Source organism: Anomaloglossus baeobatrachus, chromosome 5, assembly GCF_048569485.1.
Source record: "Anomaloglossus baeobatrachus isolate aAnoBae1 chromosome 5, aAnoBae1.hap1, whole genome shotgun sequence".
In the NCBI taxonomy this organism is placed as follows: Eukaryota; Metazoa; Chordata; class Amphibia; order Anura; family Aromobatidae; genus Anomaloglossus; species Anomaloglossus baeobatrachus.
Genome location: NC_134357.1, coordinates 49,656,527 through 49,800,705, shown reverse-complemented (window position 1 = coordinate 49,800,705; position 144,179 = coordinate 49,656,527).

The window sequence follows — 144,179 nt, the reverse complement described above, 5'->3', positions numbered from 1 at the left end:
CACCTCCAGGCTGTGTAAGGGCTATTTGACTAAGAAGGAGAGTGATGGGGTGCTACGCCAGATGACTTGGCCTCCACAGTCACCAAACCTGAACCCAATCGAGATGGTTTGGGGTGAGCTGGACCGCGGAGTGAAGGCAAAAGGGCCAACAAGTGCTAAGCATCGCTGGGAACTCCTTCAAGACTGTTGGAAAACCATTTCCGGTGACTACCTCTTGAAGCTCATCAAGAGAATGCCAAGAGTGTGCAAAGCAGTAATCAAAGCAAAAGGTGGCTACTTTGAAGAACCTAGAATATAAGACATATTTTCAGTTGTTTCACACTTTTTTAAGTATTTCATTCCACATGTTTTAATTCATAGTTTTGATGCCTTCAATGTGAATCTACAATTTTTAGAGTCCTGAAAATAAAGAAAACTCTTTGAATGAGAAGGTGTGTCCACACTTTTGGTCTGTACTGTATGTTTTCATAATTTTGTGTTTGTTGCTTATAGCAAGTGTTCTACGCATGCAGGAAAACAAAATCGCAGCTTCTAATGCAATATTCACAGCATCTGAGACGAGAGGAGTGATAAAATTCTTGTTTCTGCAAGGAAAGTCCGCTAAGGATATTCATGGTGATATGTCGCAGACATTGGGGGATTAATGCCCTTCACATTCCACAGTTAAGAACGGGCCACTTCAGCACCAATGATGAGGAACGTCCTGGACGACTGACAGTGGCTGTAGTTCTGGAGATCGTCGATGCTGTGCACAACTTCATACTGGAGAATAGATGAATTTCAGCTAAAGCAATAGCAGACATCATGGGGATTTCCCGTGAATGTGTTTGCGTTATTATCCATGAACATTTGGAAATGAGGAAGCTATCTGCAAATTGGGTCCTCAAATGTTTGACAGCAGATTAAAGAAGCATGCAAGTGAAAACTTTCCAGTCCATTTGTCAGCATTTCTGGACTGAAAAGAACTTTCTGGATTGACTGGTAACTATGGATGAGACCTAGATTTATTTATATGACCCTGAAAACAAAAAGCAGTCAAAAGAGTGGAGGCACAGTGGTTCTCCTCATCCAAAGAAGTTCAGGATGAAAAATCAGCCATTAAGGTGATGGCATCTGTGTTCTGGGATGAGGAGGGTGTGCTGCTAGTGTACTACCTTCAAAAGGGTTCCACCATCAATGCAAAGTGTTACATTGAAATTTTGAACCAATTGAAGGCAGCTCTGAAGGCCAAAAGCCGTGGCAAGCTGTCAAAGGAATCTTGTTCCTGCAAGACAATGCCTCCACTCACACTGCACAAGCGACCACGGCAAAACTGGCAGAGCTGGGCTTCTAGCTGGTTGACCGCCCACTTTATTCACCAGATCTATCTACCTCCGATAATTATCATCTGTTTCCTAACCTGAAGAAACACCTCAAAGGTATAAAATTTCACACCATTTCTGATGCTATGGCTGCTACGGATGCCCGGTTTGAGGCACAACCGAAATCTTTCTTTATGCTAGGCTTACAGAACTTAGAATACCGATGTAAGAAGTGTGTTGACATCAGTGGAGAGTATCTATATATATATATAATTGCCTTATTCTGTCTGTCTGTCTGTCTGTCTTGCTCCAAAATTGTGTCCTTACGGTGAAACAAAGCTGATTGGCCGCTGGGCTCGCCATGGCCCCACCCCCCCGCACGGATTGGCCGCTCGCCCAGGCTCCGCCCGCACACGGATTGGCCGGCCGCTCGCCCAGGTCCGCCCCCCCCACGGATTGGCCTCTCGCCCCGGCACCCTGCACGCATTGGCAACTCGGCCACGCCCCACCCCCCTCACGCAATGCACGCTCGCTCTGGCCCCGCCCCCCGCACGCATTCCCCGAACCGACACGGAGCCACGACTCCCAGGTGAGTACTGTACCCCCGGGAGCCCACATCAGCGTACGCCGCCAACCCAGCCGACACATACCCTCGCATTGCTGGGGTTGCCGCCGTATGCTGGTGTGGGCTCCCGTGCGAGCGGGGGACGAGATACGCTGGTAACCATGGTAGCATAGTTACCAGCGCATCAAGGTCCTGCAGCGGCGGAAGATACACACGCACACACATAACAACACACACACACACACACATCAGATCACACTCACTCTCACACACACATCACATCGCATCCACACACTCACGACATCCTGGGATATCGCTTGCTTCTCGGCGGCGATACTGTGGAGTGACCTTCCAGGACCTGCCGGAGAATCACATGGCCAGAAGCATGTGGTATCTCCGGATGTTGTGAGTGTGAGCGTGTATGTGCGATATCGTCAGTGTGTGTGTGAGTGTATGCGATCGGATGTGTGTGAGTCTGTTCTGATGTGTGAGTGTGTGTGTGTGAGTGTATGCGATCGGATCTGTGAGTGTCGGCAGAGGAGCACGGGGTGCTGGGGGAGGCTGGGAGGAGAGGGAGAGAGGCTGATCCTGGGGAAGGCTGGGAGGGGGAGGCTGATGCTGGGGGAGGCTGGGAGGAGAGAGGCTGATGCTGGGGTAGGCTGATGCTGGGGTAGGCTGATGCTGGGGTAGGCTGGAAGGGTGTAGGCTGATGCTGGGGTAGGCTGATGCTGGGGGAGGCTGGGAGGGTGTAGGCTGATGCTGGGGGAGGCTGAGAGGGGAGAGGCTGATGCTGGGGGAGGCTGGAAGGAGAAAGGCTGATGCTGGGGGAGGCTGGGAGGGGGAGGCTGGGAGGAGGGAGGCTGGGAGTAGAGAGGCTGATCCTGGGGAAGGCTGGGAGTAGAGAGGCTGATCCTGGGGAAGGCTGGGAGGGGGAGGCTGATGCTGGGGGAGGCTGGGAGGAGAGAGGCTGATGCTGGAGGAGGCTGGGAGGAGAGAGGCTGATGCTGGGGGAGGCTGGGAGAAGAGAGGCTGATGCTGGGGGAGGCTGGGAGGCAAGAGGCTGATGCTGGGGGAGGCTGGGAGGCAAGAGGCTGATGCTGGGGGAGGCTGGGAGGGGGAGGCTGATGCTGGGGGAGGCTGGGAGAGGGAGGCTGATGCTTGGGGAGGCTGGGAGGGGGAGGCTGATGCTGGGGGAGGCTGGGAGGAGGGAGGCTGGGAGGGGGAGGCTGAGAGAAGAGAGGCTGAGCACGATGGGGAGTGCGCAGCATGGGGGATGGAGCACATTTGGGAGTGCGCAGCATGGCGGATGGAGCACGTTTGGGAGTGCGCAGCATGGCGGATGGAGCATGTTTGGGAGTGCGCAGCATGGTGGATGGAGCACGTTTGGGAGTGCGCAGCATGGCGGATGGACCACGTTTGGGAGTGCGCAGCATGGCGGATGGAGCACGTTTGGGAGTTCGCAGCATGGCGGATGGAGCACGATGGGGGGTGCACACCTCCCCCCAACACACACACACACACAACACACCACACACACACTGGGAACCACAAACACCACCCTACACAGACACCCACACACACAGACAACGCTGCACACACACAACACCCAACACAAACACCGCGGCATACATAAATATACGCACATACCACGCAACATACACACATTGCACAAAACATACCTCCCCCCAAAACACACCACACCCACATAAACCGCGCAACACACACACAACGCTACAGACACACAGCGCTCCACAAACAACGCAACACACGCAACACACATACAACACCGCTCTCACCCCCCGCCACACCCAGAACATGTACAGCCCCTACACAAACACTTGGTAACTACAGACAACAACATCTATATATATATATATATAACAAAAATCATACATTAACTACACAATACGTAAATTCTAGAATACCCGATGCGTAGAATCGGGCCACCTTCTAGTGTGGAATAAATGTAAAGTTTCATGAGCCTATCTTGTTTCTTTCTGGGTAAAGCCAAAGACTTATCAGCAGCCCCTTGTATCAATAGCATGAGCAAATATAAAAAAAACAGTATTTTATCTTATCTGAGAATTCTGTTTCCTTCTCCACTTATGAGCCTCTTCTTCCTCTCCCCCCTGCCTCTTAAACTCGTCACCTACTCTGAAAAAGTTGAACAGAAGAACTCAGTTTTGCACAAACAAGATAGGCTGCCAGCACAGGAAGCTTTGAGATTATGCACCATATACTTTATGGAGAGGGGAGTGGGAGAAGCAGAGAGAGAAAACAAGCAAAGCGAGACACAGGAAGTTCATGTTGAGATTTCTAACAAGTCTCTCACCTCACCACAGAGCTGGATTCACATCTATACTGCTTAATAATGTCCTCCTTGTTGCTGCATCTCTCCCACTGCTAAAAAAGGAATGAAGAGTAAAATTCCATCCACTGAACTGTTTATGAGAATGATCATAACAGTAGTTTCCTCACAACAGTCAATTACAAAGTCAATTACAAAGTCTATTACAAATCAAGAGATAGCGCAGAGAAAATTGCAGGACAAAAGTCATATAGGTGCCAGAAATAGTGTAAAGTGGGCTTTACACGCTACGATATATCCAACAATATGTCGTTGGGGTCACGTCGTTAGTGAGGCACATCCGGCATCGTTTGATATATCGTAGCGTGTGACAGCTACGAGCGACTGTGATCGTGCAAAAATACTCACCTTATTGTTGCTCGTTTACACGTCGCACATTTTCTAAAAATCGAACGTCCAGTTGTTCATCGTTCCGTGTGACACCACGGGAACGATGAACTGCAGCTTACCTGCGTCCCGCCGGTAATGCGGAAGGAAGGAGGTGGGCGGGATGTTATGTCCCGCTCATCTCCACCCCTCCTCTTCGATTGGCCGGCCGCTGAGTGACGTCGCGGTGACGCCGAACGTCCCTCCCCCTTTAGGAAGTGGATGTTCGCCGCCCACAGCGAGGTCATTTGGAAGGTAAGTACATGTGACGGGGGTTACAACATTGTGTGACACGGGCAACAAATTGCCCGTGCCGCACAAGCGATGGGGGCGGGTGCGATTGCAAATGCGATCGCACGATAAATTGTAAAGCAGCCTTTATTCCTCATATACACAGACTAAATAGTTTATTTTGAAAAGTTAATTCAAAGTATAGTTACCCTTTAATTATTCCTGCTGTATAGAGAGCTTGGGGCTTCTTCCAGCATAACTACAGATGTTTGTACTTGCAAGCAGACTAAGCAATTGTGCTTTCATATTTGATTATATAAATGCTCTTGCTTAAATTTAGTCATCATATTCACATTTAATATTCTGTATCCTAGTCAGATTGATGTGTACAAAATAACTATGGATTCTATCATATTTGCAACAGGACTCTCCCACTCAAAGTGATGAATCTCACTTTTAAAGCACCACTCTAGCATGATTTCTTCCAAGCTGGAATGGTGCTTTAAACCTAAGACCCCAGCCCCTTCTCTCATACTCACCCTCTGGCATTTTCATATTTTTTCGGCATAACTCTGGTCCCGCGGCGCCATCTTGGGAGTGGAACTCCTGATTGGCTGAAATTCAGAAGTTACGTCACAAGGTCTCAATGAAAGTCTATAGTAAATGTTCAGTGCAAGTCGGAAGGCGGTGAATGCAGCGGGCTCATTGGATGATCCTGCCCGATAGTATGGGCAGCACTCCACCTTACTCCAGCACCGCCCCTGCCTCTTGTGACCCCGCTCCACCACCGCTGCTGCCCCCCCTCCGGTAAGACACCACCAGAGTATAAGACGGACCCCATTTTTTTTTTTACCTCTTCTTTCTTTAAATTTGGGATGCATCTTATAATCCAATGCATATTATAAAACGAAACATATGGTAAATTGTTTAATTAAAAAAAACAAGTTATGGCTCTGAGGAGAGGAGGAGGAAAAATAAAGCTGCAAAAAAAGAAAAATTGGTGAATTGGATAATATTGTAAAGAAGTTATTAGAAGTAGAATCAGACTTTACACAAATAGCGCAGGATTCCTGGCTTATTTTCTCCTTAGAATATACCTTACCTCCAGACTTCTGGGTGGTGAATATCTAGTTTATGAATTATAAATGTATCGGCCTTGGCTAGTGGCACAAAATATTTTTTTCTAGCAAGAATTTTTCCTAATTATATACGTCTTATTTACACTGCTTACATCTAATTAGAAATACTTTGTTACCAGAGTATATTGAATGCATTAATTAGGCTTCCCAACAATGGTGAACAATAAAAAGGAAACATAAAAGAAGCTTAAATATATATAGATATATATGACTAGTATTAGTCCCTGTGTAATGAAAATAGTAAATACAAAATAATGCAGCTTTTTATCACCCAACAATCTGTTTCCAGGACTAAAAATGCATTTGGTAACGAGATAAATTTTCAGCAAAAATAGAGCAATGTAAAATGAGTCAAAGTAGCGAGACCACTGAGAATAATAAAATGCACAGTGTAAGTGATTCCTGAGGTTCACAATGGCTTAGAAATTGTAAGCAGTGGTTGGCTTATCTAGCCTTTGTATAAACACAGCTAGGACCAGGATTATTTTTTATATATATATATATATATATATATATATATATATATTTAATTTATTTTAATTTTTTTTATTTTTAAATAAAGGTTGTAGACCAGCTCACCTGTCTAAGCTCAGGCTTTGGTGTCCTTGTTCTCCTTATTGCACCAACCCGAAGTGGGAGACTTCCAATATATGTAGAACAAGGTGAAGAAAGATCCAGCAAGGCAGAGCGACTCCAAAGGGCAACAAAAAGTTTTTCTTTCCGACTTTATTATCCAAGAATAAAAAAATCCAGAGCTCTTGGCAGATAATTATGTGCAAGGTATATGCAGTATGGACTACGCGTTTCGGTGGACACAACCGCCTTCTTCACGGTCCCAAGCCAAAACTGATGTACTAGTGTGAAGAGGGCTTCTATATAGTTAGTTACATGGGCTGGGCTAACTAACTATATAGAAGCCCTCATCACAGTAGTACATCAGTTTTGGCTTGGGACCGTGAAGAAGGCGGTTGTGTCCACTGAAACGCGTAGTCCATACTGCATATACCTTGCACATAATTATCTACCAAGAGCTCTGGAATTTTTTATTCTTGGATAATAAAGTCGGAAAGAAAAACTTTTTGTTGCCCTTTGGAGTCATTCTGGGGCTTGCTGGATCTCTCTTCACCTTGTTTTATATATATATATATATATATATATATATATATATATATATATATATATACATACATATACACACTATCGTTCAAATGTTTGGGGGTCACTCAGACAATTTTGTCTTTTCCATGAAAACAATAAAAGAGGGAGAGTCAGTATAGCTTGAGAATGGCATGCAACAAGTAAAAAGTGTAAATTCACAAATTATTCCGACTGTACTATAATACAAAATTTAGATTTTTAGCAAACAATTGATCAATTTTTTGAGCCACCCCTGCCACAAGACGGCAAATTTCAATAGGGGGGTCCTAATCTATATTTTATATTTTCATTGTGCCATGCGGCCTCCTAATTACATTAAAAGCAGAACCATATTGAAGCTACACATTTACCTGTAAGATTTCAGAAACCGCTTCCATGTTGCAAAGACAGCCATCTGCGAATAAAGGCAGCCCAGCTCCCAGCATTTGCAGCAGACGCCACACACACCAGGACAATGTCAGAACTGGCCCTCACAGTGCCTGACCAGCAGCCATGAAAGAAGGCGGAAACCTCAAACATCGATTCGTCTGTCCATAACACTTTTGTCCAATCTTCCTCTGTCCAATGTCTGTTCTTTTGCCCATATTAATCTTTTCCTTTTATTAGCCAGTCTCAGATATGGCTTTTTCTTTGCCACTCTGCCCTGAAGGCCAGCATCCCGGAGTCGCCTCTTCACTATAGACGTTGACACTGGTGTTTTGCGGGTATTATTTAATGAAGCTGCCAGTTGAGGACCTGTGAGGCGTCGATTTCTCAAACTAGAGACTCTAATGTACTTGTCATGTTGCTCAGTTGTGCAGCGCGGCCTCCCACTTCTCTTTCTACTTTGATTAGAGCCTGTTTGTGCTCTCCTCTGAAGGCAGTAGTACACACCGTTGTAGGAAATCAATTTCTTGCATGGAATATCCTTAATTTCTAAGATCAAGAATAGACTGTCGAGTTTCCCATGAAAATTCTCTTTTTCTGACCATTTTGAGAGTTTAATGGATCCAACAAAATGTAATGCTCCAGATTCTCAACTAGCTCAAGGAAGGTCAGTTTTATAGCTTCTCTTATCAGCAAAACTGTTTTCAGCTGTGCTAATATACTTGCACAAGGATTTTCAATGGATTTCTAAACATCCATTAGTCTTCTAACAGAGTTACCAAACACAATGTACCATTAGAACACTGGAGTGGTGGTTGTTGGAAATGGGCCTCTATACACCTATGTAGATATTGCATTAAAAAACAGACATTTGCAGCTAGAATAGTCATTTACCACATTAACAATGTATAGAGTGTATTTCTGTTTAATTTAATGTTAGCTTGATTGAAAAAAAAAGTGCTTTTCTTTAAAAAGTAAGGAAATATCTAAGTGACCCTAAGTTTTTGAACTGTAGTGTATGTATATTGTATTTTTTATTGTCTATTTTAGCTTATTTCTGGGGAGATTTTTTTATATATATTTGCTTAGCAGGATATGTTCATGATAGTCAGATTATTATTCTATTATGTAGTTTATTTTTTAATTTATTTTTTTTATTTTACTTTAGGACAAATTCAGTCTCTTTGAAAGCCATTATAAGGAACATATCAAAAGGTTTTGCTTACCCATCTGAGGACAGCATGATGCAGAGGCAGAGACCATGATTCCAGTGATACGTCACTTAGTGGAGTTTTGATAAAATCACTGTTTTATCTGCTGCAAATCTACTTTGAATGCGGAACTGTGTATAACCCCACCGACACCACTGATTGTCAGATTTCTGTCTATGCACAGTATACTGAGAAAACGGCCAATCAGTGATGGGGGCGGGTTAAACAGTCTCACAAGTTTGGTGGACTACATGGCAGGAAGTTTACTAGTCCTCTAGTGATAATCTCAGGCTCATAAAACAGTGAATTTTATAGAAATTACAGCAAGAAGCCGAATAAATGACAAATGTTATCAGGATCTGAAGAATGTACAAGGCATTTATATACACACATACGAAAAGATTTGTACACACTTTATATACTCTACAGCACAACGTATGTAGAAAATTCTTGTCATCAAACAACTATTGACACAGCAAAGGACATATCACTAAGGCTAATATATATATATATATATATATATATATATATATATATATATATATATATATATATATATATATATTTTTATATATATATATATATATATATATATATATATATAAAATGTATTATTTATTTATTCCATGATGCTCTACATGTGAAAAGGGGTACACATAAAAACAATTACAGCAATCATGAACATTACAAAAACAGACTGATACAGGAAGAGAGAGGACCCTGCCCATTTGGGCTCAGTCTCCGAGGGATGGGTAAGGATATAGTAGGTGAGGGTGGAGATTGCCATGTGGCGTTATAGAGGAGTGAAGGTTACCGCAGGTTGTAGGTGTTAAAAAATATACTCTTAAATATATTTTTCTTCAAATACGTAAAGCCGCATGAAAGAAAAGACCTCAAAAATGTAAAAAATAAATGTATTTTATCTATTTAAAAATGGTTGCCAAGGTTCAGTTACAGAAAGGAAAAAAATAATATACTTTGATAGCTTATGTAAAAAGAGTTCATTTAGTCCATATTGAACAATGGGAAGTCTTTACCCATCTCTCTTTGGCTCCTGAACGGCAATGCTGGGGATGTCATCTCTTAGCCTGGACAACGTGTCATATCTTGCAGCACTGGAGTCTTCTCACCGCAGGCAGTGTGGAGAGCGCCCCGTAGCCCCCTCCATCGTGTATTATATACCAGCTGTTCAAACCATATAGGGCATTCTAGTGTAACACAGTTGAATATAGTTCCATATTACGTAAGCTTCTAGAAGCTTCGAGAAGCTTCGGGAAGGATTTAAATATATCCCTCCAACATAAACAGAACTGTGGACTTGTATGTCTTACTATAACATATTTGATAACTAGATGTATTAATTTTAAGGTTTTTACAATTCCCCCTTGAAGCGGGTAGAATAACCCCGAAATTAATTAATACATCATTAAAACAACAAATCTTCTTTCCTTATTTGGCGATAATGGATTAGTATCAATAATAATGATGAATAATAATTAATTTACATTATTCATGTTGTAAGTTCAATAATATAATATTGTGGATTCCTGTTATGACAGGCTGTGACTGATCAATCATATAAAAATGTATGTAACTATACTTCGCTAGACCTAAAAAGAAATGCAAAAACCAAATCCGGTCACCATATGATGTCCTCTGAGTTGATGTCTTCTTATCTCCGATGTAATCCGGCATAAACACAGTCTCTTAGAAATAAATCCTTTGATAAAAATGAATGGTTACCGATTTAGTACAGTCCCGTATTGCGTTTATCATTGTTAGATCAAAGTCCATAAACTTTATTCTTTATTACAAAGTCCATAGCCAATGTTGATAAACCACAGTTCATGAGTGTAGAAGAAGAATAGCAAAAGTCTTTGATGTCTGTGCAGTGCAATTTACATTAGTCACCTTTTATCCTCCATGCTGCCTGTTGTCGAATAACAGATGTTAAGACGTTCTTGGTCAGCACGACAGGGGTTAACTTTAACACGTCATTGCTCTTCTTAGTAACTTTAGGGAGGTCTTAATGCACAGACCATGTGTCATTGTCCATCCTGAAATCATAGGACTATTGTGTTTCTGAGATGCAAGCACAGTAAGTGTATTTTGTATGTTACACAGTCTTATTTGAGACGTTACCTTTTGGACCTTTTTGCAAAATCCCTTTTAACTTTAGGAAAAAATATAAAGTCTTTTTATCTTCTCTAATCTTGATTGAAGACTGATTCATTCCCTAATCTAGATACCAAATATGGCAATAACTATCACTAATAAATGTCACAGCGTATCATAACTCTAATACTATAATACCATGTCATTATTATTATCGTAAAAGTATTAATATAATTGATACTCAGAATGATAAAATACTGCATAATGGTATAGACAATAGTATTTTCTTGTAATGACCTTTTTTTATCATTGGTGCATTACCCTTCCAAACCCATAGGTGGCAATGTGTTGAATGTAACCAAAATATAATATAAAGTATGAAACAATATAATGTGTACCTATAACATGTATCATATTATAAATATGAAAGCAACAATGTGGCTTTTAGTTAGATCATTTGTAAATTATAAATCAAAGCAAATAACCTTTTAGAAAAGACTGGATGATACCATCAAAACACAATAATACCTATTATAAATTATTATTGATTAAAAATATAATATATATTATTTGTAAATATAGGAAGGTAAACCTAGATGTACCTTAATCTTCCATCTTTATTACTCTAATTTAATTTATTTGATTTGTCTATTATTTATTAAATAACCTACTATAAGAAAATGTGTAACTATAAGTAATATTTCACCCTTAATGTGTTAACATACTAATATAAAAATAATGTATTACCAGAAAGTAAACAATTGTATGTATTGATGAAGGAAGTATCTTTTCTTCCAAAAAAAAAAATGGAACTTTTTCCCCTTTTCATATGATTCATATTTAATAAAGTAATATTCTTATATTAGATATTACTGAACTAAATATTGAAGTGTTTTCTCAATTGAGATATTTAAAATCTGAAGAAAAAAATAAAATTGTAGAATTAAGATTTTAATTTAAAAATGTGAATATTAAAATAATTAATATAAAAAATATGAATAAAAAGAAAAATGAAAATCGGAATAAAACTAAAACTTGAAATAAAAATAAGGCCTTCTATGTATATAACACCTATGTCTTTAATAATACATAACCTTAATGTTACCAGTATCTTATAAAATTACCAAGCCTATCAATAACCAATAAAAATAATTAAGTCATGTAACCTTGCAAATAATACACTTCTCTTAGTATATAAATGCATTATGATATACTTCAAATATATATTTTTTTTTCCCAATTCTTCCTTTGTACTTGAAATATTAATTATTAAAGTATCCTGTAAACACATATATTTATCAAATATAAATGTGTGTGATTGAGACCAAACCTCCCCCTTTCAATATCATGAAATATGATATTATAAAAATTAATATGTTTGGATTAAATTAAATTAAAATTTGTGTGGTATATCTTCAAGACCATATTATCAATATCACTTCCATATTTGAAAAGAAAAAATGATTACCAATCTGTGTATCAGTAAAAGAAGTGACTAACACAAAAAGATATAAGAAATATCAAAACGTTATAACCTTATTCTAGAATGTAACTATTCAGAATAAACCCTTAATAAAAAATCCTAATATCTCTATACTAAAGAAATATGTCTAAGAATTAAAATATATCTTGTATAAATTCCTTATGTACTATAACTTATTTATTCTATATAGTATACATACATATCTTATAACTTCTAAGTTAAAACAAAAATTCTCTTTTTTTTTTTTTTCTCTCTGGATCCAAATACTTTGACTTTAGCAGCTGCTCAAACAATCAATCATTCATTGACACATCTATGCACACAAGACTGTAACATACTTTCACATAAAAACATTGACGGACTCAAATCCCTGTATTCCCAATTATTCTATGCGCATTTCAAAGATTATGTTACTAATTTGAAGTACTTCTCGAAAAAAACAAATTCCAATGTATTACACACTGTACATATGACCATGGAACAAACATTTATTTTTAGCTTTTAGTATCAAGTCATGCTCTGGTCACGTGCAAGGAACACCATTCCAAGACAGCAAGCAGTTTTACTACATTCCAAAGCTCAGATTACATTTCTAATAACTCTAAAGGAGATATATATATTCATAAAAAAAACGTTCAAGTATACTTCTCTGACCATTGGTACCTGAGAAAATAATAATTATTATTCAATCATGCTTTCGCGAATTAACCTTACACAAGAAAATATATGTTACCTGATTGAAGACAAGAACATATGTAAAAATAAAAAGTTAATACTTCATCAATCTGTTTTACTGATAAATTCTGAGGGAAATAAAAGAATAAAATTATTATCATATTTATGATAAAAATGAAACACTTAAAATCCGTTACTTTCTCTTATTATTTTATTTTAAATATTATTATTCATATACAGAGATCAAATTATTAAATTTATAACATTAAACTATCATTTGACTAAATGAAAATATGACCTTGATTTACTATCACTACTTCTAATATATAAATATATTCACTGTATATGAAAAATTATGATTATCAAATAGCAAAATTAATTTATCCAGAAATCCCCTTTTATCCAGCTAAAAACCAAACCTCAATTTTTGCAAGATTCGATTTATTACAGTAATTTCCAGAAAATTGGAATTGAAGTTATTTTGTAACTCAATTTTTTTCCTTAAATGAGGAAAAATATCTTTCTCTGGAAAACCACCCAGCTGTCGCTGCCTATCAAATTCTCTGGACGACTTTTTTTCTTTCACTAGTGACCAGGGGAGAGAATCCGCACAAGACACCTGTTTCTGTCTTTCAGGGCTTTTAAAAATCGCTTGTCTGAGATAATCGGTATCAGATTTTGTGACAATTTTCTCTTTCATTGAAGGTGACAAGGAAAGAGGGGGGGTGTATGACTTATAATTCACATGAAATTTCCTGCGAATTTCATAAATTTTGTCACAAAAATATTTGGATCTGGGAAACACTGTTGGTTTTTCACAAAAACTCACCCTTTTTTGTGTTGGTTTTTCAGAATTAATTAATTTCTGTTTTGATTGACTTTGGCGATTTCTAACAAAATCGATAAATGTCGTACATTCGAATAGGGACTTTTTATTTAATGCCACCGCACAGGCTGCATTGTCAAGGAAATTAAATTTCTTGATGAATAAACGTATCATTCCATCCAATCTGACATTTGGAATAACCGCCCTATATAAACGTTCAAAAACGGACATAAATGAGAACGTACTCTCATTCTGTTCAATTTGTAATTCCTTCAACATCTCATAGTTTGGATCAGATTCATTCCTTGTACAGAATATGAGATTTTTCAGCCTTATGATGTCGTTATCATTTGAACAATCAAATGTCTCATTGTCAGAAGACTTTTTTAATGCCAATTGTCTAAAAAAATGCTGAGGTAACCACATACGGAATAACTGATTCGTCTCACTATTGGTTAAATTTAACTTCTCGATGGAACCTTCAAAAACCTCTGAATTTCTGCAAACATGTATTTTAGGATTATATGCGGGAATTAATTTGCATATGTCCAATAAATTTTGTCTAAGTGTAATCCCTAACTTAGCCTGTTCTATTTTTAGAAACTGATCGTCGCCATTTTCTCTCTCCACGTGTCTTTTCTGCACGTTTCCCATTCTGGCTCCTCCCCCTTCTGGCTTCACTACGTCATTTCCTGCTTCTTTCTCAGTATCTTGAAAGGCACCTTGACTAGGTAACACGTGTCTGTCGCCATTATCAAAATTCTGATTTACAAAATTACAGCCAACATTACAGTCAGAATTCACAATATCACTGACTGACATTCCAGGTTCTAAGCAGTCTTTGGATTTCTCTGTCACTAACTCTCCTGACAATTCAGGTTGTCTATTTCCACCATTTTTACACTTTTCTACGATTAACTTGTGAAAATCATAGACTAAATGACAGACATTTCTGATTTTCTGTTTCTCTCTATTAAAAGACCTTGCACATTCTATACGTGAATTCTCAAGTTCACACTCCTCATAAAAGCGTAACCAAATCTCTTCTACATTAGAAATATCTGGATAAGTGAACTGAAGTTTACTTTGCTTCACATATGAAGAGATAAAATCCATTTTCTTACCTGAAATGATCAGATGATCTGATGGATGATCCTGTAAGACTTGATCCACCTTGTTCAGCACGTCCAATACTTCTTATGGACTGACTTTATCTTTCTTGCTCAAAAATACGTCGAAAGTTAACTCCTGTAACTTTGTAAAGACTTTAAAGTTCATTTAAAAAAAAAACAAAAAACATTCATGCAACTTGACTTATACGTATTTCCTAGGTTCTACGTGATTTTTATAAATTGTTGATTCCTGATCCTTTGCAGGAGATACTTAAAATACTTATGACTTTGATAACTTCGACCCCCCTTATGCAAAGTGAAGGAACAACAAAAAAAATATAAAAAAAAATCACGAATAGCTGACTCGCCAAATGTTAAAAAATATACTCTTAAATATATTTTTCTTCAAATACGTAAAGCCGCATGAAAGAAAAGACCTCAAAAATGTAAAAAATAAATGTATTTTATCTATTTAAAAATGGTTGCCAAGGTTCAGTTACAGAAAGGAAAAAAATAATATACTTTGATAGCTTATGTAAAAAGAGTTCATTTAGTCCATATTGAACAATGGGAAGTCTTTACCCATCTCTCTTTGGCTCCTGAACGGCAATGCTGGGGATGTCATCTCTTAGCCTGGACAACGTGTCATATCTTGCAGCACTGGAGTCTTCTCACCGCAGGCAGTGTGGAGAGCGCCCCGTAGCCCCCTCCATCGTGTATTATATACCAGCTGTTCAAACCATATAGGGCATTCTAGTGTAACACAGTTGAATATAGTTCCATATTACGTAAGCTTCTAGAAGCTTCAAGAAGCTTCGGGAAGGATTTAAATATATCCCTCCAACATAAACAGAACTGTGGACTTGTATGTCTTACTATAACATATTTGATAACTAGATGTATTAATTTTAAGGTTTTTACAGTAGGCTTGTCGGAAGAGGTGGGTCTTCAGGTTCCTTTTGAAGTTTTCCACAGTAGGTGAGAGTCTGATATGTTGTGGTAGAGCGTTCCACAGTTTGGGGGAGGCGCGGGAGAATCTTGATTGTGGGAAGAGGAGATAAGAGGGGAGGAGAGAAGGAGATCTATGAGCATCGGAGGTTGTGTGCAGGTAGGTAACAGGAGGCTAGGTTACAGATGTACAAAGGAGACAGGTTGTGGATGGCTTTGTATGTTATGGTTAGTTTTTTGAACTGGAGTCTTTGGGCAATGGGAAGCCAATGAAGGGATTGGCAGAGAGGAGAGGATGGGGAATTGTGAGGTGAGATGTGGATTAATCGGGCGGCAGACCTTAGGAAAAATTGAAAAATTGAAGGGGTGCAAGAGTGTTGGAAGGAAGGCCACAGAAAAGGATGTTGCAGTAGTTGAGGTTGGAGATGATGAGGGCATGCACTAGTATTTTTGCTGATTCTTGATTAAGGAAACCACGGATCCGGGAGATATTTTTGAGTTGTAGTCGGCATGAGGTGAGGAGGGATTGGATGTGGGGCTTGCAGGATAGAGCAAAGTTGAGGGTTACTCCAAGGCAACGAGCTTGCGAGACTGGGGAGAGTGAGCAACCATTAACTTTGAAGGATAGGCTTGTTGAAGGAGGTGAGAGAAGAGGAGGAAAGATGATGAATTCAGTTTTGTCCATGTTAAGCTTTAGGAATCATGCAGAGAAGGATGAGGTAGATCTGCGTATCATCAGCGTAGAGGTGATACTGAAAGCCATGGGACTATATGAGCTGTCCCAGGCCAAGGGTGTAAATGGAAAAGAGGAGGGGTTCAAGAACTATACCTTGGGGGACACCGACAGATAGTGGGCGAGATGAGGAAGTGGTGTGAGATTGGGAGACGCTGAATGTCCGGTTGGGTATGAAAAGATCTAAGATAGGACCAAGACTGTGATGCCCAGAGTGAGAGAATCTTAAATAATATATATATATGTATGTATATATATATATATATATATATATACACATATATATAGATATCAATACATACGTACATACATACACAATATCTACAGTTAGGTCCAGAAATATTTAGACAGTGACACAAGTTTTGTTATTTTAGCTGTTTACAAAAACATGTTCAGAAATACAATTATATATATAATATGGGCTGAACGTGCACACTCCCAGCTGCAATATGAGAGTTTTCACATCCAAATCGGAGAAAGGGTTTAGGAATCATAGCTCTGTAATGCATAGCCTCCTCTTTTTCTAGGGACCAAAAGTAATTGGACAAGGGACTCTAAGGGCTGCAATTAACTCTGAAGGCGTCTCCCTCGTTAACCTGTAATCAATGAAGTAGTTAAAAGGTCTGGGGTTGATTACAGGTGTGTGGTTTTGCATTTGGAAGCTGTTGCTGTGACCAGACAACATGCGGTCTAAGGAACTCTCAATTGAGGTGAAGCAGAACATCCTGAGGCTGAAAAAAAAGAAAAAATCCATCAGAGAGATAGCAGACATGCTTGGAGTAGCAAAATCAACAGTCGGGTACATTCTGAGAAAAAAGGAATTGACTGGTGAGCTTGGGAACTCAAAAAGGCCTGGGCGTCCACGGATGACAACAGTGGTGGATGATCGCTGCATACTTTCTTTGGTGAAGAAGAACCCGTTCACAACATCAACTGAAGTCCAAAACACTCTCAGTGAAGTAGGTGTATCTGTCTCTAAGTCAACAGTAAAGAGAAGACTCCATGAAAGTAAATACAAAGGGTTCACATCTAGATGCAAACCATTCATCAATTCCAAAAATAGACAGGCCAGAGTTAAATTTGCTGAAAAACACCTCATGAAGCCAGCTCAGTTCTGGAAAAGTATTCTATGGACAGATGAGACCAAGATCAACCTGTACCAGAATAATGGGAAGAAAAAAGTTTGGAGAAGAAAGGGAACGGCACATGATCCAAGGCACACCACATCCTCTGTAAAACATGGTGGAGGCAACGTGATGGCATGGGCATGCATGGCTTTCAATGGCACTGGGTCACTTGTGTTTATTGATGACATAACAGCAGACAAGAGTAGCCGGATGAATTCTGAAGTGTACCGGGATATACTTTCAGCCCAGATTCAGCCAAATGCCGCAAAGTTGATCGGACGGCGCTTCATAGTACAGATGGACAATGACCCCAAGCATACAGCCAAAGCTACCCAGGAGTTCATGAGTGCCAAAAAGTGGAACATTCTGCAATGGCCAAGTCAATCACCAGATCTTAACCCAATTGAGCATGCATTTCACTTGCTCAAATCCAGACTTAATACGGAAAGACCCACAAACAAGCAAGACCTGAATGCTGCGGATGTAAAGGCCTGGCAAAGCATTAAGAAGGAGGAAACCCAGCGTTTGGTGATGTCCATGGGTTCCAGACTTAAGGCAGTGATTGCCTCCAAAGGATTCGCAACAAAATATTGAAAATAAAAATATTTTGTTTGGGTTTGGTTTATTTGTCCAATTACTTTTGACCTCCTAAAATGTGAAGTGTTTGTAAAGAAATGTGTACAATTCCTACAATTTCTATCAGATATTTTTGTTCAAACCTTCAAATTAAATGTTACAATCTGCACTTGAATTCTGTTGTAGAGGTTTCATTTCAAATCCAATGTGGTGGCATGCAGAGCCCAACTCGCGAAAATTGTGTCACTGTCCAAATATTTCTGGACCTAACTGTATATAGCGGTGCCAGGGCCATTATAAAAAACTGGCATTAAACTGCAGGGGTAACTAAATAAGTACAATAGTTGGCTGTGATTAGAAAGGGTTGCTTTATTCATGCAGAATTATAGGATATGCACAATTTGAGGTTTTTGAGGTTGTTTTTTATTTTTTTACGCTAATGCAATGTTTTTTTGGCCTATGAGTTATTTTTGCAATTGCGCATCATTAAACATTTTTCATTTCACTGCATACTGCTGGCTGCAGAATGAGTTAATTAAGAATCTGCCATTCAGAAGATTCTTTGTTGATTAATAATTAGAGATGGGCGAATAGTGAAATATTCTGGTTTGGATTATTCAATTCGAATAATTTGTATTATAATAATAATTTCTATTATTTGTGTATTCATCATTCACGAGTAACAGACCCAATGCAAGTCAATGTGAAACTGGAATAATTTTCTGGAGTACCTTGGAAAACAGTCAGGGAGGGCTGTAAAAATGCTGCAATGGATGGAAAAGTGCTGAAACTGAATGGGAACACGATGGGGTAGATGCCTGGATGTATTTCTGAATCACATTTGGTTTCTGTGAATAATGATGTCACACTATTAGATGGATTAAAAGCATGAAAATAACACTTATACTACTTTTGGGTCCACTCATTAGAACTCATACATATGCACTGCTTCCCCTGCCAACCCTCTCTGCCTGCATATATGATTGGCTGTCCTTACTGCAGCTGGCTAGATTCTCTAATATCATGTAAAAATAAATAAATATGCATCTCCTGGCAGAAAACTGTAAAAAAAACACTGTTTTGACTTTGTTTCGGTGCGTTTTTTTGCCAGGAGATGCAAATTTGGTGAAGAAATATGGTGCAGACATTTCTGCACCAAATCTAAATGTCCTGGCAGGAAACTGCAGCTAAACTGTATTTTTTTTTGTTTGCCAGAAGATGCACATTTGTTGCTGAAATTTATACAGCAAATTCCTGCACCAAATCTACATCTTCCTGAAAAAAAAAATGCATCAAAACACAATGCAGTGTAATATTTATCTATGTGAATATGCTCGAGAAAAATGAAGCTTATTGGACTTGTATATTCTTTCGTCCCATGCTGTAACTATATATAAACTCCTCTATATAATTTAAAAGTTGTTATGATAAAACTGGCAATAAATAGCTTCTAAAAAAAACAGGCACAATAAAAAAAGTCTTGTGAATTTTATTAGGTCTAGATAAATATTTAATACAACCCGAAAGAAGAGTTGTGCAGTTACCATTGACCTCAATGTGAAGAGTAGACCTTTAAATAAACAAGCAAAGAATAGCGAAGGAAGAAAGAACAATTGTAAACATGACCAGATTGACACAATTAAAAATGTACACGATGTATACACACTGACATAACTGAAAACAAGTGCGGCTTCTCGACATTCTTTATAATACTCAACACTTGCTTATAAATGATGTATACCATAAGCGTGGCCGGGCTGTTCTGCACATTTTATAAGACATTTGTATAAAGTCAGGAGCTCGCAACCTTAGTCGAAACACTGACAGGCGCAATTACTTTTTAGACACGCAGGGATCTGTTGCGCATTCTAAGATGTGGCTGGCTTTTGTTATATTTATTTCACATACCGCAAACAACGTAGATTTACCGGGTTTCAATCAATACAATTTTTTATGTGCAGTAATTTGCTCGGATGTTACTAGAATTTTTGAATCCTTAAGCCTTTTGCACACACTGCTTTTTTTGATGGATTTTTTATGTGGTTTTTTTTTTCAGGATCTGCACCAAAATCTGCATGCCTCTCCTGAAGCCAGCAATATCTATCAGATTTCTGAAGTGTTGTGCAGATGCTGCGATTTTTCCTTGCAGATTTGGTGCAGATTTTGATGCAGAAAAAAAAATTGCAGCATGTCAATTAATGGTCCGCATTTGCAGCGTTTTTTTTCACACATTGACTTCAATGTTGTGACGAAAAAAAGACTGTAAATTCACAGATGTGTTCACACAGTGAGTGTTTGGTGGGGTTTTGCCTTGTTTTTGAAGCTCTTTTGTTTTTTTCCTTTTAAATACATGGCTAAAAAAGGATGTGATGTCATCAGGGGCAGGACAACAATGGAAAATGAAGCAAAAGAACAGTTGAAACAGGAATTGACATCATGAAAGCTCTTTTTTTTTATTACCCTAGCTTTATTGACAGTCTTTTTCTTGTTGCTTGCAAAAAAATGCACCCACATAAAACGCTGCAAAAATGCATAAAAAATGCACCAAAACAGCAGGTGGATTTGGTACATTATTCTGCCACAAGATGCAGAAATAGTGCTGAAATTTTCTGAACCAAATCTGTAGTGTTCGCACATAGCCTTAAAGGGAAGCTGTCACCAAGTTGGGCCCATATAAGCTTCAGCCACCATCACTGAGCCCCTGTATACAGCATTCTAGAATAATGTCTATAAGAGCCCAGGCCACTGTGTATAAAGTGAAAAACACCTTTATAACACTCCCCTGCAGGACAGTCTGGTCCGATGGGTGTCGCTGCTCTCCGGTCCAGCGTCTGCTCTCTGTGGTGATCTCCTTCCTTTTTCTTCACAGTCACGTGTGGATGACGTATCTTAAGTCCTCCACACAGGCTGGCATTGCGGTTCTGCACAGATGCATTCTGCTGAGAGCAGATCAATGTATTGTAGTGCACATGCGCTGGTGGTCTTTAACCTTTCCTCGTGAATGTGCATTATAGTATTTTGATCTGCCCTTAGCAGGGCAGAGGGAAGTGTGCCTGTGCAGAACCACAATGCTGCCTGTGTGGATGATGTAGATGGATAAAAGGAGGACGGCCTTTGGAATAGAGAGGAGGAGCTGGACCGGAGAGCAGCAACACCTATCGGACCGAACCGCCCCCCTAGGTGAGTATTATAAAAATGATTCTTATGTTATACAGATCAGTCTGGGCTCTTATATACAGTATTTTAGAATGCTGTACATAAGAGCTCAGTGGTGGTTGCCGCAGCTTATAGTCGCCAAATCTGGTGACAAGTTCCCTTTAATCAGACTAATCATTCATTTTTTTTGTCAGCTTACAAGGTAAATCTTCCACTACCCCTTTCCCTGTAGGAATAAACCTTAGGCATAACTTTTTTTTTATTGTACTAGTCCCTCTAGGCGGCTATACGGATCATCAGTCTGAAAGCTCATTCTTTTCTCCCGATCAGAGCAGCACCGCTCAGATCAGGAGAAATGCTCATCTCTTGTTACCTGCAGTAGTCAGCTACTTGTTACAGGACTTGAGTCATGTGAGCTACAGGAGTCATCACATGACCCTGTGCTACCATGACAACCATCGGATCCATGTGATCACGTCACTTCTGGTGGAGGCCAGTGAATACAGATCTACCACGATTGCCATTAAAATGGCACTGTCACATTTTGACAGCGCCATTTAAGGGGTTAACATGTACGGGTGGATAGAGATTTCACTCATGCCTGCAAAGCACACATGTCAGCTGTACAAATCAGCTGACATGTGCGCGGATCCCCCCGGCCGCCTGCGACAGACGGTAGTGATTAACACTATGATCGCAGGGATGTAAGATTACTGTCTGCGGTAATTAAGGGGTTAATTACGTTTCAAAATGAGGAAAGGAAAGCTTGAAAACACTTTGCTATCTTCTACTAATCTTCTCCTGCTTTGTAGGCCTCCACCTTTTTCATTTTCAGAGTGCTAGGCAGCTGTTTTTTGGCACAAAGTTAGATAAGGCTAAATATGATAGTGAACAAGCCATAACTGTAACAGGCTAAATACAGTCTTAAACCTTGGTCAAAGTTCTGTGAGCACAGAACTCTCCAAAGTTGTCCAAACTTTCCATCAGCTCATTTTCCATATAAATAAAAAAAAAATAAAAAAAAATAAATATATATATATATATATATATATATATATATATATATATATATATATATATATTGGCTATAATACTAAGGAAAATGGCATTTTTAACTTAATGCATTTACTCATCATTTTATCTTTAACTTGCTTAATTGTTCACAATAACAGTAATTTTGACTAGGGTGCCCAGACTTTTACATTCCACTGTACATGTAGATAGAATAGAATTAACAGATTGTCAGCCTTTGGACAAGAACCTCTTCTCCAGATAAAAAATATACTTCCTGTCTAGGTCTCGTTGACTTTCTCTAGACCTTGATTTGACCTTGTCTTCAGTCACATATAATACATTTTGCTATATTGGCAACTGGATGAAGATATGAGTTTCATAGACCATTCATTGTTCTGTTTACAATGGTCCATAAGCATTGAAAGCTGCTTTATACTAGGATAATGCAGGTGCTCATTGTGCCCCTGTTATATAAAATAGATCAGAAGAAGAAAATGAAACACGCCTGAATGTAAAACCTACTTACTATTCACTTAGTCGACATGCTCTTGTTACCACTTAGCACCGGGCAACATTTACACACCGGTGACATCTATTGTAGTGAGGTTTTTACTATATCAGCCTCACCACTTCAAGCACAATATTGAGTACAAGTACAATATCAATGTCAACTTCGAAATCCAAGAGAACATTAAACAAACCAGCCAGCGCATTTTATGGGTTAGCAAGTTTACATTTTTTTTCTAAAAATAAACATTATTTTTATCGTGTACCATTTATACTGCTCTGAATGTAGCAGTGTACATAATGGATAATATACTGATTGCGTCACTGTCACATCAAAAAAGTACAAGTGCAAAAAAATGATGCAGTAAAAGATATTAGAAAAATCCTTTTTCCACTTAGGAGCCATTTCTTCTTTTTCCACTTAGGAGCCTTTTCTTCTTTTTCCACTTAGGAGCCATTTCTTCTTTTTCCACTTAGGAGCCATTTCTACTCTTTTAATCCCTGCCTGTCTCCTAAACAACATCATTAATTCTGAACCACAACTAAAATCATCTGCATGCCCACCTGAAGTATCATGTTACAGGCTGATTATTGAAGTCTAAAAGAAAGAGAAGAGAAAAGAGCAAAGAGAGTGAGGCAGAGAAGCATAAAAGGACTGTTCCATTCTAGTTTAGCAGCGGCGTAGCAATCGCTAGAGAAGGTGCTGTAGTTTGTGGGAGCAGAGGGAAGTGAATAGACTGGTTTTTTTGGGGGGGGAGGGGGAGTTTATGCATTAGAGACAGAACGGAGACTGTATATACCAGGTAGGGGCCCAGGATGAGCACATATATACCAGGATATATGGAGGATGAGAAACATATATCAGTATGAAGACATATATACCAGGATGGGGGACGGCAGGATGGGCCCAGGATGAAGACATGCATACCAGAATGGGAACATATATGCTGGCATAGGGCCAAGGATGGGGATATATATATATATATATATATACCATGATGGCCCCAGGATGAGGATATATATACTAGAATGAGAATATACATACCAGAATGGGTCAAGGATGAGGACATACATACTAGGATGTGCCCAAGATGGGGACATATATACCAGGATGTGCCCAGGAGGAAGACACACATACTAGAATGGGGGAATAGATACCAGGATTAGGACATAAATACCAGGATGGGGGACACCAGGATGGGCCCAGGATGATGACATGCATACCAGGATGGGCCCAGGAAGAGAGACATCTATACCAGGATGCAGACACATACTGTTTACTAGAGTGGGGAAATATATACTGGGATGTGGCCAAGGATGGGGATATATATACCCGGATTGGCCCAGGATGATGGACATAAATATCAGGATGATGCCATATATACCAGGATGGGGACATATATACCAGATGTGCCCAGGATGAACACATATATACTAGGATGGGGACATATATACCAGGATTAAGACATATACACCAGGATACAGGACAATAGAATGGGCTCAGGATGAAGACATGCATATCAGGATGGGCCCAGGAAGAGAGACATATATACCAGGATAGGGACACATATACCAGAATGGGTATATATATATACTGGGATGTGACCCAGGAAAGGGATATATATACCAGAAAGAAGCACAGGAATCCATCATTCCTGTGTGTGGTGTGAATGGGAGACATTATAGCAGCTAGTCCTCACCCACCAGCTCAGATACAACTGAAAACTAAAGATCCAGCCTGAAGAGGGGGAAAATTATTAACAAATTATGTATACAAATCATATAATGACCATAAATAATATGTCTTAATTTTTCACCCAATTCTAAAAAGTCACCTGAAATAGCAGGTACACTTCAAATATATTATTTTAGAACATAATGTGGGATAGGGCTGACACATTTAGGAGCCACTGTGATCTTTCAAATTTAATAATCTATCAATTAGTAAAGATGACTGATACATTTTGAAGATTCAGGGATCTTTTTTTAATCAAATTTAATATAATCTTCTAGAAAGGATTTCCTATAATCCTCTGACGCATTTTGGAGTGATAGCTTCTTTATCTGGCTTGTAACAGTGTTGTAGTCTAAGAATGACTGATGCGTTTTGAAGTTAAAGTCATTTTTTTTTAATGAGTCTTTTTATAAGACAGTAGAAGCATATCAATGATGAAGCTAATGCATTTTGGAGCTACAATGATCTTAAATAATGAACTATTTGGCAGTAGTGTAAGATAGGAATATTTCTGATGGATTTTGAGCTACAATCATTTTACAATTAATCTAACAAAAGAAAAGTAGATTAGAACCAATACTGATATATTTTTAAGCTTCAATGATCTTTATTGTTGACATACATAATACTCAACAGATATGATGCTAATTCAATTTAGAGCCTATATGGATGTTTTTAATTAATCTACTTACGATAGTGTGATACGATAAGAAGGATCTGTATATTTACTTTGAAGCTACAATGAAATAAAAAAATAGCTGAACCTGCACCTCAAAACATCTTTAGAATCCGCCTCTTGTTTACCTTTGAAACTGCTAAATTCTTACTGTTAATCTGATTTTTCTTGTCTGGACTACTGATTAGAGATGAGCGAACTGGCCATGGTTCGGCTCGAGTTCAGTTCGCCGAACCAAGGTCTCGTTCAAGTTCGGTTCGTCGAACGTTCGACGAACCAAACTCGAACCTATAGGATATAATGGGAGGCAATCACAAACACATAAAAATGCATGATGAATGTACACAAACAGTTAATAAACATTGCCATAACACTTACCGCTCCCCGCGATCCCTCCTGCACTCTGTCTCCTACCGCTATTCCATCCGATGATCGCTGAATCCTCCCGGTGACCAGCACTGCCAGCAGTCATGCAGGACCTATCGTGACGTCAAAATAGCCATGTGACCAGTCACGTGGCTATTATCTCATTGGCTACAGACTGGTCACATGACTATGACGCGTCATGTAGGACCTGCGAGTGCATCTCTCCGGTACACGGTGCACATTTGTGTATCGCCGTGTACCGGCGACATGCTCTAGCACACGGTCGACTTCCCATTCCATTATTGACCAGCTGACACAGCCGGTCATTAACAGAGATCCCCGTTGCCATAGCAACGCAGTTAGCGGTGACGTCACCGCTAACCGCGGCTCTGGGAGCACCGTTGCTATGGTAACGCGTCTGTCAGCGTTACCGCTGACAGCCAGCAGCACTGATCACTCACGGAGTGAAGGCTGCACGCTGCTTCCCGTGCAGCCTTCACGGAGTGAAGGCTGCACGGGGAGCAGCAGCGTCTTCCCCCATGCAGCAGTGATGGAGCAGAGCTGCATTTGTTGAATGAGAAAGACAGAAGACCATGGATCGTGGAGGGCTGACAGGGGGTAATAAAGATGGAGTCTCTAATGTGTCTGTGTATTTATTTCTATTAAAGTATTTTTTCTCTGTGTGGTGTCTTTTTTTTAACCCTTTATTGGAGATTCTTAATGGCCGGGTCAAACGTGCCTGACATTAAGAATCTCTGGGTTAATACTAGCTAGTAAAACAAAGCTAGTATTAACTCATTATTGCCCAACAAGCCACCCGGCTTCAGGGCTGTTGGAAGAGTTGGATACAGCGCCAGATGATGGCGCTTCTATGAAAGCGCCATTTTCTGGGGCGGCTGCGGACTGCAATTCACAGCAGAGGCGCCCAGAAACCTCGGGTTAACCTGTGCTGCGGATTCCAATCCCCAGCTGCCTAGTTGTACCCGGCTGGACACAAAAATGGGGCGAAGCCCACGTCATTTGTTTTTTAATTATTTCATGAAATAAGTGAAATAATTAAAAAAAACGGGCTTCCCTATATTTTTGGTTCCCAGCCGGGTACAAATAGGCAACTGGGGGTTAGAGGCAGCCCGTGGCTGCCTGCTGTACCTGGCTAGCATACAAAAATATGGCGAAGCCCACGTCATTTTTTTGGTGGGCAAAAAACTTCTGCATACAGTCCTGGATGGAGTATGCTGAGCCTTGTAGTTCTGCAGCTGCTGTCTGCTCTTCTCCATACAGACAGACAGCAGCTGCAGAACTACAAGGCTCAGCATACTCCATCCAGGACTGTATGCAGAAGTTTTTTGCCCCCTGAAAAAATTATGTGGGCTTCGCCATATTTTTGTATGCTAGCCAGGTACAGCAGGCAGGTACGGCTGCCCCCAACCCCCAGTTGCCTATTTGTACCCGGCTGGGAACCAAAAATAAAGGGAAGCCCTTTTTTTATTATTTCATGAATTTCATGAAATAATTAGAAAACAAATGACGTAGGCTTCGCCCCATTTTTGTGTCCAGCCAGGTACAACTAGGCAGCTGGGGATTGGAATCCCAGTCTGCAGCCGCCTCAGAAAATGGCACTTTCATAGAAGCGCCATCTTCTGGTGCTGTATCCAACTCTTCCAGCACCTGCCTGCTATACCTGGCTAGCATACAAAAATATGGCGAAGCTCACATCCTTTTTTTGTAGTTTTTTGGCAAAAAAAATAAAAAATGCTTCCCTGGATTTTCCATTGCCAGTGAAGGTAACACCAAGCAGTGGGGGTTAGCAGCCAGTAGCTGCTTGGATTACCCTTAGCTAGCAATACAAAAAATGCAGCGGAAGCCCATATATTTTTTTTTTAATTATTTATTTAAATAACTAAAAACAAAATTGGCTTCCCTGTATTTTGATTGCTGGACATCACAGTGCTGTAAAAATAAATCTTTAAAAAAATGACGTAGCGCTCCACGGTATTTTTGATTCTCAGCGCAGATAAAGCAGACAGCTATGGGTTGCCACCCCCATCTGCCTGCCGTTACCTTGGTTGGCAATCAAAATACAGGGAAGCCCATTAATTTTTTCTATTTAAAAAATAGTTAAAAAAAAATGACGTTGGGTCCCCCCATTTTTGATAGCCAGCTAGGGTAAAGCAGACAGCTGTAGCCTGAAAACCACAGCAGGCAGCTTTACCGTGGTTGGGGATCCAATGTGGAGGTCCCCCGAGGCTCTTTTTTTATAATTATTTTATAAATATTAATAATTACACAATAAAGGTAGGGTCCCCCCCAAATTGGATCACCAGCCAAGGTAAAGCGGACAGCTGTGGTCTGGTATTCTCAGGGTGGGAAGATCCATAGTTATTGGGCCTTCACAGCCTAAAAATAGCAGGCCGCAGGCACCCCAGACGTGGCGCATCCACTAGATGCGCCAATCCTGGCGCTTCACCCCAGCTCATCCCGTGCCCTGGTGCAATGGCAAACGGGGTAATAAATCGGGTAGATACTAGCTGTAAAGTCACCTGAGATCAAGCCCAGCAGTTTGTGATGTCATGGCGTCTATTAGATAGCCAACATCATAAACTGTCAGTACTAACAAAAAAAAAATCGACACAAGAAATTTATTTGAAAAAACAGTCCCCAAAACATTTCCTCTTTCACCAATTTATTGTAAGAAAAAAAATAAAGGGGTCCCACGACGACTCTGGACCGTCTAGAATATGGGGGGGAGACACTCAGGGAACGTATCCCACATTTTCTAGGAGTGCGGACCCTTCATGTGAAAAGTGTGGGTGCAATGAATCTGCACTCACTCTCCCCGGGTCCACAGCAGCAGAGTCCATGTCGTAATGGTTGCTACCAAAGCTGCAATGCCCTGCTCATGAGGTAAGGGCATGCCTAATCAAGAGAACTATTCTACAATTCCAAATATTGGTATTTGCTGATATTATTGCTATTCCACCTACTATATATTGGGGATAGGATCTTGGAGATATAATACCCCTTTAAGTCCAGTTATCCAGCTGAATGAATACTTAACAACAGAGCTCGCTATTTAGATGTGTTTTCTTGTGGCGTATAACGGACTCTCATGTTTGGTAGTCATTCAGCAGGGAAACTATAAAAGCAAATCCCTACATTTGGAAATGTAGTATAGCTCTCCTGATCAATTATGTTCCTTACCTCATGAGCAGGGCATTGCAGTAATCATAATAATAATTTATTCATTTATATAGCGTTATTAATTCCATAGCGCTGTATGTCTTTGGAGTGTGGGAGGAAACCGGAGTACCCGGAGGAAACCCACGCAAACACGGGGAGAACATACAAACTCCTTGCAGATGGTGTCCTTGGTGAGAATTGAACCCAGGACCTCAGCGCTGCAAGACTGCAGTGCTAACCACTGAGCCACCGTGCTGCCCATTTAGCTTATTATTATTATTATTATTATTGTTTATTTATAGAGCACCATTGATTCCATGGTGCTGTACATGAGGGGGTTACATACAGAATACATGTACACGTTACAATAGACAGACTAGCACAGGGGGAAGAGGGCCCTGCCCTTGCGGGCTTACATCCTAAAGGATTTTGGGGAGGAGACAGTAGGTGGGGTGTAGGTGGGGCGGCAGCTCCGCACGGTGGTGGGGCGGCAGCTCCGCACGGTGGTGGGGCGGCAGCTCCGCACGGTGGTGGGGCGGCAGCTCCGCACGGTGGTGGGGCGGCAGCTCCGCACGGTGGTGGGGCGGCAGCTCCGCACGGTGGTGGGGCGGCAGCTCCGCACGGTGGTGGGGCGGCAGCTCCGCACGGTGGTGAAGCAGTGAGGTCATTGAAGGTTATAGGCATTTCTGAACAGATGAGTCTTTAGGTTCCGTTTGAAGCTTGCGAGTGTAGTAGATAGTCTGACGTGTTGAGGCAGTGAGTTCCAGGAGACCGGGGATGCTCGGGAGAAGTCTTGGAGTCGGTTGCATGAGGAGCGAATGAGAGAGGAGGATAGAAGGAGATCTTGGGAGGACCGGAGGTTACGTTTTGGAGTGTAGCGAGAGATTAGTTCAGAGATATATGGAGGAGACAGATTATGGATAGCTTTGTAGGTCAGTGTTAGTAATTTGAATTGGATACGGTGGAAGATTGGGAGCCAGTGGAGGGACTTGCAGAGAGGAGACGCGGGGTGGTATTGAGGAGAGAGGTGGATCAGTCGGGCAGCAGAGTTAAGGATGGACTGGAGAGGGGCGAGTGTGTTAGCAGGGAGACCACAGAGGAGGATGTTGCAGTAGTCGATGCGGGAGATTATGAGGGCGTGCACTAGAATTTTTGTAGATTGGGGATTGAGAAAAGGGCGGATTCTGGAGATATTTTTGAGTTGAAAACGGCAGGAGGTGGTGAGGGATTGGATGTGCGGTATGAAGGACAGGGCAGAGTCAAAGGTCACTCCGAGGCACCGAACTTTGGGTGCTGGGGAGAGCGTGATGTTATTAATTGTAATGGATAGATCAGGTGGAGAGTGCAGGGGAGATGGAGGAAAGATGATCAGTTCAGTTTTGGCCATATTGAGCTTTAGGAAGCGAGAGGAAAAGAAGGAAGATATAGCAGATAGGCACTCTGGGATTCTGGACAGCAGAGATGTGACATCTGGACCAGAGAGGTAGATCTGAGTGTCATCAGCATATAGGTGGTACTGGAAGCCATGGGACTTTATGAGTTGTCCCAGGCCAAATGTATAGATAGAAAAAAGTAAGGGTCCCAGGACAGAGCCTTGAGGGACACCAACAGCTTACAGATGCATAACCACCACTCACTGTGTCTGAACACAGGAAGCTGATCTGACAGCCGCTCTGTGCATGCGGCAGCGTCTATTGTGAAGGAGAGGGCCGTGGGGGGATCAACGCTGCACAGGTACCATGGGACACCGGGGAACACCGGTGGGGTTATAGGGGGTGACCTGGCAGGGCCTGGGGAGGAGTTTTCTGTCGCATGTGTCATGGCACATGCAACAGAAATCAGAGGAGTAGGGTGAATGCAGCCGTCACGCTGCTGTGCGCGCAGCCATCTTGGATTTCTGGGAGGGCATCGGGGGGGGGCACTTTGGCGACACCGGGGGACCGAAGGGGACCGGGGAGAAGATTTATCATGTTTGTTCATGCCAGATGGGAGATAAATAATTTTTTACCGGCGCTGTCATTTACTGTAACGTGATCATCGGTGTACGGTGTAAACCTGTGATCACGTGAGCGGGGACCGGAAAAACCGTCCTGAATCATGATCTCCAGGGTCTCAGCTAGCCCTGATACCCCGGAGATTTTCTGATGCTGGGGGGCGCTATTCACTTATTTCTGCCTGCTGTTTATAAACGGCAGATCAGAATAAGGCTACATTAACACGACCGATCCATTTTTGCGGTCTGCAAAAAACAGTCCATTTTTTTTCACGGGTGCATCCGTGTGGCATCCGTTTCCATTCCGTAGACGGTCTGTATGTCATCTGTTTGTCATCCGTGTGCCTTCCGTTTTTTTTGTGTACTGCAAAAAAACTGAAGGAGGGTAAATGCATAAATTTACCCAGGATCCATAGCTTCATCCTACATGAGGCGGTCACATGTTCACTCCAGTGCCATTTTCTACTGCTTTTCACAGCGTAGAGCGCTCTGGTGATTTTCCTGTGCTTGTGCACTTCATATCAGTCTTTTCTGTCATTATAATGGCAGAAAGACACATAATGTCCCACTCTCCTGCATTTTGTAATTTTGCACCCTTTGGTGCCTTTCATGTGGCACTAAGGGGTGCTTAGCTTTGTATTTAGCCAAAAAAATGAAAAAAAAAAATGACGTAGGGTTCCCCCTATTTTTGTAGCCAGCTAGGGTAAAGCAGACGGCTGCAGCCTGCAGACCACTGCTGGCAACCTCACCTTGGCTGGTAATCCAAAACTGAGGGCACCCCACGCTGTTATTTTAAATTAAATAAATAATTAAAAAAACAACACGTAGGGGTCCCCCAAAATTGGATCACCAGCCAAGGTAAAGCAGACAGTTGGGGTCTGATATTCTCAGACTAGGGAGGTCCATGGTTATTGGACTCTCCCCAGCCTAATAATAGCAGGCCGCAGCCGCCCCAGAAGTGGCGCATCCATTAGATGTGCCAATCCTGGTGCTTCGTCCCAGCTCATCCCGCGCCCTGGTGCGGTGGCAAACGGGGTAATATATAAGGTTAATACCAGATGTGTAATGTCACCTGGCATCAAGCCCTGGGGTTGGTGAGGTCAGGCGTCTATCAGATACCCGACATCACCAACCCAGTCAGTAATAAAAAAAAATAGACGACAAACACATTTTTATTTGAAAAAATACTCCCCAATACATTCCCTCTTTAACCAATTTATTAGAAAAAAAAACAAATCCAGGTCTGGTGTAATCCAAGGGGTTGCCATGACGATCCACACTGTCCCAGTCAATGAATAGCAGGATGTTCCCCATTGGCTGGGAGAGCAATGTAGTGACCTGAGCTAACATCAATGGGTCAGCCCAGGTCACTGCAGGGCATGACAAGTGCTGCTGTCAGCGAGGTACATTACCTGCGCTGATCTCCTGCACTGCCGACAGCCTCTGTCACTGAGTTCAATGACCGCCGCCTTCACAGCCAAGTATCGCGAGAGGCACGAGACGTCACCGCTAGTCAGTCTCGGGTCAGAAGCGAGAGAAGGTGATGTGACAAGCGGCGGCCATGGAGGACAGTGACAGCGCTGAGGTCGGGACTTCATCACCGCAGGTAAGCCGAGCGGGACCATGTGTGCAGAGTGCCAGGAGGACGTCAGTGTCGTGGACTGCATGGCTGGGGATGTGTGTGTGTGTGTATGTATGTGTACATGCCGCGTGCAGGAGGGGGCGGAGCGAGCTGAGCGGGGAAGTGTGGGCTTCCTGCACGTAACTAGGATAAACATCGGGTTACTAACCAAAGCACTTTGCTTGGATACCCGATGTTTATCTTGGTTACCAGCTTCTGGCAGGCTGCCAGCGATGGCTCCTGCACACTGTAGCTGTAAAAAGCCCTGCTTTTTGCTGCTAGAACCGTTCTCGAACGTATCTAGAACTATCGAGCTTTAGCAAAAAGCTCGAGTTCCAGTTCTATCTAGAACAGCTCCCAAAATCACTCGAGCCGCGAACTGGAGAACCTCGAACCGCGAACCGCGCTCAACTCTACTACTGATTAGTGATGGGCAGATCGGGACTGTAAAAGTCCAGATCTGCGTGGTTTCAAACTTACCTAAGAGCCGGGCCCAGGATTACAGGCATTCATCTGAATCTGAAAAAAAATAAAATAAAGAAAACAAGAATGAAGCATGCTTATTGGCCCCCCCAGACTAAAAATAGCAGCCTGCAGCTGCCCGGGATTGTCGAATCCATTAGATGCGACAAGCCCGATGCTTTACCTGGCTCTTCCCGATTGTCCTTAGCCTAAGTGGCGGCTCAATAACCATGGGCCTCCCCAGTCTGAGAATATCAGCTGCCAGCTGTCGGGCTTTATCTTGGGTAGATATCAAAATTTGGGGGGTACAGCACAACTTTTTTTAAATTATTTATTTAAATAATTAAGAAACAAAAAGATGCATGCAGTTCCTCCTATTTTGATGCACAGCGAAGATAAGCGCATGGCTGGGGGCTGCAACCTGTAGTCATGGGCTTTATCTGTGCCCAACGCCAAATATGTTATTTATTTATTTTTACTGTACCATAGACCTGCAGACAGCGCCTGTGATTGGAAGCAATCAGACATGCTGTCACTGAACGACTGTAACCAATCATAAACGCGAGGGCAGGGGAAGCACTGGATATGCAATGAGGCTAATACGCGGCACCAAAAGGGAATGGGCGGCCTGGAAGCAGTGTACAGCTTTCTCGGAGCCTCGGTAAGAACAGAACTCTTGCTTTCATCCCCTTATCCCTTCTACCAGCATTTTTAGTCACCTGATTCTGGTCCCCATAGACTTATATAAGAACTAGTATATATGGCCCAGAACCAGATTTTGAAAACCAGATAACAGTGACCTGCTGGTCCCGGTTATCTGTGAGTCTGCTCATCACTACTATTGATGCTTTTTACCCTACTTTTTGGACTTCCTCTGTGTAAACATTTCCTTCTCCAATCCAACCTGAATGCAGCAGCCAGGCTTATCACTCTGTCCAGCTACTACACCGGTACCCACCTTGTGCCATCCATTGCATTGGTTGCGCATTCATTTAATTGTAATAAATGTAGGGATTTCAAACTCATTTTTACAGAAAGCCGCATCAAAGGGCCATTTGTAATTGTAAGACAATAAAGGCTGCTTTACACACAACGATATTGCTAGCGATCTTGTTAGCGATGTGACACACCCAGATCGTTGTTGCGATTTGCCGAGCTCGCACATAGGTCATTTATTAGCGGTCACACGTACACATCTCACAAACGACGCTACATCGTTCAGCGATATATTGTTTGACCAAGGCGGTCGTGTGGATGTTGTTCGTCGTTGGCAGGGTGTCAAATGTAGCAATATGTCTGCTGCGTTCCAAACGACGAACAATATTTTGAAACTGAACGACGTGTCAACAATCATCGTTCGGAGTCGCACGTAGGTTTCACACGCAACGACGTCGCTAACGATGACAGAAGTGCGTCACGAAAACCATGACCCCGACGACATATCGTCAGATAAATCGTAGCGTGTAACGCGGCCTTAAGACTCTATTAATGTAACTGCTCCTTTACATATTATTAAACAACCTGAGACAAGATATCACACACCATTGATCATCTTCTGATAATAACAATAAATATAAAAGAAAACACAAACACCACAATTCAAATGTAAGGTTAAAATATAATTTAACTAGATTTCTTGGTCGAAACACATTTTATACATTTTATTATATAATTAATTCACAAAGACTTGCACTAACACGTATTTGCTTTACTATCTTTCTTTAAATTGCTCTCATTTTGCACCAATTTTTCTGTGGTTGGATATTTCGGGATTATTTGGATATATTTCTCAACTCCACTTGTTGGAAAACTGCATTAGCTTAATGCTAAGACAGAAATACCTCAATCTAGTTGTGGGATGCAGGATGCAGGCACGGATGTAGTGAAGGCCATGGCGCTAAGCTCTGTGCAGTAAGATGGTATTTCTCAGGATTCCATACGAGAACTGAGGAACAGGGTATAAATTGGCAGGAGTTACACAAGACGTCTAATGCAAGAAATAGAAATGTTACAGTATGTTTTCTTTGATCAATAAAAGTTCAAGATGTTCTTTAGGACCAGTTTAAATAAATAACAGTCAGCCTCTTTCACCTCTTTATTCCTATCTTGGAGGGCCCTAGCGTGCCTGTATTGGACTGTCAGGGCTGTGCCACTGCTGTACAAAGGGTTATGGAAATTAGGATTCAAGATGGCACTTGCTCCCTGTGATGTTGCCACCTCTTATGCTAAACACTGGCTGTATCCCATAGCGGTACCAGCACAGGTGACAGTAGCCATCTTGGATTCTGAGCTCCGGTGCGCACTTCCAGACCGCTATGTTCAGCAACTCTCAGGTAGTGGATGGAGAAGGGCCATGTCACGAATGTGCCACAGATGACAGACAGTCCTGTGGTGTCTGGCAATAGAAGGCCACAGTGTTTGGCTATGCAAAATGCTCCCTGACTTTCTATTATTCTGCTGTTAGGATTCAGTCTACTAGGCATCTCTTCTGCTGAATTTTCATCCTTTTCCCTTTAGGACCAAGTGGAGCTCCTCATCCCTTTAACTGCCAATCATCTGTATTTTCCCTGTATTTTCCCTGGACTTGTGCTCATGATATTCAGTTCTTTCACAAGCTCTGGATGCAAGCAGGTGGCTTGCTTTCATCTGTGGGATTGTTGCTGCTCATTGCTGAACTTCTTCCTGAGGCATCTGGAGATAAGTTGTTCATGCGCTTTCCCCATGTGTGCGCTCCCTGTGTCTTCTTTAGTTTTTAGTGAGGTTGACAAAAAGCTCATTCCACCCGTTCCCTATCTAAGGCCCATCTCTAGGTTCATCCTAAGGTCAGGTATCTGGCTTGGCGTATAGGTGTGGAAGCTATCTAGAGTGGTGAGGGACCCCAGGGACCAGTGGCAAGTGTGGCCAAGGGGTCACCATCTCACACTTCCCTAGATGCAGGGTTTCCTTTCCCTTTCACCGTTTTCTTGGTACTCCCCCATGCCTAGCTCTCCAGTTTACCCAGAGCTCAGAATCCCAGATGGCACCCACTCCCTGTACTGATAATGCTCCCTTAGCTACCCACTCGCTGCATCCTAGGGTGGCACCAACAAAGTAAGAGGGTACCAATTGCAATTCAGCATGTACCTCCCTATCACTCAGTTCAGCAACTTACAAAAAGCAATGACCTGTGTCAGCACCTCATGTGCCACAGGATACTTGTGCACTACAAACTAGAACTTTTCTCATGCTGCACCAGTTCTCTGGAGTGCACTACCCCAAACAGTCAGGTTTATTCCAATAGTCCAAAGCCTGTTCCTCCCTATTTCTTTATAGATTGTAGCTTGTGAGCAGGGCCCTCACTTCTTTTGTTTGAATTGATGAACTATGTGCAATATCTGTTATTATTTGTACATGCATCATGTGACTTGTAATGTGCTGCAGAATATGTTGGCGCTGTTAAATTAACAGTATAATTTTTTTTATTAGTATTATTACTAATGGGGCTGATGCATTTTGGAGCTTCTCTGATGCTTGTAAATTGATCTTACAACACTAAAGAAGAACGACTGTGACATTGATGTATTCTGAAGCTGAATTGATATTTTTTAATGAATCCTTTTAAAGACAGTAGCAGCAATTCCATTAAGGCAACACATTTTGTAGCCACATAGATCTTTATTAACAAACTCTTTTACAATATAATAGTAGAAATAAAATGTTGCCAATGTGTTTTGAGCTACCGTCATCTTACAGTAGAAAAGAATAGTTGAGTACTCTCAATACTGATGCATTTTGGAGCCATATTGATCTTAATATTATTGACATACACTATAATAGTAAAAGAATAGGGCTGCTGCTGACGCATTTTGGAGCTATAGTAATTTTTTTAATGAGTCCACTTGCAACAGGACAGTAGAATAAAAAAATACAATTTCTTAGGGTCATTAAGAATGACTAAGAGAATAATTTAGTGTAATTTTTGGATGCAGATAATATATGGCATGGGTGTGACGCACTCTGGCAGGGCTATTGTCACGGCCATCTCTCTGTATTTTGAGACTAGTGACAAGATTAGCGCTGGAGTCTCTCATTGTCATCTGAAACTCTACATATTTAATGTGTTTTCTTTCTTTGGGTGTTGCAAGGGTTAATGTTAGTTTTTCTTGCCAGCAGCTTCTGACTCCTTGTCAGGTGTTTCCGGTTTGGGACCACTCCCAGTCCCTTTATATACCCTCTGCTTCCTGCAGCGGGTGCCAGTTATTCTCTTTGCCATTTGGATTCTGGGCCTGGAGGTGCAAGGAGTTGCGGGAGTCCTTTCAGTTGGTTGTGGTGTTGGCTGCAGTACTGGTGCCTGACTGCAGATTAGTTGTTGGAGATACTCTGTTTTTTCCCCCATCTGTCTTACCTTCCCTTGATGTGTTGTTTTAGTGCAGCGGTGGGACTAGTGCTACTTTCATTCCCACTCACTAGCCAGGGCTAATTGCAGGGTCTCTCATGGCTTCAGGTTCCTGCTCTGCGACAGTTGAGGAACATGTATAGGCACTGGCTAGGAGTGCAGGTTACAGTGGCAGGTAAGTGGAGGTGGCTATCTTTCCTCTCACTAGCATCAGGGTCCACCATTGTTATTGTGTCCCCCCCCGGTGCACCCCTTGTTTGTCTTGGTAAAACTTATGTCCATTATGTGTTTTACCTCACTCCAGACCTTCCCTAAGTCAATGCCGTGAAAGGTGTTTGTTGAATTGAAGCTACTTGCAGTGTTTACCATTTTTGTCTATTTCCCACTGTCTGTTTTCCTACAGTTATGTTGGATTATCGCAGTGGTGAGACTAGTGCTCTCGCCAGCCTAGCCAGAGTGAATTCAGGGCAAGCAAGAGCCTAGGCACGTCATTGGCGACAGGGTGAAAGAACTTGCATAGGGATGTCATTGAGTGCAGGGAGCAGCTTCAGGTGAGTGCAGGAGGTGTCTCCACTCCCCTCTCCCTAGTTCCAGGGTCCACTGTTGGATCATGGTTCCAGGTGTACTTGTTACAGCACTCACTGGGATTTCCCTTATTCCTGGCGGAACCCCGATAGTCACTGTGTGACAATATAATATCTGTGTCCAAAAACAACCGACGATTGGCTACATAGAAGCTTATTGGCGATCAATTAATAGCTTGTTTATACAGACCAATGCGCACAGGATGATTAGAAATAGATTGTGCTGTGTACCTTGTTCTTGGTAGCACAGGTCCTGTTCATACAGGACAATGTGCTACCGAAAATGATGATTTTTTTTTACAACCAGCTATCAAGCAATGTGCGTAGCGAGCGTGTTCAGACCAAATTGGGTCCAAAGCACAACAAAAGACACCAGAAAAAGGGAGGGCACCAGGGACACACAAACAGTGAGAGGCCCTGGAACTAGTGAGAGGGGTAGGTGGGCACCTCCTAACAACGTCATCTGCAACTGTCCCTTCTCTCTTCACTAGTCCCTATACTGTCTCCACAACTGTCGCCAAACAGGAACCTGGGACCTTATAAAGGTCCTATACTACATGACTAATGAGGGGCAGGTGGGGACCTCACCGCTGCACTAACACATAACGGAAACAAAGACAAAAACGGAAAAAGATAACAATAAAAGGATATAGCCTGAGTACAGGAATAAAACTAGTACAACCTTTCTCAGAGGTGGCCAGGACACAAATTATTTTTTGTATCTTCAGCAGGGAATGCTGGGATACACTGCTATTTGAAGCTGGAGGGCGTAACTACTGAGTAAGTGCAGCTGATCACTCAGCAAGGAACTGCTAAGGAAAAGCTGCAATAGCTAAACTGGCACCCATTAAAGTGAAGAGCCAGATAAGAGGCTCCGGTCCAAAGGCTGTCACTGGTCTCTACATGTAGTGAGACAATCGTGACACCAGCTAAAATATCAAAAATGTTATGTTTGTTGGGTGATCAGCAGAATGTTTACAATGCATGATTATTGGTAAAAGAGTGTCCCCAGGAACGCTCATTTCCAATAATCGTTCAGCGTGAATGCAACTTTACTCAAAGAGAAAGACAGAATAGGCAGCACTCAACGGGATCCAAATGCAGAATTTCTTTATTCCGTATTCATACCGGAGGGTACAGGTGGTGGGGGAGGGTGAGAACAAGCATACAGCGCCGGACAACGGCGAGCCGTTTCGCACCTTTGTGCTTCCACGGGTCCAGTCACTGGACCTGTGGAAGCACAAAGATGCGAAACAGCTCGCCATCGTCCCCCACCACCTGTACCCTCCGGTATGAATACGGAATAAAGAAATTCTGCATTTGGATCCCGTTGAGTACTGCCTATTCTGTCTTTCTCTGGATATATTTATGCTCTATGCCTTGGGATGTGCACCCGGACCCTGTGCCTATTAGGAACGAACAAAAAGAAAAACAGTGGATTAGCAGAGCCCGGTGTTTCTCACGTCGGTATTACAACTTTACTCAACATTATAGTCATCTTACAAGATTCTTGTATGGAGCTGATGTATTTTGCAGCTACTGTGATGTTTATTAATGGATATTCTTACAAGGACACCGTCAACGCTGTTTGTCACAGCTCATTGTAATGTATGGGGCCCGGGTAACGGTGTCCCCCTCCCCCGAGCTCTGTATCTCTCCTCACACTGTGATGAATGCAGCCAGGAGCAGAAAGCAAGGACGTCACCTGACACAAGCGAACAACAGCACTGAGCTCTGCATCACCTAGCTGTAAGGAGGCTGCACTCATCACAGCACGGAGGAGATGATAAAGCATGGGTGAGGGGGGGGCAGAGAAGAGAGTGCAGGGGTAGAGAAGACAGTGCACGAGAGAGACAGAGCCGGGGGGTGGCAGAGAAGAGAGTGCAGGGGGAGAGAACAGATTGCACGGGTGAGATACAGAGGGGGGCAGCAGAGAAGAGAGTGCAGGGGTAGAGAAGACAGTGCACGAGAGAGACAGAGCCGGGGGGTGGCAGAGAAGAGAGTGCAGGGGGAGAGAACAGATTGCACGGGTGAGATACAGAGGGGGGCGGCAGAGAAGAGAGTGCAGGGGGAGAGAAGACAGTGCATGGGTGAAAGATAGAGCGGGGGAAGGGAGGTGCTGGGGGGCAGAGAAGAGAGTGCAGGGGGAGAGAAGACAGTGCACGGGTGAGAGACAGAGCGGGGGAGGGGTTGCTGGGGGCAGAGGAGACAGAGTGCATGAGGGGGGATTATATATATTATATAACTCTAGGGGTGTGTAGGAGGGTGTATGTGTGTGTGAGTATATGTGTATATATCCTATAGATTCACATTGGGGGCTATATATAGTCTTCATTACATAGTATTCATTTATCTGTCAGGTGCTGGGGCAGAATACTGACAGGGAATGAGCGGGCAGAGGGCAGGTCTGGACAGTGAGGCCGGGCGGTGCCAGCGCTGACTGTTTGGTTGCGCTGCAGGTAAACAAAGAGCTGCAGAGAATAAAGTGATAATTCAAGAGGAACAAAAGTTAGAAAACAAAAAAAATAATGTAGGGGTGTTTTATATGACAAGACAGCACAGATTAGCTTAAAAAATTGTTTGGAGTTTATGTCGGACATCTCCTTTAATGCAGCTTTTTCCAAGTATTTCATATTTAGTGTTATCGTTATTATCTATCAGTTACCACTATCAGATTATTTCAGGATTCCTTACAATGATCTAGAATTCCTAGAAAACAAGAATTCCAGGAAAGTATTTCAGTGGTTTGCTATGTAGAAATGCTATATAGAACCCTTTCTTATAAATCCTCTATTATATGACATGACATTGCTTTTCACAATGATAAAACACTGAATGATGGTAAGATTATCCAGTCATTACATTATCATTTGAAGGTTTGTTTTTTTTCTTTTATGATCTGATTATTATCATTATGCTTTGCTTATATATCACTATCATATTCTGCAGTACCCTACTTTAAAGAGATCATCATCACTTTCACCATTGGGGCTCACAATCTAAAGTCCCTATCAGTATGGTCTTTGGAGTGTGGGAGGAAACCTGAGAATCCAGGAAAACCCATTGAAACATGGGTAGAAAATACAAACTCCTTGCAGATGACTTCCTTGGTGGGATTTGTAATAAGGACCTAAGTGCTACAAAACTACAGTACTAACTACTGAGCCACTGTGCAGTGCTACCCACTAGCCCACCACACAGTGCTAACCACTGAGCCACCATACAGTGCTAACCACTGAGCCACCATACAGTGCTACCCACTAACCCACCACACAGTACTAACCACTGAGCCACCATACAGTGCTAACCACTGAGCCACCATACAGTGCTAACCACTGAGCCATCATGCAGTGCTAACCACTGAGCCACTGTACAGTGCTAACCACCGAGCCACCGTGCAGTGATAACCACCGAGCCACTGTGCAGTGCTAACCACTGAGCTACCATACAGTGCTAACCACTGAGTCACCATACAGTGCTAACCACTGAGCCACCATGCAGTGCTAACCACTGAGCCACCGTGCAGTGCTAACCACCGAGCCACCGTGCAGTGCTAACCATTGAGCTACCATACAGTGCTAACCACTGAGCTACCATACAGTGCTAACCACTGAGCCACCATACAGTGCTAACCACTGAGCCATTGTAACTTAAAGATCATCTCAAAAGTTAATTTTCTGTTGAATTTTCTGTTGTTTCAGCACCCGTAGATGCTGCATTTTTGGTACATGGTGGTAAGCATGTTTACTCTCAAAAAATTACATACATCCTTATGCTTTGAAATTATTTCATACTCTTTGAACACATTATTGATGGTGTTTCTGTTGGTTTGGCTGTTGCTGGTTTTGAAGAGGTTAAGAGAGTTGAGCGGATCGGTCATAATCCGGGTGCGACGGATTCGGATGGGGTTGCCGCCGAAGTCCGGATCCGATCCGGAATCCGCGGCTATGTAAATCAATGGGGAGTCGGATCCGGGATGAGAGAGAGAGAGATGAGAGATAGAGAAGAGAGAGAGAGAAAAATAAATAAATAAATAAATAACAGATCCGGATCGTACAGCCCGAATCCCGGGTACTGGTCGGACTTGGATCGGTTCCTCAAACCGTGCGTATCCGGATTTTGCAGATCCGGGTCCGCTCAACCCTAGTTAAGAATCTTTCTGACGATATTTCTGGGCTCCCTCTAGTGGCCAGTCCTGGAAGTGTGTCAGGTTCTTTGCTTGTCACTAAGACAGGTGCAGGGCCTGGCTCTAATCCCAGTGGGCCAATCATGTCCAGCCCTTGGTGTATAAAGAAAGGGATTCTGCCTCAAACTGACGTCAGTTATATTGTTTCCTGTGTCAATCTAGCTCCAGTGAACGTCTTGAACACCAGATCCTCCTGTCCCGTCGGCCATGTGCCTGTGACCCGCCGGACATTTCTCCAGTGTGCTCCAGCTTGTTTTTTTTTTCCCTTGGAGATCTTCAGTGCTGTCTGCTGCAGTTTGTCTGCAATTTTTGCCATTTTTCCTAGTCATCTTGATCTCGCTTTTTGGAGCCTGTGATAAGTACTTTGTCTTCTTTCCTATGACTGAATGGTTTAGATGCATTTTTCTCTTGTGCACAATGTTTATTTGATTCTGTTTCAATTCATTTTGAACTGCTGTGAAAACACTCTCAGTGAAAAAAATGCATAGTAGCGTTTTTTCGCTCAAATATGTGATTATGTTCCATTGTGTTCCTGATTATCTTTATCAAAAGGACATTGCTGAGAATCCAGTGAAGGCCTTTTTCCACAATTCTTGCAGTTTCACTTTTTGTGCCAATTATTAGTCGTGTTGGACATTGAATTTTCTGCCTATGGCAGTTGCTAATAAGCTGATTTTTGTGACAACCTCTTTGGATGCTAATCCAGCCAGGTGCAATGCACAAGAGTTCCCTGATGTAGTGGGTGGAGGATCATGTGGTCCTAAGGGAATTTTTTTGATCATCAGAGGTTGGCATATATTAGGTTTTTTTCTGGCTGCACCCAGTGATCTATCCTATCCTTTGTGTCTTAGTTAGCAGGGCTTCTCTTTGCTCAAGTCTATTCCTAACCAACTGTGTATTGCTTGCTTCTTATATAATTGTCAATATATGTTGGGGGCTTTAACTATCCCTTTGGGGCTGCTCTGAGGCAAGTTAGGATTCCTTTCTTCCTCTTTGAGGCTAGCTAGTTTCTTAGGCGGTGACGAGGTGTCTAGGTAAAGTAGGCACACTCCACCGCTACTTCTAGTTGTGTATAAAAAGTTAGGGGGCTGCTGCCAGTTAGTTTCCAAACACTCTTGTGCTCTATTTTTGTTTTTTTTTTCCTCCTGAACTCTTGGGGTAGTAGTTCATAGTTCTTGGGTTGCCTCTATCCCTGGATAGGGAAGGCGTTTATCCTTGAATGGGATATTTACAGGAATATCAGCAGTCTCCTGACCACAACAATTATGGTAGGAAAGTTGGTGGAGGCCCCTAGGTTAAAAAATTTGGCTAGCGGCTTCATACTATGTCTTTGACCGAGATCTCAACTGACATCCTATCTCACTCATATATATGTTCTCGCATCACTGTCTAGTGGTACAGTCTACATAATTGTATTGTGGCAGCCCACTTAAAGTGAGGGTACCTAGTGGGCCCCAGGTTGCCAATGGTATCTCCTTTATATCCAGTTCCTTGGATCCAGTTGTAATTTTGACAGTGATGCAAAAATAGCACTTGGTGGAGGCCACCGGCAGACAAAGACAAAAGAGAAACCCTGTGCAAAAAAACAATATCATGGCCCTTTGCAGTCCAATAGCGCATTATAATTCACATATTTTTTCCCTAATTTCGTAGTAGGAATGGATTCCCTTACCTCTTGGGCCCCTGTGTATCTGCATAGGTTGCCCAAATGATATGTCAGTCCTTGGTGGAGGCCTCTTAAATGTAATGCTTGCCACTGCAGATGGTAAAGCGGTGAGAAAGAGTGGACCCACTGGACCACAGGAGGAGTCTAGGCTAACCCTTTAATGGGATGGGCTTGACCAAGCACTTGCTGCAAGCCAGATGCTAGGTGTCACTCCCACGGCAGTGACCAAGACTGTAGCAGACCACAGACGGACATGGGGACAAACGGGCAGAGTCTCTAGTGCAGCAAGGACCACTAGGGTAGCTGAAGCAGCAGGCACAGCTGGAGTGGACATACACAGTCGCGACAGACACAGTCACTATTAAAGCTGGTACTACGGGGGTAGCTGAGGTGGGTGGCATTGCTGCGTGAGATGGACGGACACAGTTACTAATAAAGCTGGGACCTCTGGGGTAGCTGAGGCAGAGGGCACGGCCGGGGTGGATGGACACAGTCACTAGTACAGGTGGGATCACTGAGGTAGTTGAAGCAGGAGACACAGCCATGGTGGACGGACATTGAGGTACCAACGAGACCGGGAGACAGTCAAGGGCACTGTACACTGTGACAGAGACATACAATGGACAAGAGGACCTGACAACTAGCTGGCTGGGAAACAAACCACTAACTAATAACGTTGATCAGGCACCTTCCCTAGTGGGGGAGGGCCTTAAGTATCCAAAGTCTCTCAGCAATAGGCTGAGAGGCACTTCCAGGGATTAAGGCACTGGCCCTTTAAGAGAAGGGCAGCGGTGTGCCCACATGCCCTTGGAGCACTCTTGGAGGTCCTGTGCAGTGTGCACAGGTCCCGAGCGAGAGAAACAGGAAAAACCCATGTGGATGACCTCGGGAAAGCTGAGCAGAATGAGCGTCTCTGCAGGTAGGAGGGAAAGCAGTGCAGGGATGCTGATCCTACACTAGATTCACAATGTGCCTTTCCTAAAATATGTCCCTCGTGGAGAAAAGTCAATGCATACAAGAAAGCAAGTTCAAATAAAGGAATGTACCAAATTGTTAAAGTGGTTGTGTGATATTTTAGTGAATCTCTTATAATGTTCCTACTTTTCATAATGGGATGATAAAAAGTCCTCATTTGGAAGAACTTCTAAATAATTCCGATACTATCGGTCAGCAGCAATTGCTTGCTCCATAAAGGGGTTGTCCACTACTAGGACAACTCCTTCATATTCCACGTTTCCCCTAAGTAAAATATTAAATACTATACACACATTTGGTACCGGCCCCCTTCCAGCAATGTCAAGACTTGCAGTGCTGGGGCTCACATGGAATTGTGACTTCACATGAGCCCCATGTCCAATCAGCACTTGCAGTGTTGGTGCTCACGTGGGGTTGTGATGTCATGTAAGTCCCGCATCCAATCAACGCCGACTTCTGTCTCCCTGACTTCGGACCAAACGTGTTAATCAACAGGAAGTGAGCGCTGTGGCTGCCCTCACTTCCTGTTGATTGCACGTTTCGTCCAAAGGCAGGAAGACGGAAGCCGGCGCTGATTGAATGCGGGACTTACAAAACATCACAACCCTACGCGAGCCCCGATACTGCAAGAGCATTGGAACGAGAGGTGAGTATAATCTTTATTATTTTACCTGGGGGAAACATGTGGAATAGGAAGGGGTTGTCCTAGTAGTGGACAACCTCTTTAAAGATTACATTACTCTGGACTGAGCATGAACTGTAAAGTGCTCAAGTGCAAAAGAATAGTCAATGTGAAAGTCAATTGAAAGCCAGGTGAAGAAGAGCAGGAACAAGCAGAGTATAGAGTGGAAACCGACCATATATGTGGAAAGTAGACCAGCACAAGCTTCGCCCATTTAGAATATCATCTTTGAAGTCATATATTTATTAAGCCACAAAGAATTTTGAATGACATCAACAGAACATCATCAATGTTGGAAGGAAATCTAAAAATGGAGATTACTTGACCACTGCCAAAAACGAGTAAAATGTACATTTAAAAAAAAACAACAAAATAAATAAATAAACGAAATATATTTAGATGGGTTTCAGAGCATTGCTAAATGGCAGGTGGATCTTGATGTCAGAATACCCCTTTAAATACTATACTTATATTTGTAAATATTTATTAAATGAAATATTTTTAAAAATATAAAATCATGGCTTAAAGGAAAATGTAAAATCCATTTTTTGTTAGACAGATTTCTTGATAAGCTGTTCACACAGTGTCCTATTGGGAATCATCAGTCATCAGTTGATGTCTGTGAGGTTATAACGCAGAAAGTTTATTACTCCTGCACCAATACCACAAGGGTACATAAGTCTAAGCTACTGTGTTTATGTGAAGGACATTTATGGACCAACCATCTCACCCAGAGGATGGCCATCCTGACAATCAATTTACCCCTAAGTTATTCAGACATCTATGATGGATACTTATAGTGATATCTGGGTAGAAACATAGTGTTATTAGGGTGTCTATATCAGAAATATGAAGATGGATTCCCATCTCAGCAACTTATGGCATGTCACCAGAATATCGTGACAAGAGGTGCTTGGTAGTGATGAGCAAATCTGCTGAAATTTGTGTGGTCACCCATTGGGGAGGTGCCAGATGTTGCAGAGTGGCCAGCTGGGATATGTAGTTCCACTGGCAGTAGATGGTACTGTCATGGTAGCTGGAGTTGGTCGCTGGACCCCTAAACGCTTCCCTTGTGTCCACAACAATTGTCAATAGCGGGAGGTGGCACATATGGAGATGGTATAGGACCCCCTGGAGGTACTCCTATGGATTTGGTGGTGTCTGGGTGCAGGTGTTGGAGCGCCTGTGATGTTTGTGCAATCAGAAGCAGCCAGATACAAGGGTATACTTGCATTAACACTTTACTGAAGATGAAAAGAGGCTACAGTCTTTCTTTTAAAGGCAAAGAGGCGAAAATTCACTCTATCAGATACACTTAGTATTTTGCCTATGAAAGAAGGTGTCCTCTGCAACCTGTCCTTATGCAACAGGCAAGTGTGGGCCTCTCAGGGTGGCTGGAGTACAGTTCTCCTCACTTGGCGGCTGGAGTACAGTTCTCCTCACTTGGCGGCTGGAGTACAGTTCTCCTCACTTGGCGGCTGGAGCACAGTTCTCCTCACTTGGCGGCTGGAGCACAGATTCTCCTCACTTGGCAGTTGGAGCACAGTTCTCCTCACTTGGCGGCTGGAGCACAGTTCTCCTCACTTGGTGGCTGGAGCACAGTTCTCCTCACTTGGCGGCTGGAGCACAGTTCTCCTCACTTGGTGGCTGGAGCACAGTTCTCACTTGGCGGCTGGAGCACAGTTCTCCTCACTTGGCGGCTGGAGCACAGTTCTCCTCACTTGGTGGCTGGAGCACAGTTCTCCTCACTTGGTGGCTGGAGCACAGTTCTCCTCACTTGGTGGCTGGAGAACAGTTCTCCTCACTTGGTGGCTGGAGCATAGTTCTCCTCACTTGGCGGCTGCAGCACAGTTATCTTCACTTGGTGGCTGCAGCACAGTTCTCCTCACTTGGCGTCTGGAGCACAGTTCTCCTCACTTGGCATCTGGAGCACAGTTCTCCTCACTTGGCGGCTGGAGCACAGTTCTCTTCACTTGGCGGCTGGAGCACAGTTCTCCTCACTTGGCGTCTGGAGCACAGTTATCTTCACTTGGTGGCTGCAGCACAGTTCTCCTCACTTGGCGGCTGGAGCACAGTTCTCCTCACTTGGTGGCTGGAGCACAGTTCTCACTTGGCGGCTGGAGCACAGTTCTCCTCACTTGGCGGCTGGAGCACAGTTCTCCTCACTTGGTGGCTGGAGCACAGTTCTCCTCACTTGGTGGCTGGAGCACAGTTCTCCTCACTTGGCGGCTGGAGCACAGTTCTCCTCACTTGGCGGCTGGAGCATAGTTCTCCTCACTTGGCGGCTGCAGCACAGTTATCTTCACTTGGTGGCTGCAGCACAGTTCTCCTCACTTGGCGTCTGGAGCACAGTTCTCCTCACTTGGCGTCTGGAGCACAGTTCTCCTCACTTGGCGTCTGGAGCACAGTTCTCCTCACTTGGCGGCTGGAGCACAGTTCTCTTCACTTGGCGGCTGGAGCACAGTTCTCCTCACTTGGCGTCTGGAGCACAGTTATCTTCACTTGGTGGCTGCAGCACAGTTCTCCTCACTTGGCGGCTGGAGCACAGTTCTCCTCACTTGCTGTAGGAGATAATATAATGCAAAGTCCAGGGACTGCTTTGCTGATGGAGGGACTTTCACAGGTTGGCTACCCGTGGTGACACAATAGTGGTATCAAGCTACTCACAGTTTTGGCGTTACTGTTCCCTAATGCAGGGGGTAGGGCAGACAGAGTTTGTGGCATAGAAGTCACAATACACTGGTTCTGGTTGGAAGCACACAGGAAACCAGTATGCAGGAGAGCTCATCTTCACATTTATCTCTCCTGGCTGTACAAAGCTTCACTCCTCTCTGGAGGTGATTATATGAAGAAAAATATGTCCCCTCAGCATGGACTGTGATAGAGATTCTGGGAGCTTCTTCTCTGTCTCCTGACTTGACTTATTTTATCCAGGTTGCTGGACGTGTCAGCTCTGAGGTGGAGACTTCTCCCAGCCATTGCCATGGCAGCTTGTTGTGAAGAGAATGAACACCTGACTTTCATACGCATACATTGACCAGTAGATGGCAGCAAAGTACATTTAACAATTTCCAGTGTATGCACATCACATAACACAGTGCATAACATATTGCCTGACTCACAGTGCACAAAGTAATTTTGGCACACTGGAACAGATCTACTGCCGCACAAGAACTGTTTAACTTTGGAGCAGCAGAACGGGTACCGGGATACCGCATTTGAACTTGGCAGTTTTTTTTATTTTGATGGGAAAATTTGATATGAATGTTCTGTATTAAGCTCAGTGGTCTCGTCAAACCCCAGAATATAGTATACGTATACAAGGGGTAAAAGAAAATACCTTGCCATTCACCTGTCCTGCCGGGCAAGACCCCATCTTGTTTTGTGTGCATCTTTTTGGCTCTTCAATCTTCAGGCTGAAATTAAGCCTCAGATGTCCCAACACATCACTACGCTTCTTGTCCAAAGCACTGACAAGCCTTAAGGCCCCGTTACACGCAACAACGTATCTAACGATATATCGCCGGGGGCGCGGATTCCGTGACGCACATCCGGCATTGTTAGTGACGTCGTTGCGTGTGACAGCAACATTTTTAAAAAATCGTTGATTGTTGAGGATGCAGGTTGTTCGTCATTCCCGAGGCAGCACACATCGCTACGTGTGACACCCCAGGAACGACAAAGTACAGCTTACCTGCGGCCGCCAGCAATGTGGAAGGAAGGAGGTGGACGGGATGTTACGGCCGCTCATTTCCGCCCCTCCGCTTCTATTAAGCGGCCGCTTAGTGACGCCGCTGTGACGCTGCATGAACCGCCCCCTTAGAAAGAAGCGGTTCGTCGGCCACAGCGACGTCGCTAGGCAGGTAAGTCCGTGTGATGGCTCCAAAAGAGTTTGTGCGCCACTGTCAGCGATTTGCCCGTGACGCACAAATGACGGGGGCGAGTGCTTTCACTGCGTGTAACACCCCCTTTGGACGATATGCATGCTGATTGCTGACAACATAATATGAAAAATTTGTGAAAGGTGAGTTTCAGTAAAAACATAACTTTGTCAATTAAAAGTCCATAATGGTGGTATACATTTTTCTTCTCGTTTCCAGTGCCTTGTGCCCTTAATCAGTGAATAACAAATCCTAGCATCATGGGAAATCTTTTAAAACACTAAACAACCAATCACAAAACAGCAATACAAATACACACAATTGTATAAAAAAATACAATGAATATATACAATACCAATATTATAACTGTGCAACATGATTTCTAATAAATAAATAGCATATCATTTCTATAGTTCATTTTTTTTCTTCCTTGGAACAACATGATATGATTTTTCTTCCATCTCACAGGCCAGTGTGGGAAGAAGGGCAGTAAAGCTGACAGCAATGTAAGAGGACAACTGAAACTGAAAATGTGTTTGTAATGGGACAAAGTTCAGCTCTGCTGTACTATATTAGTGTCATGCCACAGTGTACAGATGCTCATTGTGCAGTACAACATAAGAATAATATCTGGAATGGTATTAAAGGAAAGCCCTAGTGATAGGGAGAGAGGAGAGGGTTCACCTCCTGCAACTCACTTGAGTCTGTACCTCCACTTCCTAACATCCCTAAATGGGTCCTTTCCCCCGTCATCATCACATGCCTGGGCTTTCACTTGCTATGAACTCACCCTGGCTAGTGAGAAGGCTGGTGAGTACACTAGTCTCACCACTGCAATAATACAACACAAGGTAAGGGAGACAGAGGAAAAATAAAGACAAAAAGGAAAACACTCCAAGTGCCTCCAATTCAGCTAAAAATCACAGCTGCAATTATTACGGCTCCTCAGCTTCTTCTAGAGAAAGGCTTATTCCAAAGTGCTCAGTACAGAAATGAGAATCTGTAACCGGCATCAGATGGTAAGACACGTGACGTTTTATAGCAAAGGGGAGTGTTCACAAAAGAGATGGAGCTGAGGATAAAGGTGGCTTTACACGCTACGACATCGCTAATGCGAACTTGTTGGGGTCACGGAATTGGTGACGCACATCCGGCCGCATTAGCGATGCCGTTGCGTGTGACACCTATGAGCGATTTTGCATCGTCGCAAAAACGTGCAAAATCGCTCATCAGTGACATGGGGGTCCATTCTCAAAAATCGTTACTGCAGCAGTAACGAAGTTGTTCCTCGATCCTGCGGCAGCACACATCACTCCGTGTGACACCGCAGGAACGAGGAACCTCTCCTTACCTGCCTCCCGGCCGCTATGCGAAAGGAAGGAGGTGGGCGGGATGTTACGTCACGCTCATCTCCGCCCCTCCACTTCTATTTTGCGGCGGTTCAGTGACGCTGCTGTGACGTCGCTGTGACGCTAAACGAACCACCCTCTTAGAAAGGAGGCAGTTCGCCGGTCACAGCGATGTTGCCGGACAGGTAAGTAGTGTGACGGGTTTGGGCGATGTTGTGCGGCACGGGCAGTGATTTGCCCGTGTCGCACAACAGATGGGGGCGGGTACCCACGCTATCGATATCGGTACCGATATCGCAGCGTGTAAAGCGGCCTTAAGGCTACAAAGAACAGCCAGATAGGAAATAGTCCTTAACCCCTACAGCACTAAAAGAAAGTAGATTCACTCAAATACAAGTTGTAGACCTGCATAAAGTAAGGATTTGTGACCTCTTGGACCTCTACTTGCTAGAAGTCTCCCCAGAGAGGTACACAGTCATGATAATTAGTTCTGATCTTACTGCACAGCTGTTTGTGTTTATGAGAGCAGACTGTCAGTTATTACATGTCTCACACTACTAGCACCCCATTTCATATAAAATAAGCCCTGGAGACAGGTTCTTAGGAATATCTCTGTCTGGCCCATAGATCTTAACAGCTCATTCGCATATAAAAAAACATGGATTTTTCTGGAATAAGCCATTGGATCACAGATATCAAGATATCAATTTATTCAGCTTCCTATGAACTGCCTGCCCATTTAGACAATTCAGGGAGGTTGATTTTACTAACAGATTGCTTTTTAGCCATGGGGGTGAGTGAAGATGAAGGAAGAGTCAAAGAAGACCAGACACACAGAAGAGTGGACGGAGGGTTGTGCCGCTGGGAAAATTAAGCAGTAAAATGAATATTGTTTTTCCTGCCCTCTGCAATTCAACAGAATGGTGGCCGGTTGATCCTTAAAATAACTACTCCTCCTGAATCTGACTCTTTTGTAAGACTCAAAACTAATACCATGTGCCTCAAACAAATTTGTTCACCTATAGTGCTCAGCAATTTTTGGAACTTCCGTAGAAGTAAATCAGGAGTGCCATTGTGACGCCCTGGCCTATCAGGTCATCACAGGGTATTGTGCAATCTGCGTTTCTGCACAGTATCCAAATCCTCCTTGGTTACGGGTCCCTGTCCTTCGGTGTTGCTAACAGCAGAGTCAGTCAAAACCCTAGGAACACTCTGCACCACACCCACCAGTCACACCATTCGGGGGCCTGAAGGGAATAGGGCCACTGACTTGGGGGTTGGTACAGGAGAAGGGTGAGAAGTATGAGGAGCAGGAGAGAGGAGGTCTGGAGCAGGGCTCCCTGTAGAATACAAGGTGGCAAACGTTGGTCTGGGCCTGGTAGGAGCTGGAACCCCAGTCGCAGGGGATCATGTCAAGGGGCACGGATCTGCCGAGGAGGGCAGCCGGCGGCCTTGAGCCATCTCCAGGCAGGGGTCAGGTCACGACGGGGTACGTGGACCCTAGGCCAGGAAGTAACTTCATGCAGCCCGGTAATTTACCCGACGAGGGTGAAGTCTTCAAGATTCATCCTCCACCCCCTCCAAAATCGGGGTACTAGCGCAACGAGGGGATAGGACTTTCCCAAAACATTGTCCAGAAAATCCCAAGCGTGAACCCTGAGAGCAAGCTCACTCCGTTAGCCATACGGGTGAGCGGGACCCAACTAGTTCCACACTACAGGGTTCAAATAGTGAAGAAGGTGCCACGGAAAAGGTCACAGGCTAACAAGCAACACCAAGGGGCACGGATTCACACGTGCTCCCTCCCTGCTGCAGCGGTGCTCAGAATTCTGGTTTACAAGGTGTTGGTGTCAGTATTCTTGGACTGAGTGAGTATGCAGAAAACTCTTTCCTCCCCAACGGCACCCCTTCACTACCATCACCGGGCCCCTGGGGCAAACCACCTACCCACGGAGGGGTTAAACACCTTGCTGCCATACCACCGCCATCGGTCGCTCCCAACAGCAGCGGTGGTACTCCATCTTACCACGCAGCGTGGATGGCGTCACAAACTTATAACTCCCCTGTACATATCCCCCTTTTTAAATTCAAGTGTCTGCATGACCCCTCCCCGGGTCCGGAGACCCCCTCGAGCCACCGCGGTTCCGGATCCGAGCTGCTTGACCGCTGACACGGGGGCGGTACACCATGATTGAGCATCAGTTTCTCCATTTATAGGGGCGAGAGGCGGGCCTTGTTTTTGAGAAAGCTTGAGCCCAAAAGGTGAGGCCTGCATCTATCAGAGATATGTTTAGCGCATCATGTGGGCTGGGTTCCCAAACATCCAGAAATTCCAGTCCGTAAAAACAGGGCAATTTTTTTTGCCATGTCCATAACATTCTTTTTAAGGCAATCGTGATATTTTTGAAGCTGAAGAAACTTACACAAATTATTTTGACTGTAATTATCATCATTTTACAGTGAATGCAGCTGATTTCGTATCAGAATTTTAGGCTGTCAGCATGTATCACTTATAATAATGATTTATTGTGTACGTAAAAAATATTATCCTCTGTGATTTTTTGATAAGCTACAAATAATAAAAAGTTGGCAACCTTGTGATGTGAGTATGCCATAAATGTCTGAGATAGGATTACCCCTTTATGGGGTTCTACATTGCGAAAGGCACCTTAGAAGACATCTGCCACCTCGTTTTCATGAAAATATTGTCATGCCACGTTCTGTCCTTTTGTGTCATGGGGATTGATTATGCCGTATCTGTATTTTGAATTTTCAGAAGTTGGAGGCTAAGAACATTGCCCCCGGTAGAATACCTCGAGGATATTGTACTAATGTTATGATGTGTAGGGATCTCTATATACTTTCTTTCTGTTTTACTCATGAAATTCCGTCAGCCATAGAACTGCGTACAAGTCGATATCCCATTTTTTATTTCTGGAAGCTCTGGGCTCCTCATGCATACTAGTAATCATATTCAGTCTGCAGCTTGGAAACAAACAGATAATTAAATGTATAAACACCCTTGTTGTCAATATCACAGATTAAAAATATGACCAAGGGAGCTGAAGCATCGATTCCGCTCCTGAACATGCTGTTACCTCTGAGGGGAAAGCAGTAGCTCTGATTGCTGTGTAATGCCTTGTTTATGCCACACTTTTTACTTACACAAACTATATTGAATTCCGTCAGTCTAATATTTCATCCCTATGATGTTTGCTAACAGAGTGGGTTGCCCGGGGAAAATAGCAGAGCACATCTCTAGGAGAGAAGCCACTTAATCTGCAAATGTCTATGTGAATTACTTTTACAACATTTCATGAAAAATAATACGCAACCTCCCTCCGCCTTCAAAAAAGTGCAACTCTACAAACTGCTACGAAATAGCAGATAATGCTGATGGATCTACTGTCCTGTTGAGTTTTTTTACCAGAAAAGGAGTTCTTCTTTAGGGGGCTTTGCTATGTGTAATACAGTGGGTTGCAAGTGGATCTGGATCTGCCTTTACTAACATAATACTCAACCTCCCTTCTCTTTCTAAAAAGTACAACTCTACAAACTACTACCAAATAGCAGATAATGCTGATGGATCTACTGTCCCGTTGAGTTTTCTACCAGGAAAGGAGTTCTTCTTTAGGGGGCTTTGCTATGTGTAATACATTGGGTTGCAAGCGGATCTGGATCTGCCTTTACTAACATAATACTCAACCTCCCTTCTCTTTCTAAAAAGTACAACTCTACAAACTACTACCAAATAGCAGATAATGCTGATAGATCTGCTGTCCTGTTGCATTTTCTACCAGAGAGGGAGTTCTTTTTTTAGGTGGTCTCTGCTATGTGTAATACATTGGGTTGCAAGTGGATCTGGGTCTGCCTTTACTAACATAATATTCAACCTCCCTTCTCTTTCAAAAAGTACAACTCTAGAAACTACTACATTGTATGACATCACCTACTGGCCTCTGAGTGCCGGTGGCTGCCATTGGTAATGCTCTGCAGAGAGATCCTCTGTTCAGTGGCAGAAATCATGTGAAGTAAAGTGCAAGATGGCTGTGGCCCTCTGGCATAAGGCCTGGATCATCAGGGGGCCTGCGGACCACAAGAAACAGGAAACAGGACACTGAGTGAGAAGAATTTTTTTTTATGTGTGTATGTGAAAATGGCATAAATAGGGGACATTGGGACATTGCTAATAGAAGGGGACAAGGATGAGCACAAGAATTTACACATTGCTATAGAGGACAAGGATACGGCACATTACTACAGGATGGAGACAAGATGGGCATATTACTACAGGATGGAGACAAGATGGGCACATTACTACAGGATGGGGAAAAGATAGACATATTACTACAGTATGGGGACAGGGATGGACACATTACTACAGGATGGAGACAAGAATGGACACATTACTACAAGGGGACAAGATGGGCACATTACTACAGAATCGGGGACAAGATGGGCACATTACTACAGGATGGGGATAAGTTAGAGCCCATTACTACAAGGGGACAAGATGGGCACATTACTACAGGATGGAGACAAGATGGGCACATTACTACAGGATGGGGAAAAGATGGACAGATTACTACAGTATGGGGACAGGGATTGACACATTACTACAGGATGGAGACAAGAATGGACACATTACTACAAGGGGACAAGATGGGCACATTACTTCAGGATTGGGGACAAGATGGGCACATTACTACAGGATGGGGGACAAAATAGAGCCCATTACTACAAGGGGAGATGATGGGCACATTACTACAGGATGCGGACAAGATGGGCACATTACTACAAGATGGGGACATGATGGGCACATTACTACAGGATGGGGGACAAGGAAGAGCCCATTAGTACAAGGGGACATGATGGGCACAATACTACAGGATGGGGACAATATGGGCACATTACTACAGAATTGGGAAACGATGGGCATATTACTACAGGATTAGGACAAGATGGGCACATTACAACATAGAACAAGGATGGGCACATTACTACAGAGGACAAGGATGGGGCACATCACTACAGTGGACAAGCATGGGCACATTACTACAGGGGACAAGATGGGCACAATACTACAGGATTGGGACAAGATGGGCACATTACTACAGGATTAGGACAAGATGGGCACATTACTACAGAGGACAAGGATGGGGCACATTACTACAGAGGACAAGGATGGGGCACATTACTACAGAGGACAAGGCTGAGGCACATTACTACAGCGGACAAGGATGGGGCACATTAATACAGCGGACAAGCATGGGCACATTATTTCAGGAGACAAGATGGGCACATTACTACCGAGGACAAGGATAGGCACTTTACTACAGGGACAAGGATGATCACATTACTACAGGTGACAAGGATGGGCACATTACTACAGGATGGAGACAAGAAGGACACATTACTACAGAAGACAAGGATGGTCATATTACTACAGGAGACAAGGATGAGGCACATTACTACAGGGGACAAGATGAACACATTACTAGCGAGGACAAGGATAGGCACATTACTACAGGGACAAGGATGATCACATTACTACAGGTGACAAGGATGGGCACATTACTACAGGATGGAGACAAGAAGGGCACATTACTACAGAAGACAAGATGGGCACATTACTACAGAGGGCAAGGATGGTCACATTACTACAAGAGTGACAAGATAGGCACATTTCTACAGAGGACAAGGAGGGGGAACATTACTACAGAAGACAAGGATGGGCACATTAGTACAGAAAACAAGGATGGTCACATTACTACAGGGGACAAGATGGGCATATTACTACAGAGGACAAAGATGGGGCATATTACTACAGGGAACAAGATGGACACATTACTACAGAGGACATGACTGCTAGGGAGAGGGGGAGAGTAGATAATGACTGCTGGGGGGGAGGAGAGAGGAGATAATCATTATCTTCCCTCCCCCAGCAATCATTATCCCCTCCCCTTCAGCAGTCATTATTAAATAACTTTGTGTTATTAGAGCTACAAATATCACAACATTTTATGGATTTTTCAAGAAATTACACACCGCCTGAGTTATGCTAATTTTTTTTACGAACTTTGACACACCAAGCTCAAAAAGTTGGCCATCACTGGTCTAAAAGCATGGCAGCCAGCAGTCACAAATGGCTCATAAACTGTTCCTGCCCACTTCTGTCTCTCAAGTGGCACTCACATCTGTTCGCCATTTTTGGCATCTCCAGTAGAGTTAAAGAGCTCTTAAATTCAAGCTGTCACTTTTTTATTGTCTTAAGAAAAACAATAGTATGCCAAGGCATAGCCAGGTCTTCCTTTATCTTGTGGAAAGATTCACATTGCTGTTTTAACCTAGTTCTTTATTCTGTCCAAGGCCGGTATATTCGCACATACTTGTTATCCAGGACACAATCCCTCCTCAGTATGTTTTCATTTAAAAGAAACCCATTATAAAATTTAGAAGAAAAAATATCCCAACCCCAATCTTAAATAGTCTTCTGAGGAGCCACATTCATTTTGCTTAGTGAGACCTGCACAAATGTACTTTGGTACTTTTAGAAATAATTACTTTTGCATTAAAACCTTTTGTCATTTCTTTAGGGGCCATGATTTTAAAATATATAAAGCTAAAGAATAAGTAGCGGATGATTAGCATGAAAAGTTAACGTGTTGGATTTGAAACTGTGATCTGCTCTAATCCTGGATTGACAGAGAGGCTGAGACATTACTTTTAGATAAAGATTATTTTATATAGAGCCTTCAATTAGGCGTCCAGAGAATCCATGGACTCTGTAACTCGCAGTGCGCTTGGTTAGGAATAACAAAGGATTACACTCGCTGTGACTTTATTGCATTTTACATTTTTCTTGCGCTTGAGAACTTCAATTTGCCTTAAATTATTTGGTCATTTTGGGTTAAAATTAACATTTAATTTTATGATTTTTGTTACATTTTAAAAAAAAAAAAAGACAATTTAAGAATTGTAGCAAGATACCCAAAACACCATTATTAAAATAGCATAAGCAAGGAGCCTCATTTCAATCCTAATAATGCCAAATGGCCCAATCTCCTTCCTCCTGTCACGCAGAGATTTTCACTAACTTCGCCGACTGTCATGGCGGCGTCAGGTCCTGTTCAGATTGCAGATTCAGACACTCTGCCTGAGAGATTCTCTGGTGTCAAGGAGCAAAGCAGGCAGACTCGGGCATCAACCTGCTGTGTGCTGATTTATAGGCAGGCTAGCAAGAGTTAATCTCTCTAATCTGCTTATTTGCTCTCTTTGATCACCTGTTTGTGAGGGAGCCTAACAAATCTGCTCCCCTCCTATATATGCTGGCTGGATCCTTCCTCCTACGCCAGCTACAGCTTGTCTTAGTTGGTCTGGTGTGGTGTCCCAGACTTTGTGATGTTTGTAGTTCTTGTTGCCTTGTTGTCCGGTTGTGGAGTTTATACCAGTTGTCTCTTGTGGTTTCTTTTCTGTTCTTGTTTCCCTCCTAAATCTCTTATTGTCCTATCCTACGTGTGTGAGTGTGGCACCCCTGAGGCTCTGGTCGCCACATGGTACTGCACCCCAATCAGGGTGCAGTATCTATCTCAGGTAAGGAGGTGGTTAATTACTGGTGTTCCACAATCACACTCTACACACAGCCTATGGACCTTCACACAGAGTGGGTTGGCTCAGGGTGGGCAGGGGGGGGTGGCCATACGAACATGGACTTCCCGGTCACTGAAGCCAGCTACCTGGGGGGCGAGTTCCACTTGGTGTATAAATAGGCACTACACACGCACATCATGGCCAGTCAGACCCATCAGGACCATAATTCTGGCAACACATTCCTGGAAAACTGGGAGTTTACTGGGCCCGGTGGCTTGGAGCGGAAGCTCAGCCAGGGTGCCTAACTGCAAAGGGAGACACCCTAGAAATAGGATACTGTCTCTACTTCTCTTTTCACAACGCCGGTGGTGACCCCTTACCGGATCTGGGATTGATCGGAGCCCATCACAGCAGTGACCAGTGTGACTGGGCTGGCAGCTGTAGTTGTGAGTAAACTACACCCTGAACCCGCAAAGACTGTGTTGGCTCATCCTTACTGGCACCGCCGCCCAGAGCTTAGGCGCCAACAGCCATTACTACCCTCATCATCCACCCGGGGCCCGCTCTGCCTGTGGGGAGCTACACCATCCCGGCTGCCTTAACACTTGCCCCAGAGAGGAACCCTGCAGAGGTGGCTATTCCCTGACCGCATACCATAGGTAGCGTCACGACAAACTTTTTTGCAAATACCTCGCTTCCCTCCCTCACCATTTAACTGTACGCAACGGAACCGGGCAGGGCCACCCTGTGACAATGCCTGACCCGACCCGAAATGGCCCGGTGACGAGTAGGCTTAACCACCTGCCCTGTGGGGCGCTACATGTGCAGTGTGTCAGAGTTTTGGTTTTCCTTTGTCTGTCTTCATCTGTGTTTAACATCACAGTCTTGCCCCGTCCTTCTCTGGTGGGATGGTGTGGGGGGGAATCAGACTAGGCCTGGTCAGGACCAGGACCAGGAATGGGACTCAGGTGTCTCCATCATTAGGAGTATTCCTGAGACTAGGGATTCCATAGGACCCCCTAGCATGAGGGACAGCACAGAGGCCTGTATCTGTAGCGTTCTGTCCAGGAGTGGATCCACGGGACCATGCACCGGACTCCCCCAGGGAGGCCACCAGGAGCGAACCCCTATACAGGGATCTCTCTGGCGACCACCCCAGAGGGCCTAGATGCACAGCAGCCAGAATACAGGCGGGATACAGGGAGCGTCCTTGGAAAGTCCGGGCAGAATACGGGGGCTGATCCCGCGGTGACTTCAGACCGGAGGAAATCTAGACGGGCGAAGACAGCAGGCAAAGTTTGGAACCAGTGATGACTGCAGGCTGGAGACCTCGGTTGTAATCCAGAGCCGGTGGCGGAGTGAATCAGAGGAAAGATGGTGAGGTCCACTGCTAACGGACACTGGTAAATCTCCAGGGAGCCGGAAGAGCTGGGGCACACGCCGGGCGTCAGGATCTGAGGGCAGAGACAGGGTTAATCCAGGAACAGAACACAGAGGGCTTGAACACTAGCACAAGAGACTAAGCTGCAAGAACTTGTTGAACAAGCACCGCCCATATGCAAAAGGAAGCCATACATACCCTGCAGCTGAAATTAGCCCAATCCTGTTCCAGGGACGCTGGCCCTTTAAGAAGAGGTAAATGAGCGTGCCCACACCCTAATGCGCATGCGCGAAGCCCAGGAGCCGGAGACAAGCACAGGAGGCCGGGGACAGGACGCAGGGGAGCCGGGGGCAGAGTCCCGAAACGCAGCAACCCGGCAGGACCGTCGAGCAGGGAGTACGGGAGACGCAGGGGAGCAGCAGCCGTGGTCGGTACGCACGTGGACCGGGTCAGTGGGTAATGAGCGGCGCCGTGATCCCGGGACCGGGTCAGTGGGTAAGGGGTGGCGTCGGGGCCCCGGGAGCGTGACAGTATCCTTCATTATTTAACAAGTCACATTGTGACACCTCCTCACTTTCTTAATGTACATTACGACATCCTTGGAAAAACTATGCCAGCAATATTTTTTATTTGAGACAGAATCCTGTATGAAGTTTTGGATCTCCAGACCTTTTGATCTTCTCTTTTCAAAGCACCAACAGCTTACGTCAGTCTTGTAGGCTTTGATATTTTTTGCTTTAGTACAGTGTGTACAGGTCTAACGTCAGATGTCATAAAGTTGCATAGAAGAAAAAAATATGCCTACAAGAAAAGAGAAACTTAGTAAGTCTGTAATTTTAAATAGTAAGATAGGATCCTGCTGTGGGCGAAGACACTAACACAAATGGCCCCAAGAGTACAACACAAGACAACCCATTTGAAACCATTTAAAATGGATTGGTGCAAGTATCGGGCATGTAACAACTCTTTATGATTGTTCATTTACCACATTCTCTTTCTCCTCTCCCATCTCTTGGTTGATGTTTTACTATAGTATGTTGCTATATAATTACATTTATAGGTCTGCACCCCTATTTGCCAAAAGGGTACAAGTAAATTAAGTGCAGTTTGTTTCCTTGGGTGCAGAAAGCATGCAAACACTTCATTATGAAACCCCTGCCTCAGGCTGGAGTTTGTTTAAAAGAGCGTTGTGCTTTACTAACCCTCCCTGGGTCCAGCACTGAGGCTCTACCACTGCCCCCCGGTGTGTTTTTCTGTCTACAGCACTGCAGCCAATAACTTATCTCAGCGATTTTTTTCTGAGTTGCGGTACAAGCCGCTCTGAAATGCTGAGCTCACTGATTGGCTGCAGCAAGTGATGTGATGTCAATTCTAAAAACAGACACTGGAAGTTGAGGTGGAAGCTCAGTATTGGATCCGGGGAGTGTCACACAGAGTTTTCATGGTGGTGTCGGGCTCTGTTCAGATTGCAGATTCTGACACTCCGCCTGATGGTTTCCCTGGTGTCTGGGATCAACACAGGCAGACTCAGGCGTTGAGCTGCTATGTGCTGATTCATAGGCACGCTAGCAAGAGTTAATCTCTGCTAATCCGCTTGCTCCTTTGATCACATGTTGTGGGGAGGCCTATCACATCTGCTCCCCTTCTATTTATGCTGGTTGAATCTTTCCACCCATGCCAGCTATAATTTGTCTTTGTTGGTCTGTGAGGAGTGGTGTCCCAGACTTTCTGTTGAAACATGTACTTATTGCTTGGTGTGATTATGGCGTTTACCCCTGTGGTTTTGTACCGCCTTCCTACTCTTGTTTTTCCTCCTCAATCTTTTATTGTCTTAACCTTTGTGTGAACGTGCTGTATGATAAAGTTTTGGTTTTCCTTTGTCTGTCTTTAACTGTGGGTTTCATCACCCTCCTGTCATGTCCCTCCCTGGAGGGAGGAGGAATCAGATCAGGACTAGTCAGGAGCAGAGCCAGGAAGGAGACTCAGGCCTCTCCACCTTCAGGAGTATTCCTGAGGATAAGAATGGCATTGGGCCCCCATAGCTTGAGGGACAAGCTTAGGTGTCCCGGTTCCCCACTATGCCTTCATTGTGATAGGTAGGCAAAGTACAGCTTGTTTTTTTGCTTTTTATTGCACCCAAACAGGGGTTTTCTGAAATCAGAAAATCCCTCTAATAACTTTATAACTAAAATATTATTGTCATTTTCATGTGTGATATTAAAAATGATATGTAATGAATCACTAGAGAAGGGTTGTTGATCCATCTGCATATATGGACCATTCTTCATATTTGGACCTGGTAAAGATTTTTTTTCCCATACTGGTATTTTTGCAGACTCAACTAGTCTGAACTGAATGGATTTATGATTATTTTCTCTATCTTATGTTATCTACATTTGGATGTTTCTATGATATCTAGAAATGTAGGAAATATTTGCTCTGATCTCTCATATCCTTCAAACATTTCAGCAAATATATGATGATCCTTGGTGGACATGACTCTTAAGAAAAGTTGTCAGAACCTAAAAGTTTATAGATCACAAAGATCGAGTGGGTTAATCTACCCACCGAAAATATCACCAACATGTCCAAACACTTACTCTGCAAGAGCGTGAATATTTTATAAAATGATAAGCGGACTCATTATAATACTTTTTATATAAAACTGAACTCCGTCGGGTTTCAAACGTGAGACTCTTCATAATATTTATATACAGCCTTAATCATCTATCACATCATAAAGACCTAAGAGCTGGAAAGTAAATTCACAAATATGTCTAGAAAGTGCCTTAATGGTATGTGAAATCACAGTGTTATATAGAGCGTTAACTTCTATTTCTGTATTTACAATGACCGAGGAGCGAAAGAAGATTTATAAGAGCACAGGCTAATCCTTCATACACCGGCACGGAGCATTCCAAATAGGATAAAGTAATAGATAACAACACAAGGAAAGGAGAAAAAAAAGAAACAAAAATGGTAAGCACAATGTTAAAAATAAAGACAAAAAATATACAGTACGGACCAAAGGTTTGGACACACCTTCTCATCTCTAGAACAACTGTTAAGAGGAGACTTTGTGCAGCAGCCTTCATGGTAAAATAGCTGCTAGGAAACCACTGCTAAGGACAGGAAACAAGCAGAAGAGACTTGTTTGGGCTAAAGAACACAAGGAATGGACATTAGACCAGTGGAAATCTGTGCTTTGGTCTGATGAGTCCAAATTTGAGATCTTTGGATCCAACCACCGTGTCTTTGTAGAAAAGGTGAACGGATGGACTCTACATGCCTGGTTCCCACCGTGAAGCATGGAGGAGGAGGTGTGATGGTGTGGGGGTGCTTTGCTGGTGACACTGTTGGGGATTTATTCAAAATTGAAGGCATACTAAACTAGCATGGCTACCACAGCATCTTGCAGCGGCGTGCTATTCCATCCGGTTTGCGTTTAGTTGGACCATCATTTATTTTTCAACAGGACAATGACCCCAAACTTACCTCCAGGCTGTGTAAGGGCTATTTGACTAAGAAGGAGAGTGATGGGGTGCTACGTCAGATGACTTGGTCTCCACAGTCACCAGACCTGAACCCAATCGAGATGGTTTGGGGGTGAGCTGGACCGCAGAGTGAAGGCAAAAGGGCCAACAAGTGCTAAGCATCTCTGGGAACTCCTTCAAGACTGTTGGAAAACCATTTCCGGTGACTACCTCTTGAAGCTCATCAAGAGAATGTCAAGAGTGTGCAAAGCAGTAATCAAAGCAAAAGGCGGCTACTTTGAAGAACCTGTAATATTAGACATATTTTCAGTTGTTTCACACTTTTTTAAGTATTTCATTCCACATGTTTTAATTCATAGTTTTGATGTCTTCAATGTGAATCTACAATTTTTAGAGTCATGAAAATAAAGAAAACTCTTTGAATGAGAAGGTGTGTCCAAACCTTTGGTCTGCACTGTATTTGTATGTATAAAGGAATCCACACAGTCGCATTTACAATCACAAAATTTTGGACAGATGCCTCATGTGACTCAGGGGACATCATAGACTATGTTTTGACCGGAAAATTTATTGATGTCTTCAATTGATGTCTTCAATGTGAATCTACAATTTTTAGAGTCATGAAAATAAAGAAAACTCTTTAAATGAAAAGATGTGTCCAAACTTTTGGTCTGTACTGTATATATACAAATAATTTGTACAGTGAACATATTTGAGACATTCACCCAAAATCGTGTTGTAGATTGGTCTTCTTGTGGGGTCGTCTTCTGGAGAAAAATGTCAGGGACTCATAAGATAAATCTTAAAATGGTGTATCCTTAAGACTTACCATAAATGTCTGATTAACACAACTACAGGCTTCGAAAAATCCCCCCACCTCAAGAACACTGTAGGAAGTGATAAAAGTCATAGTCGGCTCCCTTCATCATAGTTGCCAAATACATTTTTGTAACTGCCGTAACAATCCTCGGACATTCAGACGTGCTTGGGTTGAAAAGGGGTATGTTTCACTAAACCTAACCAAAAGGTGGTATTTACATTCAGTTTTGAATTGTCTCTGCAGGGAGGAAGGAGAATAACTCTAGCGCCACCTATTGGAAGTAGCAATCCCAAAAGTCAAACGTTACCCTTTAACAAGCTTTTTCATATGACTTAAGACATATGATTTATACCAGATCAGAACCCCAATTTGCAAACACGGTGTTTCTGGATGATTGCCCCTCGTCAGTGCAAAGTATGGGATCTGATCTGGCTCATGAGAAGCTATAGTGAGATCTAAGGGGAAAACTATTCTCCTTGTGGAGACTGACAAACCAGTCTGGCTGCCAGTGAGGGGTCTTATAGCTGCAATGCTCCTCTGGGAAATATCCAAATTGTCTCTTCAGGGATATCTGATATCTAATCGAAACAAGTAGAATAAACTATCCCAATTACTTTTATTTTTTGGAGTATTTGTACAGCAGCGTGGAGTATACCACAATTATCCTGGTTTTGTCTTGCTTCTGCCTTTGGCACGTGGGATTGACTGCAGCTGTTATATGTCTCTATACTGGTTGGGAGTCTCACAACTATTCTAGGTGAGCAGTTTTCCTATTATAAAGTCACCATCTTTTACACTGGTAAGACCCTATTGCGCTCCTTATATCCACAGCTTGTTTCCTGTCAACACTGTATATTGACACAAAACTGATAATTAGGGATGAGAGAGTAGTGAAATACTTGGACTCACTATACTCGTAACGAGTAAGTTCTAATACTCCGGTACTCGTTACGCCAATGCAAGTCAATGGGAAATGTGAGTAATTGTCTGCTGGACCCTACAAAGCAGTCTGGGGGCTGAGTAAAAGGCTGTAATGGATGCATGATTGTTTTAAAGCCGGGCGGTAAAAAGCCACCGACTTTTTTAAGCAATCAGCTGATGCACGTTCCTCGCCCGGGTCCTTCGCTCCCTGGTGCTATGCTCCCCGCTGCCCTGTACTTTGCTCCCCACTCCCTGGTGCTATTCTCCCCGCTGCCAGGTGTTACGTCACCGCCGGAGTCTGCTCCAGCGACTTCTGCTCCGATCACCAGGCGACGCCGTGTTCCTGCCGTGGATGGTGCTGGTGATGGGAGAGAAGTCGATGCCAGCGGCACCAGTGGGCGCAGGCTCCGATCATCCACTGGGCTGGGTTAGCTTGGGATCTGCAGTACCGCTGGCTGACTGTGGGTGGCATGTGTCTTCCAGCTGAAGTTGCCAGCGTTCAGCTACAGCCAATGGGAAGACACTACACCCTTCTTATTTCCCCTCCTGTCACATGATTACTGCCAGATATAGTTCTGATTTTCCTGGCTCCTGTTACGTCCTATTCTGTTTGTGATTCCTGTGTGCTGACTTCTGCGTGTTTTGACTACTCTTCTGCCTACTGTTTTTGTACCTTGCTGCCTGACCCGGATCTGACCTCTGCTACGTTTGCTGACTACGTCACTGCCTGCCGATTCTGTCCCTGTTCCGCTATTCCTGGTTTGACCCTGCCTGACGACTACTCTCATCGGACTGCAGCCTTCCACAGGTAGTGATCTCCAGTTCCCTGTGTCATTCCAAATCCCTGTATAGGGGTTAAAGGGTTTCAGGGTTCTGGGGGTCCTACTTGGTGAGTGGCTTCCCTCTAGCCTCCCTGTTACAGCCCATCTGAGTCTGTGGATCCAGGCGTTACATTATATCTGGCCATCTAACCAGGAGAGAAAAAAAAAAAATTGGATTCTCTCCATGCTGTGCTAAGTCAGGTGCACACCCTTTCTGGGCTTCTACATGGACTGACACAGCAAGTGCAGGATCTCAGGTCTGCTCAGGTCCAAGCCCCCGCTGCAATACCTACCTCAGCATGTCCAGAGTCCCGTCGACTGCAAGGGAGCAGATCACGTGGTGGAGTGCCTGGATCAGAGAGGCAATCGCTTCCAAGGCAGCAGCACCACCTGAGCGGACCCCAGGATACCCGCTCAGGTGCCCAGGTACTTCCTGCAGACCCTATGAGGTTAATGTTACCTGTCTCATTGTCTCACCAGGGAAAATCTGTACGGCTGCATGCCTTTGTTGATTGTGGCTCTGCTGTTAATTTTATAGACACTATTGTAGCAAAAGAGCTGGGTTTGACTTTGCTAAGGTTAAATGCACCTATTAGAATCTCTGCTATTGACAGTACACCTCTCACCCAGGGTGTGGTTACTTTTGTAACTCCAGAGATCTCCATGCTTGTTGGTGCTCTGCATGTAGAATCCGTGTCATTTTTTGTTCTTGAGAACCTGATGTCAGCAGTGGTTTTGGGCATGCCATGGCTGCGCAACATAACCCGGTCATAGACTGGCACCAGGGTGAGATTGTGCGCTGGAGCCCTGAGTGTCAGGAGACGTGTATGTCGTTATCTGTGAACCTGACTAGAGCTGAACCTATCTTCATACCTCATGCATTCAGGGAATTTGCTGATGTGTTTTCTGTATCTGAATCTGAAAAATTACCTCCGCACAGAGATTATGACTGCCCCATAGATTTGGTCCCCAATTCCCGACTCCCCAAGGGTAAAATGTATAATCTTTCTGGTCCGGAGCGTCAGGCCATGAAAGATTATATAGCAGAAAGTCTGCAGAGAGGGTTCATCAGACCATCCAGGTCACCAGTCGGCGCTGGATTCTTTTTCGTTGATAAGAAAGATGGTGGCCTCAGACCTTGTATTGACTACCGTGAACTGAATGCTATTACTGTAAAGAATCAGTGCCCTCTGCCACTCATCCCCGATCTGTTTAACCAGCTCATAGGAGCCCGGTGGTTCACCAAGCTGGATCTCAGGGGTGCATATAATCTCATCCGTATCAGAGAAGGTGATGAGTAGAAAACTGCATTTAATACTCCAGAGGGACACTATGAGTACCTGGTAATGCCTTTTGGATTAAGTAATGCGCCGGCGGTGTTCCAGAACTTTGTTAATGACATTTTCAGAGATATTTGTGGTCAATATGTGGTGGTGTATCTGGATGATATCCTGATTTATTCTCCTGATTCTACGTCACATGTCCAACATGTATGCACTGTACTCCAGAGACTCAGGGAGAACTCCCTATTTGCTAAATATGAGAAATGTGTTTTTTTTGAGGCAGAGGTTAATTTCCTGGGTTATATATTGTCTGCAGAAGGCTTCCGCATGGATCCCTCTAAGCTTCAACTGATTAAGGAGTGGGTGCAACCAAAGTCCCTAAAGCCTTGCAGCGTTTCCTTGGATTCGCTAATTATTATCGCAAATTCATTAGAGATTTTTCCAAAATTGCCAAACCCCTCACCGATTTGACTAAAAAGGGGGCTGATGTGGTTAATTGGAAGCCAGAGGCGATCCATGCCTTCTCAAAATTAAAAGAATGTTTCTCCTCAGACCCGATTCTGGTTCAACCTGACCTTATGCGTCCGTTTATTGTGGAAGTCGATGCATCCGAGGTTGGAGTGGGAGCGGTGCTATCACAAGGTACTCCATCTCTTACTCAGCTTCGTCCTTGTGCCTTCTTTTCCCGCAAGTTTTCTCCCACAGAGAGAAATTATGACATTGGTAATCGTGAGCTGTTGGCAATTAAATGGGCCTTCGAGGAATGGCGCCAAACATAAGGCCACAGTCATCACAGACCATAAGAACCTCACTTATCTGGAATCTGCTAAGAGACTCAATCCTAGGCAAGCTAGGTGGGCATTGTTCTTCTCCAGATTCGATTTTGTGGTAACATTCCGGCCCGGTACCAAGAACACCAGAGCTGATGCACTTTCACGTAGCTTCTGCCCCTCTCAATCTGAAAACTCTGAACCAGTGTATATTTTAGCTAAAGGCATTATTATGTCATCAGTTTCCTTAGATTTGATAGAAGAGGTCCATAATACCCAAGACCAAGCTCCTGAAACCACCCCTGTCCATAAACTGTTTGTCGCCCCTCACTGCGCCTACGGGTACTCCAGGAATCCCACAATTCTGTGCTGGCAGGTCACCCTGGTATCGGCAATACCCTCTGATTAGTAACCAGGAATTTTTGGTGGCCAACCATAGCGAAAGATTGTAAGGAATATGTACTGGCTTGTGAAACTTGTGCTCGAGCCAAGACACCCCGTACCCGCCCTGCTGGATTTCTCCAGTCTCTACCTACTCCAGTAAGCCCTTGGACACATCTCTCCATGGACTTCATCACTGACCTTCCAACCTCAGAAGGAAAGACTTGTATCTGGGTAGTAGTGGATAGATTCAGCAAACAGTGTCATTTTGTTCCTCTGTCCGGATTACCCAATTCTGAAACTCTTAGCAAGTTGTTTATTAGGCATATTGTGCGGTTACACGGGGTTCCGGAAAATATTGTTTCTGACCGAGGAACACAGTTCGTCTCAAAATTCTGGAGGGCGTTTTGTAAAAAGATCAATATAGAGCTATCTTTTTCATCTGCCTACCACCCAGAGACCAATGGTCAGACCGAACATTCCAATCAAACCCTTGAACAATATCTCCGGTGTTATGTGTCTGACCGTCAGTCTGACTGGGTAGAATATCTGCCGCTAGCTGAGTTCACTATCAATAATCAGTATCAGGAATCCATCAAGACTACCCCCTTTTTCTGCAATTTAGGGTTGCATCCACGTTTTGGTTCTTTTTCTTCCGCTGTGGTGGATACTCCTGAGGCTGACTCAACTGTGGACAAATTAAAGGCTATCTGGTCTGAGGTGAAAGAGCACCTGAAGAAGGCAAAGGTTGGGCAAGCCTCCTCTGCTAATAAGAGACGTTCCAAGGGCCCTAGCCTTGGAGTTGGGGACAAGGTATGGTTATCCACACAGAATATTAAACTCAAGGTCCCTTCTGCTAAGTTGGGTCCGAGATTTATTGGACCTTACAAGATAATCGAGGTAATTAATCCCACAGCTTTCCGCCTGCAACTCCCCTCATCCTTCAAGATATCGAATGTGTTCCATAAGTCCCTCCTCAAGTTATATCGTGTCCCCATTCACCCAGTCAGTGACCCTCCTCCTCCTGTTTTGGTGGAAGGTAACTTGGAGTATGAGGTAAAGAGAATACTTGATTCCTGTATTGTCAGAGGGGCGGTACAGTATTTGGTGCATTGGAGGGGTTACGGCCCCGAGGAGAGGTCATGAGTCCCTGCGAGCGATATTCATGCTAGGGGTCTGGTCCGATGGTTTCACCTCCAATTTTCTGGGAAGCCGGGTTTTGAGGGTCCGGAGGCCCCTCGTGGAGGGGGGGTACTGTTACGTCACCGCCGGAGTCTGCTCCAGCGACTTCTGCTCCGACCGCCAGGCGACGCCATGTTCCTGCCGTGGATGGTGATGGGAGAGAAGTCGATGCCAGCAGCACCAGTGGGCGCAGGCTCCGATCATCCACTGGGCTGGGTTAGCTTGGGATCTGCAGTACCGCTGGCTGACTGTGGGTGGCATTTGTCTTCCAGCTGAAGTTGCCAGCGTTCAGCTACAGCCAATGGGGAAGACACCACACCCTTCTTATTTCCCCTCCTGTCACATGATTACTGCCAGATATAGTTCTGATTTTCCTGGCTCCTGTTACGTCCTATTCTGTTGGTGATTCCTGTGTGCTGACTTCTGCGTGTTTTGACTACTCTTCTGCCTACTGTTTTTGTACCTTGCTGCCCGACCCGGATCTGACCTCTGCTACGTTTGCTGACTACGTTTGCTGACTACGTCACTGCCTGCCGATTCTGTCCCTGTTCCGCTATTCCTGGTTTGACCCTGCCTGACTAATACTCTCATCGGACTGCAGCCTTCCACAGGTAGTGATCTCCAGTTCCCTTTGAAATTCCAAATCCCTGTATACGGGTTAAAGGGTTTCAGGGTTCTGGGGGTCCTACTTGGTGAGTGGCTTCCCTCTAGCCTCCCCGTTACAGCCCATCTGAGTCTGTGGATCCAGGCAGGCGTTACACCAGGTGCTGCGCTCCCTGCCCAGTCCTAACTTAGAATTGGGTGGGGAGGCGCAGGGGAGCGAAGCACCGGGCAGTGGGGAGCAAAGCACCAGGGAGCAAAGGACCCGGGCGAGGAACATGAATCAGCTGATTGTTTAAAAAAGCAGGCGGCTTTTTACCGCCCGGCCTTTAAACAATCATGCATCCATCTCAGCCTTTTACTTTGCCCCCAGACCGCTTTGTAGGGTCCAGCAGACAATTACTCACATTTCCCATTGACTTACATTGGACTCGCTACTCCTAACGAGTAATTACATGGATACTTGCGGAGTAACGAGTAGCCCGAATACCGTACTACAGTCATGGCCAAAAGTTTTGAGAATGCTACAAATATTCATTTTTACAAAGTCTACTACTTAAGTTTTTCTAATGGCAATTTGCATATACTCCAGAATGTCATAAAGAGTGAGCAGCTTAACAGCAATTACTTGCAAAGTCAATATTGGCTAAGAAAATGAACTTTAACCCCCAAAACACATTTCAACGTCATTGCATTCCTGCCTTAAAAGGAGCAGCTAACATTGTTTTAGTGATTGTTCCATTAACTAAGGTGTGGGTGTTGATGAGGACAGGGCTGGCGATCAATCAGTCATGATTAAGTAAGAATGACACCACTGGACACTTTAAAAGGAGGCTGGTGCTTGGTATCATTGTTGCTCTTCAGTTAACCATGGTTATCTCTAAAGAAACACGTTCAGCCATCATTGCTCTGCACAAAAATGGCCTAACAGGGAAGAGTATCGCAGCTACAAAGATTGCATCTCAGTCAACAATCTATCGCATCATCAAGAACTTCAAGGAGAGAGCTTCCATTGTTGCCAAAAAGGCTCCAGGGCGCCCAAGAAGGACCAGCAAACGCCAAGACCGTATCTTAAAACTGTTTCAGCTGCGGGATCGGACTATCAGCAGTGCCGAGCTAGCTCAGCAATGGCAGCAGGCTGGTGTGAGTGCTTCTGCACGCACTGTGAGGCGGAGACTGCTTGAGCAAGGCCTGGTTTCAAGGAGGTCAGCAAAGAAGCCACTTCTCTCCAGAAAAAACATAAGGGACCAACTGATATTCTGCAAAAGGTACAGGGAGTGGACTGCTGAGGACTGGGGTAAAGTCATTTTCTCAGATGAATCCCCTTTTCGATTGTTTGGGACATCTGGAAAACAGCTTATTAGGAGAAGAAGAGGTGAGCGCTACCACCAGTCTTGTCTCATGCCAACTGTTAAGCATCCTGAAACGATTCATGTGTGGGGTTGCTTCTCAGCCAAGGGAATCGCACCACTCACAGTCTTGCCTAAAAGCACAGCCATGAATAAAGAATGGTGCCAGAATGTCCTCCAAGAGCAACTTCTCCCAACTTTCCAAAAGCAGTTTAGCACCCAACAATGTCTTTTCCAGCATGATGGAGCACCTTGCCATAAAGCAAAGGTGATCACTAAATGGCTCATGGAACAAAACATAGAGATTTTGGGTCCATGGCCTGGAAACTCCCCAGATCTTAATCCCATTGAGAACTTGTGGGCAATCATCAAGAGACGGGGGACAAACAAAAACCAACAAATTCTGGCAAAATGCAAGCATTGCTTATGCAAGAATGGACAGCTATCAGTCAGGATTTGATCCAGAAGTTGATTGAGAACATGCCAGGGAGAATTGCAGAGGTCCTGAAGAAGGGTCAACACTGCAAATATTGACTTGCTGCATTAACTCATTCTAACTGTCAATAGAACCTTTTGGTACTCATAATATGATTGCAATTATATTTCTGTATGTGACGTAAACATCAGACAAACAATTAAAAACCAGAGGGCAACAGATCATGTGAAAATATCATTTTGGTGTCATTCTCAAAACCTTTGGCCATGACTGTACTCGGCGAGTACCGAGTAGTAATGAGTATACTCGCTCATTCCTATTGATAATCAGTGGTAGGGGCATGGTTACACAGAGCAGGAGGACTAGGAGGCATGAAACACCTATTCCTGTAGTGAGGTTACAAATGTGCTCAACTTTTTCTGTAAATATTTGCACGTCACTTATATTTTATGTAACATATTACATTATTTCTTTAGAAGAGTTGTAGAAGTCATACATCATTCATGGTTCTGATTTACACATTTGTAAAATTACCAGGTAAACATTACCTACATCAATAAAAGTACTTCCACCTCAAATTGAACATTTCGTTTCTTAGATTCAGAAACAGTTAAAAACATTTCTACTTCCACGTATTTAATTCATACGGGATCGATCAGCGCTACATAATCTATATTCAAACTTCTGCTACTTTTTGCATTAAAGCACATGTTGTAAATATTAGATCCTGCTCTGCAAGACTTTATAAGAAAAGGGTACCATAGACCTAAGTATGCTTAAAGGGGTGGTCTGAAGTCACACTAGATTTCATGCTATATCCCTTTCTACTTGGTTCTATAATCTAAGCTATTTCCTAATATACTTGTATTAAAAATTCCCTACTACTTTATCTAACTGCCATTCTATTTTTTTGCTATTTTCTTATGACAGTTCAGTTGAGATTCCCAGTTGTATGCTAGGATACTCAAGCAAAGCGTCATCAGAGCATGGGACAGAGGCTGCGGCCACTGCCACAGCTTCTACCTCATCCCTGAAACAAAGCATCATTAGAGATGCACGTTTTAGTGGCTATTTGTCTGATGTCTCCTTGTTCTGTTTCTCACTGTGCACTATTGGATCTGCACAGTGACAGTGCCTGCTCTGTTGTTGGCTATATTCAATAATATCCAACATAAAGAGAAACCAGTGACATCAGCATCAGTGACAGTGCTAGTCTCCTGCATGCTAGATATTCTGGCACCGCTCTGTTGCTGGCAGATTATTAGAGATTAGGGATGAGCGATCCAGAATGGTAAAGTTCTGGGTTCACACCGGACACCTTATAATAAAAGTCAGTGTCCAAGTTCGTATTTTGGGTGCTGTTTGGCAGCAATGCAGCCAATCAACAAGCTTTATTGCATGGGGAAGATACCTGTACGCTGCTGTGAAATAAATAAATAAAAAAAAATGACATGGGGTCCTTCCTATTTTTGATAACTAGCTCAGGTACAGCAGACAGCTGCAAGCTGGTTATCAAAATTAGACGGGACTCCACGTTGTTTTTTTTAATGTTATTTATTGCAATAATTTTAAAAACCGGTGTGGTCCTCCCCCAATTTCTGATAACCAGTAAAGGTAAAGTAGACAGTTGGGGGCTGGTATTATCGGACTAGGAGGGCCCATGATTACTTGGACCTTCCCAATCTAAAAATTGCAGCCAACAGCCACCCCAGAAGTGATGGAACCATTAGATGCGCCAGTTCTTGTGCTTTGCTCAACTCTTCCTGATTGCCTTGGTGGATTGACTATTGGGGTAATACTGGCTGAGCCAATCTACTGAACTGAATCCAATAGAAAATTTATGAAATGAACTAAAGCTCAGAGTTCATAGAAGAAGCCATCAGGACCTTCAGGATTTCATGAGTGTTTGTGGGGAAAAATGGGCCAAAATCCCACCTGAGCAATGAAACCGATTATTCTAATATATAAAGCTGAATGTGTGTATGTGTGTGTGTGTGTATGTGTGTATGTGTGTGTGTGTATGTCCGGGATTGGCATCTGCACCGTCGCAGCTACAGCCACACAATTTTGCACACTCACACTTCTGGACCCCAAGAGCGTCATAGGTTATGTTTTGAGGGGAAATTTTAACCGCGCTCTTTACAGTTCTTCACCAAAAAACCTGCCTCCATTAAAGCGAATGGAGCTGGGAGCCACAGTGCAGCCAGAACTTCAGAAGAATGCGCAGCCACGCCCTTATATGGAATGTTGGCATGTCACAATACAGCCAGGGAAAGAGACAGACACAGACAAGGAAAGAGGCAGACACAGACAGGGTAAGAAACAGACATAGACAGGGTAAGAGAGACACAAAGAGACAGACACAGACAAAGAGACAGACTGACAGGGAAAGAGAGGGAAAGAGACAGACAGGGAAAGAGACAGACAGGGAAAGTGACAGAGATAGATAGACAGACAGGAAAAGAGATTGAGACAGACGGAGAAAGAGACAGACAGACAAAGAGAGAGAGAGAGACAGAGAGATATATACAGAGGGGGAGACAGACAGAGAATGGGAGAGAAACAGAGAGACAGTTACTATCCCGGGCAGCGCTGGGTGATATGTTGTGAGGCAAATTTTTAACTCCGCGCGTTCCAATTTACCAATCAATTTTTCCCCTATCTACATAATGGGGAAAAAGTGAAACGAAAAGTGTTGGGGTCAAATTGACAGCTGACAGATGTGAACAAGGGGGACTTAAAGAATGAGAGCGATGGCGCCAAAGAGTATATACCGTACAGTTGCTAAGGTGGGGCCCCGACATGGGATACTCACCACACTCGGGGATATGAACACACACACAAAATGCGCCACACACTACCACGTGCTTGAACACATATACCACCCTCAGCACACATCTCACCACACATACACCAACCACGCCACATAATCGCCCTAAACACACACAAGTCTGGTATTATCCTTCAAAAATAAAAATCTGATTAATAAGCAGCCAAACTACAAGAACAACAAATGTACCACATAGGAAATACGGCAGCTGTCAGTCACATGACCTGTCTATATGTGTATGTGTGAGCTAATATATACTGTCAGGGGGGAGGGCTTTCTGTTGCCTGGAGATTTATCAGGCTGCCAATAGCAACCAATCACAGCTTAGCCTCTATTTTGCTACAGTTAATTAATCTGAGCTCTGATTGGTTAATATAGGCAACAATTTAATAATTACATTTCTATCTATTTGTTTTGTGGTTTTTGTGTGCAGAATACATTTTTGTTAATACATTCTATTTTGTTAGCAACAGTTATTAACCCGGGCGAAGCCGGGTAGTACAGCTAGTTTGTTCATACAGGAGGTATCTCTTGAAGCTGTCATCACCAACAAAGGCTTTTGTATGAAATATTAACCCCTTCAGCCCCCGGGCACTTTCCGTTTTTGCGTTTTTGTTTTTTGCTCCTTTTCTTCCAAGAGCCGTAACTTTTTTATTATTCCGTCAATCTTGCCATATGAGGGCTTGTTTTTTGCGGGACGAGTTGTACTTTTAAATGAAATCATAAGTTTTACCATATAGTGTACTGGAAAACGGCAAAAAAATTCCAAGTGCGGAAAAATTGCAAAAAAAGTGGGATCGTACAATAGTTTTTGGGATATTTTATTCACGGTGTTCACTATATGGTAAAACTGATGTGTGGGTGTGATGCCTCAGGTCGGTGCGAGTTTGTAGACACCAAACATGTATAGGTTTACTTGTATCTAAGGGGTTAAAAAAAAATCACAAGTTTGTCCAATAAAAGTGGCGCACGTTTTGCGCCATTTTCCGAAACACGTAGAGTTCTTATTTTTTGGGATCTATGGCTCAGTGATGGCTTATTTTTTGCGTCTCGAGCTGACGTTTATAATGGTACCATTTTTGCGCAGATGCTACGTTTTGATCGCCTGTTATTGCATTTTGCGCAAAACTTGCGGCGACCAAAAAACGTAATTTTGGCGTTTGGAATTTTTTTGCCACTACGCCGTTTACCAATCAGAATAATTGATTTTATATTTTGATAGATCGGGCATTTCTGAACGCGGCGATACCAAATATGTGTATATTTATTTATTTTTTAACCCTTTAATTTTCAATGGGGGGAAAGGGGGGTGATTTGAACTTTTAGGTTTTTTGTTTTTTTTTTAATTTTTTAAAACTTTTTTTTTACTTTTTTTATTTTATTTTACTAGTCCCCCTAGGGGGCTATAGCAATCAGCAATCCGATTGCTGATCGCTATCTGCTGATCACAGCTATACCGCTGTAATCAGCAGATTCAGTCACTTTCTTTCTTCCTCTGCTCCGTGCCGAGGAAGAATGAAAGTGAAACTTCGTAGCACCAGGCGTCATCACATGACCCTGTGCTACGATGGCAACCACCGAACGTCACGTGATCACTCACGTGACGTCCGGAGGGGGCGGCGGTAAGTAAAAAAGATGGCCGCGCGCATGTAGATCTCGCTGCCAGACTTTGGCAGCGAGATCTAAGGGGTTAATGTTCCGGGTGGAATGCGATTCCACTCGGAACATGTAGGCACACATGTCAGCTGTTGAAAACAGCTGATATGTGTGCCGATCCACGCCGCCTGCCCGCGGCAGGGGGCGGGGCTTAACGGGACACGATCTATGACGGATAGATCCGTCCAAGGTCGTGAAGGGGTTAAATACATTTCCGTAAATGTGTTCAATACTTTTTCCTTGTCATTTTTCATGTTTACACATCACTTAATTTATGGACACCTATGCTTGATTTATTTGCCCGTGTGGATTGGATGGATTGTTACCGACATCTTCTGACAAAGTCATGTGAATAGCACCTTTAGAAATATATTTACTTAGAAAATAGGTGACGTGTTCAATATTTCACCAGCTGTATATACCATGGAGGAAATGTTTTGATTTTTGCAATGGATTTCTATGGTGATCGGGTACCTACACATTCATCCAGACTGTGCCCACTGTCATTCATGCATATTCCGACAGTGGCCAGAAAACCAGTGTGGATTTAGCCCAACTGCCGGATTCCCTCATACTCAGACACTTATGTTCCCTCACAGCTGATTGCAGTCAGCCCCAACAGCAAAATACGCTGTAGACAAGGAAATCTTGATAGTGGCATCTATGAAACCAGGCTGGTAGGCTCTTCCCTTAAATTGGATCTGTCATTGGATTTCACAATAAAAACTGTATGCCATATATTATTAAATTGATCATTTAGACCTGATGAGCTTGATGTAATTACATTTAAAAGTCAATGTCAGGATGGTTGAGTAGTAACAATTTTGATAAGTCCAATTAAAGAGTGAGAGAGCTCAGGAGTCCAATATATTCAATGTCTGTCGTGTGAATGGCAGCTAGTGCTTAGCAGAGTACAATCTTAGCAGCGGCAGGGAGGAAGAACACTGAGGAGCTGTACATCATTCTAGGTGGGCAGAATTTCAGTAACAGGGTATAGAGAAAATGATGTGCAGTCAGTCGGGCTGGGGGGATGAGTAGTGTGAATGGCAGCTATTGCTTGGCAGAGTGTGATCTTAGCAGCAGCAGGGAGGAGGAACACTGAGGTGCTGCAAATCAGTCTAGGTAGGCAGAAATTCAGCAACAGGGAATAGAGATACTGAAGAGCAGTCAATCAGACTGGGGGAATGAGTAGTGGGAATCTCAGCTAGTGCTTAGCAGAGTACACTCTTAGCAGCGGCAGGGAGGAGGAACACTGAGGAACTGCAAATCAGTCTAGGTAGGCAGAGATTCAGTAAAAGGGAATAGAGATACTGAAGAGCAGTGAATCAGGCTGGGGGGATGAGTAGTGTGAATGGCAGCTAGTGCTTGGTAGAGTGTGATCTTAGTAGCAGCAGGGAGGAGGAACACTGAGGAGCTGCAAATCATTCTAGGTGGGCAGAGATTCAGTAACAGGGAATAGAGATACTGATGCACAGTCAATCAAGCTGGGGGGATGAGTAGTGTGAATGGTAGCTAGTGTTTGGCAGAGTGTGATCTTAACAGCAGCAGGGAGGAGGAACAATGAGGCGCTGCAAATCAGTCTAGGTGGTTAGAGATTCAGCAACGGGGATTAGAGATAATAATGTGCAGTCAATCAGGCTGGGGGGATGAGTAGTGTGAATGGCAGCTAGTGTTTGGCAGAGTGTGATCTTAGCAGCAGCAGGGAGGAGGAACACTGAGGTGCTGTAATCATTCTAGGTGGTTAGAGATTCAGCAATGGGTATTAGAGATATTGATTTGCAGTTAATCAGGCTGGGGGGATGAGTAGTGTGAATGGTAGCTAGTGTTTGGCAGAGTCCGATATTAGCAGCAGCAGAGAGGAGGAACACTGAGGAGCTGTAATCATTCTAGGTGGTTAGAGATTCAGCAATGGGTATTAGAGATAATGATGTGCAGTTAATCAGGCTGGGGGGATGAGTAGTGTGAATGGTAGCTAGTGTTTGGCAGAGTCCGATATTAGCAGCAGCAGGGAGGAGGAACACTGAGGAGCTGTAATCAGTCTAGGTGGGCAGAGATTCAGCAACTGGGAAGAGAGACATTCTGAAATAGATTTTCAGAGTAAGTACACCAATCTCACTGAGTCTAAGAAATTTATTCAATAATGTATGGAGTTTGTATTGCGAAATCTAGTGAAGGATTTGTTTTAAAATGTAGATACAAAGCTTTCTGTTGCATAATGTTTAAAACCACAGTGCAACCATTTATATTTAATAACATCATCCAGTTACATAGCAAATTATGCAGTAAAGAAATCAAGAGCACAACAGTTTAAGCAAACAGAATGAAAGAGCTAATTAATCATTCAGATGTTGCCGCACAATAAGTAGAGGTACATATACTCATTAATAACAGATGCTAGATGAGGTCTACAGAGACCCCCAACAAAACAGATAGGATTTAGTGATGAACGAGCACTACAGTGCTCAGGTGCTATTAGTATAGAATAGAATCTATTTGAATTAGCCCTGAAAAGGACAATTGGTTTAATATTGCACCAGTAGGTACTGTGACGCTGTTATACACTGTCCCTTCTCCAGAAGAAACTATCCCTATACTAGTTTTAGGTACAGTAAGCCAAGCATGGCGTCATCCGGTCTTATTTTGACCCAATGGCGCTATGCGGGCGACCAATCACAGTAATATCAGTAGCCAACTTGGCAACGGCATTACCTTGATTGGCAGGCAATCTGCACATGTTTAATGGCTGAAAGTCAGCCGCAAAATATGCGGGGCAGGGACTCAAGCATGGCGCCCGAGTATCTGGACACTTGATTGAGCATCGAGTGTCTCTTGCAAGCACCCTGATGCTTGATCTAGTACCGAGCAGTGCCGAGCACGCTCGCCCGTCACTAATAGCAATTATATTACAAGGATGCTCCAGAAACTGACCGTCGTCTCTGGATTTGTCATTTCAAATGTCTCCACACGTGTTCTGTGAACTGTGCGTCTTGAAAGTTACATCTGCAAACTTGCAAATTTTTCTTGTAGCTGTTTATCCTTGATTGCTGCTTGTGCCGATATGCCAGGTGACTGCTGCCTCATACACAGTGCCAGCGAGGAAGAAAAACAAATTTGCCTAAAAAAATTCTAATTTAGATCAATTACTCTTTGATGAAAATATTGCATGCTATAGTTACTGAACTGAAGAATGTAATCACTTCATTTCGTTTGGTGAAGCACTCTGCGCACTTTAATTAAACCCATTTTGTCAAATTTGTTTGATACTGTTGAAAGATTCGAAGGAGAAGCAAATATACAGCAGCTTGTTCTGCTGAAGAGACATCTTTTCTGAGATATCAATGTGGAAACATAAGATTTTTAACTTCAGTTTTCAAATACTTACTTTTTAAGGGTACTTTTACATAGGTTTGTATGGCTACCATGAATTGCAACAGGCTTTGCTATTAGTTTTTAGGCTTACAACTTCCAAGGGTGTGTTCACATTTTATACATAGTTACATATTTACTTAGGTTGAAAAAAGACCTGGGTCCATCTAGTTCCTCCTTCCTCCACTAATTACATATTTTGTCACTAAATCATCTATAATCGGCAATGTTGTGTATACTGAGGAAATCATCCAGCCCTGATATAAAAGCTGTTATAGCATCTGCCATTGCTACCTCTTGTGGTCGGCATTCCACAGTCTGACTGCTCCAACTGTAAAGAACCCTTTCCTATTTAGCTGCCGGAATTGCTTTTCTTCCACTCGCAGTGAGTGCCCCCTGGTCCTTAGTATTGTCTTTGGAAGGAATAAGTCATGTGCCAGTCCTTTATATTGACCACACATGTATTTATACATATAAATGAGATCTCCTCTGAGACGTCTTTTTTCTAAGCTAAACATATCTAACTTTTTCAACCTCTCATCATACGGGCGGCCTCCATTACTCATCATACGGGCGGCCTCCATTACTCATCATACGGGCGGCCTCCATTACTCCTCATACGGGCGGCCTCCATTACTCATCATACGGGCGGCCTCCATTACTCATCATACGGGCGGCCTCCATTACTCATCATACGGGCGCCTCCATTCCTTGTAAAAATCTAGTTGCCGCCTTTGAACTGATTCTAACTTCTGAATGTCCTTTTTAAAATGTGGAGCCCAAAACTGGATCTCATATTCCAGATGTGGCCTTACAAGGGATTTATAGAGGGGTAACAATACGTTGGGATCCCGGGATCTAATCTCTCTTTTTATACACCCTAGAATCTTGTTTGCTTTAGCAGCTGCTGCCTGACATTGAGTGCTGCTGCTCAGTTTATTTGTAATGAGAATACCCAAGTCCTTCTCATGTTCTGTAGTCACGAGTTTACTTCCATTTAATGTATACGCAGTTATAGGATTACTACATCCTAGGTGCATTACTTTACATTTATCAACATTAAATCTCATTTGCCAAGTGTCTGCCCATTCTGACATCTTATCCAGATCTTTTTGTAATATTGTACTATCAAGGTCAGTTTTTAATATATTAATTATCTTTTCCTGTCATTTTTTGAGCCAGGAAAACGCTGCCAAAAATGCTAAAAAAAATAAAGTGGTCACAAGAATGAATATTTATTTCTATGCGAAAACAACTATTCATATGTTCAGGCTTTTGAACTTTCAAAAGATACCAAGCATTCAAAAGAAATAAAATGTTTAATCTTCAGGTGTTTTCCACTAGACAATGGGAAATCATCACAGGTTTCAATCCATGCTTTTTTTGCATATTTTTTAGCTTTTCCGCCACAAAAAAAGGCTTTTATTTACTGTTTAATGGAGTTGAAACAATAAAAATATTAGGCTGCTTTCACACATGCGGTTTTTGCAGTGCGGCACATTACGGCGCTTTGCAGAAAAAACGCAACCGTTTTTTTGCTGCCGGTTGCGTTTTTTTCCGCATAGACTTGCATTAGCGCCGTATTGTGCCGCATGGTCTTGTGTTGCGTCTGGTTTTTACTGGATGCGGCATATTTAGCACATGCGTCAGCCAGATGGAACGTTGCCTGGCACGGTTTTTTGTGCGGCTAAAAAACCGCATCACACCGGATCCGGCGCGATTTACAATGCAAGCCTATGGATGCCGGATACGGCGTCCTGCGGCAAAAACCGCATCCGGCCACCACATGCGTTTTTTTTGCACTGCGCATGCTCAGTATCAAGCCGCATCAGTCAAAAAATGGACGGGCCGCATGGAAAAACTTATGCAACGGATCTGTTTTTTTCGCTGCATCCATTGCATAGGTTTTTGAGCCGGATTGAGCCGCACTGCAAAAACCGGATGTGTGAAAGCAGCCTTAATGGGAACCGACCAGCAGGATTTTCCTATATAAAGTAAAGCCAGTGCTATATTGGCTCTCGGATGCTCAATGTAACCATAGTTTTTGTTCGGAGATTGGATGTTTAATTTCAGAAATATGTGCAAGTAAAGTTCCGGGACTGCCCTGCTATTTGATTGACAGGTGCAACAGGAAGGGAAAAAGTGGGTCAGGTCTTGCTATCTATTCCCGCCCCTGACTGTCTGCCTGCGGCAGAATTAACGTCTATGACAGTGACAGGAGTAGGAAGGCCAGGCATGTAGGCAGGGGTGGGAGTAGATCCACCTATTCCCTTCCTGTTGCACCTGTCAATCAAATAGCAGTGCATTGCTGAAACTTTACTTGCACATATTTCTGAAATAAAACATCCAATCTCTGAACAAAAGCTATGCTTACATTCAGCATTCTAGTGCCAGTATAGCACTGACTTTACTTTATATATGACAATGCAGATGGTTGGTTCCCTTTAAAAATAACACCCAAGAAGTGCAAAAACAAGCTATAAAAATGCTGGTGGCAACAAATTATTTTGGCAAAAACGTTGCGAAAACGTCCAAAAGAATTAAGATGCTTCAGGTCTACAAAACTACAGGGAAAAAGAATTTCGTGGAGCATCTCCTGCTTGACAAACAGTCATTTTTAAAAGGCTAAAAAATGACCCCTAAGGGTATGTGAACAGTGAGGGCTTTTTTTGAGACTGTCAAAAACACATGTTTTAGTGGAAACCAATTCAGGAAATTATCTTTCTTTGGTTAGTTTTTGGAAAACCTTTTTTGAAGGGTTTTTGAAATCTAGAGTATTTTAGAGTATTTTTTTAAAGTGTTTTTTTTGTAGGCCTTTGATTGATCAGAGCCAAATATAGAGCAGATTCCATCAGGAGAAACTTCAAAGAACATACAATTTTTTTTGTTTCTACCAGGAGTTATTCAAAACTTGAAGTGGATAAAAAAATGCTCAAAAGACTGAAAGTATGGACAGCAAAATGGTTTTATAATAAAATGAACAGAAAAAGTCTTTCAAGCTTTTTTAAAGCGATCTTCCAGGGATATTTTTAAGTGGACGCACTCCCAGAAAACTATTTAAAAAAACTCTGTTTACACATATTTTAAAGGTGAAACAAAATTAGAAAATGTAAAAAAAGGCATATTGCAAAAGCCCAGCAATTTGAAGTAAACATATGCCATGTGGAATAGTACCCTGACCCAGGCTTAAAATATACCTTACCCTAGTAGCCCCAATGTTTTGTAAGAATGAAACAGTCTGGGTTTCAAAGGGATCTGCAAACTTGCAGCTATAAAAAGGGCATATGTAAAACTGGCCTAAAGGGGGCTTTACGCGCTGCGACATCACTAGCAATGTCACTAGTGTTTGCACCCGCTCCCGTTGTTTGTGCGTCATGGGCAAATCACTGCCCATGGCGGCCAAAATCGCTAGTACCCGTCACACGGACTTGCCTTCCTAGCGACGTCACTGTGGCCGGCGAACAGCCTCTTTTCTAAGGGGGCGGTTTGTGCGGTGTCACAGCGACGCCACGCAGCAGGCGCCCAATAGAAGCAGAGGGGTGGAGAGCGGCCGCATGAAGGTCACCCCCACCTCATTTCCGGAGGACGCAGGTACGGTGTTGTTTGTCGTTCCTGGGGTGTCATACGTAGCAATGTGTGCTGCCTCAGGAACGGCGAACAACCTGCGTCCAAAATCAGCAACGATATTTGGGAAATGGACGAAGTGTCAACAATCAACGATTTGGTGAGTATTTTGCATCATTAGCGATCGCTCGTACGTGTCACACGCAACGACGTCGCTAACGAGGCCGGATGTGCATCATGAATTCCGTGACCCCAATGACATCTCGTTAGCGATGTCGTTGCGTGTAAAGCGGCCTTAAGAACTAATTCAAATGTCTAAAGCACAGAATGGCCATGGTTCTCCCGACCAACTGTGACAGCTTTGCATGTTTCGAAAAGCTGGTCATCCTCAGGTTGGGAGACTTGTGGCTAGATCGTGCATTGTGCTCCAAGATTGGACCAATATCCACCAATGTCTGAATGAGCCCTTAGGCAGAACCAAGATAAATCCCTGGAAACTTCCTTTAGTTAACCCAATAAGGCATTGCTATCTTGGTATTCAAGATGCAGAGTAATTTTATCCTTTTACCTCAATGGATTACTAAAATCATAAGTAAAGATGGGCAAATTTATTTGAGTGGAATTGGATTCTATTCAATATTTACAAAACATTTTTTGTAGTTCACTTCTTTTTGATACTCTGTAAAGGGCTATTAAAAAGGTTAAAAATAAAAAAACGCTAACACATCACCACTCACATGTCCTGGTACCCTCTCTGCCTCTGCTGGCTGCCTTCTGGTCCTCTGGGCCTCTTCTTTCCACAGTTGCACATTAGTGTCTTTATTCTAGACAGGACTCATGACATGTTGACATGTGAAAACATATTATGACGTGCCGTAACCTCCGAGGCCTATTTACAGCGAGGAAGTCCTGTTCCAGAGTGAAGAGACCTGCACATTAAAGAAGAGGCACCAAGGTCCAGATGGTTGGCAGCAGGCATTGGACGTAGTGTAGTTGTTGGGAAAGGTGAAGTGAGATATTACATTTCTTCTATTATAACCTTCTGCCATTAGGTTTTTTTTACATTATGTTTATTATGCTCTACGGTCTGGACAAATCCCAGAGCCTAATGTGAAATTCTCAATTTAGAGAGAATTTCTTTAATGGAAATCAAAATCAAATTGTAAAATTTGCACAATTTGGCAACTGTAGCGCCCAGCCCCGGTCCCACTGCTGCACCCCCACATGCTCCCGCTTCCATGTCTCAGTGGGGGCGCCGCTCTCCTCACCTGTCCAGTGGTCACAGGCATCCCGTTCCTGCCCTGGGGCCTGCCACAGCCTCTTCCTGCTTCCAGGCCTCACGCATGTTATGGGGGGGCCGGCAGATTAGGACCAGGGGGTATATATCCTAATCGCCAGTCGGGACCCACCGTGCTCCAGATGACAAAGGAGCTGCTGGCACCTGAGGGTTAGGCGGAGACTATAGAGCTGGATGGCTCTGAGATAACCCAGGAACTCTGGGAACCGATTAGCGTTTTGGTGCACCTAGCGCTACACCAACCACGTGTGCAGGAAACACGTCAGGCCGGATGGTAACCAGGTAGCGTTGACCGGAAGACCGCCACGAAAGCGCCATGTCGGCCACGTGAGTAGGACACGTCAGGCCGAACGGTCCTCCAATTAGCGTTTCTGGCCACCTCTCGACTGGCCACGTGGGTGTGTAGGGCACGTCAGGCAAGATGGGTACACCAGTAGCGTTGACCGGGAAGCCGAGGAGGATAAGGAACACCCTGTTAACTCCACAGGGGTCCTGGGGTACGCTGTCCGTGCGCGTAGGGAGCACAACCGGACAGGTGGCGCGGCAGGTGCATTGTCCGTGTGCGTAGGGGGCACAATCGGACAGGTAGCGCAGCAGGTGCGTTGTCCGTGTGCATAGGGGGCACAATCGGACAGGAAGCACAGCAGCCGCAGCCCAGTTAATGCCACTGGGCTGCTATAGCAAGACTGGAACGGCAGGAGGGAAGCACGGCGCCTGACCCTGATGTGCCGAGCCACGAATCTTGGCGTGACAGGCACCGTTCGCCTAACCCTACCTACCGCTTCCCAACATAGGCTTATGCCGCAATGAGGCTCTAACATGGAGGTGTGCTCTGACTGAGCAAAAGTGTAGACTGCGCACCTCCATGTTGTCTCCAGCCCCTTTTATAACCTGGGTCCGCCCCAAACCCAGGGTGGAACCACCAAGGTCCAATAGCAGAGTGCCATGTCATCAGTGACGTCACATGCGACCTATCCGGAAACGCCACGTCATTGATGACCTCATGGCAGCCACGCCCCAAACACTTCAGCAGTCATCGTCTGACGACCAATACTGAGGTGCCAGATCATAGGGGCGGGCCTCTGCGAGCCAGTCCGGAGTTGCCACGTCATCAGGACACCTGACACCCTCTGCCCTATCAGGGCCTGCCACCTCACGGACATGCTCAGTGAGGTCCTTACCGGACCTAGCCTCTGGTGCACTAAGTGCCTTAGCATGCCCAGTAGCCTGAGCAACAGGCTCAGAAAGCAAACTATCAGTTTGAGCATGCTCAGTAGTAGAGTTGAGCGCGGTTCGTGGTTCGTGGTTCTCCAGTTCGCGGCTCGAGTGATTTTGGGGCATGTTCTAGATCGAACTAGAACTCGAGCTTTTTGCAAAAGCTCGATAGTTCTAGAAACGTTCGAGAACGGTTCTAGCAGCCAAAAAACAGCTAAATCCTAGCTTGGTTTCTGCTGTAATAGTGTAAGTCACTCTGTGAATCAAACTATTATCACATTTCAGTGTATAGTGTGCGTGAACAGCGCCTTCAGATCACTGCTGTTTCTATAATGGCGATCGCCATTTTTTTTTTTCTTGTCTTCCTTCCCTAAGCGCGCGCGTCTTGTGGGGCGGGCCAGCATGTCAGCCAATCACAGACACACACACACCTAAATGGACTTTGAGCCAGAGAAGCAACGGCATGTGTGATAGGATCTGCATGTCACATGTCCCTGCATTATAAAACCGGACATTTTCTTCACGAACGCCATTATCTGCCTTCTGCGTCTTTGGTGTCAGACATCAGTGTCGCAGCTCCGTCCTCCTGAGTCCTATAGCCGATACAGCTGTATGCGCTGCATACACAGCGTTAGACAGCTTAGGGAGAGCACATTCTAGCAGTCCTTTTAAGGGCTCGTACCGGCAGGGTCAGAGAGCCATAAGTGACAGGTCCTGCAAACAGCAACAGCGTCTGTGTAGCCCAGGTCAGGGATTTCCTCCCTGCATTTCACCATTAGGAGGAAATAGAAAGGCAGGCTTCCATTCCTCTACCCAGAGCACCACAATCCTGCCACTGTACCCTCTTGTCCTCTGCACACTCCAACTCATTCTAAGTAAGCCATTATACTAGCAAACACTCAGTGTACCTAGTGGCATCCTAAACGTGGCTATTGGACTTTGCTATAGTCCCACTAGTGCAAAGACATTTGCAGAGCACATCTGCCTGCATTGCACACTCCAACTAATTATAACTAAGCCATTATACTAGCACACACTCAGTGTACCTAGTGGCATCCTATACGTGGCTATTGGACTTTGCTATAGTCCCACTAGTGCAAAGACATTTGCAGAGCACATCTACCTGCATTGCACACTCCAAGTTTTTTAAACTAAGCAATTTTACTAGCAAACACTCAGTGTACCTAGTGGCATCCTATACGTGGCTATTGGACTTTGCTATAGTCCCACTAGTGCAAAGACATTTGCAGAGCACGTCTGCCTGCATTGCACACTACAACTTTTTTAAACTAAGCAATTTTACTAGCAAACACTCAGTGTACCTAGTGGCATCCTATACGTGGCTATTGGACTTTGCTATAGTCCCACTAGTGCAAAGACATTTGCAGAGCACGTCTGCCTGCATTGCACACTACAACTTTTTTAAACTAAGCAATTTTACTAGCAAACACTCAGTGTACCTAGTGGCATCCTATACGTGGCTATTGGACTTTGCTATAGTCCCACTAGTGCAAAGACATTTGCAGAGCACGTCTGCCTGCATTGCACACTACAACTTTTTTAAACTAAGCAATTTTACTAGCAAACACTCAGTGTACCTAGTGGCATCCTATACGTGGCTATTGGACTTTGCTATAGTCCCACTAGTGCAAAGACATTTGCAGAGCACGTCTGCCTGCATTGCACACTACAACTTTTTTAAACTAAGCAATTTTACTAGCAAACACTCAGTGTACCTAGTGGCATCCTATACGTGGCTATTGGACTTTGCTATAGTCCCACTAGTGCAAAGACATTTGCAGAGCACGTCTGCCTGCATTGCACACTACAACTTTTTTAAACTAAGCAATTTTACTAGCAAACACTCAGTGTACCTAGTGGCATCCTATACGTGGCTATTGGACTTTGCTATAGTCCCACTAGTGCCAAGACATTTGCAGAGCGCATCTGCCTGCGTTGCACACTCCAACTAATTATAACGAAGCCATTATACTAGCAAACACTCAGTGTACCTAGTGGCATCCTATACGTGGCTATTGGACTTTTGTCAATTCACAGTATTGGAACGTTATTTGCAGCACGTCTGTCTGCATTGCACACTCAAACTTTTTTAAACTCAGCCATTATACTAGCAAACACTCACTGTACCTAGTTGTATCCTAAACGTGGCTATTGTACTTTTGTCAATTCACAGTATTGGAACGTTATTTGCAGGACATCTGCCTGCCTTGCACACTCTAACTTTTTTAAACTCAGCCATTATACTAGCAAACACTCACTGTACCTAGTTGTATCCTAAACGTGGCTATTGTACTTTTGTCAATTCACAGTATTGGAACGTTATTTGCAGGACATCTGCCTGCATTGCACACTCAAACTTTTTTAAACTCAGCCATTATACTAGCAAACACTCACTGTACCTAGTTGTATCCTAAATGTGGCTATTGTACTTTTGTCAATTCACACTACTGCAAATCTATGTGCAGCACCTCTGCATGACAACCTCGTGCTCTGTTTTTAATAAGCTATAATGATAGCACAAAATACTGCCATTTTGTGGCATCATAGAACTGGCTGTTGTATTCCATTAGTGCACCACTGGTGACAAGCTATTTCTAGCACCTCTACATCACACCCTCATGCACATTTTGCTACGCTAATGTTATAGCAAACTCATGGAATTCATTGCTGCATTTCATAATTCGGAGGGATAGAAAGTCAGGCTTCCTTTAGCTTTTCCTTCTGTTCATAGACAGCATCTCCAAGACAAATTTCCCCTCCACGTCTAAGTGTGGAGAGGCAGCTAGTGCGCATGCGTGTGCCGATGTACCCCAGCTGCAGCATAATTACAGTGTTTCGCCTAGTGAGTATGCTCAGCCTGACTGTGCCATTCCTGACGCTAAGTTTTCATTTCGGGATACAGCGCATGCTCCCACACTAAGTGTGAAAAGCCTCTTTGCACAGGTGCTTGCATTCCGTGCCGGGTCTAAGTCCTGTTTTGGGCATAGACACCATGCTAAAGCTGATAGTCTTTTTTCAGAGACTGTATTTCATGCTACTGAGCATGCTCAGGCACTTCCTGCATCAGAGACTAGGTCCGGTAATGAACTCTTTGGCCCTGGCCCTGATGTGGGGGTCCCATATAGACCACAGGGCATCAGGTGTCCTCCCAAATGGCTTGCAGAGGCCCACACCTATGACTTGTCACCGCATTATTGATGCTCAGACGATGACTGGTGAGGTGTTTGGGTCATGGCAGCCATGAGGTCATCATTGAAGTTGCGTTTCCAAATAGGACGCTAGTTATGCCACTCATGACGTGTCACTCTACTTTTGTCTCCAGGAGGTGCATTGTGGTTCACCCTGGTTTGGGGCGGACCCAGGTTATAAAAGGGGCTGGAGCCAACAAGGAGGTGCGCAGTCTTCTATTATGCTCCGAAAGAGCACACCTCCATGTGTTGAACCCATTGCGGCTTTAGGCAAGAGGTAGGCAGGGATCGGGTGGTGGATGCAGGCCACCACCACAGTTGGTAACGCAGAACGGTTAAGACCAGCTCCTGTCCTAACAGTCCTGCTTGTGCAGCCCAGTGGCATTAACAGGCCTGCTGCTGCTGATGCGCCTGCTGTCCACAGGTGTGGCCCCTACGCACACGGTCAGCGTACTCAATGGCCCCTGTGTTGTTAACAGGGAGTTCCTGGGCTGGGTGGGCATGTGGACCCTGTGACGCTAACAGGGCTCACAGTCTCCAGATCCGAATGGCGTCTAACTCGGTTCAGGCTACTATTAGTTTCATAGCCACACAGCTCTGTATCCTCCACCAAACCTTCAAGTTGCCAACCTCTCCTTTTCCAACTGGGAGCACGGTGGACACTGACTGCTGATGGGGATATATACCTTTCTCTTTCTTTTCTTATTAATTTTCGTTATATAGCGGTCACAGATTATATACCACTTTATCCAAATCTGCCAGTCCCACTGTAACAGATGTTGTTTCTTCAGCAAATGTTACAGTTGCTTAACCACCAAATCCACGGACCAAAACTTTTTTCCCCTTTCCAACACACCTGTTCCCCTTTCCAACAGCATCTGTCCTTTTTCAACTCATTTTGGGATATGACCAAAAGTGCAACTGTGCAGGGACACCGTACTCAACGCCATCTCAGCACAGCAGCCATCCCTCGGTCCCTCCGATGTGGACAAGTAAAAGACCATTTCCTCCTATCCATGACAAAGCGTTGAGATTCACTCTGTGCAGCACTGGTGTTTAGTGGACAAGTAGATCTAAGATTGCGTACCACATTCTGCAGATACTCCTGTATACGTGCGTCTATTTCTATGGCAGGAATTAGTTCGCCAAATTTTGTCTTGTACCGGGGATCTAACAGTGTGGCAACCCAGTATTCAGGATTAGTTCAAATTCATACAATCCGAGGGTCATGTAGGTAGTGCAGCAAGAAGGCGCTCATGTGTCTTGTGCATCCAGGAGGACCAAGTCCTTGGTGTGTTGGTGGCAGAGAGGTGAGAATCGTGCATCCTTCCTCTGCCCTCTCCCCACAACCTCGCACAACCGAAATGTGAGCAAGCTCTCACTCATCTGCTGAGTCTTCCATGCCCATCGCCAGTTCGTCCTCCATTTCTTCATGGGCTCCTGCACTTTCATCAACACTTTTTGCTGATACTATGCGCCCTTGTTAATCCCTCTCCCTCACCATGACTGCCGCATAGGTGCCGCTGACCATCTGGACCTCGTAGATCTTGTTATCCCTTCCGCATATGACTCCTCCTGTACTTCCTCCCCTTCCTCTTGTCCCAACACCTGACTCCGAATAATAATTACAGTGTGCTCCATCAAGTAGATGACCAGAATTGTCACGCTGAGAATGACATTGCCAGTGCTAAACATCTTCGTCGACATTTCAAAACTGTGTAGCAGGGTGCATAGGTCCTTGATCTGACACCACTCCAGCAGCGTGATCTGCACCACCTCTGGATCAAGTTATCCCAGGCTATATGTCATACCGTATTTCAGCAGGGCTCTGCGGTGCTGCCACACACGCTGCAACATGTGCAGATTCCAATTCCTGCGTGTCGAAACATCGCATTTACGGCGTTTAACTGCCAGACCCTAAGACTTCCGGAGTGATGAAAGTTGTTGAGCTGCTGTGTGCGCACGATGGAAGTGAGCACATAGCGAGCGTGCCCACTGCACAAGGCCATGTAGGCCGTGATGGTGTTTTAAAAATTGCTGGCGAATTCGGTTCAACACGTGAGCCCTAAAAGGCACGTGTGTCACATTGCCCTGAGGATGGCCCGCAGCCAGGTTTGCATCATTGCCGCACACGGCTGTTAAGTCACCAACGGAGTCCGCTCCGTCAATTTGTACTCCGGTCGCCAGGTGACAACGTGTTCCTTTCATGAATAGTGCTGATGATGGGAGAGTAGTCGATGCCAGCGGCGCAGGTGGACGCAGGTTATGCTCACCCACTGGGCTGCATTACCTTGACAGATGCAGAATCTCTGGCTGAATGTAGCTGGTGGGTATCTCACAGATGAAATACCATCATTCAGCTACAACCAATGGGAAGACACCACACCCTTTTTTATGCCCATCCTGTCTGCAGACCACTGCCAGACATAGCTATGAACCTCTGGTTAATTTTACCCCCAGTTCAGTTTTATGATTTTGTGTGCTTGTTACCTGACTACTTTTCCTGCTTGCTGTTTATGTACCTTGTTGGCCGATACGCATTTCACCTCTGCTTGTTTTCTGATTCTTTCCTGGCCGTCCCATTCTGTTCCTGTTCCTCAATTAATGTTTTGACCCTGCCTTACTACTATTCTCTGTAATAGCGGTGTGACTCACATTTCCCATACATTTCAAAGTAAAACTTTGACCGCCTGATGGCATTGAGCTCTGCTGCCAGCATAGTAAGGAGGTGTGTGGTAGTCCTTGTGCGCAGTTGCAAGGAAGGGTGGCCTGACCACACAGGGTTTGCGCCAAGGTAGAGGACCCACACGAGGTTGAAGAGGCAGAAGCAGTGTATTAACTTCTACATACAGAACAAGGATTGAAACAACTCGTGGGGACGGCAAGACTTGTACAGCAGACCCTTCTCCATCTCTCACCATAGTTTGCCAGTGCCCAGTCAGTGACATGTAATGACCCTGTCTATGCTTACTGGTCCAAGTATCTGTGTTGAAATGCACCCTGTCGCACACAGATTTTCTCAAGGAAGTGGTGATGTTGTGTGCGACATGCTGGTGTAGCGCGGGCATGCTTTTCTTGGAGAAGCAGTGATGATTGGGCATGTGGTACTGGGGCACAGCGACAGACATAAGGTCTGTAAAATCCTGTGTGTCCACTACGCGTAAAGGCAGCATTTCGGTAGCCAACAGCTTACAGAGGGATAGAGTCAACCTCTTAGCTTTGTCATGGGTCGGAGGAAGTGGCCTTTTATTTGACCACATCTGAGGGACAGAGATCTGGCTGCTGTCTGTAGACGGTGTTGAGTAGGGTGTCCCTGGAAAAATGCAGGTTTGTGAGAAAAGTGCAGGCGGAGACATGATGTTGCCTTCATCTTGCCTTCAGATCTGTTCATCTTGTATCATTTTTAAAAAACACAGCAAGCAAGGGTTACTCCAAGCGGAGTCTACCTTTTTTCCCCAAATTGGGCACACAGACACCCCATCAGTGGCAGGACTTGTGCCCTAGTTGCAAACAGGATGTTTTGATTTGCATCAAGCACATTCCAAATCCACAAGCATTTACTCTCCCCAGGATGACACAGGGGTAGTAAATTCCTTCTGGATCCATGACTTGTTCATTTTGATGAACGTCAGTCTGTCCACATTGTCACTGGACAGACGCGTGCGCTTATCTGTCAGCACACACCCAGCAGCACTGAAGACACGTTCAGAGACAACGCTGGCAGCTGGACACGACAAAATCTTCAAGGCGTAACTGGAGAGCTCTTGACATTTTTCTAGATTTGAAGCACAAAAGGAGCAAGGCTCCATTTGCAAAGTCATTGCATCGATGTTCATTTGGAGATACTCCTGTATCATCCTCTCCATCCGTTGACTATGTGACACACTTGATGTCTCTGGTGGCCTTGCAAAGGAGGGTCTAAAAAAATTATGAAAAGATTCCATAAAATTGCTGTTACCAGCACCAGATACGGTCCTACTGGTACGGGTAGACTGTTGAAGATGACGAGGCCGTCCCATGTTTGTCAAGTTACAACTGGGAGAATCACTCCCTTCACCTGCACGGTTGTTTGGTGGAAAAGCCGAGCTAAGATCGAGTAACAGCTTCTGCTGATACTCCTGCATACGTGCGTCCCTTTCTATGGGTGGAATTATGTCACAAAATTTGGACTTGTCCCGGGGATCTAATAGTGTGGCAAGCCAGTAGTCATCATCACTTCTAATTTTGACAATACGAGGGTCATGTTGGAGGTAGTGCAACAAGAAGGCACTCATGTGTCTTGCGCAGCCATGCGGACCAAGTCCACGCTGTGTTTGTGGCATAGAGGTGCTAACCGTTCTTTCTTCCTCTGTCATCTCCCCCCAACCTCTTTCAACTTAAATTTGACCAAGGTCCCCCTCATCAGCTGAGTCTTCCATGTCCATGGACAGTTCGTCCTCCATATCTTCATGTCCTCCTGCACCTTCCTCAACATCTCGCCTGCTACCATGCGCCCTTGTTGATCCCTGTCCCCCATGGTCCCATGCCTGCCGCGTTGGTGATGATGAACGTCTGGACCTTGGTGATGTTGTTGTGTCTTGCGCATATGAATCCTCCTGTAGTTCCTCCCCTTCCTGTTGTCCCACCCCCTGACTCCGAATAGTGTTTAGCGTGTGCTCCAGCATGTAAATGACTGTAATCGTCATGCTGATAATGGCATTGTCAGCGCTAAACATATTCGTCGCCATGTCGAAACTGTGCAGAAGGGTGCATAGGTCCGTGATCTGAGATCACTCCATCAGGGTGATCTGCCCCACCTCTGCATCTCGTTGGCCCAGGCTATACGTCATGACGTATTGCACCAGGGCTCTGCGGTGCTGCCACAGTCGCTGTAACATGTGGAGAGTTGAATTCCAGCGTGTCGCCACATCGCATTTCAGGCGATGAACCGGCAGGCCGAAAGACTTCTGGAGCGATGCAAGTCGCTCAGCTGCGGCGCTTGAACGGCGGAAGTGAGCACTGCAGACAGTTTCCGTGCCCTGGTCAGAAGGCCATCTAGGCCGGGATAGTGTGTTAAAAATTGCTGGACAACAAGGTTCAACACGTGAGCCATACAAGGCACGTGTGTCACCTTGCCCAGGCGAAGGGCCGCACCCAGGTTTGCAGCATTGTCGCACACGGCCTTACCAGGCTGCAGGTTGAGTGGAGACAACCATTTATTAAACTCGGACCGCAGAGCTGACCACAACTCCTCAGCTGTGTGACTCTTATTCCCAAGACATGTCAAGCTAAAGACCGCCTGATGCCGTTGCGCTCTGCTGCCAGCATAGTAATGAGGGGTGCGTGATTCCTTCTGCGCAGTGAGAACGCTGGTGGCCTGACCAGGCAGGCTTGGGGCAGAGGTGGAGGACCCAGATGAGGTGGAGGATGCAGAAGCAGTGGCGGAACTTGGACAGACAGAGGATTGACACACAAGTCGTGGGGACGGCAAGACTTGTGCAGCAGACCCTTCACCATCTATCACCATAGTTACCCAGTGCCCAGTCAGCGACATGTAACGTCCCTGTCCATGCTTACTGGTCCAAGTATCGGTGCTGAAATTCACCCGTTCACACACAGAGTTTCTCAAGGAAGCGGTGATATTGTGTGCGACATGCTGGTGTAGCGCGGGCACACCTTTCTTAGAGAAGTAGTGGCGACTAGGCATCTGGTACTGGGGCACAGCGACAGATATAAGGTCTCTAAAATCCTGTGTGTCCACTAGGCGGAAAGGCAGCATTTCTGTAGCCAACAGCTTACAGAGGGATAGAGTCAACCTCTTCGCTTTGTCATGGGTCGAAGGAAGTGGCCTTTTATTTGACCACATCTGAGGGACAGAGATCTGGCTGCTGTGTGTAGACGGTGTTGAGTAGGGTGTCCCTGGAAAAATGCAGCTTTGGGAGGAAAGTGCAGGCGGAGACATGATGTTGCCTTCATCCAAAGTTGGTGCTATCGATGTCTGAGAGAGCTGTACACACTCACTTGTTTCCCCTTCCAAACCAACTGACGACCTACCAAGCAAACTGCCTGTTGCGGTTACAGTGGTGGAAGTTGTGGGTGGAAAAACAGGTGTGACAGCTGTCCCCACAGTCCTAGAAGATGACGAGCGTGCGGATGCCCTGGAAGGGGCAGGCGGTGGATGGTTGGCTCCACTAGGCCGCATTGCAGCACGGTGAGCTTCCCACCAGGCCATATGATATTTATTCATGTGACGATTCATGGAAGAAGTTGTCAAACTGCTGAGGTTTTGACCTCTACTAAGATAACCATGGCAAATGTTACAGATCACATAATTTGGCCGATCTTTTTTTATGTCAAAAAAGGACCAGGCTAGGCAAGGCTTAGAGGCCATGCGACCTGTTGATCCACCCCGAATAATGCTCAGAGACAGAGTGGTGGCTGAGGATGCAGTTGTAGACGTGCTACCAGTGCTCCGACTGTGTCCAGGAAGGCGCCAGGTTACTTCGACGTCGGTTGCATCCTCCTCCACCGCCTCTATTGACCTCCTCGAGTGTCTGACTGTGGGTTGACAGTAGGTGGGATCTAGAACTTCATCATCAATTGTTGTGTTTGCACTCCCCTCCCCCTCAGACCGAGTTTCTTCTTGCCCTGACCGAATATTTAAGTTGTCATCCCAATCGGGTATCTGCGTCTCATCTTCATCAGTATGTTCCTCATTGCCTATAACCACAGTTGTTGGAAAGGCAGCATTTTGGTAGCCAACAGTTTGCATTTTATGAAAGTCAACCTCCAAGCCATGTCATGCCCTTCTAAAAGCATGTATAACACAGCGAGGGGACTCCAACCACAGTCTCCCTCGTTGCCACTCACTGGGCCACACACACCCCACTTGACTGGCATCGGTTGAGCCCCCTTTTGAAAAAGAAAAAGATGCTTTGCATGAAGCACTCTCAAAAATACGCGTGCCTTTCCCGTCCCCTGGCTGACCCCGGGGAAGAAAAGTCCTCTGAGAGCCATGACTTGTTCATCTTGGTTCTTTTAGAAACACAGCGAGGGGACTCCAACCACAGTCTCCCTCGTTGCCACTCACTGGGCCACACACACCCCACTTGACTGGCATCGGTTGAGCCCCCTTTTGAAAAAGAAAAAGATGCTTTGCATGAAGCACTCTCAAAAATACGCGTGCCTTTCCCGTCCCCTGGCTGACCCCGGGGAAGAAAAGTCCTCTGAGAGCCATGACTTGTTCATCTTGGTTCTTTTAGAAACACAGCGAGGGGACTCCAACCACAGTCTCCCTCGTTGCCACTCACTGGGCCACACACACCCCACTTGACTGGCATCGGTTGAGCCCCCTTTTGAAAAAGAAAAAGATGCTTTGCATGAAGCACTCTCAAAAATACGCGTGCCTTTCCCGTCCCCTGGCTGACCCCGGGGAAGAAAAGTCCTCTGAGAGCCATGACTTGTTCATCTTGATTCTTTTAGAAACACAGCGAGGGGACTCCAACCACAGTCTCCCTCGTTGCCACTCACTGGGCCACACACACCCCACTTGACTGGCATCGGTTGAGCCCCCTTTTGAAAAAGAAAAAGATGCTTTGCATGAAGCACTCTCAAAAATACGCGTGCCTTTCCCGTCCCCTGGCTGACCCCGGGGAAGAAAAGTCCTCTGAGAGCCATGACTTGTTCATCTTGGTTCTTTTAGAAACACAGCGAGGGGACTCCAACCACAGTCTCCCTCGTTGCCACTCACTGGGCCACACACACCCCACTTGACTGGCATCGGTTGAGCCCCCTTTTGAAAAAGAAAAAGATGCTTTGCATGAAGCACTCTCAAAAATACGCGTGCCTTTCCCGTCCCCTGGCTGACCCCGGGGAAGAAAAGTCCTCTGAGAGCCATGACTTGTTCATCTTGGTTCTTTTAGAAACACAGCGAGGGGACTCCAACCACAGTCTCCCTCGTTGCCACTCACTGGGCCACACACACCCCACTTGACTGGCATCGGTTGAGCCCCCTTTTGAAAAAGAAAAAGATGCTTTGCATGAAGCACTCTCAAAAATACGCGTGCCTTTCCCGTCCCCTGGCTGACCCCGGGGAAGAAAAGTCCTCTGAGAGCCATGACTTGTTCATCTTGGTTCTTTTAGAAACACAGCGAGGGGACTCCAACCACAGTCTCCCTCGTTGCCACTCACTGGGCCACACACACCCCACTTGACTGGCATCGGTTGAGCCCCCTTTTGAAAAAGAAAAAGATGCTTTGCATGAAGCACTCTCAAAAATACGTGTGCCTTTCCCGTCCCCTGGCTGACCCCGGGGAAGAAAAGTCCTCTGAGAGCCATGTCCACATTGTCAGTGGACAGACACGTGTGCTTATCTGCCAGCAGACCCACAGCAGCACTGAAGACAGGTTCCGAGAGAACGCTTTCTGCAGGACACGACAAGATCCTTAAGACGTACGTGGCGAGCTCAGGCAATTTATCAAGATTGGAAGCCAAGAATGAGCAGGGCTCAAGTTGCACAATAATGGCATGTTTCCTTGCATATACTCATATATCTGTGTGTCCTCCTCTTTTTCCTTGTCCAGCTCTTTTGTTTTCGCATGAGTATATGTCCTTGTCACTTTCCCATGTGTTGTGAGTTGTTTGTCACCTTTAGGACACCTTTGAGGGTGTTTTCTAGGTGTTTTTCTGTGTTTGTGATTGCCTGCCATTGTTTCCTATGCAGTTCGAGTTCGGTTCGTCGAACGTTCGACGAACCGAACTCGAACGGGAGGTCCGTTCGGCGAACCAACCTCGAGCCGAACCGCGACCGGTTCGCTCATCTCTACTCAGTAGGCACATCCCAGAACTTAGACACAGCACGAAGTCCAAGTACCTGTGCAAAGAGGCTGTTAGGGTTAATTGTGGGAGCATGCTCAGTAGCCTGAACTGAGGACTTAGTCTCAGACATAACACAACCAGGCTGAGCATGCTCACTAGGCAAAACACCGGGCTTAAACTCTGCGCACGCTTGCGCACTAGCCGCCTCTCCACACTTAGACGTGGTGGAAGGAACAGCCAACTGGACGACCCGAGGCACGGCCAAGAACGGCAGCCAGCGCCTGGGCGCAACAGGAGCCGCAGCAGGCTGCTTGCGGCTATGGCGGTGCCGGTTCGTAACAACGCAGGCCTTTTGTGAGTACCCAAAGGGTGCGCATGCTGCCTCGCCCTATTTCTTAAAGGGCAGGTGTCCTATTATCCAGAAGTGACCCCTGAGACCCCTTTTGTCAGATCCATTCATCTGTATTCATAAACGTTCTTATTTTTTTCTCTTCATCCTATGGTATTTTCATATTTTATTTTGTAATATAATATATACGGTAATATCATATAATTTGACACAGGTTTTTGAAAGGTTAGATAAAAGAAAAAAATGAATAAAATATGTTTTTTTATTTTTGAGGTTTTTTTTAGAAGATTACTGTTCCTCAGATACACACATAATTGTGTATTTGTGCAACTCTTTTTAAGATTTGCGCCATGAGCCATACGGTGTAAAATGATACCATAATAGAAGATACTTGGAAGGGCACCGACACCTCTTTCCACAGTGCTGCAGGAAGAATCCGGTACATCAGACGAGAGGATGTTTTCTTTATGAATTTTCCAAATTTGTAAATTACCCTTACTGTCGACTCTTTTTTTCTCAATAGTAAGCATTTGCTGCCAAGAAAATCTCAATGTGTGATTCTTTTTATGTCAATAGGAACCCCAACGAGAACATTATTTTTTCATGCCTGCCATTTTCGTCTGTAGTCTCTTTGTGCCTTTAAGAGCCATGCCAAGCTTTTTAACGTTTATAGTGCCCCGAGTGATTATCCTTCAGCTGTGATTGTATCTAGTGCCAAAATTGTTCAAAATGTTTCTTATAGTTGAACAAAGTTTCCATCTGTGGGAAAACATATTGCACATGGTGTAGATTTGTGTTGAATATCACAGGTTTATGTAAGGTAAGTCAACTTTCTTGTCAAGATAGAGCCATAAGGCAATATGAAAACGCAATGTAATGGGGTTCTTTTTTAGAGGTGTCGACGGTTGACCCTTCTAAGCGATCCCTTTTCTAAGTGAGGATCAATTAGCTATCTTCTGGGCAGGTCCTTTATTTAATGGAATGATTGTCTTGCCTGCATAAGCCTTTTTCTAAATAGTAACCCATTGTAGATTTTCAGGGCAAACTGGTGATAGTTTGACAAGTACTTCTCAAAATGAAGACCTCCTGATAATTCTCTGGGTAGCTCTTTTCTAAATAAAGACCCTCTGGTGGTCTTCTGGATAACCCATTTCCTAAAAGAGGACCTACAAGCAATCTTCTGCATAATGCCTTCTTAAAATTACAACTTGAATGGTCTTCGGAAAATAACTTTCTGTATATGTGCACCCATTGGTTTTATCTTGGGCATAGGCTCTTCTCAAAATAAAAACCTACTTACGATCTTCTTGGCAAATCCTTTTTTAAATGAAGATCCTCTTGGAATATTCTGGATAAACCATTTCCCAAATGAGGACCTTCCAGGGATTTTATCTACAAGCTTTTCTCAAAATGAAGACCTATTCAGAATCTTCTGGACAAAACCTTCTCTGAATGAAGACTAATTGGTGATCTTCGGCAAAGGCTTTTATCAAAATGAAGATTTGCTGATGATCTTCTGGACAAAACCTTCTCTAAATGAGGACGAGCTGATGGTCTTTTGGGTAAGTCCTTTCCTAATCAAGAGATCACTTATGATAGTTCAAGTGGTAAGCTCTTCTATATATTAGGTTCCATTCATGATATGTGGATCTGTGTGAATCTGAAAGCTATATCATTAAACTTTCTAGCTGCAGCTCTGAAGTAGTCCATGGCATTCCCACGACATCCCTCGAATCTGCAATGAGCGGTGATGATGTAATCACCGCTTGTCACAGATTCGGGGGACGTCAGGGTAATGCCATGGACTATAATAAAGCTGCGGGATTTATATTTTTATAATAAATTAGTGAACGATGGTCATTCTTTTGTTTTTTACGTTCTTTATCTCTCTCTATTTATGTCTTTCAGGTTTCCATTTATGGACAATATTGGATTTGATGGACTTCTTTTGGATCTGCATTGCTTTTTTTGTAAATAAATTGGTAAACCAGTGCAAGACTTGGGGAGTGTTTTTTAAAATAAAATATTCTTTTTTTTTTTTTCAGTTACTGGATTAGTAAAGGGGGTGTCTGATAGACACCTCTCCATTACTAATCCATTGATGCAGGCTGACACTAAACAACTGATAAGAACCCCAAAAACCTTTACTCCGATTGCAAATGCACCAGAGAAATCAGGAAGAGCCAGGTGAAGAACCACAATTGGTGCATCAAATGTGAACCACCACTTCTGGGGCGGCTATGGGCTGGTATTTTTAGGCTGGGAAGGGCCCAATAACCATTGGCCTTTCCAGCCTGATAATATCAGGCCACAGCTGTCTGCTCTACTTTGACTAGTTTTCAAAAATAGGGGGACTCCACGCTGTTTTTTTAAGTTATTAGGTTAAAAAAGGCTAAAAACACCCTTTAGTGCTACATGAAAGGCAATAAAGGATGCAAGTGTATAACATGAATGGGGATGGGACATGGTAAATTTCCTGTTTGTTCTACTTCCTGTCGTTCAACCAACTTTATTGAGACAGAAAAGAATGTGGCAAAAAAGACATACAAAAATGCAAGAAAAATGCAAGTGAGCTGCGGCGTGGAATTCATGCAAAATTTCAGCTGCATGAAAACCTAAACAAACACTGACAGTGGGAACATAACCTAAGGTTCGGAGATGGTGCAGAAATTCTACAGAGTCAAAAACTCAATGGATACTAAACTTGGGAATGTACCCTAATGAATCTTGGATTAAGGGTCTACTGGAAAAAAGTCTACTGGATTAAGAGATGCCAATTTTGGGCTTTCTGTGCACCACAAATCTTAAATCTATGCCAGGTATAGTTTGTACTGGACTTTAGTTTGTGTCAGTATAGTACATGCTATAATTTACATACTATAATTTTTGTCAATTTCTTGCATAAATTGTAGCAAGTCTATTGGACAATGCAGAGAAATTATTCCAGAATATTTTTTTTACAAGAAGAACATTTAAAAACACAATGGAATTTGATAATATGCAGTTGTTCATTTATTAATACATTTCTAGGAAGAAGGACAAAGACACAACGCAACCAACGTTCTAAGAAAAGATGTTTCAGAGTTGGTATTTCATGGACAATACAAGTATTTAGTAAAGCAAATTGTCAATACACAATGCTGTGAGTTTATGGACTAGGGCTGTGTGTTGCAAATTTACAGCAATTGATCCTAAAGTGATTTAAATATAAAGCACTAATGAGTAATAAACTAACAGAACTGAGATTTCCATTAGATTTAATTAATCATGAAGCTTTTATGTATTGTCTAACTTAAAGCGTAAAAAGGTTTGGTGTCGGTGAAGTAAAGAGCCCCCTACAGGAATACACGTGAATTACAGACTGACCTATCTGGGTATTCCTTTCTGAGGGCAGTTTGGAAGCATAACACAATCTCCAGTGGCAATTCTGCTTAAACTGCTGTAGAGTTATTTACTCCGGATGGGCAAGTGTGCTCGCCACTGTTTCATACTCAAATGAGCATCAGGGTGCTCGAGCATACTTGATGCTCGATCGAGTAGCAATAGGGGCTCGAGTGCAATGCTTGAGTCACCACTCCACATGTTTTGCAGCTGTTTTTCAGCCACTAAAGATGGGGGGATTGCATGCCAATGTTGGCTACCGGCATTACCGCCATTGGCCTGCCGCACCAAATCAGTGTATCTATATAAGACATGTTGACATATTGCTCGGTTCTCTCTACCCCGTAGTAGTAACAGTGTAGGGAGAGCTGCTGGAGAAGGGATAGTGTATTAGTGATTATTGCCTTACAGGCCATGCTGTTGCAATATAAAAAATCTATTCTATTCTCTCATAATATTCCTGAAAGCTGTATTTAGTGTAGGGCTAGCTGCTGAAGAAGGGATAGTGTATTAGAGGTATCTAGGCAGAGATTATAGCCGTACAGTTTTTGCTGCTGCAATGTAAAATCAAAAGTCCTTTTCAAGGCTAAGTATAATCTATTCTATTCTCTAATAATACTGTTTGTTAGGCTAACGGGCCGAGCAGTGATATTAGTGGATCCACTGGGCCGTAACACACAGAAAACCCAGAGGGGCTTGACTACGGACCCGAACTACGCTGCAGGACTGGTCCGAGTGCCAATCAGGAAGACTGGTGTTCTGCCGGTTGGACCCATGGGTATGGGAGTGACAGTCTCTGGTATAGAGTTGTTGCAGCAGCAGCTGGTGTAGAGGTTCCGTCCAGGATGTATGGATGAATGGATGGAAGGCAGCAGCTGGTGTAGAGGTTCCATCCAGGATGGATGGATGAATTAATGGATGGCAGCAGCTGATGTAGAGGTTCCGTTCAGGATGGATGGATGAATGAATGGATGGCAACAGCTGATGTAGAGGTTCCATCCAGGATGGATGGATGAATGGATGGATGGCAGCAGCTGGTGTAGAGATTCCGTCCAGGATGGATGGATGGATGGATGGATGGCTCAAAGCAGCAGCAGATAAGGTGAACGGCAGCGGAACTCTGCAATACAGACAGGTATCAGCAATATGACTAGCACAAGGGAACAGCAGTAGAATCAGTAGCAGCACAGTGCTAGGGGACGTGACAATTAGCAATGACTAAACTCACTGCCCAGGCACCTAGCACAGGGCCAGGGTGCCTTAAACACCCACAGCCTCCCAGCCGACCTGGGAGAACTTCCGGGATAAGAGAACGCTGGTCCTGAAGAGAAGGGGTATGGCTGCGGGCATGCCCTCCTGGCTGAGACTGGAGCCCTGCAAGGTGCACAGATGCTTTAGGAGGCCGCAGCATGAGACGAGGATGGGAACCCCGCACCAGGATGCCCAAACAGGTGAGAATGCCGAGGTCCTCACTGGGGGAGGGGAAGGAGCACACGAGGAAGTGTGGGCGTTACACTGTTCTTTGCTGCATATCATGTAGGTCTAGCTGCAGAAAGCCACCCATCCACAGGCCTAAACACTAAACACTTGCACTTAGTGCATAGTCTTTCCCACTGTAGGAGTCCCACTCTTTTTAAAGTCATCAAAAAAAAATTACTCTGAGGCACTCCCCTGTGTGTCTTTTATTCTGTATTGCAATCTCTCCTTTAAATTGTTGCTAGGCTTTTCACTTAGTGCATCAGCTATAGAAGCCCTTCCCACTTTTTTATATTATCCAAAAATGTATTCTGAGGCCCTACTCTACATGTCTTCCAGGGAGTATTGCAATCCTTCCTTTACATTTTTGGTAGTCCTTGCACTTAGTGCATTAGATTTACCACTCTAGGAATCCCACTCTTTCTAAAATTGTAAAAACAAAATATATTCGGAGTCCCTCCTCTATGGGTCTTCCAGGGTGTATTGCAATCCCTCCTTTAAATTTGGCCCAAATTGACTGCTTGCCCTGAATTTTTTCCCAAACAGACAGCTTGCCATTTAGGCTTACAGGCACTGAGGCTTTCAGCAACCTCATGGCTGTGGCCATCCCTTGGTACTCATTCCCCAGCCGTCACTATTTCTCTAGCCTGCTGTCCCCGCCTTACATAAGCACGTGTTCCATAACATCCCTCATGAACTGACCAACACATTTCTGCTAGGAGATGTAGGTAAGATTGAACTCTGTTCACCTGAGGTGAGGTCACTTAGATCAATCAGTTCACCTGAGGTGAGTATACCCGCGGTCACGGATGGGGTAAGATTGGGAAACTCCAGCTGTGACTGCACATAAACTCAGTGACGTCACTGCTCACAGCTGCGGCTCAATCAGTCTCTGCCTGAAGCTTTTTCTGTGCCCGCCCTGTGCAACTTCAGGATGTAGCAGAGCCAGAATCATCCTGGGTCCTCGTGTTGATTACAGCGAACCTGGGTGTTTGTGGGATTAATAAATTGGAGAAAGAGGCTGGGGATTTTTATATTTTATTTCAAATAAATGATTTTTTTGGAATTTGTGTTTATTTCTTTTCACTTACAGGTTTATTGATGGGGGATCTCAGAGACCCATCCCAATACTAATCCAGATTTTAGTGGCAGCTGTGAGCTGTCATTAACCCCATAAATTACCCCGATTGCCACTGCACCAGGGTATTCGTGATGAGCTGGGGAGATTATCGGAATTGTCACATCTAATGCATCCGCCAATCTTTAAGCTGGAGGTAGGCCCAATAACCATGGGGCTTCCCAGCCAGAAGATACCAACCCCCAGCTTTCAGTTTTATCATGGCTGGGTATCAAAATTGGGGGGGATGGCATGCTGTTTCTAAAATTATTTATTTTAATAGTTTTTAAAAAGCCGCATGGGGTCCCTCGTATTTTGATACATGACCAATATATCACGCACTGCTGGGGGCTACAGCCTGTAGCCATATGCTTTATCTGCACTTTTTATTCATATATTTTTACACTTCACTCGGACAGATAGAGAACTACTGTTAGGGCAACCAATCAGGAATTCCGGCACACTGGCAGTCTGACTGCAACCAATCACAGATGCTGTCACAGAGAGTGGATGGGGAAAACAGTGAATATACATGAGGGATAATGAGTGGACCAAAAGTAGTGTTACAGCCAAATGGAGACTAGTAAGTGTGTCCTGCTTTAGCCATTTTGCTTTCTTTTTTACAATTATTTACCTGGCCAATCAAAGCCATGCCAATATTTGACATGGCTGTGATGGGGCCGGAAGTGGATGGTTTCTGCAATAGTGTAAGTGCAAACAGTTACCGAACAAAGCTGAAGCTAATTTTTAAGAAAACTGTTTGTGGATCCGATCCCAAACGGAACGAGTCAAGGCTCATGCCGTAATTAAGATTGGCAAACCTTTGTCAAACAAGTTCCCTCATTTCTACCAAGGAGGAGAAGTGAAGGAAACATAAACCAGCTCCAACAAAGCAGGTGATCACTATGAAAGCTCTGGCACAGCTTCATTAGACCCTCCCAGCACCCAGGCCCTGATGCTCGGGGTACTTTGACAAGGAGGGAAAGTTTTGGAAGATGATCTAACTGCTATAGTCCTGAGATAAGTAGATGATGGCACCTAAGAACCCTTCTTACCAGCCAGAATGTATCCTCAAAGTTACAATTCACACAATAAAACAAGTGGGGCTAAATCATTGGTGCAACTTGTGCTGATATTCAGGGGTCCGAGAGGTAAAAGGGTCCATTTCCAAAACAGGAACTTGTGCAATAAGGTGAGCTATTGTACTATACATACTCTTTGTGACGATACACAACTAGGTGTCTCTAGAAGCTAGGAAGTCAGATAAGGTACATAGGAAGCAAGCAGAGCCAGGGGCAGGGTACAAGCCACAGTTCAGAAGCCATAAAGTCAGATAAGTTACACAGGGAGCGAGTGGAGTTGAGATCAGGGTACAAGCCGGAGGTCAAAAGCCAGAAACTCAGATAAGGTACACAGGAAGCAAATGGAGCTGAGATCAGGGTACAAGTCAGAGGTCAGAAGCACAGGGGATAATGTCAGGGTCAGGGGCACAGGCAGAGAAGGGTAACAAAGTTCCAGGGTTAGGAGGCATGATCAGAGCAACAAAACTTACAGGAGCCAGAAAACTCACTGCAGAGCAAGAACTATGACTCACAGCGTTCCAGGTGAAGTTGCTTTCTAATGAAGCTGAGTACTCACCTGGAACAAGGCGCCTGAATACAAACTCCTCCCAGCACCAGTGGAGGACCCAAAGGCTGAGAAGCAACCCGTGACCTGGAGCATAATACAGAACATTAGCTCTGCTGGACAGCAGAGCAACGTGAATCATGACACTCTTCTTGCACAGGGGCCCTCTTCTGTCTGTGTCTGCTAGTGCAATAAAATGTGCATAAACCAACAAGTAGTACCATCCCAAGGACTAAATGCCCAACATGCATTGGGGTGGTTGCGCCCAAATTGACTACCGAGTATAATGGAAGTCAATGGGAAACTCAAACATTTCTAATCTCCGATGCCTGATCGAGTAATGAGCAGTGCCGAGCACGCTCGCTCATCACTAATAATCATGTAGTTTACAATATCACACACATTATGTTATTTTATTATATACTTTAAGATATAACATTTTAAGGTGACTTTGTGTAGGTTAATGATTTTGGAGACTTTATGTAAATGCTTTGGTAAAATCAGCTTATTGCAAATTGCTTTGAGTATGGGGAAATGAGGGCATTAAATCAGAAGTGATGTTCAGGATGAATTATTCACATGATAAAACATGAGCTGTAGTTTAATGAATGAGTCAACATCTCTTTACAGAGCAGCGGTCCCTTACCTTCTCAGGAACATGCTACATGATGACCACAGAGGTTAATGCAGTAATTTAAGGAAGCTTTCCACTGCAGTTGGATATTACAGATGGAGGAGACTGTATTGCGGTCAGCGCCCACAGTGCTGAGAAAGTTCATATTTGCAACTATAATATTCCTTAGAAGTCAGCGGTAAATAGAGATAAGCGGTGTTCGAATCGAACTTTTCGCCAATCTCAAATTCAACCTGTTTTAGGCGATGTTTGAGTCGTTCGAAGAACGCGAACAATTCGCTTCAAGTTCGACAGTTCGAGGTTATGTTCGATAACGGTTCGATCACTAAAAGCGTAACTGGCTTTTCACAGTAATACTGTCATTGTCACGGGCGGGGAGGACGCTCGCTAACGCTCGGGTCCGGCGCTGCTGCGATGGCTGCTCGGTGGCTCAAGCGGTGGGCCGGATCCGGGGAGTCGAGCGGCGCTCCTCGCCCGTGAGTGAAAGGGGTGGTTGGTTTGGGGGATTTAGTCCGTGACACCACCCACCGGTCGTGGTGAAGATGGGCACCACCGCTGCTGGTGACGGGGATCCCGGGAGCGATGGTAAGGAGCAGCTGGGATGTTGTTTTCCCCCTCAGTGGGTAGGGGTCGGTGGTCCCGGGGCCCGATGATGTTGTGACGGGGAAGCAGGGTTGGTGAGGTGCAGGGTCGCAGGGACAGTGCGGCGCGGTGCCGGATGGTACGGGTGTAGTCACTCAGCAAGAAGGGTACAAAGTCCTCGGTAAACCAAACGTCTGGATGGACAGGTCCCGCAGCCAGCTGCAGTGTCTCTCCCCAGACAGGTGATGGTGGCTGTCTTTCCCTGCACCTTGATGTTCTTTTGTTGACTACTATGGATTCCCAACGGTAGTCCACTCCCCGGTGTATGGGTACCGTAGGAGCCCGTTTGCCCACAGACGCTTGGTCTCTAGCCTTAGGCGGTAGCTGTATACCCTCACGGTGTGGGCGGTTGCCAAGCCTGGTCGGGGTCCGATGGCCCTGCCTGTGTGTGCTGGCTTCACTTCGCTGCCCGGTTGGCGGTACCGGCAGGCCATCGCCCGTCCACGGTCCTACGGTTCCGCATTGCTCCACCACTCCTGCAGACGGCCACCACCATCTGCCAACCTTGCTGTCAGTGCCTGGGCCACAAACCCAGACACCCAAGTGTTCACTCCTCTCACTTCAAACTCCTAAACTGTTCTGACACTTTTCCCGCCTCCAGGCCTGTGAACTCCTCGGTGGGTGGAGCCAACCGCTTAGCTCCGCCCCACCTGGTGTGGACATCAGACACTGGAGGGAGGCAACAAGGGTTTTTGTTTGGCTGTTGTCCCTGTCTAGTGGGGGTGGGGTGTTTGTGTCTTATCTGTGACGACCTGGCTAGGCCAGGGCGCCACATCATTCAATATTAATACAGTGGAACCTTGGTTAACGAGAACAATCTGTTCTGGGACTGTGCTTGTTAACCAAGTTACTCGTTCAGCAAAGCAAGATTTCCCATAGCAAATCATTGCAGTGCAGACAATTCCTTCCACAACTTGTTAAATATCCAATCCTGGTCCCCTATTGTGTCATTCCACACATGCACAAACACGCACAAACACACACAAACACGCACAAATACACACAAACATACACAAACATACACGCACACACACATATTATACTCACCTTACCTTCCGTTCCATCGCCCGCCTCCTGGGACTTGCAGTTCGCCGGAACAGGATGTGTAACCATGCGACCGATGCCCAGGAGCTTCTGCTGCCAGAGCGCTGACGTCAAAGGCAGCAGCCGCTTGCCTCTGATTGGCCAGCGCACTGCATTTGAGTAGCGTCTGACAGAGGAAGTTCCTCCCTCGTCGCGATGGCTACCCGATACACATAGTTTGCTGCTACAGGATGTAGGATGCAGCGGATGTTCCGGCATCGGTCGCAATAGTTACCCGATACACATCCTGTAGCGGCGAACTTCGTGTATCGGGTAACCATCGCAACGAGTGAGGAACTTCCTCTGTCAGATGCTACTCAAAGGCAGTGCGCTGGCCAATCAGAGGCAAGCGGCTCCTGCCTATGACGTCAGCGCTTTGGCAGCGGAAGCTCCGGGGCATCGGTCGCATGGTTACCCGATACACATCCTGTTCCAGCGAACTGCAAGTCCCAGGAGGCCGGCGATGGAACGGAAGGTAAGGTGAGCATAATATGTGTGTGTGCGTGCATGTTTGTACATGTTTGTGTTTGCCTGCCATTGTTTTCAATGGTGTTCGAAAGTGTTCGACGAACGTTCAACGAACATACCCGCCGATCGACGAACTGAACCGAACCCGAACACTTGGGTGGTGGCTCATCACTAGCGGTAAAGTGATATTTCAACATTCAGGTCAAAATTAAGCAAAATAATATTTAAAGGGATTTTCTAGATTTGCATAAGCAGGACCTGTTCATGGTAAAATGGAAAGTTCTATAACTGTTTAATATAATGCATTTTTATTTTTTATTTTTTCACTGTTTGCTAAATTACAAGAGAAAGACGTGTGTAACTCGAAGCTATCACTAGAAAAAATAGCTTTTGTTTTATCTGTGTGTTAAGTTTTATTTGTACAGATTGTTGGCAATGAGGTTTTTTTTTAAATATCACAATCTGTAATTAAAAAAACCCTGTCTTGTTGTCGTTTTTGGTACCAGGTTAATCAAAATTGCGCACTCAATTCTTGAATTTCAGGTAAAGTAAAAAAATAGGCTTTCCTTTTTTGAAGTGTTTTTTTTACTTTTGCTTCCAAAATTTGCATTTTGGCACCAAATGTCATAAAAGATTGCACTAAAATATAGGCACACTAAAAAAATATAGGGGAGGACTACTGAGAAGTTACACCACTAAACCCCAGGAAGCAAAAAAACATAAATAAAATAAATAAAACATATAAAATAAACATAAAAAGGTGCAAATAGAATAATGAATTGGGTCCGTGCAAAAAAAAAAAAAAGTCACAAAACACACAAAAGTAGTCAAAAAACAGGTTCAGAGACAAAGATGAAGCAGTGCTCAGTGGCCCGTGTGAAAATTGCAAAATACTACTATATTTTACTATACAATGGATAGGCTACTGCGCATATACAGTATATATAAAATTGAAAAGCTAAATGAAGTAGTGTAGAAATAACGGGATTGGTCGTTTTCAGCCAAAAATCAGATTCACCAGAAAAATAAAAAATAGCAACAATAATTATTGAAGATGAATGAGGAAATTGTCTTGTGGCAGAACACATTGTATTCCCGGTAATACTGCGCTGTATTCTTTATACTTAATGTAATGACCTCCATTCTCTTAGATTCTAGTTGGCTTGTATCTTTCATCTACAGCTTGTAATCTCTGATGCTGACGACTCTGCTATTTCTGGACATATTAGATTCATCTGTTTCATGTTTTACTCTTTCATATGACAACTGCAACATGTACGTCAACCGGAGTAACCTCAGTGCTTTATAGCGATTCCTTATAAAATGTACATTTTGTTTCATTGATTTTATTATACTTGAGAGTAAAAATATAAAGATAAGAGATCAATATATTTATATATCTAGATACTTTAGATAGATAGATAGATAGATACTAGGATAGATAGATACTAGGATAGATAGATATTAGGATAGATAGATATTAGGATAGATATATACTAGGATAGATAGATAGATAGATACTAAGATAGATAGATAGATAGATAGATAGATAGATAGATACTAGGATAGATAGATAGATAGATACTAGGATAGATAGATAGATAGATAGATATTAGGATGGCTAGATAGATAGATACTAGGATAGAGAGATATTAGGATAGATAGATAGATAGATATTAGGATAGATAGATAGATAGATATTAGGATAGATAGATAGATAGATATTAGGATGGATAGATAGATAGATATTTAGATGGATAGATAGATAGATAGATAGATACATATTAGGATAGATAGATAGATAGATAGATATTAGGATGGATAGATAGATAGATAGATATTAGGATGGATAGATACAGTTAGGTCCAGAAATATTTGGACAGTGACACAAGTTTTGTTATTTTAGCTGTTTACAAAAACATGTTCAGAAATACAATTATATATATATATAATATGGGCTGAAAGTGCACACTCTCAGCTGCAATATGAGAGTTTTCACATCCAAATGCGGACCCCAGGATACCCGCTCAGGTGCCCAGGTACTTCCTGCAGACCCTATAAGGTTAATGTTACCTGTCTCATTGTCTCACCAGGGAAAATCTGTACGGCTGCAGGCCTTTGTTGATTGTGGCTCTGCTGTTAATTTTATAGACACTATTGTAGCAAAAGAGCTGTGTTTGACTTTGCTAAGGTTAAATGCACCTATTAGTATATCTGCTATTGATAGCACCCCTCACGCAGGGTGTGGTTACTTTTGTAACTCCAGAGATCTCCATGCTTGTTGGTGCTCTGCATGTAGAATCTGTGTCATTTTTTGTTCTTGAGAACCTGATGTCAGCAGTGGTATTGGGCATGCCATGGCTGCGCAAACATAACCCGGTCATAGACTGGCACTAGGGTGAGATTGTGCACTGGAGCCCTGAGTGTCAGGAGACGTGCATGTCTTTATCTGTAAACCTGACTAGAGCTGAACCTATCTTCATACCTCATGCATTCAGGGAATTTGCTGATGTGTTTTCTGTATCTGAATCTGAAAAATTACCTCCGCACAGAGATTATGACTTTCCCATAGATTTGGTCCCCAATTCCCGACTCCCCAAGGGTAAAATGTATAATATTTCTGGTCCGGAGCATCAGGCCATGAAAGATTATATAGCAGACAGTCTGCAGAGAGGGTTCATCAGACCATCCAGGTCACCAGTCGGCGCTGGATTCTTTTTTGTTGATAAGAAAGATGGTGGCCTCAGACCTTGTATTGACTACCGTGAACTGAATGCTATTACTGTAAAGAATCAGTACCTTCTGCCACTCATCCCCGATCTGTTTAACCAGCTCATAGGAGCCCGGTGGTTCACAAAGCTGGATCTCAGGGGAGCATATAACCTTATCCGTATCAGAGAAGGGGATGAGTGGAAAACTGCATTTAATACTCCAGAGGGACACTATGAGTACCTAGTAATGCCTTTTGGATTAAGTAATGCGCCGGCTGTGTTCCAGAACTTTGTTAATGACATTTTCAGAGATATTTGTAGTCAATATGTGGTGGTCTATCTGGATGATATCCTGATTTATTTTCCTGATGCTACGTCACATGTCCAACATGTGTGCACTGTACTCCAGAGACTCAGGGAGAATTCCCTATTTGCTAAATATGAGAAATGTGTTTTTTTTGAGGCAGAGGTTAATTTCCTGGGTTATATATTGTCTGCAGAAGGCTTCCGCATGGATCCCTCTAAGCTACAGCCGATTAATTGGATTCGCTAATTATTATCGCATCGCAAATTCATTAGAGATTTTTCCAAAATTGCTAAACCCCTCACCGATTTGACTAAAAAGGGGGCTGATATGGTTAACTGGAAGCCAGAGGCGATCCATGCCTTCTCAAAATTAAAAGGATGTTTCTCCTCAGACCCGATTCTGGTTCAGCCTGACCTTATGCGTCCGTTTATTGTGGAAGTTGATGCATCCGAGGTTGGAGTGGGAGCGGTGCTATCACAAGGTACTCCGTCTCTCACTCAGCTTCGTCCTTGTGCCTTCTTTTCCCGCAAGTTTTCTCCCACAGAGAGAAATTATGACATTGGTAATCGTGAGCTGTTGGCTATTAAATGGGCCTTCGAGGAATGGCGCCACTTCCTCGAAGGCGCCAAACATAAGGTCACAGTCATCACAGACCATAAGAAACTCACTTATCTGGAATCTGCTAAGAGACTCAATCCTAGGCAAGCTAGGTGGGCATTGTTCTTCTCCAGATTTGATTTTGTGGTAACATTCCGGCCCGGTACCAAGAACACCAGAGCTGATGCACTTTCCCGTAGCTTCTGTCCCTCTCAGTCTGAAGACTCTGAACCAGGGCATATTCTAGCTAAAGGCATTTTTATGTCATCGGTAGAGTTGAGCGCGGTTCGTGGTTCGTGGTTCTCCAGTTCTAGGCTCGAGTGATTTTTGGGCTGTTCGAGATCGAACTAGAACTCGAGCTTTTTGCTAAAAGCTCGATAGTTCTAGATACGTTCGAGAACGGTTCTAGCAGCAAAAAGCAGGGCTTTTTACAGCTACAGTGAGCAGGAGCCATCGCTGGCAGCCTGCCACAAGCTGGTAACCAAGATAAACATCGGGTATCCAAGCAAAGCGCTTTGGTTAGTAACCCGATGTTTATCTTAGTTACGTGCAGGAAGCCCACACTTTCCCGCTCAGCTCGCTCCACCCCCTCCTGCCCGCGGCATGTACACATACATACACAAACACACACACACACACACACACATCCCCCCCCCCCCCCCCCGCCCACCCGCCCGCTCGCTCGCTCGCTCGGCTTACCTGCGGTGATGAAGTCCCGCCATCCCGACCTCAGCGCTGTCACTGTCCTCCATGGCCGCCGCTTGTCACATCACCTATCGCTTCCGACCCGAGACTGACACTGGCGGTGACGTCACGGACCTCTCGCGATACTTGATGTGAAGGCGCCGGTCATTGACCTCAGTGACAGGGGCTGTCAGTGTGCTGGAGATCAGCGCAGGTAATGTACCTCACTGACAGCAGCACTTGTCACCCCCCTGCAGTGACCTGGGCTGACCCATTGATGTTAGCTCAGGTCACTGCACTGCTCTCCCAGCCAATGGGGAACATCCTGCTCTTCATTGACTGGGACAGTGTGCATCGTCATGGCAACCCCTTGGATTACACCAGACCTGGATTTGTTTTTCAATCTAATAAATTGGTTAAAGAGGGAATGTTTTGGGGAGTGTTTTTTCAAATAAAAATGTGTTTGTCGTCTATTTTTTTTTATTACTGACTGGGTTGGTGATGTCGGGTATCTGATAGACGCCTGACCTCACCAACCCCAGGGCTTGATGCCAGGTGACATTACACATCTGGTATTAACCCCAAATATTACCCCGTTTGCCACCGCACCAGGGCGCGGGATGAGCTGGGGCGAAGCACCAGGATTGGCGCATCTAATGGATGCGCCACTTCTGGGGCGGCTGCGGCCTGCTATTTTTAGGCTGGGGAGATTCCAATAACCATGGACCTCCCTAGTCTGAGAATATCAGGCCCCAGCTGTCTGCTTTACCTTGGCTGGTGATCCAATTTTGGGGGACCCCTACGTGTTTTTTTTTTTTAATTATTTATTTAATTTAAAATAACAGCGTGGGGTGCCCTCAGTTTTGGATTACCAGCCAAGGTGAGGTTGCCAGCTGTGGTCTGCAGGCTGCAGCCGTCTGCTTTACCCTAGCTGGCTACAAAACTAGGGGGAACCCTATGTCATTTTTTTTTCATTTTTTTGGCTAAATACAAAGCTAAGCACCCCCTAGTGCCACATGAAAGGTACCAAAGGGTGTTCCACTTTTTCTCCATTTTTTTCTCCACTTTCTCTCCACTTTTTCTCCACTTTTTCTCCATTTTTTTCTCCACTTATTCTCCACTTTTTCTCCTCTTATTCTCCACTTTTTCTCCACTTTTTCTCCACTTTTTCTCCTCTTATTCTCCACTTTTTCTCCACTTTTTCTCCACTTTTTCTCCATTTTTTTCTCCACTTTCTCCACTTTTTCTCCACTTTTTTCTCCACTTTTTCTCCTCTTATGCTCCACTTTTTCTCCTCTTAATCTCCACTTTTTCTCCACTTTTTCTCCACTTTTTTCTCCACTTTTTCTCCTCTTATGCTCCACTTTTTCTCCACTTTTTCTCCACTTTTTCTCCACTTTTTCTCCACTTTTTCTCCACTTTTTCTCCTCTTAATCTCCACTTTTTCTCCTCTTATGCTCCACTTTTTCTCCACTTTTTCTCCACGTTTTCTCCACGTTTTCTCCACTTTTTTCTCCACTTTTTCTCCTCTTATGCTCCACTTTTTCTCCACTTTTTCTCCACTTTTTCTCCACGTTTTCTCCACTTTTTCTCCACTTTTTCTCCACTTTTTCTCCACTTTTTTCTCCACTTTTTCTCCACTTTTTTCTCCACTTTTTCTCCACTTTTTCTCCTCTTATGCTCCACTTTTTCTCCACTTTTTCTCCTCTTATGCTCCACTTTTTCTCCACTTTTTCTCCACTTTTTTCTCCACTTTTTCTCCTCTTATGCTCCACTTTTTCTCCACTTTTTCTCCACTTTTTCTCCACTTTTTCTCCTCTTATGCTCCACTTTTTCTCCACTTTTTCTCCACTTTTTCTCCATTTTTTTCTCCACTTATTCTCCACTTTTTCTCCTCTTATTCTCCACTTTTTCTCCACTTTTTCTCCACTTTTTCTCCTCTTATTCTCCACTTTTTCTCCACTTTTTCTCCACTTTTTCTCCATTTTTTTCTCCACTTTCTCCACTTTTTCTCCACTTTTTTCTCCACTTTTTCTCCTCTTATGCTCCACTTTTTCTCCTCTTAATCTCCACTTTTTCTCCACTTTTTCTCCACTTTTTCTCCACTTTTTTCTCCACTTTTTCTCCTCTTATGCTCCACTTTTTCTCCACTTTTTCTCCACTTTTTCTCCACTTTTTCTCCACTTTTTCTCCTCTTAATCTCCACTTTTTCTCCTCTTATGCTCCACTTTTTCTCCACTTTTTCTCCACTTTTTCTCCACGTTTTCTCCACTTTTTTCTCCACTTTTTCTCCTCTTATGCTCCACTTTTTCTCCACTTTTTCTCCACTTTTTCTCCATTTTTTTCTCCACTTATTCTCCACTTTTTCTCCTCTTATTCTCCACTTTTTCTCCACTTTTTCTCCACTTTTTCTCCTCTTATTCTCCACTTTTTCTCCACTTTTTCTCCACTTTTTCTCCATTTTTTTCTCCACTTTCTCCACTTTTTCTCCACTTTTTTCTCCACTTTTTCCTCTTATGCTCCACTTTTTCTCCTCTTAATCTCCACTTTTTCTCCACTTTTTCTCCACTTTTTCTCCACTTTTTTCTCCACTTTTTCTCCTCTTATGCTCCACTTTTTCTCCACTTTTTCTCCACTTTTTCTCCACTTTTTCTCCTCTTAATCTCCACTTTTTCTCCTCTTATGCTCCACTTTTTCTCCACTTTTTCTCCACTTTTTCTCCACGTTTTCTCCACTTTTTTCTCCACTTTTTCTCCTCTTATGCTCCACTTTTTCTCCACTTTTTCTCCACTTTTTCTCCACTTTTTCTCCACGTTTTCTCCACGTTTTCTCCACTTTTTTCTCCACTTTTTCTCCTCTTATGCTCCACTTTTTCTCCACTTTTTCTCCACTTTTTCTCCTCTTAATCTCCACTTTTTCTCCACTTTTTCTCCACTTTTTCTCCACTTTTTCTCCACTTTTTTCTCCACTTTTTCTCCACTTTTTCTCCTCTTATGCTCCACTTTTTCTCCACTTTTTCTCCACTTTTTCTCCACTTTTTCTCCTCTTATGCTCCACTTTTTCTCCACTTTTTCTCCACTTTTTCTCCTCTTATGCTCCACTTTTTCTCCACTTTTTCTCCACTTTTTTCTCCACTTTTTCTCCTCTTATGCTCCACTTTTTCTCCACTTTTTCTCCACTTTTTCTCCACTTTTTCTCCACTTTTTCTCCTCTTATGCTCCACTTTTTCTCCACTTTTTCTTCACTTTTTTCTCCACTTTTTCTCCTCTTATGCTCCACTTTTTCTCCACTTTTTCTCCACTTTTTCTCCACTTTTTCTCCTCTTATGCTCCACTTTTTCTCCACTTTTTCTCCTCTTAATCTCCACTTTTTCTCCTCTTATGCTCCACTTTTTCTCCACTTTTTCTCCACTTTTTCTCCTCTTATGCTCCACTTTTTCTCCACTTTTTCTCCACTTTTTCTCCTCTTATGCTCCACTTTTTCTCCACTTTTTCTCCACTTTTTTCTCCACTTTTTCTCCTCTTATGCTCCTCTTAATCTCCACTTTTTCTCCACTTTTTCTCCACTTTTTCTCCACTTTTTCTCCACTTTTTCTCCACTTTTTTCTCCACTTTTTCTCCACTTTTTCTCCTCTTATGTTCCACTTATTCTCCACTTTTTCTCCACTTTTTCTCTACTTTTTCTATGGTCGGTCTACCCATTAGCTCTGCCATGCATAGTGTAGCTCTACACCTACTGCACATGTTACTTTATGATTGACATCTCTTTCGTACCAGAGCTGTCTAAGCCTACTCTGACCCCATATTTGTCATTACTATATTGTCCTTGTACTGTATTATGACATTTGTATCATGTGTTTCATTTCTTGCTGTGTTGCAATTTTTTTGCTGCATCCCAATTGTACCTCTACATTGTTCGAGTTTATGTTATTGTTCTCTCACTCTTATGTGATACTGATTATTGTCATTTTTCATGATTACATGCAGATAAGTCCAATCTGACGAAGGCTCAGGCCGAAACGTCATTTGTAACTTGTTTTGGACAAAAACATATATGCTTATGAAAAAAAAATTTTCTTAATACGGACCAATAAAGAGTGATTTTGCATTACTATCCGTTGTGACTTACTGACTTAGTCTGGGAGATATAGAGTGCCGAGGTTACTCACTAATTTTATCTATTATTACCTCTGAGCACCTATATACCAGTGAGCAGAGCTTCCTCTACAGTAGTTCTCCTGATTAGGCATGCCCTTACCTCATGAGCAGGGCATTGCAGCTTTGGTAGCAACCATTACGACATGGACTCTGCTGCTGTGGACCCGGGGAGAGTGAGTGCAGATTCATTGCACCCACACTCCTCACATGAAGGGTCCGCACTCCTAGAAAATGGGGGATACGTTCCCTGAGTGTCTCCCCCCCATATTCTAGACGGTCCAGAGTCGTCGTGGGACCCCTTTATTTTTTTTCTTACAATAAATTGGTGAAAGAGGAAATGTTTTGGGGACTGTTTTTTCAAATAAATTTCTTTTGTCGATTTTTTGTTTTTGTTAGTACTGACAGTTTATGATGTTGGGTATCTAATAGACGCCATGACATCACAAACTGCTGGGCTTGATCTCAGGTTACTTTACAGCTAGTATCAACCCGATTTATTACCCCGTTTGCCACTGCACCAGGGCACGGGATGAGCTGGGGTGAAGCGCCAGGATTGGCGCATCTAGTGGATGCGCCACGTCTGGGGTGCCTGCGGCCTGCTATTTTTAGGCTGTGAAGGCCCAATAACTATGGACCTTCCCACCCTGAGAATACCAGACCACAGCTGTCCGCTTTACCTTGGCTGGTGATCCAATTTGGGGGGTCCCCTACTTTTATTGTGTAATTATTAATATTTATAAAATAATTATAAAAAAGAGCCTGGGGGGACCTCCACATTGGATCCCCAACCACGGTAAAGCTGCCAGCTGTGGTTTTCAGGCTACAGCCGTCTGCTTTACCCTAGCTGGCTATCAAAAATGGGGGGACCCAACGTAATTTTTTTTTTTTAACTATTTTTTAAATAGAAAAAATTAATGGGCTTCCCTGTATTTTGATTGCCAACCAAGGTAACGGCAGGCAGATGGGGGTGGCAACCCATAGCTGTCTGCTTTAACTGCGCTGAGAATCAAAAATACCGCGGAGCGCTACGTCATTTTTTTAAAGATTTATTTTTACAGCACTGTGATGTCCAGCAATCAAAATACAGGGAAGCCCATTTTATTTTTAGTTATTTAAATAAATAATTAAAAAAAATATATGTTAGCTCCCACTGCATTTTTTGTATTGCTAGCTAAGGGTAATCCAAGCAGCTACTGGCTGCCAACCCACACTGCTTGGTGTTACCTTCACTGGCAATGGAAAATCCAGGGAAGCATTTTTTTTTTTTTTGCCAAAAAGCTACAAAAAAAGGACGTGAGCTTCGCCATATTTTTGTATGCTAGCCAGGTATAGCAGGCAGGTGCTGGAAGAGTTGGATACAGCGCCAGAAGATGGCGCTTCTATGAAAATGCCATTTTCTGAGGCGGCTGCAGACTGCAATTCGCAGCAGTGGGGCCCAGAAAGCTCAGGCCAACCTGTGCTGCGGATTCCAATCCCCAGCTGCCTAGTTGTACCTGGCTGGACACAAAAATGGGGCAAAGCCTACGTCATTTGTTTTCTAATTATTTCATGAAATTCATGAAATAATAAAAAAAGGGCTTCCCTTTATTTTTGGTTCCCAGCCGGGTACAAATAGGCAACTGGGGGTTGGGGGCAGCCGTACCTGCCTGCTGTACCTGGCTAGCATACAAAAATATGGCGAAGCCACATACTTTTTTCAGGGGGCAAAAAACTTCTGCATACAGTCCTGGATGGAGTATGCTGAGCCTTGTAGTTCTGCAGCTGCTGTCTGTCTGTATGGAGAAGAGCAGACAGCAGCTGCAGAACTACAAGGCTCAGCATACTCCATCCAGGACTGTATGCAGAAGTTTTTTGCCCACCAAAAAAATGACGTGGGCTTCGCCATATTTTTGTATGCTAGCCAGGTACAGCTGGCAGCCACGGGCTGCCTCCAACCCCCAGTTGCCTATTTGTACCCGGCTGGGAACCAAAAATATAGGGAAGCCCGTTTTTTTTAATTATTTCACTTATTTCATGAAATAATTAAAAAACAAATGACGTGGGCTTCGCCCTATTTTTGTGTCCAGCCGGGTACAACTAGGCAGCTGGGGATTGGAATCCGCAGCACAGGTTAGCCCGAGGTTTGTGGGCGCCTCTGCTGCGGATTTCAGTCCGCAGCCGTCCCAGAAAATGGCGCTCTCATAGAAGCGCCATCATCTGGCGCTGTATCCAACTCTTCCAACAGCCCTGGAGCCGGGTGGCTTGTTGGGTAATCATGAGTTAATACTGGCTTTGTTTTACCAGCCAGTATTAAGCCAGAGATTCTTAATGTCAGGCACGTTTGACCCGGCCATTAAGAATCTCCAATAAAGGGTTAAAAAAAGACCCCACACAGAAAAAATACTTTAATAGAAATAAATACACAGACACATTAGAGACTCCATCTTTATTACCCCTGTCAGCCCTCCACGATCCTGCTCTTCTGTCTTCTTTCTTTCTAGTGTAGTAGTAGTGACGATTGTAGTGAGGGGCATCACTTGGGGCTGGGGAACCTCCATCCTAACTACAATGCTCACTACAATCGGGAAGCAGCGTGCAGCCTTCACTCCGTGAGTGATCACTGCTGGCTGCTAGCGGTAACGCTGACAGACGCGTTACCATAGCAACGGTGCTCCCGGAGCCGCGGTTAGCGGTGACGTCACCGCTAACTGCGTTGCTATGGCAACGGTGATCTCCGTTAATGACCGGCTGTGTCAGCCGGTCCCTAACGGAACGGGGAGTCGACCGTGTGCTAGAGCATGTCGCCGGTACACGGCGATACACATATGTGCACCGTGTACCGGAGAGATGCACTCGCAGGTCCTACATGGCGTGTCATAGTCATGTGACCAGTCTGTAGCCAATGAGATAATAGCCACGTGACTGGTCACATGGCTATTTTGACTTCACGATAGGTCCTGCTTCTCTGCTGGCAGTGCAGGTCACCGGGAGGATTCAGCGATCATCGGATGGAATAGCGGCAGGAGACAGAGTGCAGAAGGGATCGCGAGGACCGGTAAGTGTTATGGCAATGTTTATTAACTGTTTGTGTACATTTATAATGCATTTTTATGTGTTTGTGATTGCCTCCCATTCTAGCCTATACGTTCGAGTTCGGTTCGTCGAACGTTCGACGAACCGAACTCGAACGGGACCCCCGTTCGGCGAACCGGCCTCGAGCCGAACCGGGACCGGTTCGCTCATCTCTAGTCATCGGTTTCCTTAGATTTGATAGAAGAGGTCCATAATACACAAGACCAAGCTCCTGAAACCACCCGTGTCCATAAACTGTTTGTCGCCCCTTCACTGCGCCTACGGGTACTCCAGGAATCCCACAATTCTGTGCTGGCAGGTCACCCTGGTATCGGCAATACTCTCCGATTAGTAACCAGGAATTTTTGGTGGCCAACCGTAGCGAAAGATTGTAAGGAATATGTACTGGCTTGTGAAACTTGTATCATAGTATCATAGTATCATAGTTTTTAAGGTTGAAGGGAGACTCTAAGTCCATCTAGTTCAACCCGTAGCCTAACATGTTGATCCAGAGGAAGGCAAAAAAACCCAATGTGGCAAACAAGTTCCAATGGGGAAAAAATTTCCTTCCTGACTCCACATCCGGCAATCAGACTAGTTCCCTGGATCAATACCCTGTCATAAAATCTAATATACATAACTGGTAATATTAAATTTTTCAAGAAAGGCATCCAGGCTCTGCTTAAATGTTAGTAGTGAATCACTCATTACAACATCATGCGGCAGAGAGTTCCATAGTCTCACTGCTCGTACAGTAAAGAATCCTCGTCTGTGACTATGATTAAACCTTCTTTCCTCAAGACGTAGCGGATGCCCCCGTGTTCCAGTCGCAGGCCTAGGTGTAAAAAGATCTTTGGAAAGGTCTCTGTACTGTCCCCTCATATATTTATACATTGTGATTAGATCCCCCCTAAGCCTTCGTTTTTCCAAACTAAATAACCCCAAGTTTAATAACCTGTCTTGGTATTGCAGCCCACCCATTCCTCTAATAATCTTGGTGGCTCTTCTCTGCACCCTCTCCAGTTCAGCTATGTCCTTCTTATATATCGGTGACCAGAATTGTACACAGTATTCTAAGTGCGGTCGCACTAGTGACTTGTACAGAGGTAGAACTATATTTTTTTCATGAACACTTATACCTCTTTTAATACATCCCATTATTTTATTAGCCCTGGCAGCAGCTGCCTGACACTGTCCACTAAAGTGAAGTTTACCATCCACCCATACACCCAAGTCTTTTTCTGTGTCTGTTTTACCCAGTGTTCTACAATTAAGTACATAATCATAAATGTTATTTCCTCTACCCAAGTGCATGACCTTACATTTATCTACATTAAACTTCAATTGCCACTTCTCAGCCCAATCCTCCAATTTACATAAATCTCCCTGTAATATAAAATTATCCTCCTCTGTATTGATTACCCTGCAGAGTTTAGTATCATCTGCAAATATTGAAATTCTACTCCGCATGCCCCCAACAAGGTCATTTATAAATATGTTGAAAAGAAGCGGGCCCAATACTGACCCCTGTGGTACCCCACTATGAACTGAGACCCAGTCCGAGTACGTACCATTAATAACCACCCTTTGTTTCCTATCACTGAGCCAGTTTTTAACCCAGTTACACATATTTTCCCCTATCCCCATTATTCTCATTTTATGTACCAACCTTTTGTGTGGCACCGGATCAAAAGCTTTTGAAAAGTCCATATACACAACATCCACTGCATTTCCCTGGTCCAGGCTTGAACTTACCTCTTCATAGAAGCTGATCAAATTAGTTTGACAGGATCGATCCCTCATAAACCCATGTTGATACTCTGTCATAAGGTTATTTTCCTTGAGATACTCCAGTATAGCATCTCTCAAGAAACCCTCAAGGATTTTACCAACCGTAGAGGTTAAACTTACCGGCCTATAATTTCCCGGCTCAGTTTTTGTCCCCTTTTTGAATATTGGCACCACATTTGCTATGCGCCAGTCCTGCGGTACCGACCCTGTTATTAAGGAATCTGAGAAGATTAAAAATAATGGTCTATCTATCACAGAACTCAATTCCTGTAGTACTCTGGGGTGTATGCCATCCGGGCCCGGAGATTTGTCAACCTTAGTGATTTCGAGGCGGCGGCGTACTTCCTGCTGGGTTAAGCAGGTAATATTCAAGGGGGAATTTATGGTATCACTGGTCATGTCATCTGCCATGGCATTTTCTTGTATAAAAACCGTAGAAAAAAAGTCATTCAGCAGGTTGGCTTTACCCTCATCCCCTTCCACCATTTCACCAAGACTATTTTTAAGGGGGCCAACACTATCGCTTTTCAGTTTTTTACTGTTTATGTAGTTAAAGAATATTTTAGGATTATTTTTACTTTCTCTCGCAATGAGTCTCTCTGTCTCAAACTTAGCTAACTTAATTTGCTTTTTACATATTTTATTTAATTTTCTATAATTACATAATGCCTCATCACTACCTACCCTCTTTAATTCTTTTAAGGCTTTCTGTTTTTCTTTTATTGCTTCCCTTAAAGCTCTATTTAGCCATAGGGGTTTCCTCCTATTTCTAGCATGTTTGCTCCCATAGGGTATATTTTCTGCACAAGCCCTATTCAGGATGCTCATAAAAGTCTCCCATTTGCTTTGTGTACTTTTATTACTTAGTACATCATCCCAGTTTATTGCACTAAGATCATCTCTCAACCGTTTAAAATTTGCTTTCCTGAAGTTTAGTGTCCTTGTAGCCCCTCTACTATACATCTTACTAAAAAATACATGAAAACTTATTATTTTGTGATCACTATTCCCCAAGTAACCCCCAACTTGTATATTTGATATGCGGTCTGGCCTATTGGTTAGTACAAGGTCTAGTAGTGCTCCCCCTCTTGTGGGGTCCTGTACCATTTGTGAAAGGTAATTATCTTTCATTGTTATCAAAAATCTATTTCCTTTGCTGGAACTGCAAGTTTCTGTTCCCCAATTTATATCAGGATAGTTAAAGTCCCCCATAATAATTACCTCTCCGAGACTCGTTGCTTTATCAATTTGCTTTATGAGGAGATTCTCTACCTCTTTCATAATATTCGGCGTCTTATAACACACCCCTATCAGTATTTTATTATTCATTCCCCCCCCCCTTATCTCCACCCATAGGGACTCTACATTCTCCGTACCCTCACATATGTTGTCACGCAGGATGGGTTTTAAGGATGATTTTACATATAGACACACACCTCTCCCTCGCTTATTTGTACGGTCATTCCTGAATAGGCTATAACCCTGTAAATTAACAGCCCAGTCATAGCTCTCATCCAGCCATGTCTCTGATATCCCCACTATATCATAATTTTCTTCCAACAAAATTAATTCTAATTCCTCCACCTTATTTGTGAAGCTTCGGGCATTAGTGTACATGCACGTTACGTATGACTCTGTACCTGTATTCCTGCTTACTGTATTGACTGTCCTAACCCTTCCCCCGTACCACCCCCAATTTCATTACTTGTGCCCTGGTCACTATCTGCACTACATTCCCCTTCTATAAAGTGAATACCCTCACCCCCCATTCCTAGTTTAAACACTCCTCCAATCTTCTAGCCATTTTCTGCCCCAGCAGAGCTGCACCCTCCCCATTAAGATGCAGCCCATCCCTAGCATAGAATCTGTAGCCAACTGAAAAGTCGGCTCAATTCTCCAGGAACCCAAAACCCTCTTTCCTACACCAATTCCTGAGCCACCTGTTAACCTCCCTGATCTCTCTTTGCCTCTCTGGTGTGGCTCGTGGCACAGGTAGTATTTCCGAAAATACCACCTTTGAGGTCCATGCTTTAAGCTTACAACCTAATTCCCTGAAATCATCTTTAAGGACCTTCCACCTACCTCTAACTTTGTCATTTGTGCCAATGTGTACAATGACCGCTGGGTCCTCCCCAGCCCCTCCCAGTAATCTGTGAACCCGATCAGCGATGTGCCGAACTCGAGCGCCAGGAAGACAACACACTGTTCGGCGATCCCTGTCTTTGTGACAGATTGCCCTATCTGTCCCCCTAATAATTGAGTCCCCCACTACCAGTACCTGTCTTGCCTGCCCTGCACTCCTATTCCCCCCCTTACTGGAGCAGACACTCCTCTGGCATTCAGAGGTCATGCCTTGCTGCAGCAATGCTACCCCTGTAATGACATCCCCCTCATCTGCCAAGTTTGCAAACCTATTGGGGTGTGTCAGTTCAGGACTAGCCTCCCTAGCACTTTTCCCTTTACCCCCCTTTCTAACTGTCACCCAGCTACCTACCTCACCGTCCTGCCGCTCCCTACTACGATCCTCCCCCACATCTGACCCACCAAGCTGCTGCTCAGTGAGCAGCACACTCCTTTCCATATTGCTAATGCATCTCAGAGTTGCCAGCTGCTCATTTAGATCAAGTATCTGGGCTTCCAAACGTGCAACTTGCGCACATCTCGAACAACAGTATGCACCCTCGAACGGCTTTTCAAGGACTGCATACATGAGACAAGATGTACACTGGATCGCATTAGCAATAGTGGAGCACATTTTCTAATGGGGATAGCACTAAACAAATGTTAAGTAATTAAACAACTAAATACAAACAATTCTACTCACACTTACTTTTGCTCACACTTTGCTCACTCACGCTCACAATGAAGAAGACAGGCTAAAATTCGCGTGGCGCGCGGCTTTCAGAAGTCTTCCTTCCGGCTGTAACGGCCAAAACCCGGTTCTCCTTGAGCTCGCGGTGACTCTTCACTTATCCGAGAAGGCACTGGGAATATGCAAATTATCCTCGCAAGACTCCTTCCCTGGCTTTCAGAAGTCTTCCTTCCGGCTGTAACGGCCAAAACCCGGTTCTCCTTGAGCTCGCGGTGACTCTTCACTTATCCCAGAAGGCACTGGGGATATGCAAATTATCCTCGCAAGACTCCTTCCCTGGCTTTCAGAAGTCTTCCTTCCGGCTGTAACGGCCAAAACCCGGTTCTCCTTGAGCTCGCGGTGACTCTTCACTTATCCCAGAAGGCACTGGGAATATGCAAATTTTCCTCGCAAGACTCCTTCCCTGGCTTAGGGGAAGAGGAAGGATTTCCCCTTATTCCCCTTATTCCCCTTATACCCCTTATTATCCCCTTATTATTTCCCCTTTCCCCTTATTTCCCCTCCTGTCACATGATTACTGCCAGATATAGTTCTGATTTTCCTGGCTCCTGTTATGTCCTATTCTGTTGGTGATTCCTGTGTGTTGACTTCTGCGTGTTTTTGACTACCCTTCTGCCTACTGTTTTTGTATCTTGTTGCCCGACCCGGATCTGACCTCTGCTACGTTTGCTGACTACGTCACTGCCTGCCGATTCTGTCCCTGTTCCGCAATTCCTGGTTTGACCCTGCCTGACTACTACTACAGGGAAGACTCCTTCCCTGGCTTGTGCTCGAGCCAAGACACCCTGTAACCGCCCTGCCGGATTTCTCCAGTCCCTACCTACTCCAGTAAGCCCTTGGACACATCTCTCCATGGACTTCATCACTGGCCTTCCACCCTCAGAAGGGAAGACTTGTATCTGGGTAGTAGTGGATAGATTCAGCAAACAGTGTCATTTTGTTCCTGTGTCCGGATTACCCAATTCTGAAACTCTTAGCAAGTTGTTTATTAGGCATATTGTGCGGTTACACGGGGTTCCGGAAAATATTGTTTCTGACCGAGGAACACAGTTCGTCTCGAAATTCTGGAGGGCGTTTTGTAAAAAGATCAATATAGAGCTATCTTTTTCATCTGCCTACCACCCAGAGACCAATGGTCAGACCGAACGTTCCAATCAAACCCTTGAACAATATCTCCGGTGTCATGTGTCTGACCGTCAGTCTGACTGGGTGGAATATCTGCCGCTAGCTGAGTTCGCTATCAATAATCAGTATCAGGAATCCATCAAGACTACTCCCTTTTTCTGCAATTTAGGGTTGCATCCACGTTTTGGTTCTTTTTCTTCCACTGTGGTGGATACTCCTGAGGCTGACTCAACTGTGGACAAATTAAAGGCTATCTGGTCTGAGGTGAAAGAGAACCTGAAGAAGGCAAAGGTTGGTCAAGCCTCCTCTGCTAATAAGAGACGTTTCAAGGGCCCTAGCCTTGGAGTTGGGGACAAGGTATGGTTATCCACACAGAATATTAAACTCAAGGTCCCTTCTGCTAAGTTGGGTCCGAGATTTATTGGACCTTACGAGATAATCGAGGTAATTAATCCCACAGCTTTCCGCCTGCAACTCCCCCCATCCTTCAAGATATCGAATGTGTTCCATAAGTCCCTCCTCAAGTTATATCATGTCCCCATTCACCCAGTCAGTGACCCTCCTCCTCCTGTTTTGGTGGAAGGTAACTTGGAGTATGTGGTACAGAGAATACTTGATTCCCGTATTGTCAGAGGGGCGGTACAGTATTTGGTGCATTGGAGGGGTTACGGCCCCGAGGAGAGGTCATGGGTCCCTGCGAGCGATGTTCATGCTAGGGGTCTGGTCCGACGGTTTCACCTCCAATTTCCTGGGAAGCCGGGTTTTGAGGGTCCGGAGGCCCCTCGTGGAGGGGGGGTACTGTTACGTCACCGCCGCAGTCTGCTCCAGCGACTTCTGCTCCGATCGCCAGGCGACGCCGTGTTCCTGCCGTGGATGTTGCTGGTGATGGGAGAGAAGTCGATGCCAGCGGCACCAGTGGGCGCAGGCTCCGATCATCCACTGGGCTGGGTTAGCTTGGGATCTGCAGTACCGCTGGCTGACTGTGGGTGGCATGTGTCTTCCAGCTGAAGTTGCCAGCGTTCAGCTACAGCCAATGGGAAGACACCACACCCTTCTTATTTCCCCTCCTGTCACATGATTACTGCCAGATATAGTTCTGATTTTCCTGGCTCCTGTTATGTCCTATTCTGTTGGTGATTCCTGTGTGTTGACTTCTGCGTGTTTTTGACTACCCTTCTGCCTACTGTTTTTGTACCTTGCTGCCCGACCCGGATCTGACCTCTGCTACGTTTGCTGACTACGTCACTGCCTGCCGATTCTGTCCCTGTTCCGCAATTCCTGGTTTGACCCTGCCTGACTACTACTCTCATCGGACTGCAGCCTTCCACAGGTAGTGATCTCCAGTTCCCTGTGTAATTCCAAATCCCTGTATAGGGTTTAAAGGGTTTCAGGGTTCTGGGGGTCCTACTTGGTGAGTGGCTTCCCTCTAGCCTCCCCTTTACAGCCCATCTGAGTCTGTGGATCCAGGCAGGCGTTACACCTAGTCAGTCTCCTGACCTTAACCCAATTGAAAACTTGTGGAAGGAGCTCAAGATTAAAGTCCACATAAGACACCCAAAGAACCTAGATAACTTGGAGAAGATCTGCATGGAGGAGTGGGCCAAGATAACTCCAGAGACCTGTGCCGGTCTGATCAGGTCTTATAAAAGACCCACACTTTTATGTTGAAAATGTATTAAAATTTAACTGAGCAACATAACTTGTTGGTTTGTACGATTTATGCATCTGTTAATAATTCCTGCTCTTGTTTGAAGTTTGCAGGCTCTAACTTATTTGCATCTTATCAAACCTGCTAAATCTGCAGGGGGTTGAATACTACTTGTAGGCACTGTAGATAAAACAATCGATCGATGGATAGATAGATGATAGAATACATAGTTAGATAAAAGATAGGGAAAATAGATAGATAGATAGATAGATAGATAGATAGAGGGATAGATAAATAGATAGATAGATAAATACTAGTATAGATAGATAGAGGGATAGATAGATAGATATGAGATAGATATAACAATGTCCATTAAACAGAACTAGTTGATGTAGAAGATGTAACAGCTCAGATTACAATACATGGGTTTCTGTCTATGCACTGGACTGTGATGGTGACACATCTCTGGAGTGTAGAGCCGCAGAAGTCGGTCAAGTAGAATTTAACCTGTATAGTTTTCTAATTCTGTGTGTTTTATGCCTGAGCTATTTTTCTTGTTTCTGCAGATTTATTTTGTAGAATATGTCTCTGAGCGCTGGAAGTAATTATTGCCGGCGTTCCCTACTGCTGTGATACAAATATGCCGGTGATTTTCATGGTTTCCTGAAAATGAATGTGAATAAATTCTTTAAATGAGAGAAAAAGTCAAGAGAAAATGGCTTTTGAGTTGGCAAAGCGGCCCAGAAAACACATCAACAGCCTTACACACATGATAGACAAGTGATAAATCAAAGCAGCCGTCACAACCGCTCCTTCTGCCAAGGAATTGTCAAGAGTGATGGAAATATCCCTGTCCCTAACATCTGAGCCTGCTGATTTACCAGTCCAAGAAACGAATGTATGCACAAAGAGAGGGGAGACCCAGATAAATAACAGGACGCATTGTGCTGAAGAAGGAAAATTGGAGATGAGCCGATCAGGTAAAATTTTAATTTACCTGTTCACATGGATTTTCGGAGTAAATTTGATCTGCAGAAAAGTTATTCTCTGCTAATTAAATGTCCATTTTTATGCAATGGGGACTCTCAAGACTACCTACTGCTGCGCTTTCTGCTCACTTCCTGCTGTTTGATCCTCTGCCCCTCCATTTCATCATATCTCTGGCCTGGTGACCACTCTGGGGTGGCGCTTCATGCGTACTGAACTCTATGGCCTGCTCACAACTAGAAGCCACAACCTAGAGTGAACATCGACCAGAACGGTGGTGTGACAGAGGTGCGGAGGATCAGACAGCTGGCAAGGAGCAGAAAACCCCAGCCTAGAGTGAACTTTGGCCTGGAGATGCAACATGACGGAGGTGCGGTGAACCAGACAGTGGGCAGGAAGCTCCAGCCTAGAGCCTAGAGTGAACTTCAGCCTGGAGATGCAACGTGACGGAGGTGCAGGGGACTGGACAGCAGGCAGGAGGCATGAAGCCCTGGCCTAGAGCCTAGAGTGAACTTCAGCCTGGAGATGCAACGTGACGGAGGTGTGAGGGACTGGACAGCGGGCAGGAGGCATGAAGCCCTGGCCTAGAGCCTAGAGTGAACTTTGGCCTGGAGATGCAACGTGACGGAGGTGCGAGGGACTGGACAGCAGGCAGGAGGCATGAAGCCCTGGCCTAGAGCCTAGAGTGAACTTCAGCCTGGAGATGCAACGTGACGGAGGTGTGAGGGATTGGACAGCGGGCAGGAGGCATGAAGCCCTGGCCTAGAGCCTAGAGTGAACTTTGGCCTGGAGATGCAACGTGACGGAGGTGCGAGGGACTGGACAGCAGGCAGGAGGCACGAAGCCCTGGCCTAGAGCCTAGAGTGAACTTTGGCCTGGAGAAGCAATGTGACGGAGGTGCGAGGGACTGGACAGCAGGCAGGAGGCACGAAGCCCTGGCCTAGAGCCTAGAGTGAACTTCGGCCTGGAGATGCAACGTGACGGAGGTGCGAGGGACTGGACAGCGGGCAGGAGGCACGAAGCCCTGGCCTAGAGCCTAGAGTGAACTTTGGCCTGGAGATGCAATGTGACGGAGATGTGGAGAACTGGACAGCACCAGAGAGGTAACCGGTGAAGTGTTTATGGTTTCTTTTGTCTGTTCCATTAAAGAGGTGGTTCACCCATTTTCATTACTGGCCACATCGATATTATGTTGAGAAACAAGGTTTCTCTCAAACACCTTGTGTTGCTAATAGTGCCTGTGAGCGGCGCTATTGCAGTTCACTCACCCCCTTTGCATGATGTCGGGTGATGTCACATCAACAAAGGTGGGCCGCAATATCCCTGAGTGATTGGGCTGTGGGCGGCGTTTCACCGCTCATCACAGCCCAGCGTCACTCCTGCTTGCGGCACTCTGCAGTGAAGGATAGAGCACACGAAATGCTGGGTTGTGGTGAGCGGTGAAATACTGCCCACAGCCAGTCACTCAGGGAGACTGCGACTCGCCTCAGTTGACATGACATCACTGGCCCGGGGGTCACACGAAGGGGGTGAGCGGACTGGAATAGCGCCACTCACAGGCACTATTAGGAACATTTTGCCCAGTGATGTGGATGACGTCACTTGCTTCAACCACATCGACAGGCAACATTTCGCAACTGTGTACATATATTTTTGGCTCTGACCCGCAACAGGGTAGAGCAAAGTGCGCCTGCGCGACCCGGGAATATGTAGATTTTGCTTGTCTACGTGGATGATGTCTGAGGCAACATCCATTTCAATCAGCACAGGAGGAGGGGGAAAGCAGGGACAGATAGCACAGATCAGGACGCCCATCGGACCGGACCGGATAATTTACATACATGGCAGGAGATTTTACAAAGGTATTTTTGGGGTCTACATGGGGGGTTAGGGAGTAAAGTTCTCCCTTATAGAATGCAGCACAGGCGTTGTTTAAGGTGCTAGTTTTAGTTTAGAAGGCCAAATGACAGGTTCCCTGTAAGTGGATATAGCTTGGAGAAAGACGGTAGATGGCAGACTACTCAAGTGAATTCCAAGGGTGCGCCACCATGCACCTGTGCTTTGGTGAGGAGCTTTTCATAGAGATCTAGGACAACAAACTGAATCTATATTTATATAATAAATTCCATTTACACTTAGAATTAATACCTTCTATGTGAATACTATGATAACCTATTCACCATTATATCCCGGTGCATTATTTTTCAAAGAGCTTGCTTTCAGTTATTAATCTGACTGTTTACTTGGTTCAGTCCACACTTTATAATTTACACGTTCCACTGTCAGATTTTATAAAGTCTTCTAAATATTTAAGGAAAAGCTAAAGAATGTTTAATAAGATCTGTGCCAACCCAGGCACGCGTCTGAAGAAATCCAACATTTCAGAAGTGTTAAACAGCACTGGGAAAAGGCTGGATACCAATTAGGGAAGAGAAGAAGTGACAGATACAAGGTAAGTGTCCAGAGACTGAAGTCATCTGCTCGCAATACTGTAGAGACATATAAATCAGAAAGAACAGCCGAAACAAGGCTGCCGAGGCCTCTGATTCAGGGAACTTAAAGAAGATCGGAAATATAAAGTTTTATATTAAATCTGAAAATTACACTGACAAGTGGAGAAAAATCTGTCTGCAGAATATGTACTAATGGTGTAGTTGTTGAAGGTCACCTAAAAAAGAACACACATAGCAGAACTCAATTTTACATTTAAAGGGGATTTCCCAAGAACAAAGTTTATTTTTAATCAATAGATCTTAGAATAAGAATAATTTCTACAATTGGATGTGATTAAAAAAACTGTTCCTGTACTGAGATAATCTTATATATCTGCCCCTCCTATGTACTGTGTAATGGGCGTGTCTGATCGTACAGGGACATGGTCTGATCATACCACATCCTGGGCAGGGGAGGGCGCAAAAGAGTATACAGACATTACAGCACGAGATCACAGCTGATTCTTTTTGTGAGGTAAAACATTCCTCTAGTTGAGCTGGATTACCTTTTTTTCCAAAACATTCCTCTACCTGTTGTTACATTTTTTTTTACCCCAAAGAAAGATTTTTTTGCTATTATGTTCTCTAATGTTTGTATACTTTTTTATTTCCTCCCCTGCCCTGGAGATGTGGTATGATCAGGTCCTGTCCCTGTACAGTCAGACACGGCTATTACACAGTACACAGCAGGGACAAATACAGTTAGGTCCAGAAATATTTGGACAGGAGTTCATGAGTGCAAAAAAGTGGAACATTCTGCAATGGCCAAGTCAATCACCAGATCTTAACCCAATTGAGCATGCATTTCACTTGCTCAAATCCAGACTTAAAACGGAAAGACCCACAAACAAGCAAGACCTGAAGGCTGCGGCTGTAAAGGCCTGGCAAAGCATTAAGAAGGAGGAAACCCAGCGTTTGGTGATGTCCATGGGTTCCAGACTTAAGGCAGTGATTGCCTCCAAAGGATTCGCAACAAAATATTGAAAATAAAAATATTTTGTTTGGGTTTGGTTTATTTGTCCAATTACTTTTGACCTCCTAAAATGTGGAGTGTTTGTAAAGAAATGTGTACAATTCCTACAATTTCTATCAGATATTTTTGTTCAAACCTTCAAATTAAACGTTACAATCTGTACTTGAATTCTGTTGTAGAAGTTTCATTTCAAATCCAATGTGGTGGCATGCAGAGCCCAACTCGCGAAAATTGTGTCACTGTCCAAATATTTCTGGACCTAACTGTATATACGATTATCTCAGCACAGGAACATTTTTTAAAAACAGGCAGATAAATGTTTTACCTCACAAAAAGTATCAGCTTTGATCCCACGCTGTCCTGTCTTTATATAGTTTTGCATCCTCTCCAGCCCAGGAGATGTGGTATGATCAGACATGTCCCTGTATGGTCAGACATGTTGAATACACAGGACATAACAGCTGCACATTTATAATATTACCTCAGCACAGGAAAACAGGAAGACAAATGTTTTACCTCACAAAACGTATCAGCTTTGTTCCAACACTGTCCTGTCTGTATACACTTTTGCGTCCTCCATGGTGAAAGAGATGTGGTGTGATCAGACCATGTTCCTGTACAGTCAGACACGGCTATTACACAGTAAACAGGAAAAGAGCAGTAAAATCCTTGATAATTAATTTCTAAATAATAAAACTGTCCTTTTCCAGGTATATTAAGGCCATGATCATTTCCCTGTAATGTGGTAAGTCTAATTGTATTCTCATCTTGTATTTTTCATGCAAGTGTCACAGTTATTAATTCCATCGAGGGTGCATTACATCCAGAGAATAAAAATGATCAGCAATAAAATAAAGAGGCAGAATTCATCCCGCCGCAGCCATTGCTCCCATACAACTAACTGTAGCCTCCAAATACTTCATTATACTGAACATTAAAAAGTGACATTTGTGTTATACTGTCTGGAGATGATGCTCAATTTCTTCTTTCAAGTCTTGAGTTCAGCTGGTGAAATGCCCACAGCAAGTGACGGGGCCAACAGTAATTATCTGCAGATTAGTCTTCTGTCACATACAATGATATTTCATGCGTTTGCAAAGAAAATAATAACTAATCACTGAGACAATTGCTATGAGGAGGATGTAACTTGATGTGGGCAATCTATATACCTTATAAAAGCATTATATACAGTCATGGCCAAAAGTTTTGAGAATGACACAAAAATTATATTTTCACATGATCTGTTGCCCTCTGGTTTTTAATTGTGTTTGTCTGATGTTTACATCACATACAGAAATATAATTGCAATCATATTATGAGTACTGTTACGGTTGCTGTGGCTCTAGAGCAGACCTGGGCAAGGGGCGGCCCGCGGGCCACATCCGGCCCGCCTGCTCTCTGTGACCGGCCCGCCCGTCTTCAGCCGGTGCAGTGGAGCCGGGCTGCAGCGTGCCGAGCAGGGAGAGATCCTGTGCAGGTCCGCCGCACAGTCAGTGCAGGCAGCGGAACGCAGGAGTCTTTCCTCTGTTCCCTGCCGGCACTAATTGTCAGTGACACACGCGCGCGCTCTGACGTTGTCAGTACTGCGCTGCGTGTGTCATTTCAAAAGTTCCCGCCCAGCCGGCAGGAGAAGGAGCACAGCAGACGGAATAATTCATCTTGCAGGACCTGCGATGATGTCACGCCCATGTGACTGTGTGGGAGGGAAGATGGAGTTGCAGGGTGAGTGGCATATGTGGGAAGATGGAGTTGCAGGGTGAGTGGCATATGAGGGAAGATGGAGTTGCAGGGTGAGTGCATATGTGGGAAGATGGAGTTGCAGGGTGAGTGGCATATGAGGGAAGATGGAGTTGCAGGGTGAGTGGCATATGAGGGAAGATGGAGTTGCAGGGTGAGTGGCATATGTGGGAAGATGGAGTTGCAGGGTGAGTGCATATGAGGGAAGATGGAGTTGCAGGGTGAGTGGCATATGAGGGAAGATGGAGTTGCAGGGTGAGTGGCATATGAGGGAAGATGGAGTTGCAGGGTGAGTGGCATATGTGGGAAGATGGAGTTGCAGGGTGAGTGGCATATGAGGGAAGATGGAGTTGCAGGGTGAGTGGCATATGAGGGAAGATGGAGTTGCAGGGTGAGTGGCATATGTGGGAAGATGGAGTTGCAGGGTGAGTGGCATATGTGGGAAGATGGAGTTGCAGGGTGAGTGGCATATGTGGGAAGATGGAGTTGCAGGGTGAGTGGCATATGAGGGAAGATGGAGTTGCAGGGTGAGTGCATATGTGGGAAGATGGAGTTGCAGGGTGAGTGGCATATGTGGGAAGATGGAGTTGCAGGGTGAGTGGCATATGAGGGAAGATGGAGTTGCAGGGTGAGTGGCATATGTGGGAAGATGGAGTTGCAGGGTGAGTGGCATATGTGGGAAGATGGAGTTGCAGGGTGAGTGGCATATGTGGGAAGATGGAGTTGCAGGGTGAGTGGCATATGTGGGAAGATGGAGTTGCAGGGTGAGTGGCATATGAGGGAAGATGGAGTTGCAGGGTGAGTGGCATATGTGGGAAGATGGAGTTGCAGGGTGAGTGCATATGAGGGAAGATGGAGTTGCAGGGTGAGTGGCATATGAGGGAAGATGGAGTTGCAGGGTGAGTGGCATATGAGGGAAGATGGAGTTGCAGGGTGAGTGGCATATGTGGGAAGATGGAGTTGCAGGGTGAGTGGCATATGAGGGAAGATGGAGTTGCAGGGTGAGTGGCATATGAGGGAAGATGGAGTTGCAGGGTGAGTGGCATATGTGGGAAGATGGAGTTGCAGGGTGAGTGGCATATGTGGGAAGATGGAGTTGCAGGGTGAGTGCATATGTGGGAAGATGGAGTTGCAGGGTGAGTGGCATATGAGGGAAGATGGAGTTGCAGGGTGAGTGGCATATGAGGGAAGATGGAGTTGCAGGGTGAGTGGCATATGTGGGAAGATGGAGTTGCAGGGTGAGTGGCATATGAGGGAAGATGGAGTTGCAGGGTGAGTGCATATGTGGGAAGATGGAGTTGCAGGGTGAGTGGCATATGTGGGAAGATGGAGTTGCAGGGTGAGTGGCATATGAGGGAAGATGGAGTTGCAGGGTGAGTGGCATATGTGGGAAGATGGAGTTGCAGGGTGAGTGGCATATGTGGGAAGATGGAGTTGCAGGGTGAGTGGCATATGTGGGAAGATGGAGTTGCAGGGTGAGTGCATATGAGGGAAGATGGAGTTGCAGGGTGAGTGCATATGTGGGAAGATGGAGTTGCAGGGTGAGTGGCATATGAGGAAAGATGTAGTTGCAGGATGAGTGGCATATGAGGGAAGATGGAGTTGCAGGGTGAGTGCATATGTGGGAAGATGGAGTTGCAGGGTGAGTGCATATGAGGGAAGATGGAGTTGCAGGGTGAGTGGCATATGTGGGAAGATGGAGTTGCAGGGTGAGTGCATATGTGGGAAGATGTAGTTGCAGGATGAGTGGCATATGAGGGAAGATGGAGTTGCAGGGTGAGTGGCATATGAGGGAAGATGGAGTTGCAGGATGAGTGGCATATGAGGGAAGATGGAGTTGCAGGGTGAGTGGCATATGTGGGAAGATGGAGTTGCAGGGTGAGTGGCATATGAGGGCTGCAGAGTGACAGAAGGATGTGAAGGGGTGAAGAGTGTTTGAGAGGGGTAAGTTGGGGTACAGGCAGGGTGAGATATGTGGGCAGGGTGTGTGACATATGGGGGTGTAGTGTGTGTGATATGGGGGTGCAGGCTGTATGGGGTGTAGTGTGTGTGATATGGGGGGGCAGGCTTTATGGGGAGCAGGGTGTGTGACATATGGGGGTGTAGTATATTACAGGTGTGCTATATGGAGGTGTATATAGTGGTGTAGTATATGGGGGTATAGTGATGTAGTATATTACAGGTGTGCTATATGGAGGTGTAGTATATTACAGGTGTGCTATATGGAGGTGTAGCATATTACAGGTGTACTATATGGAGGCGTAGTATATTACAGGTGTGCTATATGGAGGTGTATATTACAGGTGTGCACTATGGAGGTGTAGTATATTACAGGTGTGCTATATGGAGGTGTAGTATATTACAGGTGTGCTATATAGGGGTATAGTGATGTAGTATATTACAGGTGTGCTATATGGAGGTGTAGTATATTACAGGTGTGCTATATGGAGGCGTAGTGTATTACAGGTGTGCTATATGGAGGTGTACTATATTACAGGTGTAGTATATGGGGTGTAGTACATTACAGGTGTGCTATATGGAGGCGTAGTATATTACAGGTGTGCTCTATGGAGGTGTAGTATATATCAGGTGTGCTATATGGAGGTGTAGTATATTACAGGTGTGCTATATGGAGGCGTAGTATATTACAGGTGTGCTATATGGAGGTGTATATTACAGGTGTGCTCTATGGAGGTGTAGTATATTACAGGTGTGCTATATGGAGGTGTAGTATATTACAGGTGTGCTATATAGGGGTGTAGTGATGTAGTATATTACAGGTGTGCTATATGGAGGTGTACTATATTACAGGTGTAGTATATGGGGTGTAGTGATGTAGTATATTACAGGTGTACTATATGGAGTTGTAGTATATTACAGGTGTGCTATATGGAGGTGTAGTATATTACAGGTGTACTATATGGGGGTGTACTATATTACAGGTGTAGTATATGGGGTGTAGTGATGTAGTATATTACAGGTGTACTATATGGAGGTGTAGTATATTACAGGTGTGCTATATGGAGGTGTAGTATATTACAGGTGTACTATATGGAGGTGTACTATATTACAGGTGTAGTATATGGGGTGTAGTGATGTAGTATATTACAGGTGTACTATATAGGGGTGTAATGATGTAGTATATCGGAGGTGTATTATATAGTGGTGTAGTATAATACAGGTGTATATGGGGGTGTAGTATATTACAGGTATATGGAGGGAGTGTAGTATAATACAGGTGTAGTATATAGGGGTGTAGTGGTGTAGTTTATTACAGGTGTAGTATATGGAGGGGGTGTAGTGATGTAGTATATTGGGTAGAACTGAGGTAATTATATTAGTCCGGCCCTCTAAACCAATCCCAATTTCTCATGCGGTCCCATGGGAAAATTAATTGCCCACCCCTGCTCTAGAGACTATGTCCGGATTTCTTGCTACTGCACATGTGCGAGCACTGGAGACTATGTTTGGATTTCTTTGCTACTACACATGTGCAAGCGCTGGAGACTAAGTCCTATCTTGGAGCCATTGCACATGTGCGGGTGACATCATCGCTGACACGAGGTCACATGTCTTTGACACCTTCTAAGCTGATTGGCCACTGGTCATGTGCTTGTGACACGTGGTCACATGTCTCTGACACCTTCTATGCCGATTGGTCACTGGTCATGTGCTTGTGACGCTTTGCTCGGTGATAGGCCAGTGTGACATCATTGCTGTCATTCTGGCAGCGGATTGGCTCTGGTGTCCTCCATCTTGGATGAGGCACAGAGTCTATATAAGACCCTGACGCACGCCGCCCGGCGCTCAGTCCTCTTGGTTCATGCATGCGAGTAGACGCTCTGTGCGCGTTCCTCTAGGCATCTCTCTGTCTATGTTAGGTGAGCGCTACCGGCAGGGTAGCGTTCTTATACCTTACAGCTTCGGCTGCAGTCCGTATCCTTACCTCTTAGTGGAGCGGACATAGGCAGGTGCCTGAGGCACATGGTCCGGCTGGGCCTTGTGATTCTACTCGTAGGTGGACGTTGCCGCTAGGGTAACGTTCCTTATACTGCGTCTGGCAGTTGTTCGTATCCTCGCACACTAGGGGAGCGAACAGAGGTAGGAGCTTTGTGCGGCTTACGCTGCTGTCCGTCTCTTGCACCACTAGAAGAGCGGACCTAGGCAGGTGCCATATCTAGTGGTTCGTGTCCTCGCACACTAGTGGAGCGAATGCAGGTAGGAGCTTTGTGCGGCTTACGCTGCTGTCCGTCTCCTGGCACACTAGAGGAACGGACCTACAGTCAGGGCCAGAAATATTTGGACAGTGACACAAGTTTTGTTATTTTAGCTGTTTACAAAAACATGTTCAGAAATATAATTATATATATAATATGGGCTTAAAGTGCACACTCCCAGCTGCAATATGAGAGTTTTCACATCCAAATCGGAGAAAGGGTTTAGGAATCATAGCTCTGTAATGCATAGCCTCCTCTTTTTCAAGGGACCAAAAGTAATTGGACAAGGGACTCTAAGGGCTGCAATTAACTCTGAAGGTGTCTCCCTCGTTAACCTGTAATCAATGAAGTAATTAAAAGGTCTGGGGTTGATTACAGGTGTGTGGTTTTGCATTTGGAAGCTGTTGCTGTGACCAGACAACATGCGGACTAAGGAACTCTCAATTGAGGTGAAGCAGAACATCCTGAGGCTGAAAGAAAAGAAAAAAACCATCAGAGAGATAGCAGACATGCTTGGAGTAGCAAAATCAACAGTCTGGTACATTCTGAGAAAAAAGGAATTGACTGGTGAGCTTGGGAACTCAAAAAGGCCTGGGCGTCCACAGATGATAACAGTGGTGGATGATCGCCGCATACTTTCTTTGGTGAAGAAGAACCCGTTCACAACATCAACTGAAGTCCAGAACACTCTCAGTGAAGTAGGTGTATCTGTCTCTAAGTCAACAGTAAAGGAATGACTCCATGAAAGTAAATACAAAGGGTTCACATCTAGATGCAAACCATTCATCAATTCCAAAAATAGACAGGCCAGAGTTAAATTTGCTGAAAAACACCTCATGAAGCCAGCTCAGTTCTAGAAAAGTATTCTATGGACAGATGAAACAAAGATCAACCTGTACCAGAATGATGGGAAGAAAAAAGTTTGTAGAAGAAAGGGAACGGCACATGATCCAAGGCACACCACATCCTCTGTAAAACATGGTGGAGGCAACGTGATGGCATGGGCATGCATGGCTTTCAATGGCACTAGGTCACTTGTGTTTATTGATGACATAACAGCAGACAAGAGTAGCCGGATGAATTCTGAAGTGTACCGGGATATACTTTCAGCCCAGATTCAGCCAAATGCCGCAAAGTTGATCGGACGGCGCTTCATAGTACAGATGGACAATGACTCCAAGCATACAGCCAAAGCTACCCAGGAGTTCATGAGTGCAAAAAAGTGGAACATTCTGCAATGGCCAAGTCAATCACCAGATCTTAACCCAATTGAGCATGCATTTCACTTGCTCAAATCCAGACTTAAGACGGAAAGACCCACAAACAAGCAAGACCTGAAGGCTGCGGCTGTAAAGGCCTGGCAAAGCATTAAGAAGGAGGAAACCCAGCGTTTGGTGATGTCCATGGGTTCCAGACTTAAGGCAGTGATTGCCTCCAAAGGATTCGCAACAAAATATTGAAAATAAAAATATTTTGTTTGGGTTTGGTTTATTTGTCCAATTACTTTTGACCTCCTAAAATGTGGAGTATTTGTAAAGAAATGTGTACAATTCCTACAATTTCTATCAGATATTTTTGTTCAAACCTTCAAATTAAATGTTACAATCTGCACTTGAATTCTGTTGTAGAGGTTTCATTTCAAATCCAATGTGGTGGCATGCAGAGCCCAACTCGCGAAAATTGTGTCACTGTCCAAATATTTCTGGACCTAACTGTAGGTAGGTGCCATTTCACACTCACTGCTTTTGTCTCTGTGATCTTTAACAGAGATCATTCCACACACCCTCCAAGTATGGGAGGAATTGCTTTATTTTCTAATTATATTCCTCTGTGAGTATAACAGAGGTATTGCACTCTGCACTTGTGCTATCATTATTTACAGTGGCACACATATACCCCTTATCCTCTGCCATAGTCTGCAGCAGAGTCTTTGCACGGTGGACCCTGACTGTCTGACATTCCTTTAGGTTTTATTATCAGACAGCCCCCCGTAACATTAGGACTGAGCCAAGGGTCTGGCAGTTATGGCAGAATATCAGCAGTTACACCGTTACATACAAGTACTTGAGTCGCGGCTCAAGAGTATAGAGGATAAACCTCAGACCATGGTGACATCTGCACATGATCCTCAACTTGCTCTGCCAAACAGATATTCTGGCGATGCCAGATCATGTCGTGGTTTCATTAGTCAGTGTCAGATACACCTAGAGATCAATTCTTCTCGCTTCTCTACGGAGAGGTCCAGAGTAGGCTTTATCATCTCCTTACTTCAGGACAAAGCCTTAGAATGGGCGACTCCCTTATGGGAGCGCTCTGATGTGGTTACTCTGAGACATCAAGACTTTCTTGATGCTCTTAAAGCGGTATTCATGGGTCCGCAGGTTACCCATGATGCGGCCCTGAGACTCTTAGATCTATCTCAGGGTTCGTTATCCACTAGTTCTTATGCCATTGCTTTTAGAACTCTGGTGGCAGAACTAGATTGGCCAGAGAAGGTGTTGATTCCTATCTTCTGGAGAGGGTTGGCAGGCTATGTCAAGGATGACCTTGCTACTCGTGAGGTCCCTGCTTCTCTGGAGGACTTGATCACAGTAGCAACGAGGATCGACGTACGCCATAGGGAACGTAGACTCGAGCTCTCTTCCTCACGCCCTAAGCATCGGGCTATTCCAGTTGTTGAGGGTCCACTACCATCTTCCTCAGCATCTGAAACATCTCCCACTCCTATGGAGTTAGGTCATACGTCCTCCAGACTACGCAAGTCTGGTCCTCCTATATGTTACGTATGTCGTCAGGCTGGGCACTATGCCAACAAGTGTTCTAGTCGTCAGGGAAACTCCCAGGCCTAGTAACCATTAGAGGGGGGTTACTAGAGACGTCTTCTGCACCCTCTAAGTGTAGTATCCCAGGTCAGCTCTCATTCTCTGAGAATACATGGCCTATTATGGCTTTTGTGGATTCCGGAGCTGACGGGACTTTTGTGTCCTCAGGATTTGTAAAGAGACACAATATTCCCTCTATCATGTTAGAGGCGCCTATTCCTGTCCGTGTTGTTAATGGGACTATGTTGTCTGACTCCATTACATTGAGGACAGTTCCCTTGCGCCTTTCCCTGCCTCAGGGTCACATAGAGGAGATTTCTTTTCTTGTTTTGCCTGAGGGTATAGACGACGTCCTTCTGGGTCTCCCATGGCTTCGGACTCATGCTCCTCACATTGACTGGGAGTCCGACAGCATTATTAGTTGGGGTTCGAAATGTCAGTCCCGATGTCTTCCCTTACCACTCAAGGTCGTTGCGGTTGCATCAACTGATCTCTCTCCCATACCTACACCCTATTTGGATTTCGCTGACGTGTTCTCCAAACAGGGTGCTGAGGTTCTTCCACCCCATAGGCCGTATGACTGTGCCATAGACCTTATCCCAGGTTCGGTTCCACCTAAGGGCAGGGTTTACCCCCTGTCGATACCTGAGTCGGAGGCCATGTCGACCTATATAAGAGAGTTTAGAGAAGGGGTTCATTCGTAAGTCTGTCTCTCCCAAGGGAGCTGGGTTTTTCTTTGTTCGGAAGAAAGAGGGTGATTTGCGTCCCTGCATAGATTTCAGGGGTCTCAACGCAATCACAATAAAGAACAAATACCCGTTACCTTTAATTTCGGAGCTCTTTGACAGACTGAGGGGAGCTCAGGTTTTTACGAAGTTGGATCTGCGGGGTGCGTATAACTTGGTACAAATTCGAGAGGGTGACGAATGGAAGACCGCTTTTAACACCCGAGACGGTCACTATGAATACCTCATTATGCCTTTTGGGTTATGTAATGCACCCGCAGTATTTCAGGACTTCGTAAACGATGTGTTCAGGGATTTACTGTTATCCTCCGTCGTGGTGTATCTGGACGACATCCTGATTTTTTCTCCTGATCTGGAGACTCATCGTTAGAATGTCGTTCGTGTCCTTTCCCGTTTAAGGGAGCACTCCATTGTTTGCTAAACTCGAAAAATGTGTATTCGAGCAGTCATCCTTGCTTTTTTTGGGCTACATTATCTCACAAAAGGGTCTGGCTATGGATCCTGCGAAGCTCTCTGCTGTCCTGGAATGGTCCGAACCTCATTCCTTGAAGGCGGTGCAACGCTTCTTAGGATTCATAAATTATTACAGGCAGTTCATACCCCATTTCTCTACTTTGGTGGCCCCTTTGGTGGCCTTGACTAAGAAAGGTGCTAATCCCAAAGCCTGGTCTACTGAGACATCTCAGGCTTTTGAGGCAGTAAAAAGACACTTTTCAACTGCTCCCGTTCTTCAAAGACCCGATGAGAATAAGCCCTTCCTCTTGGAGGTTGATGCCTCTTCAGTGGGTGCTATTGCGGTCTTGTATCAAAAGAACGGTGCAGGTAGAAAAAGGCCGTGTTTCTTCTTTGCTAAAACCTTTTCACCGGCAGAGAGAAACTATACCATTGGGGATAGGGAACTGCTCGCCCTGAGATTAGCCTTGGAGGAGTGGCGTCACTTGCTGTAAGGAGCGAAACATCCTTTCCAGGTCTATACAGACCATAAGAATCTGACGTACTTACAAACCGCTCAGCGTCTGAATCCTCACCAAGCCCGCTGGTCCTTGTTTTTCTCCCACTTTCACTTCTCCATCAACTATCTGTCTGGGAGTAAGAATAACAAGGCAGACGCCCTGTCTCGCTCTATGGTTTCTACCCAGGAAGAGATTGACGAACCTCGTCTTATCCTTCCCTCCAGGGTTTTTCATACGCTCTCCCCTGTGACGTTAGACCAAATCCCACCGGGCAAGACCTTTGTGCCGCCTGATCGACAGAATGATATACTGTCGTGGGCCCACACCTCAAAGGTGGGTGGGCATTTTGGTATTAGGCGGACACGAGAGTTACTGGAGAGGTGGTATTGGTGGCCACACTTAGCCAGCCACATCGAGAGATATGTCGGTTCCTGCTACTCGTGTGCTCGCAACCGTCCATTACGGCAGAGACCGGCTGGGCTCTTGCATCCTTTACCAGTGCCAGATAGACCATGGGAGGTGGTAGTCATGGACTTTGTGGGTGATCTTCCGTGTTCACAGGGAAATAGATTTGTGTGGGTCATTACGGACCATTTCTCCCAGATGGTTCATCTCGTACCGTTATCGAGAATCCCGTCTTCCAGGGTACTAGCCAAACTATTCCTCAAGCATGTCTTTAGGCTTCACGGGATGCCAGATCGTATCATTTGTGATAGAGGCCCGCAATTTGCTTCCCGTTTCTGGCGAGATCTTTGTAGCCTTCTGCAAATTGAGTTGAATCTCTCTTCGGCATACCATCCGGAGACCAATAGTTTGGTTGAGCGTACCAATCAATCCATGATTATATACATTCGACACTTTGTTGCTGAGAACCACGATAACTGGTCCTCCCTCCTACCCTGGGCAGAATTTGCCCTTAACAATTCACTGGCTGAGGCCACTGGGCAGACACCATTCGTACTCAATAATGGGCAACACCCTAGGGTACCGGTACCGTTTCCCGCTGCTGCACCTTCTCCTCTTGTGGCCGACTGGGCAACTAATGCCAGAGAGGTTTGCGATTGGACTCAAGAGTCGATCCAAGCAGCTAAGGACCGTATGAAGACGGTGTCCGATCGGTTTCGCCGCCCGGCTCCTGTCTTTTCTCCAGGGGATTTTGTGTGGCTCTCTGCAAAACACGTGAAACTTAGAGTGAGCTCTGTCAAATTTGCTCCTCGCTTCCTGGGTCCTTATGAGGTTCTTCGACAGGTAAATCCTGTAGTCTACCAATTGAAGTTACCCGTCCATCTTGGGATCCATGACAAATTCCATGTTTCACTGCTAAAGCCGGCTATTTTACCTCACGCTCGTGAGGTGCACTCTCCTGCCTCTGATTCCTCTCGCTCTAGCAAGAAGTATGAGCCATAGTTGGTTCTAAGATGGTTAGAGGGCGCAGGTTTTTCTTGATAGATTGGGAGGGCTATGGCCTGGAACATCGCTCTTGGGAGCCTGAGGAGGCTGTCCATGCTCCCGACTTAGTTGCCGATTACCTGCGTCACCGGGAGGGGGGCCCTTGAGGGGGAGGTACTGTTATGGTTGCTGTGGCTCTAGAGACTATGTCCGGATTTCTTGCTACTGCACATGTGCAAGCGCTGGAGACTAAGTCCTATCTTGGAGCCATTGCACATGTGCGGGTGACATCATCGCTGACACGAGGTCACATGTCTCTGACACCTTCTAAGCTGATTGGCCACTGGTCATGTCCCATGGTCCCCTGAGGAAGTCACCACGAAATACGTATTGGGACTTTTTTCCCCTTGTGTGACTGCATGTGAGTGCTATAATTGGTGGAATATCCACCGGGCTATGTGTTTGGGTAATGTGC